The 144,179-nt window shown below is 45.9% G+C and overlaps 1 protein-coding gene and 1 non-coding gene across 2 annotated transcripts; both read left to right on the top strand.

Annotated features, from left to right (window-relative positions):
- The first annotated feature begins 21,623 nt into the window (after positions 1–21,623).
- On the top strand, positions 21,624–21,696 carry TRNAS-CGA (transfer RNA serine (anticodon CGA)). The gene has a single exon. It is a non-coding gene; the product is annotated as a tRNA-Ser (tRNA).
- A 17,924-nt stretch (positions 21,697–39,620) lies between these two features.
- LOC129384600 (putative defense protein 1) lies at positions 39,621–112,603 on the top strand. Its single transcript, XM_055070166.1, has 4 exons — positions 39,621–39,701; positions 94,610–94,825; positions 100,086–100,296; positions 112,434–112,603. Exons 2-4 carry the CDS (start codon positions 94,624–94,626, stop codon positions 112,492–112,494), a joined length of 474 nt encoding a protein of 157 aa, XP_054926141.1. The 5' UTR covers positions 39,621–39,701; positions 94,610–94,623; the 3' UTR covers positions 112,495–112,603.
- The last annotated feature ends 31,576 nt before the right edge of the window (positions 112,604–144,179 follow it).

The following is a 144,179-nucleotide window of genomic DNA, read 5'->3' as shown; positions in this document are numbered from 1 at the left end:
TGTTTGAATAGCTTGCGGCCGTTCATATTGCTGCGGAACAGCCGCCACAGTGTGGCTGCACTGAGGAGAAGGAAGACGACGTGGCTACCGCTTGATATAGCGTCGCCATCATTGCCACCGTTTGTCTACGTGTAAATATATTGTAAATAGACTCGTACGTCAGCTACACGTAACATTAATTTGGTGGAGGTGGACGTTCCCCGTACCCGTCATGGAGCTTCGCAGCGGTCGCAACGGCGACAGTGCAACTTCGGCTCCTGCTGGCGGCACTTCATCTACGCAACCGCCTCCGCCTGCAGCCCCGACCTACGTCGCCATTTCCCCACCTCGGGATCCTGGTGTTTTCAACGGAGTCGGCAGTCCTGATGTTGACGACTGGCTCCGCTTATACGAACGTGTCAGCACCAGTCACAGGTGGGATTCGTCTATTATGCTCGCGAACGTTCTTTTCTAACTCGACGGAGCTCCACTTGCATGGTTCCAGACTCACGAAGAGGAGATCTCGAGCTGGGATCTCTTCAAAGAGAAGCTCCGCGACCTTTTTGGCAATCCCTGCGGTCGTCAAGTCAATGCCAAGTAAGCCCTAGCGACACGTGTACAGACGTCGACCGAGTCCTACGTGTCCTACATTCTCGACGTCTTGGCCCTTTGTGCCAAGGCTGACCCGACCATGTCTGAGGACGATAAGGTAAATCACGTCCTCAAAGGGATTGCTGACGACGCCTTCAATTTACTGGTGTTTACCAACGTCACCAGCATCGATACCATCCTCAAGGAGTGCCGCCGTCTTGAGCATGCTAAAAGCCGCCGGGTATCCCAGCACACCACGAGACTTCCCAACACAGCTGCTACGTCATCCTGTGACGACCTCTTCCACCAGCCGTCGCGATGTGACAACTTGACCCGCATCATTCGTCGTGAGGTCGAAGCGGCCCAACCGGCGGCCCCTTCATTTCCGTCACCTATCATTCTCCGGTGACAATCTCCTTGATCCAGGCCATCGTCCGTCAAGAGTTATCCAACGTCGGCCTGCACTCCATTCGTTCCGCATGCTCGGAACCTCTCTCTCCACGCACGGCCCCACCGCGCCCTTCTTACTCTTATGGACAGCGCAACCCCTCCGAATGGCGAACCGTGGACGACAAGCCGATCTGTTTTAACTGCCGACGCATTGGACATGTCGCTCGCCACTGCCGCAGCCGCTGGACTTCCCCGACACGCTATTCTCCGAATTACCACCCTCGCCCCTCTAGTGCGTCCTTTTCCTTCGCCCCTTCTATGCCCACCCCATCATCTGACCCTGCGACACCTTTGACACGACCTCGCTACTCCCGCTCGCCTTCTCCCTCCCGTCGTCAATCTCGCTCGCCCCCGTCTCACCGTGCTCCTTCTCCGACCTACTCGCCGCACCCCCGACCGGAAAACTCGACAGCGCAGCTTCTGGAGGTGAAGCTGCAAAGACGACATTGGCTCAAAATCTTCGCTTCACCTTACCGACGAACAAGAATCTTTTGGACGTTCTCGTCGACAATGTTCCTGTGTGCGCGTTGATTGACACCGGGGCGCATGTGTCCATTATGAGTGCTGCTCTTCGCCGTCGGCTCAAGAAAGTCCTGACGCCTGCCCCGAACCGATTTGTACAAGTCGCCGACGGAGGGACTGTCGCTATTGTTGGCATGTGCTCTGCCCGACTCACCCTTGCTGAGAGACACACCGTCGTTCTTTTCACCGTCATCGAGCATTGCCCTCACGAACTCATTCTCGGTCTGGATTTTCTTGCCCATCATTCTGCCCTCATTGACTGTTCGGCCGGCTCACTTCGCCTTGACTTGCATCTTCTTGCCGACCCTGTGGACCCGCCTCCCAGCCATCTGAGCTGCATAGATTTTATTCGCCTACCACCTCACTCTATGACACACGTAGACTTGTTGTCCTCACCAGCTGTACCTGACGGCAATTACGTGGCCGCACCAATTCCGGCCGTTATGCTTACACATGGTGTTATCGTGCCGCACACTGTGCTGAAAATTACTGGCAACCGCACATGCCTTTCACTCGTCAATTTCGCGCTAACCACGCAAGTTCTGCCTCAGGGGATCTCCTTGGCTATAATTCGCGCTTTGCAGGATGATGAGGTCGAGCCATTCACAGTGGAAGATCGTTACAGCTCAGCCCATACCGTGACGTCATCGCACAGTACTGACGTCGACATTAAGAAGATGGTCTCCTCTGACCTTACACCTGCTCAAGCTGCAGCCCTTTGCCGCGTTCTTGAAGGCTATCGCGACATTTTTGACTTTGACAATCGACCCTTTGGTCAAACGTCCGTCGTGACCCATCGCATAAACACTGGCGATGCGAACCCTATTCACCGACGTCCATATCGTGTTTCTGCGTCAGAACGAGCTGTTATGCAACAGGAAGTCAAAAAGATGCTTGCAAAGGACATTATCGAGCCTTCCTGTGGTCCCTGGGCTTCTCCCGTCGTACTTGTCAAAAAGAAGGATGGAACGTGGCGTTTTTGTGTAGATTATCGCCACCTGAACAAAATCACAAAAAAAGGACGTGTACCCTTTGCCACGTATTGATGACGCTCTAGACTGCCTGTATGGTGCCACTTATTTTTCTTCTATCGACTTACGGTCCGGATACTGGCAGATATCCGTCGACGACATGGACAGAGAGAAGACTGCATTTGTTACCCCTGACGGCCTTTATCAGTTCAAGGTGATGCCTTTCGGTCTCTGTAACGCGCCCGCCACCTTCGAACGAATGATGGACTCTCTGCTTCAGGGGTTCAAGTGGTCCACCTGTTTGTGCTATCTGGACGACGTCAGCGTTTAATCACCCACATTCGACACGCATCTAGACCGCCTTTCAGCGATTCTTGACGTGTTCCGCCGCGCTGGTCTCCAGTTGAACTCGTCAAAATCTCACTTCACTCGCCGCCAAATCACCGTCCTTGGACACCTCGTGGATGCCAGAGGCGTGCGACCTGACCCGGGCGAAATTCGCGCCGTTACGAACTTTCCTGTTCCGAAGGCTACCAAGGACGTTCGTAGTTTCGTAGGGCTGTGCTCATATTTCCGACGCTTTGTGAAGGATTTTGCGACCATCGCCCGTCCCCTTACCGACCTCTTGAAGAAAGACGCCCTATTTTCTTGGGGACCTGACCATGCCGCATCTTTTTCGCAGCTCACTACTCTCTTTACCACGCCTCCGATTCTGGCCCATTTTGACCCGTCTGCTTCAACGGAAGTTCGAACTGATGCCAGTGGTCACGGCATAGGAGCAGTATTAGCACAACACCAGCGTGGACATGATCGCGTTATAGCCTATGCCAGCCGACTTCTATCACCCGCCGAGCGCAATTATTCAATCACAGAGCGCGAGTGCCTCGCTCTTATGTAGGCTGTTGCCAAGTTTCGTCCATACTTGTACGGACGCCCCTTCTGTGTGATCACTGATCACCACGCGCTCTGCTGGCTATCCTCGCTCAAGGACCCCACGGGACGACTCACTCGCTGGGCGTTACGCCTGCAAGAATATACCTTCTCAGTGGTATACAAGTCGGGACGCTTGCACCAGGATGGCGATTGTTTGTCCCGCTACCCCGTCGACGACCCGGCTGATGCGGACACCATCACTTGCGTTTTCTCTGTGTCCCAGTTGCTCGAAATCGGCAATGAGCAACGCCGCGATCCTTCATTACGAGCCCTCATCGACCATCTGGAGTCAACGCCTGGCGACGCCTCTCTCCGGATGTTTCTCCTTAAGGAAGGGACACTATACCGCCGCAATCTCGATCCACACGGCCATGACCTCCTGCTCGTAATTCCATCACACCTGCGTTTGACTGTCCTCCAACAACTCCAGGACGCTCCCGTGGCTGGACACTTGGGCGTCTCGCGCACATACGACCGTGTACGCCGTCGATTCTTTTGGCCGGGTTTCGCCCACTCCGCGCGGCGCTACGTTGCCGCTTGTGAGCCCTGTCAGCGCCGGAAGAAGCCCTCCACACCTCCAGCTGGATGTCTTCAGCCGATCGACATCCCACCGGAACCCTTTTTCCGTGTTGGTCTAGACCTTCTTGGACCGTTTCCTCTCTCGGGCTCCGGAAATAAATGGGTCGCCGTCGCTACTGATTATGCTACGCGGTACGCAATCACCAGAGCCCTCCCGACAAGTTGTGCTACTGACGTTGCTGACTTTCTGCTCTATGACATCATTTTAGTGCACGGTGCCCCGCGCCAATTACTCACTAACCGTGGCCGCAGCTTTCTGTCGGCAGTCGTCGAGGACATCCTCCGCTTCTGCTCGACTAAGCACAAGTTCAGCACGTCCTACCACCCACAGACCAACGGCCTCACGGAGCGCCTCAACCGGACCATCACCGACATGCTATCCAAGTACGTCGCGACCGACCACCACGACTGGGATCTTCACTTACGATATGTGACGTTCGCGTATAATTCATCGCGTCACGACACCACCGGCTATTCACCATTCTATCTCCCATATGGCCGAGAACCCGCGTTGCCCTTGGACACTTTGTTGCCCTCGGCCACACGTTCAACCACTGAATACGCCCGCGACGCGATCGCACACGCCGACCACGCGCGCCAGCTCGCCCGCACCCGTCTCGAGGCATCGCAGGAGCATCAGAGACGCGTCTATGATTGCCACCATCACGACGTACAATTTACTCCGGGTTCTCTGGTGCTTCTCTGGTCCCCCATTCGACGTGTGGGCCTGTCCGAAAAGCTGCTGTCGCGCTACACTGGCCCATACCGTGTGGCGCGACAAGTGACCGATGTAACGTATGAAGTCATCCCCGCCAGCCTCTCAGCGTCATCGTCGGCTGCAAGTGACATCGTTCACGTGGCGAGACTAAAGCCATATCACACACCTTTCGCCGCGGATGTGTAGATTAAGCACCGGGACGGCGCTTCTACTGCCGGGGGTGATGCTACGGAACAGCCACCACAGTGTGGCTGCACTGAGGAGAAGGAAGACGACGTGGCGACCGCTTGATATAGCGTCGCCATCATTGCCACCATTTGTCTACGTGTAAATATATTGTAAATAGACTCGTACGTCAGCTACACGTAACAATATGCAATGCATCATGGCTTAATAGCTATACACCTTTCATTTACTATAGTTATAAGTATAGCCGTTTCATTTCAATACTTGAGACAAGCTACAGGAAGGCAGACTATGAGCTAAGTGACTGCTATGTACACATAGGAGATGACCTCTGAGCGAGAATTTCCGTTCATTAGCTGCAAATAAAAAAGAGGCAAGGAAAATTATGCAGATTAGGCACGCGTGTTACAATATACGTGAAGTGAAGGTTTAGTGAAGTTATTTAAACAATAACAAGTACCTGCTATAGGTACAATTGTGTTTGCTTTTCTTCTATGCAGTGTGAGACCTCATAAAATGATTATGTTGCTCCACTATAACAGTGAAAATATTAATAGCATGGATTTTTGTCGTTTTATGCGTGTTTCTGCACTAGACCACCCACAAGCTATGCCAAAATAGAAATACTAAATCAGGAGGGCGTTCAGTGTGACATCTACGTAACGTGGTCACGCGTATGAATGCGACGTATGAAATTTGTCAGAGGAAGAATACTAATGACAGCTTTATGCACAGAAAGTTACAACACGGGTATTGTTAATTTCCCTGGCGAGAATTCTGTACCTCTAGTGTCACAATATAGCACATGTCCATTCTAGAGCATTGACCAAGAATGGGACATGGTACATACCCAATGGCTAAATCAAGTAATACACAAATCAAAGAAAGTGTTGAATATAATGCACCATTGCATTAGGGAATTAGTGTGCTCTACGAGCTGACGTTATGTGTAGAGGTAATATGCAGGAAGGCAGTTTACTTATTACGCAGAATAGCGGTGCAGCTAACCATTCTACTTTGTCGGTAAGCACACAAGGGTGATATAGGATGGTTTGCTACCTGTAGTAATCGGCGCACATATAGAGAGTTTTGCAACAATGCTAGTAAAAAAAACATTATATAATATTATATACCTCATTGAATCAAGCTGGCTAGCTGACTATGTCAACGACGCGTTTAAAGGGGATGCGAATACATCATCATCATCACCATCATGGGCACCGTATCGTGCCACGTGTAAAATCACACTGGCTTGGTAACTATGTCACCGCCACGTTTCAAAGAAAATGACAAGAAAATATTATTATTAGCATCGTATCATGTCACTTGCATTGCGATATGAGATGCGTGCCGCGTAGCGTCTGTACGTGCGCCCTTTGCATTGTAGTTTCATATTGCACACCAGGTAGCACGCCACGTAGCAGTTGCATTCGTAGTGGTACAAGGTAGATAGAGAAGTGTTGAGGAAGGAACAGAAGATTGTGGAGATGTATAAGTATTGATTAATGAAAAACCTGTATGGCACACCTGATTAATTCAAGCAGGCTAAGTGAGTGTTTGTCACGGTCCCATTTCAAAGGGAATGCCATTAAATCATCATCATTATCATCATTAGCATCGTATCACGTCCTTTGACAAGTGATATGACATGCGCTTGTCATATCGGATAATATGACAAGCGGACAATATGCGGATAATAGAATAATATGCGGATAATGAATACCTTCTTCCGCAAGCGGGATAGCCGAAAGTGGACGTGGAGGAGCCCGAACGGGGAGACTAGAAATGAAATAGACTTCATACTCTGCGCTAACCCTGGCATCATACAAGATGTGGACGTTCTCGGTAAGGTGCGCTGCGGTGACCACAGGATGGTAAGAACTAGAATTAGCCTTGACCTGAGGAGGGAACGGAAGAAACTGGTACATAAGCAGCCGATCAATGAGTTAGCGGTAAGAGGGAAAATAGAGGAATTCCAGATCAAGCTACAGAACAGGTATTCGGCTTTAACTCAGGAAGATGACCTTAGTGTTGAAGCAATGAACGACAATCTTGCGGGCATCATTAAGAAGTGTGCAACAGACGTCGGAGGTAACTCCGTTAGACAGGACACCAGTAAGCTATCGCAGGGGACAAAAGATCTGATCAAGAAACGCCAATGTATGAAAGCCTCTAACCCTACAGCTAGAATAGAATAGGCAGAACTTTCCAAGTTAATCAAGAAGCGTAAGACAGCTGACATAAGGAAGTATAATATGGATAGAATTGAACATGCTCTCGGGAACAGAGGAAGCCTAAAAGCAGTGAAGAAGAAACTAGGAATAGGCAAGAATCAGATGTATGCTTTAAGAGACAAAGCCGGCAATATCATCACTGATATGGATGAGATAGTTCAAGTGGCTGAGGAGTTCTATAGAGATTTATACAGTACGAGTGGCACCCACGATGATAATGGAAGAGAGGATAGTCTAGAGGAATTTGAAATCCCACAAGTAACGCCGGAAGAAGTAAGGAAAGCCTTGGGAGCTATGCAAAGGGGGAAGGCAGCTGGGGACGATCAGGTAACAGCAGATTTGTTGAAGCACGGTGGGCAGATTGTTCTAGAAAAACTGGCCACCCTGTATACACAATGCCTCATGACCTCGACCGTACCGGAATCTTGGAAGAACGCTAATATAATCCTAATCCATAAGAAAAGGGATGCCAAAGACTTGAAAAATTATAGACCGATCAGCTTACTGTCCGTGGCCTACAAAGTATTTACTAAGGTAATTGCAAATAGAATCAGGAACACCTTAGACTTCCGTCAACCAAAGGACCAGGCAGGATTCCGTAAAGGCTACTCAACAATAGACCATATTCACACTATCAATCAGGTGATAGAGAAATGTGCGGAATATAACCAATCCTCATATATAGCTTTCATTGATTACGAGAATGCGTTTGATTCTGTCGAAACCTCAGCAGTCATGGAGGTATTACGGAATCAGGGTGTAGACGAGCCGTAGGTAAAAATACTGAAAGATATCTATAGCGGCTCCACAGCCACTGTAGTCCTCCATAAAGAAAGCAACAATATCCCAATACAGAAAGGCGTCAGGCAGGGAGATACGATCTCTCCAATGCTATTCACATCGTGTTTACAGGAGGTATTCAGAGAACTGGATTGTGAAGAATTGGGGATAAGAGTAAATGGAGAATACCTTAGTAACTTGCGCTTCGCTGATGATATTGCCTTGCTTAGTAACTCAGGGGACCAACTGCGATGCATGCTCACTGACCTCGAGAGGCAGAGCAGAAGGGTAGGACTAAAAATTAATCTGCAGGAAACTAAAGTAATGTTTAACAGTCTCGGAAGGGAACAGCAGTTTACGATAGGTAGCGAGGCACTGGAAGTGGTAAGGGAATAGATCTACTTAGGACAGGTAGTGACTGCTGATCCGAATCATGAGAGTGAAATAATCAGAAGAATAAGAATGGGCTGGGGTGCGTTTGGCAGGAATTCTCAGATCATGAACAGCAGGTTGCCATTATCCCTCAAGAGAAAAGTGTATAACAGCTGTGACTTACCAGTACTCACGCACGGGGCAGAAACCTGGAGGCTTACGAAAAGGGTTCTACTTAAATTGAGGACGCCGCAACGAGCTATGCAAAGAAGAATGATAGGTGTAACGTTAGGGGATAAGAAAAGAGCAGATTGGGTGAGGGAACAAACGCGCGTTAATGACATCTTAGTTGAAATCAAGGAAAAGAAATGGGCATGGGCAGGACATGTAATGAGGAGGGAAGATAACCGATGGTCATTAAGGGTTACGGACTGGATTCCGAGGGAAGGGAAGCGTAGCAGGGGGCGACAGAAAGTTAGGTGGGCAGATGAGATTAGGAAGTTTGGAGGGTCAACATGGCCACAATTAGTACATGACCAGGGCAGTTGGAGAAGTATGGTAGAGGCCTTTGCCCTGCAGTGTGCGTAACCAGGCTGATGATGATGATGATAACATGCGCACTGAGTAGTGTCTATACAAACAAACTTTGCATTGCAGTTCCGTTATGTTCCTTCAGGTGTCCCGACACGTAGCAGTTGCATATAGCAGTTGCATGCTGCATGTAGCTGAACATGGGTAACTCAAGCAGGCTAGATGACTATTTGTCGCCAGCCCGTTTCGAAGGGGATGCCAGTAAAACACCATTATTATCATCATCATCATCATCATAATTAGCATCGTATCGTTGCATGGGTCAAGGGTTGCGACATGTGTGCTACGTGGTGTGGTCACCTTTGTTTACTCTTCGGTACGCGCTATGGTGCACTCTCGCAAGGTAAGAACCGCAGCTGAAGAAGCGAATCGTAGAGCTACGCGCGCGGATTCAACCAGGCAGTATCGGGCTAAGCAGGCTGCTGTGCAGACAGTAGGAAAAGGAAGGAAGGAAGGAAGGAAAATGACTTTTTTTAAGGCTAGCACTAAGGTCCAGTGAAGAAGAGCGCTTCATCCGCCGACCCCAAGTGAAGCGAAGCGCTCCGGTAGGGGGAAGGGGGGGTAGGGTAAGGGAAATAAGTAGAGGCAATGATATCGTAAAATGAGTACAGAATGTGCTTTGTGTCTTCCATGATCTTCAGTCAGTTGGGCCAGTAGCTGCCCTACGCCACCCGAAGTTGTAGGGCACTAGTGGGGTGAGGTGAGTGTTAGTTTAAACTTTGCATAGGACACGTCCGTGATGAGGGAAAGGTGAACTTGAGCTAAAATAGTGCGGTTTTCCCTTATGTTCATGTAGTGTTCAACTATTAGCTTTATGTACTACGTGGCGGCGTCTTATCGGGATAGGCCACAGCCCGCCGTCGACGCAGGGCGAACAGTTGAAATCATTCTCGTGAAAACTACGCCAAGAGACTTCCCCGCGGAGACCCTGTAGTGCGTGGTGCCGAAAATGGAGCTCTTGTGGAGCTCCTCCTCCAGCTTGCGGTGTAACTTTGTTGCATGTGCCGCGCAGTCCTGCGAATTTTTCTGGCCGGTGGTTGGCGGTCAGACTTTTACCACCGTTACGAAGGAGCCAATGCAAAGGGCGCGTGCTGTTGGACTTCACCGATGAACATCAACGAGAAATACCTCCTTTGCAGGAATATAACGCGAGTCTGTTTTTTTTTTCGAAATTTACAGCATTAGAAAGCGCCTCTCAATATATTTGGTTTCGTGACACGAATGTAACGCGGTTTTTTTCTCTTGAACCTTGATCTGGACGATCGGCGCTGTTGGGCGGGCGCGTCAAACGAGTGGTCTTCGAAGTTGTGCGGTTTGTCACCGTGAAGAGCTCTGCGTGTTCGATAATGCTGTGGAAATCGCTGAGGTACTGCCTGTAGAATTACCTTGCTGGGTTTCACGTTGAACGACGCTGTTCTCATCGACAGTGACATAGGCGCCAGAACTCGTCCTTTGACTTTAAGATGTGACGGCAGTGCGCAGTAACGGTGGATAGAGCCCTCCTGCCATCCGCGTTGATGCGTCGTTTCCGCTTTGAAGGAAGGATCACATTGCCTTATAATTGTAATATATATTTAGTTTTTTCTTCTGCAAGACCAAAAGTTCCTTCTCGCGTTATATTCGCGGTTGCGTTATTTATCTGCAAATACGGCCAAACAATAAAACAGCTTTTATGCAAAAATATTTCTCACCAACTTATAAGTTCTAGGAATGCCATTTGGAACAATAAATATATATTGCGTCAAAGTTCAGTAAACGTGCCTTGGCTATTGAAGAGGTTGGTAAAATAAGCAAAGGACGACAACGGAAATGTATTACTCAGTTCCGTTGTATAATTCTTGGCTAGACATTAGTTAAAGTTGCGCGCATAAGGAAATAGTAGGGCATGCCTCCAGGTACAACTGTTGCTTGGGCTAGTTGGTTCATGCTTGAATGTGTAAAGAGCAGGGCGCAAAAATCAGGACATGAAGAAAAACACAAGGCGCCGGTCCTGTCATTTGTGTTCTTCTGTCCTGATTTTTGCGCCCTGCTCGTTACACACTGCAGGTGCGGGAGCTTTGGGATGCTGAAGGTTTAGATGCTGTGGGAGAGGGATCGGAGCGGACGACCCCGTCTCTCCCTGTAGTGGCTGTAGGCGAGGGCTCCGGCGTCGCTACGGATGCACATGGCTAAGGGCCAGGTAGTTTACGGAACTAAGCATTGTTACAACAAACGCTACGCAAATGTTCTAGCTACTTCCAAATGCACGCGCTCAAGCGCATCATTCTTTTAGTCAGGTGAATAGCTTTCTTGAAGGATTCCGTAGCTCGCTTACGTTGAGAGCCATTGTTGATGCTTTTAGGGCATTTTTTTACTGGTGTTTTGATTGACCTGCAGTTTGCATTTTAGGAAGTCTTGCGTTAGGTTGACAGGAGCTAGGGGCCTGAACTTGCGCATAATCATGCAATATTGATACGGGTAGCGAGAAACAGAAATGACAATGTGTTTGTTATTTACATGGTAGCATGGACACAGCCAGTATGGCGGACAGTCTAGCCTAGCAGCGCTGCTTTGTCCTATTCTTCCCATGGATGATCGTTCTCGGCATCGGTCGTACTGCTCACAGCCCTTTACAATATTTCAGACTCTTACTACGATAGAAAATTCTGTAATCGACCACCTCAAACTGGAAAAGAAGTGCCTGCATTTTCTTACTGCTCAGCAGTAAAGTTGTAACGTCAGTCGCATGTGCTAGTACCTAATCGCTCTATTACCACATCATTTAACATGTAAATTATTTCCTCTTTCTTTTGGACAGGGAGGTCACGTTATTCGCGTCACAAGAATATTTAAAGGAGGAGTCTTATTTTTGACGTTTAGTATCCTTTTTTCGCGAATATTGGAAACGCTCTGTAAATATCTAAGTAAAACTGAGCAAACCGCTGCGCCATCGGAACTCGGCCTCGACCCTCTCTAAATGGGCCTCATAATTAGAGTCGGGTATTGACTATCCTTTGCTAAGATCTTAACGAGGGGTGTGTAATGATTTGATATGTTTTCGTGCTTGCGATGTCCATGATTGCGCTCCTCACAAAAAAAAAAAAAAAAAAATCGTCACTAGCTCTCTGCCTCGGTTCACCTGCGTTGATGATCCGCTTGGATTTATAGGTCCGGAGCACTGTTTTTTTTTTTGATTTAATGATGAAAGACTCTCGGAAACAGCTCCGGCGCGTTTCTCTGCGCTTGCCCACGGATAAAATTAATTAACAGGAAGCACAATGCTCGACAGCAAGCTTTAGCGCAACTAAACACCTTGAACTTATTATCCCTGGCTGTTTTGATCTCCCCAGGCTTCAATCCAGTGTAACAAGCTGTCAACACGCGAGCGTTCTTTATCCTGCAAAGGCTCTGTCCAGTATGACATCTAGTATAACAGAAGGCGCGACTACAGCTGCGTCAACAAGGAACTCTGACGGCCACTCCATAGTGACGTCCTTCAGAATAAAAGGCTGATTGACTCGTGTGGTTAACGTACTAAAAAAATACTGGGGCTTTAAAGAACGGAGTGGTGGAGGGCCCCAAAATAATTTGAACCACTTGAATTTTTCTATCAAGCACGTATATGTGAGTACACGAGCATTCATTAATTTACCCTCCATCTCAATGTGTCCAAACTGGCTGCGTATAGACCTCGTGACCATCTATTTTAATTTGCTTTTATTTATGGAGCAGGAAGAAGCTAAAGTCCGGTCACTGGTGTGTCCAGCAGAAATGGCAAATCTTATTTATTTTTTCGCAGAACATCTAAAAGATATCGGTTGAACGTATTACCGAAACGGCCGGAGACAATCCAACAGGACTACATGAATATACCACAATCGAAGAGTGGAGTATATTGAATAGGCTACACGCTAAATAGAAAGCGTTGACGAGTGATCTCGTCGGCGCTGGCGTGATAACACTAGCGATTCATATACGAAAAGTGGTGCCAGTTGTGCTGAATAATAGGAAAGTAATGTTTTACTCATGCCATTATTTTGTAACTTAGTGAGGATACGTGAAAGTGTTGTGACGGCGGAATACTACCTTTGAGCGCGTTGCAGGGGAGTGGAAGTAGCAGGGTTTGTATAATGTCCCATGATAAAATTTTTGTCGTAATACATTTTACAAAAATGGCACACACATGACGAACAGTCCCATAGGTGCAGCAGGCGAGTAAGGTTATTATTGGACTTCATGCTCCTACGCCGGCAGTGCGATGGTAGGCATAATGAAACGAGCCAAGCGATAATGCCTACCTTCAGGCTTGTTGATTTGTGTAGCCTGACAGGCGTTCCACTTCGATGAAGTGTGTTTCCAACTAAGTAACTAATTGATGCATCGCTGCTTTTTAAGGGCTGTGGGAACAAATGAAACACTCCCTTTGAGAAAGTTGGGCATGCGATTATATAGATTAAAACCTGATGGAGTAGACGTGCAGTTCTGAAAATGTGTCGTTATTAATATGGGTGCAGAGGTATGTTTTAGTCGACCTAGTTGATTTGCTAAGTACAGATGTAGTTTTGTCATTTTTCAAAAACATTACACAGTAAAATTTTTGTAGTGGCTTCAACAGTTCTAGCAATGGTTGTTTGGGAAAGGTAAATGTGATATTTTTAAACTTGGCAACGGAAGTGTTTGACGCTATCTTATACTGCTCACTCTTGCGGACCTTATAGCCTCACGAAAAACTAGCCTTTTTTACCTCAGACGCTGTTGTTGTATAGGTCTCCCGCAGACTTCTGTAGCACGAATCTATTACATCACCTCACATGGGGAACCCTGACCCCTAGGCCTGTCCAGTTCAGCTGAAACTGGCAGCTTGGTCTAACCAATTTATCCCACTGAAGGGCCAGAGTGATCGTGAATGGTTTTGTGGACTTTGTTAAACTTTATCTCACCTAGGCAGCAAAGTTCGGGCGTTATCTCGGCGGTCTTCTTGAATATGGTTCTCAATACCAAGGGACGACGATCGCTTAGTTTGCGATGAAGAAATTTAGATTTCTGTGCCGAGGCTGTCTCCAATGCCCATTAGAGTTTCGGATTAAGCGCCGTGCATTTATACATAAGTGCCCTAGAAGGAACTATGAAAGAAACGCCGAATCTAAAACTCATTCCGAAATGCAGTTTGCATTCGCTCAGACTGTGCAATGCGAATTAGCAAAAATGTTTCATGAAGTTCAGAATTACGAGAAAAGTCCCTTTAGTTAACATCTTCATAAAACAACAGCGCGAAACGCACAAGGATTCATACAACACGAGCTAGTCGTGTGTGAATCTTTGGCTGTTCGTTTACGAAGATGTTAACCCACCAATTCGCTCAGCTTGCTTTTTTCTCTGTGGTTAGCCAACAAATCAAAGATGTATGGGAGGAATTAAACGCAGGAGAAAGCATGGGCGTTTCGGATAGGTCTTGAAGTATGTCGCGATGACTATCAGTGCTTCATCAAAGTTGTCAAACCTTTATCTCGTCCTCACAAGGACTCTAGTATTTAACACTTTTGTCTCCTGCATTCGAGACATCGGGTCACTTTGATTAATCAACGCCAAATATATTCAGAGTTAAACTACTCATTCTTCCCACATGTCATCTACACATAGAATAGCGCAACTAACGCTGTCGCTGCCTACAATTCTGAAGGCATGCTACATGCGTTGGTTGCCTGGTATAACGTTGCTACTCAATAATTGCTCTTGTTTTTTATGTTTGACTAGCTTTGTGGTCAAGTCGAATATGTACCAAGCTCCTCCGTGCAATGCTACCTCATTGACGCCACGGCAAACAGGTTAAAAATAATCTAAAATAAAACACGTTGGGAAACCAACAAACCAGACGGAATTGACCTTGCAGATTGAATGTGGTGCTCTTAATATTGCAGAATTTATGTGAGTACATTGACCACATAAGATATTATCGCAGCCTTACATTTACGGTGAAATGAGTACAAGAATCATCTCGCCTAATAATACATACACACACAGACTAGAAGAAGACAGGGCGTCAGCTAACTCGCAACTAAATCTTTATTGAAACTATCAACATACATATAAGTGGTTGCACATACCGCAGCACACGAACATGACAAGGTCCAAAGAATATTAGTTAGAAAAACAAAACAACAAAAGGCACCAGTTGAGATTGACACACGTGCTGAGAAGATATTTAAATTCGCTTCCTAACAGAGATATTGATACTTGGCTAACAAAAGTCTCTACTAAGCTTTTAATGTGAAATGCCTCAATTATTTCACATTTGGTTTGGCATTTGTGTCTTGATAGGAATTTTGTGTCTTCAAACACAGGTTTAGACCCGCAACTGAAACAATGCAACGCCAGATGTGAAACATGACGGTTCTTAAGCGATTGTTTATGTTGTTTTAGTCTTATATTGAGGTAGCTGCCACTCTGTCCAATGTAAGCTTTCCCGCGCTTGAACGGAATCTGATAAACGATACCAGCGTTACAAGGCACTAAAGTGGACATATTCCTAAAGTCGCAATCATTTTTCGTTCTTTTGCCCCAAGGTTCAAGTTTCCTATTTATCATAGGGTGCATGATAGACAATTTTCGGGTGCCGGTGAAGACGGTATTGACGTCATTTCTACTAGCCGCGTTCCGTAAACCGTGTGACAACCTAGGTACATAGGGCACCACAGTAAACCGTCTTCAGTTTTTCGTTTTTTGTTTGTTTTTTTTGGAGCACTTTTACTCATTTCGAAAGCTTTTTACAGGTTAGTACAACAAATGAACAGGATAACCAGCCTTACCGCGCCTATCTATCTCTTGCGAAAATCTTTTTTGTATACGGCGGGCAAATGACATAGCAATGGCAGATCTAAAAGCTGAGTACGCTATCCCCTGTTTTACAAGTTTGGAATGGCAAGAAAAAAATTCAAGCAGCCTTTTTTTGCCCAAGGTGAATAGTACCGACAGAAATGTTCCTGTTGGAACGTTTAGCACACAACTAAAATTTGTAATTTGCAATTTGTAAGCTCAAGCGTGAAACCAAGACCCCCACCACATTCCCTAAAAAAATTAAAACATTCGTACCATTCTTCGTGTAGTTATCGCATGAACAAAAGACCGGGTTATCATCTACGTACAGGAAAGTACGCATACCCAATTCCTCTAGATTGTATTGAAGCTCTATATTGACACGACTTCGATAAATATCATTCAAAATCGGCTCCCCCAGGTTCAAATACCCCCTTTAATACAACAATAGCTCTAAAAAGATTGCAAAGGCATTCCACAGTTCTGATTAAACCGGAACTCATCATTGTAGAGCGTCACCACTTCTTTAACATAACACATTAGTTCTGTTTGTGGAAGCGAATAAAAATGGTCTTTTACATCTACACTGATTGCCGAGCATTTACCTGGCATTGTTTCAATTGCAGTTCTAAAACTTTGTTTGAAGACACAAAAGCTCTTTGAAGGAACATATGCCGAAGCACACGCAAATTGATTGAGACATTTCACATTAAAAGATTAGGACAGTCTTGCGTTAGCTAAGCATGAGTATCTCTGTTAGAAAGCGAGCTTACATATCTTCTGAGCACGTGTCAATCCCAAGTAGTGCCGTTTGTTATTTGGTTTTACGGCTTGCCTACCTCTTCGTATGTTTAACTGATAGTCTTTAGACATTGTCATGTTCGTATGCTGCGGCATTTGCAGTCGCTTTTATATATGTTGATAGTTACAATAAGGATTTAGCGCTCATCCTGACTTCTAGTCTCTGTGTGTGTCACTTCGCGCTACAAACCAAAAATATGTTACCGTACCAATTCGACTAATTTCTATCCTTTTGCATTATATTTCTCGTGCACAGGGGTCTTTCCAATGTGCACGTTTCAACATTTCTAGTGAAGCCAATGTTGCTTTTTTGATTGCAGTAACTGTTCGCAAAGCCAGAACAGCGACATGGTAGAGTAGAATAGGCAGATGCCGTCTGGATGTTCAAGCAATTTTTGGAAGCATGAACCCTTCACCAGGACACTCCTGAAAGATGACCCCTATACTAAACTCGGAACTCGGGCAGCAAATACGTTTCTTCAGCGACAAGCTGGCCAACTAAGACGTTTTCGGGAATGGATTAGCATTGTGAAGCAAACCACCGAATTGCTATTGGCCCATGCTCGTCTCTCGCTACCGAAGAAGGATAAAACAACACGGGACCAGGGAACAGTGTTGGTACTCGGCTATCACCAACTCCCAGGAAATATAAAGAACTCTGTTTGCAGGGGATCTAAGTTTGCTGGTTAATCTGATTTGTCACGTCCAGAAAAGGTCAGCTTGTGGGGAGCCATTTCACCTTGGGTCAGTGAAGACTTTCGACCAAGGTGTGTGAGTGAGTGTGTTGATGTGATCCCAACGACAGTACCTCAACAATGAAAGTCAGACAGCCTATCTGGTGTGTCTCGTTTTTTCGTCGAGCATCAGCTAAGGTTGGTAACTGTGGACAAAGAAGGTTTCTTTCTTGCTTTTCCAGAGGAATTGTACACCCAAAGAGCTCAAAATGCTATTGACAAAAATTTTGTTTAAAAAAAGATGTACTTGAAAAAAAATAATAAACCCGCGATTAAATTGCCTGAGCAATTTGGTCTCGAGCGCCTCGCGTAGGCAGTAAACGAATTTAAAAGACCAGACCTTGACATATTTTTTGGTGCTAAGACACATAAGCCGAAGTTCCTTTTAGAGCCGTTATAGCTGAAAAAGTTACGTGGCAGTACACTGTGTCAACCTTATTGCCTAATGTGCTTTATTCAGTTTGTCTGGAGGATCCCTCTTGCTAAGACATTCTGAAGAAATTGTAGTGTTCCTAACCGAAAATAATCCAAGTAATCGGGCAATCATTGTAGATGTACAAGATATTTTTTATTCGCTTCCGCAAACGCAACTAATGTGTAGTGTTAAAGAAGCGGTGACGCTCTACAATGATGAGTTCCCGTTTACTCAGGACGGTGGGATGCCTTTGGATTATTTTTTAGAGTTTTTGTTGTTTTACCTAGATAATGTCTTTGTCAAATGGGGTAGTTCTATGTATATACAAAAATCAGGAGTTTGCATTGATTCAGAAGTTCCGCCAGGTTTGCGTGATATTTATCTAAGTCGTGTGAATAGAAAGCTACAATGCAATCTAAAAGAATTATATGTGCATGTCTTTCGATACGTTGATGATTACCCGGTCTTTCGTTCATGCGGTAACTACACCAAGAATGGTACGGATATTTTTAAATTTTTAGGGAATGTGGCGGGGGTCTTGGTTTCACACTTGAGCTTATACGGAACAACAAATTACAGTTTTCAGATCTGTGCTAAACGTTCCAACAGGAACATGTCCGTTGGTACTATTCGCCGAGGGCAAAAAAGAAGAAAGAAAAACTGATTCAGTGCATACTCAGCTCTTAGATCTGCCATTACTAAGTCATGTCCACACAGTATACAACAAAGTGTTTTGCAACCAATAGATAGGCTCGAGAAGGCTGGTTATCCTGTTCATTTGTTGTCACTGACCTGTGAAAAGCTTTCGAAGTGGGTAAAAAGTGCTGCGAAGAAACAATAAGAGCAGAAAAATAAAAAAAGGGTTTGCTGTAGTGCCCAATGTACATAGGTTGTCACACGATTTACGGAGCGTGGCCAGTAGATATGAAGTCAATACCGTCTTCTCGACCCCCCTAAATTCGTCTATGATGTGCCTTATGATAAATAGGAAACTCGAGCCGGGGACAAAAAAAAAAAGGAAAAATAATCATGGCGTTAGGCATGTGTGCCCTGTAGTGCCGTGTAACACTGATATAGTTTATCAGGTTCCACTCAAGTGCGAGAAAGCTAACATTGGACAGAGCGTCATGGGCCTCAATATCAGACTAAAAGAACATAAACAATCACTTAACAACACTCATACATCACATCAAACGTCGCATTCTTTCAATTGCGGTTGTTTGTTTGAAGACACAAAAATTTGTTCAGGTCAAGAATGACAAAACACACGCGAAATAATTGAGGCATTTAACATTAAAAGATTAGGAGAGACATGAATTAGCCAAACATCAATATCTCTGTTAGAAAGCGAATTTTAACATATTCTCAGCACGTGTGTCCATCTGTTTGGTTTTTATGGCTTCTCTACCTCTTGATATGTTTAACTTATAGTCTTTGGACCTTGTCATGTTCGTAAGCTGTGGTATCTGCAATCACTTATATATATGCTGATAGTTTCAACAAAGATTTAGTTGAGAGTTAGCGCTCGTCCAGACTTCTTCTAGTCTTTGTGTGTGTCACTTCGCTTTACAAACCAAGAGTACGTTACCGTACTAACTCGCCCAACTTTCTAACCTTTTGAAAAAAAAGAAGTCAAGAATAGTTCACTTGATTTCAATAAAAAGTTCAACTGTAAATACTGACAAGAACTGGACAGTCAACAAAAGCTGACGTCGCCCTAGGCTGTACATGGCCCACACACACTGGAGGGTAACGCTGCGTTGGATACACAAGCACCAAGCTCTCTCCTTAATTGCCGCCCGACGCTACGTAGATCGGAACGTTACGGAGGGTGTACCGCGAGCGCGATCTGCAGATGTCAGCGACACTCCACAGCTCTTGGCATAGAAGAAACTTTCGCTAACCAGAGCGCCGCTTACATTGCCGCTGTCACAAGGTGCAACGAGCACGGGCGGCTCACTAAAGGACGTTCTGAACTAAAGCATGGGCAGCAGGCCAATAATGAGTTCGCGGTAGCAGTAAAGCGCTCTGCTGGCTGCACTATAACACCGAAAAGCAGCACAACGTTACCGTTCACTAAGCTCTCGCGATCCATTGCGAAAGCAGCCATAATTTGCTGCGCGGTGCTAACCTGTCATCTGCGGCGCTAAGCCGGTACGCAAAACATAATCGTGTGGGCGAGGTGCAAGCAGCCATGGTGCATGCTCCTATAGCCGTCGTTTGTGTATGTAGTCAGTGTGCAGAAATTGAAAATTTGCTAGGCCTTCTTTCACGTACGCGACCGCTTTTTGAGAGTTTCGGCTGTATATTCAGCCACAGGCGGTGTCTGCAGCGGGGTTTCAGTGCTGCACAACTTTACCTCTTTACCGGAGCTCATTCATCTACGTTAGCAATTAAGCAGGCCCCATCCCTCGGATACGTGCCTGCTTTTCTGCGCGCATGGTTAGCCTCAGCGAGAATTTGTTCACAGAGCCTGATGAGATTTTCAAGCATGGTCTGAGCGAACGAGCAAGTTTGCTTAACATCTGGGCATGTTTGCGTGGAGGGTGTCGTTGCTTGTCTGTGAATATAAATGGGGTCATAATGAAGTGATAGCGGGAATGGAGATAGATGCCAGCAATAGCAGGCAGTAAGGTAGCCTTTATTCAAGGTATTGCCCGGGCAGAACAACGTTCGTTGGTTTGTGAAGGATAGGTTTTCTGGGTTCTATCGTAGCTTGTGCGACATAATGGGGAGATATCATGAGAAGCCAACAAACACTGACACCAAGGACAACATAGGGGAAATTACTTGTGTTTAATAAATGAAATAAGGAAACCATAAATTATTGGAAATTAAAGTGGATGAAAAAACAACTTGCCGCAGGTGGGAACCGAACCCACAACCTTCGCATTTCGCGTGCGATGCTCTACCAATTGAGCTACCGCGGCGCTGTTTCCCCATCCACTTTCTTGGGTATTTATGTGTCCTAGTAGAACCCTGGGAGTGTTAGCCAGCGCCATCACTCACATACCTTGGCGGCTGACGTGGAACGTCTTTCTTGCCGCAGGCGTCACGAGAACGTGATCTTTTTGGGTGAAGGCAACTGGTCAATAAACCCACACATGCTACCTGAAGGCATCAATGTTGCCGGATTCGAGACCCTCGTTATGTAATAAACGAGAAGAGAGGGGGTTAACCGAGGGTCCCGATTTTTATTAGTCATATCATGAGAAGCCAACAAACACTGACACCAAGGACAACATAGGGGAAATTACTTGTGTTTAATAAATGAAATAAGGAAACCATAAATTAATGGAAATTAAAGTGGATGAAAAAACAACTTGCCGCAGGTGGGAACCGAACCCACAACCTTCGCATTTCGCGTGCGATGCTCTACCAATTGAGCTACCGCGGCGCTGTTTCCCCATCCACTTTCTTGGGTATTTATGTGTCCTAGTAGAACCCTGGGAGTGTTAGCCAGCGCCATCACTCACATACCTTGGCGGCTGACGTGGAACGTCTTTCTTGCCGCAGGCGTCACGAGAACGTGATCTTTTTGGGTGAAGGCAACTGGTCAATAAACCCACACATGCTACCTGAAGGCATCAATGTTGCCGGATTCGAGACCCTCGTTATGTAATAAACGAGAAGAGAGGGGGTTAACCGAGGGTCCCGATTTTTATTAGTCATATCATGAGAAGCCAACAAACACTGACACCAAGGACAACATAGGGGAAATTACTTGTGTTTAATAAATGAAATAAGGAAACCATAAATTAATGGAAGTTAAAGTGGATGAAAAAACAACTTGCCGCAGGTGGGAACCGAACCCACAACCTTCTCGCGTCACGCAGGCGTCACGTTCTCGTGACGCCTGCGGCAAGAAAGACGTTCCACGTCAGCCGCCAAGGTATGTGAGTGATGGCGCTGGCTAACACTCCCAGGGTTCTACTAGGACACATAAATACCCAAGAAAGTGGATGGGGAAACAGCGCCGCGGTAGCTCAATTGGTAGAGCATCGCACGCGAAATGCGAAGGTTGTGGGTTCGGTTCCCACCTGCGGCAAGTTGTTTTTTCATCCACTTTAATTTCCATTAATTTATGGTTTCCTTATTTCATTTATTAAACACAAGTAATTTCCCCTATGTTGTCCTTGGTGTCAGTGTTTGTTCGCTTCTCATGATATGACTAATAAAAATCGGGACCCTCGGTTAACCCCCTCTCTTCTCGTTTATAATGGGGAGATGTGTTTTGCGACGTGTTTTTTTTACAGCATGGAGCTTAATTATCACTTGTCTTTCTAATGAAGGTCTCCGTCTGGGTAAACAAAAAATATCTTTCTGAATATTGGCTTGTGCAAAATACACGCCTGGGATACAAAGGAAGGACGCGTTAGCTGTAATCATTTCTCTTAAAAATGTGAAGCATAAAACAAAGCACGATACTCAGCCTGCCAAATGAGGCTAGGAAAAAGAAAACGAGATAGCTCTAACCGCCAAATGAACAGGCTAGCAGAAAACTTAGATACCAGAGACCTTACTGGTGCCCCACAATGTCTGATCTATGACTATGGTTTTCTGATGCAGAACACAATGTCACGGTTTCGACTGTCACTCGCGGTGGCCGTACTTCAATGCGGGTGAAATACAACGTTCGTGTTCCCGTATATATGGGCGGATTAAAAATTCCCCGCTCAATGAAGTTATTCCGAAGCCAGCGTACATCATAACCCAGCGTGCAGTTTTGGTACGTCAAATCGTCGTCGTCGTCCTCATCATCGCCACCAGCCTGTTTACCTCGACTGCAAGACGAAAGTCTCTCCCATCGATCTCCAATTATCCCTTTCTTGCGCCGGCTGACCCCTTCTAATGCCTGCAAACTACTTAATTTCAGCACTCCGCCTAATCTTCTGTGGTCTTTTATTGCACTTGCCTTCTCTTGGCCCACATTATGTTACTCCTACAGAGCCCTAATATATCCTGCGCATTACAAGGCCTCCTCTGCTCTTAAGGGTAACTAGGACATTGGCTAGGCCCGTTTGACCTCTAATCGATACCGCTGTTTTTCTGTCCCTTAAAGAAGCCCTGACACACTTTTTTGTCGAAGTCAAAGGACACCTTTAAGGTTACGCCCAACATTTTTGTAGTATCGCTCGTTTCGCTGACCCTAACGTCCAAGTTTCACTCCCATAGTTTAGCATCTGTAAATTGCAGTGATTGTAAACTTATCTTTTTCAGAAGGGCGAAAAGCTGGCGGCCGTGACTTAGCCACGCCTGCTATGTGCTCTTCAACCCATTTTTATTATCGTGTCAATTGATGTCTTATGTGAGTAATTGATCGAGAGAAACCTGCTCTTGTAGATTGTAGAGGCTGACTGGCAATAACAAATTGTTTTCTTGCCACGATATCGAGCATTAGCTTCGCCTTTGATATAGAATTCTTCAACCCTACTCTTGCACGTTGGTTGGCTAAGGTCCGCAATCATGTGTTGCAGTTCGTTCTGGCAGTTGCTCAACACGACAATGTCATGTACAAACTGTAGGTTTGTGAGATATTCGCAGCTGAACCTCAAACTCAGTCCTTCCAAGCCTAGTAGCTTGAATACTTCGTCTAAGCATGCTGTAAACAGCATTGCTGAGATTGGGTATTTTGCCTGATACCTTTCTTGGTCTGTATTTTTTCGCTTTTCTTGTGGAGCATTAGTTGGGCTGCTCAGCACGAGATCGCGGGATCGCATCCCGGCCACGGCGGCCGCATTCCGATGGAGCCGAAATGCAAAAACACCCGCGTACTTCGATTTGGGTGCACATTAAAGAACCTCAGCGAGACGAAATTTCCGGAGTCCTTAACTACGGCGTGCCTCGTAATCAGAAAGTGGTCTTGGCGCGTAAAACCCCATAATTTTTTTAAATTCCTTGGAGCGTTAGGATAGCTTTGGAGTCGTTATTAGATACTGCCAAAATAGCATTTTGTGCTTCTTGCACTCCTTGATTACGCAATTTCGCGATGACTGCTTGTATTTCTACCCAACCGAAGGTCTTTTTTATCTATGAAAGCGATGTAGAGAGGGTGGTTATGCTTCACAGATTCCTCAATTACCTGATTGATCACAAGGATAGGACTCATTGTAGAATACCTCTTCGTGAAGGAAGCCTGTTCTCATGCTTGACTGGAGGGAAGAGTCGCCCTGATTCTATTGGAAATAACATAGGTGTATAATTTGTACAATATTTCAAGCAATATGATCGTCCTATAATTCCTTTATTTTATATATCTCCCATTTTATTGATTATAATGACATTAGCATGCTTCCAAATCTCTGGTGCAGTTGATGTATTGTGACATTTCTTATTAAGGGTCGCAAGTTTTCTATTAGAATATCGGCTCTATTTTTTATCAAATCTATTCTTATTCTATCGTCTTCTACAGCTTTTCGAGAACATATTTTGCGAAGCGATTCTGTATCTTGTTTGTAACTACTTGGAATCAAAGTTACATAGCCACCAATTCATTGCATTTGAAAAAAAGGTACACCTGCCTACCTGCTACTCTTCAACTAATCGTATTAGCGGCGCCATCTGACTACATGTTCTTTTCAGAGTGGCTTTCGCAAGTAGCGTTTTCCACTCGTGTTCTGTTTTCCCTGAATGAGGCAGCAATTAAGTGGCCATCACGCTTCCGAAGCATAGCCACATTCATTCTCACCTCCAACGTAAGAGTAGCAGTATCTGAACTTCATAAACACCGGCAAGAGTGCCGCAGTTTTTTTTAACTTGATGACTGTTGTCTCTAGAAACCGGTCAACAAACTTGCCCGCTGTACAGCTGCACATGTTTTCCTGCTTTACGGCGTGTGTCTAGGCAGCGCTTGCAGTCTTAACCTCTGTTTGCCCAGTGGTGAACATCTTCTAACAGCCTCCAAACTTGCTTGCCTATGGGGCCACCGTAGCACGTTCTTGTGGCGCAGGTTTACCACTGTTATACTCGAGAATCACCCAACGCTACTATGTTTCATTCTTCTGAGTAGGTCAACCAAAGGTTATGGGTAGGTTTTATAGGTCGTATCCTTAGATGCTGTGGGTACGATTCGTCAGATTTGTAACGTTTTGTGAGGCTCCCCGGCGTTTACTGCGAGATGATTCAAAATGCCAGACTAAGAGGAAACACCATACATTTCGTCTAAAAGTCCTGAATTGGGCATGCTGTGCGACGTGATGAAAGCCCTCAGGGAAGGAAGTCTTCAGTCTTCTGACTACATTGGAAACATGGCAAATACGTATGTATGTCCAACGCGCAAGCTTCAATCTCTGATGATGCTTGGAGTTTATTGGTGCAAGGGCCAGAAGTGGCCAAAGAGCACCAATATATGTTAAGCGAAACTACGGCGAGGAAGGTAATGAAATCCTCTGCAACCAAATGCTATGCGTACAATTGCGTTCCCTACCGTATGCAATCTGCGTTTTCTTGCAATTTTGAAATTTTTTCATCGCACATGCAGAATCACCAACAGCTAGGAGCTAATTACTTTACCTGTAGCAATTATTTTGGCATTTTCGCTGCTTGCTGCAGGGCTCTAGGGCCGTTTGACCACCTTAGCAATTTTCTAGTATTTGGCCAACAGTCCAGATAATGATATATTTTAGAATTTTAGTGCAGTTAGCGGATGTATTCAATATTGCCTTTAAATTTATCCATGCAATTCCTAAGTAGAAAATTTAGGATCACCCAGTAAATTGGGAACACCATGCTCAGTGGCTTCAATTATTGAAATGAATGAAGAGTTAGCAAGCAACGAGAGGTACACTAGAGGAATAATATTGAGTGAAAACCGAGGCAAACAATTCTCGTCCCTTCCCTTTACCTTAATACAGTAGGTATGCCTAGCTGTATTACAGAACTTTATTGCAGTGAAGCCATTAGGCACCAAATATTTGTCTTTGTGAAAAACTAATTGAATATTGCTTGACTCTGCTCTTCGGGAACGGGAGCTTCCCTATCAAGTCAAATGATGCCACGCGCATAATTTCAGTGGGAAATAGCGGCTCAGAAATTTTTCCTGTTGTTAATTATAAGCGTGTGCATTTCCGGGAGAAAAATATTTCTCCATGGCTGTTCATAATGCCCTACAGTAGCTTCGTAAGCATACCGCCTAATTTATCCAGGAAGACGCATTACTGACAGGCTTTGCTTCAATACATAGCAACTTCTTTTTAAGTGCTTTCGGTGCTAATCAACCATGGGTCTCCGCTATCGCTTTTTATAAATGCTGAAACCATATTTGCGACAAGTTCTAATGTCTATGCTTGAAAAGAAACCAGCTGGTGTCATCTCCAGGCCATGATGTAAACGATCGCTGAAGCGTTTGTTCAAAACAGACGTCAAGTTCGTTGTTTATTGAGTCATAGTTGGCTTTCTTAACTTCTCGGATGGTTTTGACCGTAACGCCGCCAATCAGCAAAGGAACATTAATACAATATCAAATAGCCTGCGATCACTCAGGCCTTTAATACACATTATTGGCTCTACAGTTTCTGCTGCAGTTGCCAAAGGCTAGTCCAGAATGTTGGACCTGAGAATGTGCTGATCAACTACTTGCATTAAGTTATATTTCATCGTAAATTTACAAATTTTGCGGAACCAGAGCCGGAAGAAGACGGGGGTAAACAAAATAAATGAGTAGGTCATTGAACATGCTTAGAAGTTAAACAATATGTGCCCTCAAAATTTCATTAGAATGAGCTATATTGATTTTCAATTTTTAACAAGTGACGGAGCTGCATCAGGTAGTCGATAGCACTGGCTTAAAGGCAATATAACGGGTAAAATAACACAGGTGACGCAGGCACTCTTAAGGTTAGGGCTCTATTAAATGAACACGAACCGAAACAAATTTGCTGCTCGTTCGTGAGATGAGGATCAAGCTAAAACTGAGTTTATATCAAATTATGATGTTGCGGAAATCTATGCACGCGCACATATTATCACGCTTCGACAGCAAACTTCGAATGTTCGGGAAATACAACGGATAACGGTGGCACAGAGCACGGTGGCCAATTCAATGTTGCTTGTGATGTTCCTTTCCTTAGCGAGGGGTTGATACCACAATGCCATTGGTCGCTTGGTCGTACATGTAAGTCTTATACCCACTGATAGCTTGAAAGTTGTTGTGCTAGACTTAGGGAGTTTGATTTGTTCTGGTTTTCTTGCCTCGTTACAGGTGAAAAATATGCGCTTATTGGGCAGGAGGTTCCTTTCGGCTTGTGCGTAGCTGGATAGAATGTTTTTTTAGTGAGCTGAACTTCCGAATAACTGGTCGACACTTTTCGCTTTGAAACTGCCCCTATCCCTGTAGACAGTTGTGAACCCTGAGCTCACTGTCATTACACAGAGATACTCTCTGAGCAGAATTTAATTACTTTCTCTCGGAACTGGTCCAACCCCCCTTGGGATATCATCTCCTACCTTTAGATTTTTCCCCTCACCCTTTTGGGCTTTTCAGGAAGGGGGGGGGGGTTCATTTTTCTGGTGTCACTATTACTTTTCTCCTGGCGCTTTCTTTTCTTTTGCTGTACTGCACTTGCCATTTAATTTCCTTTTACGCCCTCACTAAAGGTACATATTTTTATTGCTCCTCTGCACGTGAAAAGTTAGTGGTGCAACACAGAATTACAGGATACTATACGTGCCTTTAAGAAGAAAATATTTCAGATTGTATCGCGACCTAGACAATGAAGTTGCGCTTTGACTTCGGAGATGCGAAAATGATTGTTAGCGAATAACTGTTCATTAGAGCTAGCGGCGTGATAAAATGGTCTGACAATTTGCGCCATCTATGAACACGCCAGGTAATACTCTTCATGGCCTGAAGGTAACAAAATATCCTTCATTCCATGCATCGTTACTCCCGTATCTGATCCATCTATGTTAGTGCGCTATTACGTACACGACGCGCCACGCGCGATCAATAAAATAGTGCCTGATATAGAAGGAGTAAGCTATAACAATAAGCCAACGCCTGGACGGGTAACCAAAGATACATGCGAGAAAGAACGCCGGCGCACACCGTAAAGAGATAGCGTCACGGCTAGAGGAAGCTATTCATTCCAATTTGCAGAAAACTATGAATAAAGACCTGCCCTCACTAAAAGCAAGCCTCGCAACAGACCAGGATTCCCGCATCCCTATGGGTCGTGTGAGCGGGACAACCTTTAGGCGCGCGGGAATGGCTGGTCAATGTGTAGTTTTCTTCTTTTTAGGATGTGGTGCATGCGCAAAAGTAAAACATAGCATGGACTTCAAGTAACAGTTGATGGTGACTGCGCCTGCACCATGATTAACATTGCATGAATAATCTAGGCTTTCAATAAGGGGTAAAGAGAGTGCGGACGCTTTAAATTGATTTGTCGTGTCGAGCACAGCCATAGCATTAAAAGAAATGCGGTGAAGAGCGGTGAAGACACATACGGGAACAAAAGCGCGTAATTTTAATGGAAAGGACACGCCCATGCGTGAGGCTCTGGATCGTTGGGACGGTTGCAAGCGTAACAGTACAGCATTGTAAAACAAGTCTTAGTTGACTACAGAGGCGAGAGAAAAAAACGAGCTGTTTATTAGACAACCCTCAGAACGCGTCTTACTTGAGGCAAAAGTAGTTTTAGTGAGAGGCGCAAGTCTCTTGCTAAATAATCTCTGTTAGCGTATTTTGATTATTCCAAGTGCTTGTCTATTTGTGGCTGATTCCTCTTGCGGTCATGTATACTGCTGAAAAGGCTATAGCGTTCTTGTTAATATAAATGTAAGGCACACCGCGTCTCCCCATAATTCTAGAGGACAGTGTCGTTCCACACGGGCTGGTGGTCAAGTTTTCTCGCCATTGCCCAATGGGCATAGAGCTGAACCCGTGTGTCTCACCTGTGTTGCAATCTGCTGGAACAAATTAAGTACTTCTCTATCTGGCAATCGGGCATAAGGGAAACTCTGCAAGTGCGCTTCCCGTACATCTAGCTTGACCAGCACAGGATGGCAGTAGCCTCCTTAAATGTGAAAATAAAACAAGCACGCACCTGCTGTTGCCTCTAGCTTTAGCATAATCTCTTCCATAACATATACTCGCCGTTTGCAAGCCTAGCCTCCCCTTAACGGTGTCATGTGAATGTACTTGAATATGTAGGACAAGCTAATAGTGTTAGAAAGCCTACATCCAATACGTTGCCCCTCTCTTAGGTAACACGACGTATTCTGGCTACGCATGTAAAAATGCGTAGCCAGAATGGCTATACCACAATATTCTAACACGCCATTTGAGGTTATTCATCTAGGCTTCGCGGAACTACAAAAAAAGTCTGAAGGAATTAAGAAGACACAAGCCTTCCTGTTGTGCATTGATGAGTGCACCAGGATGATTGCAGCAAGACCAGGTAAAGAAGATGCTAACAGCGTAATTTCATTTTTGAACTGGAAAATGTTTGACAATATAAAAGTAATTGTCTCCTACAATGGACCTGCTTTCCGAAGTCGTCAGCTACAGGAATAGGCTGGAAATCGTAACATCAAGTTACGGTTCACTGCGCCCAATCATCCCGCAGCAAATGGGCTAGCTGAAAGGGCTATCAGGAACATCAAACAATACATGAGCATGTATCCAGCATTCCCAGGTGGTTGGAAATGTTGTCTGGAAACGGCAGTAGCCCACCACAACCACTCGTATACAACTGGCCTGGGATGCACTGCTCTATTCGCTGCACTGCTCTATTCGCCTTATCTGCCTGCGGATATAAGCCTCAGCATTGACAAGGATATAAAGCTCACAGAAGCAGCAAGAACTGAAGATAATAGATCAAGGCATCGTGAAAGAATGAAGGGAAATTTCGACAAGAGGCAAAATACAACGTTACCAACACTCGACGTCGGCGACCTCGTACTGGTAAAAAGGAGGCCAAGCCAGAACGCGGCCTATAACGGACCATATCGTGTGATCAAGACAGCAAGTCAACAGGGACACTTAAAGACTATCAGGTACATTGGTCCCAATGACACCGTGGAATCCACTGCTATCGGGAATATATTTAAGTAACATCCCAGGAGGGATGCAAACAATGCTGGGGGGAACGAAGCAATCCTATGACGGCCGGCAAATAGAAGTTGAAACAAGACAAGGGGCAGGGGGAGAAAAGAGAATAAAGAGGAAGTGCGATAAACAAAATGCAGTCTGTGTTGTGAGGCTACTAAGTACAGTTTTGTTACAATTATAAAAAGTACTCAGCCCATCCATGGCAGGGAACAGAAAATTGCGGTTTCCTACAGGCCACGTAGAGTGGCAGAAACACGCCATTAGAAAGCTTTTCCGGTGGTAAGAAGAAAATGCAGTAGAGTGCGAGGAAAAAGCTAATAGGTCAGGAGTCCTCTATTTCGCATGCGTTCATGAATGAATCCATGAAACCTCCGTAACGTGCCCCAAGGACCCGCTCATTCCTTTTTCCCCAACTCTAGCACGGACTAACGCTAACCGGAGGATCGCGGATGTATGGCTTCCGAGATCATTAGCGAGAGTTTTTAATCTTCTTCCTATAATAAGGAACCAAGGTGTTGCTAGTACTTTTCCATAAAGGAGCGGAAGCTTCGAGGTCGTGAAATAAACCTTGGTTTGAGGTAAGGCCTTACGTTTGTCGGTCTCTTTTCGTGCTTCTTCAATATATAGCTATAAGCAGGATGTATGAAACAAAAACTGTCCGGCATAGCAAGTTGGGAAATATGTTGCGAATGCAGCGCAGGAAAAACAAAAAACCTGGACCTACAGTTTAAAGACACGGAAATGTAGACAGCGAATCGCTCAAAGAATGGAAGGAACTCGGCCAGCTGCAAAATTTATGCTTTTTCTAGGCACCGTCAGCATCGGTTTGAACGAAGCCTTCCTTAGTATTTCCCGGAAGCGCTGTTCTTTTGTAGTGAATATTCTCAAGACAAGAGCACACGATGAAGTTACGCACGCTTCCTCCCGGAGTAATGTAAGTTTGCAGTGCTCGAAATTAGCAGACACCTTCGGCAGGAATCATGATCAAACCAACACCCTATACCATGAACTGATTCACTTCTGCGCGAAGTGCTTCCCAAAGTACGGCCAGAGAAGCAAAAACAAAAAAGAAGTCCAAAACAAAAAAGGCGTTTAACTTTCTTTATTTCCTTTTTATTTTTTGCTCAAAAAATAGCAAATAATCTACGTTTTCTATTGCCCACAAAGATGTTTGCAGCAAAACGGAACTTCAAACTTTACAGGTAAACATTCAAAGAGGCTTTCAATATATTCTGTTTGCTAGACTAGAAATATAAAATTAAGCGAATTCGCTGCTGTAACTGTCACGGCAAACCGCAAGTTTTCTGCAAACAGGGCGAAAAAGTTTCTCACGTAAAGCAAAAGCACAAAGGCGTAAACAGAGAGTTCATCCTCACGCCTTCATTTCAGTTACAAGTGTTGGTCGCTTCTCTGAACAACATCTTGTTTAAAATATACGTTGTTATTTCTGCCGGTTAGAAATTATGTTCAAGCTTTCAGGTGCTCAAAAAAATGAAAAAGAAAAACCGGCCCCATAGTTACAGAAACCTCATACGTTGGAACTGTTCGTAAGGTAAAATTTCAGCCAATCATGATGCTGGACATATCATTAGCCAAGGCGGCGAGCTAATGAAGAAGACTTTTGAAGGATAAACTTCAGTTCGTCCTCAACTTTTACTAATATTTCCCTTTTTTCGCAATCATCCTCACCTATACGTTTTCTTATTTATCCTGCAAGACATCAGCCCAAACCCACCCAGTGCGTGGAAGAGGCACAAAAGCTTCGCTTAAAGGAAGGATCCGCGAGACCAAGGCGACAATGCGAAAATAAGAAGTGGCGGTGAAGAAGGCACGAACGAAAAAAAAAAAACCCAACCCACATCTAAAACAGGATGAAGGCATGAGTTATGGTTACCATGATGTTTAGGTTCGCGCTCGTAGTTTGGGAAAACATATTTGCAGAGTTTAATGAGTCTGTGAACATGCACGAACCAAGTAGGCAGAGATAAGCATGCATTGCCAGCGGATTCTTTCGCCACGGTATTCCGAGAACGTCATAGCGCTCTCGCGTGCAATATAGCTCTAAGAGAAAGCTTTCGGGTGCTTTTTTTTTTTGCTTGCAAAGATTTTTAGTTCCGTTGTGCATATGCATGTGTATGTGGAACGGGGCACAGGTTTACAGCGGAGAATTTGTGTAGTCTTGAGCTAAAGAAAGAAATTTTTTGTTGTGTGTCTTAATAAAAAATAAAAGGATTGTTCGTTCCCTTGCACGAAAGACGCGCAAGCTTATGTAAAGCAGAGCAGAGTTTAGCTAAGGAAATAGCACGAGCGCTAAAGTATGTGGCATTCACAAATCCAATTTGAACCTGGTATTTCAGATAATAGAATCTATCCCTAGGCAACATTACACTCGTAGTATTAAAGGGCAAATCATAAATGAGGCCATGAGCTGAGAGTTTAAATTAGAGGAAGATTACTACAGCCAAATGGCAAAACTATAGAGCAGAATACTTTGAAATTGGAGAGAGATAAAACAAATTGTTTACAGAAAGTCCGGGATAGATCAGCGCGAGCTAAACCTAGTTCTGGCTCCACTGGGGAAGGGATCGGGAGAGAACAGAAGTGATGATGATAAAATGTAAATTTGTATATACCTTTCCAGCATATCGTGCCATCTAAAGGCACACGTTCGTCCAGTGGCTTGAAAAAAGGCCAGAGCTACTATTATAATAACAGCAGCGCGGTTTTTGTCAAGCCAAGTATCCAAAACAACATCATTGCATAGTGGCCTGCTATCGATGCGTGCGATCGAAGACACCGCATTCTAACATTTTGACGCTACGCAGGACAAATGTAAACTGTGTGTTGTTTGCGGCATTGGGCAGTGCTTACAATTGAACATGGTGTGATTGCAACTTAGGAGGTGTATACGCAGCCTGGCGTACCCGACATACCGGTGCATTCGTTGCACCATACGTGTATCGCTGCGTTTTTGTTTTTTCGTTTGATGTAAAGCACGTTAAGCGGGAAAGCACGTGAAATGCGCATCATAACCGCAAGCCCCTTAATTTTACTTATTATCGCAACAGTGCGCACGGGAGTTGTCGGTTATGGAAATCCAGTTTGCACTTTTGCGTCCAATTGGGAGTACACATTTCTCGCAAATAAGGGGCGTAGCCCGAAGGAGGGCGTATGGCGATTCAGCACCCCCCCCCCCCCAGATGTTTTCGGGCTAGCACGCACTGCCGACCAAAACAACCTCCGGCACCGTCAATCATTCTAGATTTTGTCTAGAATGTATTTTCCACACTCGGAAAGACATTTCAGAACGAACATTACAAACTCGGGCTGGATTTCGCGGCAACGGCCATGCACCGGGTGTCACATTTATTTATTTATTTATTCATTTATTTACTTTCAGGACCCGGAGGCACTACAGAAAGGAGTGGGGTAAACATAACAAACAATTTGTGCAAAGAACATTGGATTTAAGCGAAGGCACGTTGAATGGCGTTTTTGAAGTTAGTAGCGCCTGTGATGGCGGCGATCGCAGTGGGAAGATAGTTCTATTCCGTGCTTGTTCGAGGAATGAAAGAATCACTGTAAAGATTAGCCTTACATGACGGCACACCTACTTTAAAGCAATGATCTGATCGAGATGAAACGTAAGACGGCGGTGTGAGAAGCTGCTGTTTTAATACAGGGTTAAAGTGGTAAATTTTATGAAATAGCAAAAGGCGAGCGCATTTTCTACGGGATGAAAGATCGGGTAAGTTTAGGGTATTTTTCATTGCTGTAACACTAGAATGACGCGAGTAATTTGATAAAATGAATCTAGCTGCACGGTTTTGGATTGATTCAAGGGCAAGTGTTAGAGTGGTTTGAGCGGAATCCCATATGGCGCATGCGTATTCGAGCTTTGATCGCACCAATGTACGGTAAAGAATTACTTTAAGGGATAAAGGCGGACATGAAAAATTACGACGCAGGTATCCAAGCATGCGGTTAGCATTATTACAGACCTGTGCTCAATGTGAGTGTGCCATGAGAGGTTATTTGTGATATGAAGACCGAGATACTTGTATGAGTCAACAGGTGTTAGCTGATTATTATTAAGAAAGTATAGGCGCGTGTCACTGCATTTTGAACCGCGGGAAATTTGCATAGCTATACATTTAGTTACGTTAAGTTGCATTAGCCATTTACTGCACCAGAGTGACACATTATTCAGATCGTTTTGAAGTTTGCTTGCATCGGTTGGATTAGTAATTTTATGGTAAAGTACACAGTCGTCAGCGAAGAGCTTAATAGAGAAAGAAGTAATGCAGCCAGGGACGTCATTAATATAAACGAGGAAAAGCAATGGACCCCGCACCGATCCTTGCGGCACTCCCGATGTTACAGCAGAGGAAGGAGAAGAGTAATCATTAGCTGTTATATACTGTGTTCTGTTAGTCAGGAAGTCTCTAATCCAAGATAAGACGTTAGGATCAATATTAAGTTTGCTGAGCTTAAGGATTAGTAAATTATGTGGGACCGTATGAAATGCCTTGGCACAATCCAGGAAAATGCAGTCAGTATCAAAACCTAGGTCAGCATTAAAGAACAGGTCATTGGTAAATGATAATAGCTGAGATTCACATGAAAAGTGTTTCCTAAAGCCGTCCTGACAAGGGTTCAAAATGAATTGGTTTCTAGGAAATGAACTAGGTGTGAATATATGGCATGTTCTAGAATTTTGCAAGGAATACTGGTTAATGAGATAGGGCGATAGTTCTTGGGGGAATGTGTAGTACCTGACTTGGGAACAGGAACCACCTTCCCATCTTTCCAATCATCGGGTAGAATTGAGCACTGTAAGGACTGTTCAAAAATTTTAGAGAGAATAATAGATGAAAACACGGCAGTATATTTTAGAATTTTAGAGGTAACGCAAGAAGCCCCATCCGAGCACAAAGTTTCAAGAGCGTTTTGATGGCGAGCGGGCTCGCCACACCATCTCGCGGAGGCAGCGTAATCTACGGTGTGCATGGATTTCAATGCCGATACTTTATGGGTATAAAGTTGTCATAAACTTTTGATGTCAAAGGTGCATTTACTTTTCGAAAGTCGTGTTTTAGATATTCATTTCTGGAACTTTGTGGGTTTATAGTTGGTATAAACATTTGACGCCAAAGGTGCATAAACCCTTCTAAAGTCGTACATCGGACCATACAACGAGACAAGCCAAATCATCACACTTTCAGTCAAGTTCAGAAAGCACGCAGCGAGGTCCGATGAGAGGAAGCATTGTCGTGGTTCATTTGTGCTGTCATGTCGCAGAAAAATATATCAATAATTTTTTCAGTTACGCCAAAGCATCCATGTCAAGACACTAAAGCCAGCAAAGTAACTACGTTCGTATTTATTTTTCTACTTTTACTTTTATTCGCGAGGACACATTGAGCCTCTTCAATTTTCTTCTCGCTACCCGCGGGCTGCCAGAGCCAGCCTGAGCGCATGCCTTTTCCTCGTGTTGCCCCGAACACCGCGCGGCGCACTGCGCGTTCGTTTTTGTCTGGCAGAGTGGAATTTTGCCTAGAAGACCTTTGGACGCCTTCTGGCTATGAGATGAGTAAAAGAAACAATAGTCGCTCGCCACCATCATTGTGGGGACTCGATGGATTGCAACGCGTTCACTTGAGCGCAAACTTTCCGGAAAGTCTTGTCTCGCCGGTGTAGGATCCCGAGCAGCATGCGTATGGGTCTCCGTGGTCCAATCGTCTCACGTTTTCTTCGATATTTTATTTTTTTTTTATTTCATGATATCCCTAAGGCCCCCGAAGGGGTGTTACATAGGGGGAACTGATACACGGAAAAATGCGAGCTTTGCGCGTTACCGAATAAAACAACTAAAGTACACAAAACTTATAAAAAATGTTTAAAAAAAGAAACACAAAAGTACGATGTCTAGCAATATACACAAGTAAAACAATATACAAGATACATTAGTCAAGTGAAACTCAGATAGAAAATACAAAACTGTCTGAGAAAACAAATTAACGGAATTAAATAGGCACAATGTAAAAGAAGTAAAATGAGGTGTTGCTCGTAACTGCGTCAGTTGTCACCTTAACAAATTGATGAGACATGAATACACTTGTACAATGTGCACGCGGAACAGTAAGACAAATGATCAAAATAATATATACACTGAAGAACGTATGAAGAAACAGTACATGAGGGATATTTACATGTAACTATTGCGTAAAAGTTCCTGAAAGGTTGCGAAATCGGTTTGAGTAGCAATGTGTGATGGTAGGTTATTCCATGCAACAATTGTTCGGGGAACGAAGGAGTTAGCATAGTTAGCTGAGCGACAACTGATGCGTTTTATCTTGAAGATATGGTCTGTGCGTGTCTGCGTATTCTTTAGGTAGCCAGATTAAGTGCCCAAAGTAGGCATTAGATTGTGGCCAACATAGTTTCCTTTGCGTTTTTTACCTTGATTTCGGTGCTCCGGCCCCACACACACACACACACAAAAAAGACGTTGCGGCGCAGAGAATTGCCGCATGGTGAAAGTTCAATTTCGTTTGCGGAAAGTAAAGGGTCACGGAACACTGCAGTTGCCGGATACCCTTATTATATTATTGCGATATCAATTATATGGACACCCGAGGCACATTCCTGCCGTCGCCATCGCCCTCATGTTCCGTATAAAGTCGAAGGGCGATAACATCGTCACCATGCACGTGCTGCATGCTCCATGTGCGGGTGAAAGCGTGGAGGGGAGGGGCGGCATGGGTGAGTCGTCGATGGTGGCTCAGTGTTCTGTGCGCAATGGAGAAAATCGGGGAGGAAGCGCGCCGCCTTCCGTCGCGCGCGATGCATCGGGGGAGTGGAGGGAGGGGGGGGGGTGCGGGACTTAGGATTCTGTCATTTGTGAATCTGTGATTGCCCAACGTATTTATTTGCCTTGCTTGAAGCGTCATGTACAGTGACGTTTTCTTAGATATGTAGATTTATTGGAGACTTATACGTAGATGTAAATATCCTGTTGCGACATTTTGTGTATACGTACAGTGAACTTTGTTTCCAGTGACACTTTTTCGCCATTTATGAAGCTGTATCTTCGCATTTGTATATTCCATTGTATCTTCGCATTTTTTATGTACGAGGGCGAGTCAAATGAAAGTGAGCCGATCCACCCGGCGTAATAATGGTGCGGTTTATTATCTGCCAGGCATGCCACGTAGCACACACAGTCATCTCTCATTTGGAAAAGTGACACGCAGGTGTAAGGATAAATGCTATTTAATGCTCTCATACACTGGGTTGAACATGTTTGTGTGACATAATTGACGCTCCAAAAGTTGAAAAGCTTGGTGTCGTGAGGTTTTCGACAGCTGAAGGTGCTCCCCAAAAAGAAATTAGTCACCGTATGACTGCCGTATACGTTGAACATTGCATTTCATTGGTCACTGTGAAGCGCTGGAGTGAACGGCTCAAAGAAAGATGTGAAAGTTGCAAAGACGGTCCAAGACTGGGCCAAAGTCACCCCCAAAGGAATTGCACAGGTTGATGAGCTGATTAGACAAGAGCGGAGGATAAGCATCGATGAACTGGCGGAGCATGTGAACATCACTCACGGTTTGGTTCACACCATTATTCCTGAAAAAATAAGTTATCGGCTTTTGTGTGCGCAATGAATACCCAAAATTTTGAAGCACTGCCAAACGACTGAGAGGTTCGGCACTGCCTTGACTCATGTGATCCGGTATCACAAGAAGCGTGACGACTTCTTGTCTGCAATTGTGACCGGGGACGAATCATGGTGCCACTATTACGAACCTGAAAGATGACGGCAATGCTTATAGTGGAAACATTCGAATTCATCACCCCCAAAGAAAGCAAAGGCCGTCATTTCCACCGCAAAGGTGTTGTTGCCTTTTTTTTCGATCGCCACAGGCCATTACTCATCAAATTCGCTAAAGTTGGAGATACTATCAATCGTTTCGGATATTGTGAAATGCTGGATTGGCTGCGTGTCGCAATCAAGTACAAACAACGTGGAAAATTGACGATTGGGGCCATTTTGCTCCACGACAATGCCCGTCCCCACGTCGTTGACGTGGTTAACACAAAACTGGCAAAGTTCAAGTGGGAAACGCGGCAACATCCACCATACAGCCCTGACCTGTCGCCGGGCGACTTCCACAATTTGGAGCAATTGAAGACACAGCTAAATGGAACCAGATTCTTGTCAGATCATGACGTGAAGGAGTAAGTTACAGACTTTTTGAGTCCGCAACCGAACGAGCTTTACGAGATGAAAATCACGCGACTTGTTAGTCAGTGGGACAAATGTTCAATGCTCAAGGAGACCACTTTTAAATAAAATGCCGCATTTGTCATATATTCGCATTGGCTGACTTTCATTTGGTTCGCTCTCGTATATTTTGCAGAACTCCTGCTTTTTATATGTGCTGTCTGTCGAGACTATAATTTCGGTGCGATTACTCACAACACACGACCGGTGACAGCTCCTCCTGCGCAATACATTGAAACGAAGGAGAGCTTCATTGAGATTTTTTCCTGGCCGTTGCATATGTACAAAAAGGTAAACAAGTTTCTTGTATGATAAAGTTTCATTAAAATATTTGTCCTCAACTTCTTCATTTCACGGCCATTGCACTTTTCATGTCAGCGGCATGCACTGCTTTGCTGGTTTCGAGCTGATATAGTTCTAAAGTTCTTACGATATTTTCTTTACTTATTAGATACAGAAAGCCCATTGAAGGATTGATATCAATTATTTCGGGAACAACTTTTGGGACATACGAGTATATTCATTGATGAAAAAAATACATATTTTACTTGTCTTGACAGTGCGTAGCGTTCAAAAATTTGTTTGCAGCATCTTTGGCAATTGCAATTCAGTTATTATTCATGTATTTGATTCCTCGACATATTCTATAAGGAGGAGGCCGATCTGTAACGTGAGCCCCCCCCTTCCCCCCTCCCGAACGAAATGTATGGCTACGCCACCGTCGCAAATAGATACCGACAGTTGCATACAGAGCACCACACATTTTGTTTGCGCCACCAAAACGAGCACTACACTTTCCTTTTCCTAATGTAGGTGCACGTGAGCGAAAAATTCCGCCAGAACTCATGTCACGATTAGTGTCAATATTAATGCGATGAGCATTGAAGGAATGTAGAGAGATACCGCATTGCCAACGGTATGACAGCCAGAACTCGTGGAAGGATAAGCATAGTGTAAGCTTGGAAGGCAAGACGGAAAAGGTAAGAATGCAGTACAGGCAAGAACCATCAGATATTACCATGGAAAAGCTTCTATATGGGCGAACGCAGCTCAAAGTCATCATCTAAAATGTAAATAAAGTTACTATGAAAAACATTCTTCCTTTGCCGGCTAAATTATGATGCGATTTCTCTACAACGAAGAAAATAAATCTTATTTAGGCAGATGGCGTTCCTATTACAGAAAAGTACAGCATGGCAGAGAAACTTAACACCAACTAGAGTTCTATTTTTGCCAAAGGTGACGGTAGCGAACCAGACATCACTGCAGCCCTTTTACCATCGCACCTACTATTGACAATATTACAATATCGGTGCAAGGCATTTCTTTCTCTAGGTAAATATTGATGGTAACCGGTTTATTGTTATTGATTTTTGGCAGCAGCGGCAGCTGGACGTGAACTCGTCTCTCACGAACGCTACTTCCATTTTTCAGCTATCTGCCGCTGTTTCGGCGCCTGTCGTCCTGGCTTTCCTGGTGCTTGTCAAGATTCCAAATCAGTGTGCCTCCGTCACCAGCCAGTATTCTGCTGCTCAGCGCATGCCCAGACACATCTACACCAGGCGTGCAATTGACTGACCTACGACGTCACCGGGATCTCGGCGCCACCCTGGGCCATAAAAGCGGTGGCCTCACAGTGAAACGAGTCATTTGGCAGCAGCGGCAGCTGGACGTGAACTCGTCTCTCACGAACGCTACTTCCATTTTTCAGGTTGGTGTAACAACCCTATTCCGTAAACCCGAGGTCTATTTTCTGAAGAGCGCTCTCGCTGCTGCTGCTGCCATTTTGCATTTGTTAGTCTATGCGTTCGTAATATTCTGTTCTTTTTTTGCGCATGCTTGTTGCTGCCAACGAAACTTGTTGATCGCGCATACATCATGTTACGCTGCTGCGCGTGCCGACAGCTTATTGCTGACGGCTGTCCTTCAATACGCTGCTCCGAGTGTGATTTTGTCTTTCATCTCGGACCCTGTAGTGGCGTTTCGGAGGATACACACAAATCGAAACGAGGAAACGCACATAAATCCTGGAATTGTGAGTCATGCAAGGGTGGCGGCAAATCCCATATTGCACGTGAAGAACAGCCGTCCGATCGAGAGCTAATCACTCGGCTTCTTGCAATGGAAAGTAAGATTGACTCTCTCCTGGCCTTGTCTGCCAAGCTTGAGCCTCTTGAATCATCCGTCCAACTACTCTCTGATAAGTTTGACGACTTTCAAACACGCCTTCTTGCCCAAGAAAAGTTAACCAAGGAAGTTACGAAGCGAGTTGAACAGCTCGAGAAGGGGGAAGGGGCCAGCGAAATTGCACAGCTCAATCTGGATATACATAATCTAGAGTGGCGCAGTCGTCGTCTAAACATTGAATTTCATGGCATCACGGAGTCTGATGACGAAGACTTGATGAAGAAGGTTAACGACATAGGTACGACACTGGAGCTTAAGCCATTGTGCTCGAGCGACATAACAGCCATTCACAGGCTTCCTGCTAAGCCGGGTAAAACACGGGGCGTAATTGTTAGCTTCGCAAAATCAGAAATTCGCGACGCTTGGCTGGAAAAAAGGAAGGCGTTACGAGACGCTAATACCAACATGTTTATCTGTGAAAATCTGACTCGTTTCTCTCGTACTCTTCTGGCAAGTGCAAAATGCTGGGCGAAGGAATCTGGCTACGCGTTCGTTTGGCACGCGAATGGAAAAGTACTTGTAAGAAAAAAGACCGGCGCACGTGCAGTTGTTGTCCGTGATAAGGACGATCTTGCAAACCTGAAATGATAGCATAGTCCTCTGCTATACTTGCATGAATGCACCCCTCCATTCATGTCAGATATCGCTTATCATACTGTGCAGCTGAAGGATGAGCAAAATCTTTCATTATTTCATTTGAACTGCCAAAGCTTGCGAAATAAATTTGATGAGGTTATCTTATTTTTATCGAGCCTAAACCATGAATTCGATTTCATTTGCTTTAGTGAGACATGGTTCACACCGGATGACTGTTTTTTACTACCTGGATATGACTGTGTGTCAGCCTGTCGTTCATTGAAGCGTGGAGGTGGCGTTGCCCTGTATGTCCGTTCGGATCTGCCGTACCAAATTCCACCAAATTATAATATTGTGAACGAAAATTTAGAATGTGTTTTTATTCACTGCTATAACATAATTCTTGCTGTCGTGTACCGCCCGCCATCTGGGTGTATAAGTGAATTTATGCAGTTTGCAGAAGAAGTATTTGTGCGCAGTATTGAAATCAACCGTGAATGTGTTTTTGTCGGCGACTTTAATATAGATGCTTCTGAAAATAATGCTACCTTCTTGCATTTCAGAGAACTTTTCGAATCATACGGTTGTACAAATGTAATTAACGAGCCTACCCGTCTCACCTCAAGTACTGAAACAATATTAGACCTGTGCATTACAAGCTTTTGCCCTGATGAAGTCAAGTCAGGTGTAATCACTTGTGACCTTACCGATCATTTACCAATTTATTGTCTAATACCATCGAAACAAAAGCGTACATTAGTAAAAGAAACACTGGTTAGAGACTACTCGGAACAAAACATGTTAAGGTTTAAAGAACTCATGGAACGACAGAAATGGGATAGTGTCATAAAAGAAAACGATCCAAATGTTGCTTATAATGTCTTTCTGAAGTGTTTTACTTCTGCCTACAATGCCTCCTTTCCGCTAAAAGCTCCTAAAAAACACAAAGAAACAAGAAAACCTTGGATATCACATGAATTATACATCAGAATTAAACAAAGGCAGAGACTTTTCCAGAAGTTTTTAGACACGAGATGTGAAGGCGATCTTCAAATATTTAAGAAAATGAGGAACAAATTAAGTGCTGATATCAAAAAAGCAAAACGAGAATTCTACATGAAAAAAGTTTCTGAAATTGTGGGAAATTCTCGTCTTGTATGGAAAGTGATCCGGGATATTATAGGAAAGACAAGTTCGCCAAAACGTGTTTTGTATGAAAGTGAGTCCATGAGTGACATTGAGGTCGCAAACTTGTTTAACGAACATTTTATTAATGTGGGTGCTTCGGCAGATGACCGCGCCAAAATGCCTTGTGAACATTTTGTGAAAACACATTGTCAAAATACTATATTTATGTCACCCACCGATCAATATGAGATAACTGATATTATATTGGCTTTGAAAAATGATTGCGCCGCTGGAGCTGACGATATCAAAGCTAGACCACTGAAAGCTGTCGCGCCGATGGTAAGCATCCCGCTTATGCACATTATCAACCTTATTCTTTCAACCGCAGTGTTCCCAGACGCAATGAGGCTAGCCCGTGTTGCCGTAATACATAAAGGTGGTTCCGTTAAAGACAAGAACAATTACAGACCAATATCAGTGCTTCCTATCTTTGCAAAGATAGCGGAGAACATAATACATAAAAGACTTTCTGGCTTTCTGACGGCAAACACTATAATAGTAAGCGAACAATTCGGGTTTAGAAAAAACAAGTCGTCTGAAAGTGCCCTTCTTGAAATAAAGGAGCATATACTAGACAACATCGAAAGGAAAATAGTTACCCTGGGAATATTTCTGGATTTTAGAAAAGCATTTGACTGTGTCCAACACGATGTGCTCTTAAAGAAATTGCCATTGTATGGAATACGGGGCAAAGCTTGGTCTTTGATAAAAAGATACTTAACTTCGAGAGCTCAATTCACATGCATAAATGGCGTAAATTCGGACTTAAAATTTGGCGTACCACAGGGATCATTACTAGGACCAACGTTATTTTTATTATACATTAACGATATTGTAAACATTAACAAAATACAAAGTTAATTTTATACGCAGACGATACGAATGTATTCTTTACAGGTGCTCATGAAAGAGAGGTATTTCATCGAGCTAACTAATGGCTAACAGGTCTGGATTTGTGGCTTCAATCTAACAGACTTCAATTAAACATCAGCAAAACGAAATACATACTCTTCCGGCCGCGAGGACACCACCCGACTATAAACTTGGATTTAAAATTTCAAAACGTTACCATCGAACAATCTGTATCAGTTAGATTTTTGGGGGTGACATTTCAAGAAAACCTCTCATGGACGCCTCACGTTGACAAGCTCCGAAGTGAGCTAGGGCGAGCTGTTGGAATCTTAAATAAAGTGAGATATTATATCCCGTCTGCGGTGAAAAGGCAAATATACTACTCGCTATTTCATTCCCAGTTATGTTACTGTTTCTTAGTATGGTCAACAACGACTAAGACCAACCTAGACAGTCTTTTTTGTTTGCAAAAGCGAGCGGTGCGTGCAATAGGAAATTTAGAGCTTTCTGAAGACACTACACCCTTTTTTAAATCTAATAAAATACTGCCTATTCATAAATTGTATAAATACAACTTGGCCCTGGAAATATTGCATCAGCACCAAGCAACACCTATTCAAACCAAATATCAAGTGAAACCTGGTCCGTACTGCCTACGAAAGAATTTAATACCCAGGCCACGCTCTCGTACAAAATATGGCGATCAAAAACTAAGCTTTATGATACCAGACCTTCTCAACGAATATCCGGAAATTGCTGAAGCGCTCGTTACAGCTACCTCAGCGCACATTTTCAGAAAAATGCTCAAATTTTTTCCTTAACACAGACTAAAAATCGTGCTGGACTGATCCCAGTTGGTTTCCTCTTACTGTGTCTTGGCTTTTCATTGTGAAAGTCCGATATATTTTCTGTACTAGGACGATAGTTCGCGACATACCTGTACAATGTATCTAATTATATGTGTATTTATGTTATTGATGTGTATGTGTATTTATGTTATTATGTTATTGATAAGGAACACTTATTGATGTTTAAGTTCTACTGTGTTCCAAATTGAGCCTATTGTAGTCAATACTTTTGTTATTATTGTTCTTGTGTGACTGCTGCTGCCAAGGGTGGCGAGGCCCAGTCAGGCACGTTCAGTGCCTTTTGTCGCGTCCCCCAAGGCATTTCTGTAAGGAATGTCTTGAATAAATGAATAAAGAATAAAGAAAGAATAAAGAGTAATTGCGATATATGTGGTAAATTTCTAGTTCGATACGCTCTATGGTGCGCGTAATTCTTGTTCGTTATGTTCAGTGAGTCACTGCTGTTTTCACACTCCCATGACTGGAAAATTAGTACCATCACTCCCATACCAAAGGCAACTAATTTAGAAAACGTCTTTTCTTTTCGACCTTTTTTAATATCGCTATCTTGTGCGAAGATTCTAGAGCATATCTAATAAGACATCTGTCGCTTCTAATAGAAACGCACATACGACAGATTATCGGGTGGATGGCTTTCGCAACGGTATGTCAACTACAACTCCAATATTCGTAATAGTGCAAGGAATTGGACGAATTATTGGTTAGCAAGGCGAGGGGGACATAATATTCTTAGACTTCGAAAAAGCATTTTACTGCGTTTTCACCCAAAACCACAGATTGGCAAAATTAATAGAACGGTCGCAGACTCACTCACAAATTATATTTTGTGCTGAGGGCTTACTGGGATAGAGATTCCCCAAAATTTTACTGAGCCGGGCTTACTCGGACTCAGACTCACCAAAATTATACTGAGACCGGCTCACTCGGATTCAAGCTACCCAATATTCTACTCAACCGGGCTCACCCATACTCAGACTCACCTGAATTATACTCGGCCGGTCTCACTGGGATTCAGACTCGCCGTAGTTCTACTGAACCGGGCTCACTGGAACTCAGACTCATTCAAGTTCTACTCAGCCGTGCTTACTTGTACTCACTCATTAGAACCAGACTGAGGCAGGTCCACTTGGTCTGGCTCTCGCTCGTCCGGCTTTCTCGTGAATTGAACACATCAAATAATAAACGAATTTCCCTCTAGACTAAATATAGCCGCATGAAGAGGCAATAAAATCGAGAAAGCATTCACGAGAATTCTCGCACACAAGTCTTAAACAAGCAAGAGATATCATGACCTTACGAGCCATGACAATGTCTTAACGAAGTAAGTATGACGCGGATTCTTCGTAGGCTGGCAAATGAGGCACACTCACGTAGACTTACTCAAAAAATAGTTTTTTTTTCCCTCAAGGCTCACTTGGCCTCAGGCTTACTAAAAATTCATTCAGTCGGACTCAGACTCACTGAAATTTCACTCTTTGGGGCTTACTCAGATTGAAACTCGACAAAATTCTGCTTAGCCGGACTCACTGATGATCACACTCACCGAAATTTCAACTCAGCTGGCTCACTCAGACTCGGACTCCTAGATTCGTCTGATAATAATAATAATAATATTTGGGGTTTTACGTGCCAAAACCACTTTCTGATTATGAGGCACGCCGTAGTGGAGGACTCCGGAAATTTCGACCACCTGGGGTTCTTTAACGTGCACCTAAATCTAAGCACACGGGTGTTTTCGCATTTCGCCCCCATCGAAATGCAGCCGCCGTGGCCGGGATTCGATCCCGCGACCTCGTGCTCAGCAGCCCAACACCATAGCCACTGAGCAACCACGGCGGGTGATTCGTCTGAAACTGTGTCACTCGACTCATTAGTGAGATTGCCGACCTAGACCCCAAACTTCTAGCAAGGTTATGGCCCATAATGAGAAATGACGTGTTTCTTTCATCAACCGAACATAGCTTCCCGTTCTAAAATAAGCATAGGGCCCTATAACGTAAAACTATTTCAATATATTTCTATTCCAATCTCCTGACGTCAAATTTGCGTAACCGCCAACGCAAGCACCGGGCGGTCACCCGCAGGGTTGTCTGAACAGACCAATCAAACGCTCCCCTCGTTCATAGGAGGTCACTTTTGTTTGCTTGAAAAACGAATAACATTGCCTACACTGAGCGGCTTGTCGTATCTAATTGGCGGACAAGAGGCGAGGAGAACGCTCAAGTGGAGAGGGATTCGATGGGGCTGAGCCACTGCACTGAAAGTCGATAACCGGACGAAGACGGTGGTGCCGGCTTCTACGATTGGTCGGCTTTTTCTTACTTAGCTTGCGGTGGCTGGTCGAAAATCGCGGCGGCATGCAACGGAAGCTCAAGAATGACGCTAAAACGGACCCTCAGCAAAGAAGAGTTGGCAGAATGAGGGGGTACACGTGCCGAAAGTGCTCGAAAACGTTACATGGCCACGCAAAAGGTTTTATTATACGCAAGTACACCCATGCTCTCCGGCAGGTGCGAGTAGCCAGCGTCTGAGCGATCGGCGGCAGCCATCTTCTATTCCTTTCGGGACGGGGCAGCCTGCGGCTATTCCGAAGAAAATTCAGTTTTGTTCGGCATATTAATGCATCTTTATCGCGTACACGTCACTTTGACGCGGTGAGTTCTTGCGGTTTTGTGACGTCGCGTGACAGGGAGGTGAAGTGGGTGCAGCCCGAAAACTTTTTACCAATAGCCGAAGGCTAATGGCGAAAAGGAGTCGAATCAGAAATAACTGTTTTTCTTTTTTTCTGTCAAATCATGCATAATGAGTGTGTGCACATCATATCAGATGGGGAGGTATCGCGGTTTTCGTGACGTCGCGTGAGAGACAGGTGAAGTGGGGGTGGTCGAAAAAAGTTTTTGACCAATCGTGGAGGGCTGATAGCAGAATTGGAATAGAAAAGTTTGGAATAGTTTTACGTTATAGCGCCCATAGTCACCAACAGCGTAAACTGGAGTCCTTGCATAATTCAGTTCGGTAGGATAGGATAGGGACAACTTTAATAAAGTGCCGGCAAACGACGCTTTAACGCGTCGTGACGCTGGCCAAGCGTCGGCCCGGGGTTATACCTTACTCTGCACTTCCCCGGTTGAAACCGTTTGTAGTGGGTCATGAGGTTTGTGCTTTTCGAGCGCACCCCGGGCCTGCTGGACGGCCCATAGTTGTGTCTCCTTGTCTGCAGACTGCAGTGCACCTTGAAGTTCGGGCGGGTAAGTCCTTGAGGTAGCTGCCGTCGGGAACCTGGAACAGTCCCACATGATGTACCACTGGTCGGCCGGACCCGCTGCACAAACACCGCACAGCCCACTCGGATAGAGCTCTGTGTGAAGCACGTGCAGCATTGCAGGGGCGAGGAGTGACGCGGTCTGTATCTGCCTTAGGATTACGGCCTCCTCTCGACTGAGTGCCAGAGGGGAGGCGGCATTGTCCGCCGAGCTAAGCGGTAACACTTCGTTACTTCGGCATAACTGGTCAATCTGTCCTTGGTTTCGAACCACCACACGGAACAGTCACTCTCGGAGGCACGGAAGGTAAGCGCTCGCGCCGCCGAATGGGCCGTCTCGTTGTGGTTCGGTGAGGATGCACACTCGCCGGCGTCCGCCGGGAACCACTTGACGCGGATGATGCTGCTGCAGTCTTGAAGTTGGAGCTTGCTGAGGATGGCGGACGTCGGCGCGCATATTCGCCCCTTGGCAAAGTTGCACACGGCGTTCCTCGAGTCACTGAGCACGGTGCGACACTCGGCCTCGGTGATCGCCAGAGCGATGGCAACCTCCTCAGCGTCTGTGGCGTTCGTGCACCGCACCCTCGCTGCAGTTATCGTGGTGCCGGTAGCCGCCGCAACGACCACTGGCGCGAAGCCTTCCCGCTTGTATTCCGCGGCGTCTACGTACCAGGCGTGCGGGTCTTGGGCGTGTTGTTCGGTGAGGGCCTTGGCCCGCACCGGCCGCCATTCTTGGTTGTACTCTGGGTGCATGTTTTTCGGTATGGGGTCCACGTAAATGTGGGCCCGCGCCTCATCTGTGATCTCGCACGGTTGCCGGCTGGGAGCTTGGAGGTTGTAACCCAGGGACGTCAGTATACTGCGGCCCGTCTTGGTGGTAGAGAGGCGCTCGTTCTGCGTGGTGAGCTGCGCCTCGACTATTTCTTCTAGGGTGTTATGGACGCCGAGCTGCAGGAGCCGAGCCGTACTCGTGGACTCCATTAAGCCCAGCGCCGTCTTGTAAGCCCGTCTGATCAGCGTGTTGATCTTGGTCCTGTCAGTGACGTGCCAGTTGAGGTAGGCCGCAACGTAGGCAACGTAGGCAACGTGACTGATCACGAACGACTGGACAAGGCGCACGAGACTATCTTCACGCATGCCCGCCCGTCGTGTAGAGACTCGGTGTATGAGCAGGATGGCGTCCATTGCCTTGGTCCATTGTCATGTTGATGGTCTCACCATTGCGGCCGCTCTTGTTGAGCAGCAGGCCCAGGACCATGATCTTGGGAACTTCGGGGATGCGTTGCCCCCGATGCAGTCACAATCTTGATGTGGTCACACTCCTGAAGGGGAGCGCGCTTCCGTCCCGGTCGAAGCGGTGTGAGGACGAACAGCTCAAATTTGGCGGGCGAGCACATTAGGCCTGTGCCGTCAAGGTGCTGCTTGATGGCGGTAACCGCCGCTTGCAGCTGTTGCTCGATGCTGGCGTCGGTGCCGCCGGCCGCCCACAGGGTAATGTCGTCGGCGTAGATCGTATGCCGGACGCCGGTCCCCGCTACTGTCCTCGCTACCCCGATCATGACCAGGTTAAAGAGCAACGGCGAGATGACCGAACCCTGTGGAGTACCTGTACTGCCGAGCTTGTGTTCGGGGAGCTTGAGGTCTCCGGCGTGCAGTTCCACCATGTGGTTGGTCAAGAAGCCTTGAATATAATTGTAGCTCGTTACCCCCCTGTTGAGTCTTGATACTTGTGCTAATATGGCTGAGTGTTTGACTTTGTCGAATGCACTTTGTAAATCGAGCCCCAGAATTACTTTGCTGTCTTGTGTCTTGTTGCCGATGATTTCTTGTTTGAGTTGTAACATGGCATCTTGTCTGCTGAGTCTGCGCCGGAAGCCGATCATCGTGTCAGGATAGATCGAGGCCTTCCTTCTCTGAGTATTCCTGCCACCGGTGTGATGGGTTGGTGCTCCGCCAACGTTTAAAATTTTTTCATAATGATATTGAAGCGTGTACTTGCTTATCTTTCACCGGTGCCCGCATTTCAACGGCTAAGAAACATTAAGCATTAGGCATCTTTCTGCCCGTTGTCTGATGTCACCCTTGTGTAATCTGATTGTATGAGCGATGCGACTTGTGTGCTACTTTCTGGAAGACACGTGGTCGCCAGCGATTGCTCTGGAACTTTCGAGGAGTTATGTATAAAAGCCGACGCGCTTGACCCGCAGATCAGATTTTCGACGATTGCTAACTGGGTTCGCCGCTGTAGTTGTTCTTTGAGTGTAACCCGCGTTTAAGGGCACCGGTTCCCTGAATAAAACGCTAGTTTCGTCACTCCTAGTTTTGCTGCTGTCTTCACCGTCACTACTACGTTACAATAGAGTAAAAGAAATGCCGCATAAATAAGGTTATAAGCAAATGATTGCACTTCATATTGCCACGACAAACTTGGTGACATTCAAGTTGCGCGCCCTTTGCATTGGGCACTGTGCACGCCGTACAGTGGTGTTGTTCAGTTACAACAGGCAGCGATCTTCGTGGCACGGGCAGCCAGTTGGACCCAGCTCGCATGCGCCACGCGCTCGAGGTGTCACGCGAGGAGAAGAGGAAGACGGTTCGAGCCCAGTCTGAGAACGCGACTGCCGCGGATTTTCTTCACGACCGCAGTTACTTTTACTTGTGGGCACAAGTTCGCCTTTAATAAATATCCTTGTTTTACTAACATCGTTACATTTCTGGTGGAGGTGCTGGGTATGAGTCGAAGCCCCACGAACGAAAGTCAGCGTAGCCCCGACAACCCGCGAGTCCATCCCGTGGAACTGACACCTGTACACCAGCGGACCAGCTGCCGTCTTCGAGGTGACTCGCCCGAATTCGGCCCTCTTCTCTTCTTGCCAAGAGAAACTCCCACAACGGACCACGCCACAATGACTACCCAGGTAACACCGGCACAGCTAGTCGTAAGCCAACCTCGCAAGCCGCCAATATTCCATGGTGACTCGTTCGAAGACGTGGAAGATTGGTTGGAACTGTTCGAGAGAGTGGCGAGCTTTAATGAATGGAGTGAGAGACAGAAGCTCCGTAACGTATATTTCGCTTTGGAAGACTTTGCAAAAACGTGGTATGAAAACCACGAACCCTCTTTGACCTCTTGGGAGGAATTTCGACGACAACTGCTAGCGACGTACGCCAGCACGGATCGTAAAGAAAAGGCTGAAATCGCACTTCAAACCAGGAACCAGCTCACAAACGAGAACGTGGCGATGTACATCGAGGACATGTCCCGCCTGTTCAAGCGTGCTGATCCCACCATGAGTGAAGATAAGAAGCTGCGCCATCTCATGCGTGGAGTAAAGCAGGAACTCTTCGCAGTTCTCGTCCGCAACCCACCGCGCACGGTCGCCGAGTTCAGATGTGAAGCAACGGCCATCGAAAAGACGCTGGAACAGCGGGCTCGGCAATACAACCGTGAGGCAAGCTGCGCACCTGTCCATGTCCTCCCTGGAGGCCTGGCAAACGACCTGGAAGCCCTGCGGGAGCTTGTCCGGTCAGTGATCAGGGAAGAGCTCAACAAGTTGCAGATACCTCAGGCTCCAGCTGCACTATCTATCATCGATGTTGTCCGGGACGAACTCAGGAACGTCATACGGGATCCAGAGCGTGAGCCACAGCCGACGCGGCGCATCCCAACGTACGCCGACGTACTCAGGCAACCCGCGGTACACAGTAGTGGAGCAGTTGCGACGACCGTTCCCTACCCGCCTACAGTACGCAGTGAACCTCGTCTACTGGAACCACCGGCTGCCTATCAACCTTTAGCACGCAGTGCACCTCGTTTTGTGGAACAGAGGCCCCGGAAAAGTGACGTCTGGCGTGACCACGAGCGCAGGCCCCTGTGTTTCCACTGCGGAGAAGCGGGTCACCTGTATAGGTTCTGCCCGTACCGTCAAGTTGGGTTAAGGGGTTTTCCCTTAAGCGCACCATGCCCCCGAAACGGTGAACGGCCAGCGGAGATCGAAGAATACTTGTCGACGCGCCAAAGCCCCGTTACTCCTCGTCAACGTCAACCACGATCACCGTCGCCCATGCGCTACCGATCGCCTAGCCCACGCGCGTCTCCAAGATTGCCTAGGCGTCGTTCACCAAGCCCACACCAGGAAAACTGAAGCAAGCGACCTGTGGAGGTGAGGCCGCTGATAACCAGAGTTACGAAGATCCTCCAACGCGATTCCAGTGCGGTGACGAGACAATTCCAGTCTACAGGTGCAGGAACGAAACGATTACGTCAGATTTGCGGTTGATAATAGACGGATGCGAGCTGAAAGCCTTAGTCGACACTGGCGCTGATTATTCGGTAGTCAGCTTCAAGATGGCGAAGCACCTTAAAAAAGTTGTGACGAAGTGGACTGGTCCGCAGATACGCACGGCAGGCGGTCACCTTATTACGCCCCTTGGCCGATGCACCGCAAGACTTACGATAAAAGGCTTCACTTACGTTTGTGACTTTATTGTACTGCCAGAATGTTCACGGGAACTTATATTGGGAATGGATTTTCTACAAGCTAACGGCGCCATAATTAACCTACGTAGGTCCAGTGTATCTTTCTCGACAAAACAAGCTATACCTGTGGAAGAATCGGAGGAGCGACGTCTCGCTGCACTGCGCGTCGTTGACGATGACGTAACTGTGCCACCACGCTGCAGTATAATGGTTCTTGTGGAGAACGAAAGATTTTCCGACCGCGAGGGCATAGCGGATGGAAACATAGAGCTCCTTTTCAACAAAGGTATTTGCGTGGCTCGGGGCCTTGTTCAGTTAAGCGATGGCCGTGCAAATGTCGCACTTACAAATTTCGGTAATGAATTCCAACACATCGCACAAGGAACAGCTATTGCCTATTTCCACGAGTTCTGTGAAGCGACCGAATTATGCAGCCTAACTACGTCAACTGCCCTGCCAGGAACCTGCAGTGTCGACAGATCAATTACCGTCAACCCGAGACTCCCGGAAGCCCAAAAGAAACAGATATATGCCCTGATAAAGGATTTTTCTGACTGCTTCTCTACGTCCTCGAAGGTACGGCGCACGTCTGTTGCGAAGCACAGAATCATAACAGAGGACGCCGCAAGACCGGTATGCCAACACCCGTATCGAGTTTCACCAAAAGAAAGGGAGATCATCAAGACGCAAGTAGAGGAGATGCTTTCAGATGACGTTATTCAGCCTTCCAGCAGTCCATGGGCGTCTCCGGTAGTGCTCGTTAAGAAAAAAGATAACACACTTCGATTCTGCGTCGACTACCGTAAACTGAACAGCGTAACCAAGCGGGATGTGTACCCCCTTCCGCGTATCGACGATACGTTAGATCGGCTCCGATGTGCAAAGTTTTTCTCCTCCCTGGATCTCAAGAGTGGATATTGGCAAATAGAGGTGGATGAACGGGACCGTGAAAAGACAGCATTCGTAACCCCTGATGGCCTCTACGAATTTAAAGCACTTCCATTCGGCCTCTGTTCCGCGCCCGCAGCGTTCCAGCGAATGATGGACTCTGTGCTTGCAGGATTGAAGTGGCAGTCATGCTTAGTGTATTTGGATGATGTGGTCGTATTTTCCACCACATTTGACCAACATCTAGAGCGCCTGCGACTAGTATTAGAAGCTATTCGCGCAGCAGACTTGACAATTAAGCCGGAAAAATGTCAATTCGGCTTCGATGAACTTCGGTTTCTCGGACACGTCATCAGTGCTGAAGGCGTTCGGCCAGATCCCGAAAAGACAGCAGCTGTTGCGAGGTTCCCGACACCCACAGACAAAAAGTCAGTGCGACGTTTCTTGGTTTTATGCGCATACTACAGAAGATTTGTGGAAAACTTTTCAAACATTGCTGAGCCCCTTACAATACTGACAAAAGAAGATCAACCTTTCATGTGGAAAAGCGAACAACAAGACGCCTTTGACGAGTTAAGGAAACGCCTGCAAGCTTCTCCAATCCTTGCCCATTTTGATGAGACAGCCGACACTGAAGTTCATACCGATGCGAGTAACGTCGGCCTCGGTGCCATACTGGTGCAGTGGAATAACGGCCAGGAGAAAGTAATTGCTTATGCCAGCCGCAAGCTCTCGAAAGCAGAGGCAAACTACTCCGCAACCGAGAAAGAGTGCCTTGCAGTCATTTGGGCAATATGTAAATTTCGGCCGTACCTCTATGGTAGACCATTCAGAGCAGTCAGCGATCACCATTCGCTTTGCTGGCTGGCGAATCTCAAGGATCCATCCGGACGACTAGCAAGATGGAGCCTTAGGCTTCAAGAGTATGACATTACTGTCGTATACCGATCCGGGAGGAAACACAGCGATGCCGACTGCTTGTCACGCGCACCCGTCGAGACAACTGTGTCAGAAGAAGAGGATTTCCCGTTCCTTGGTATTGTTGACGCGTCACAAATTGCTCAACAACAACGAGATGACCCGGAATTGCTTCCACTTATACAGCGCCTGGAGGGACTCGACGTTCAACTCCCGCGTATTTTCTCTAGGGGGCTATCCTCGTTCTGTCTGCGAGGAAGTGTACTCTACAAGAGAAACTTCGAGAACAGCGAGACAAAGTTTTTACTTGTCGTACCCACATCTATGCGAGAAGAAATTTTGCATGCATGTCACGATGAGCCGACGTCTGGACACATGGGCGTGAGCCGTACAGTCGCCAGGATTCGTCTGAAATACTACTGGCCCAAGTTATTAGCATCAGTGCAGCACTACGTCAAGACTTGTCGCGAGTGTCAAAGGCGCAAGACTCCATCCGTAAAACCGGCCGGCCTCCTCCAGCCAATAGAGCCACCAAAAGCCCCATTCCAACAAGTCGGTATGGACCTCCTTGGACCCTTCCCAACGTCACTTTTAGGCAAAAAGTGGATAGTTGTGGCCACGGACTATCTGACCCGTTACGCAGAAACTGATTCCCTGTACAATGCAACGGCTGTCGAAGTTGCAAAATTCTTTGTCCATAATATCGTGCTCAGGCATGGCGCTCCCACAGTTGTTATTACCGATCGTGGAACGGCCTTTACTGCGGACTTAATGAAATGCTTGTTGCAAATGACACATACTGATCATCGGAAAACTACAGCGTACCACCCTCAGACAAACGGTTTAACTGAACGCCTCAACAGAACACTGACCGACATGCTTTCGATGTATGTCGACGTTGAACATAGGCTGTGGGACGAAATTTTGCCATACATCACCTTCGCATAGAATACGGCCGTTCAGGAAACAACACGAGTCACCCCGTTTGAACTTGTATTCGGCCGAGCAGTGACCACAACTTTGGATGCTATGTTGCCGTTAGATGAAGAAAACCATAACTCATCTGACCTAGATGATTTCTTGCAACGAGCCGAGGAGGCACGACAGATGGCAAGGTACCGAATACGCCGCCAACAACGCATCGACTCCAGCCGGTACAACCAGCGCCGTAGTGAAGCTCATTACCAGCCCGGTGACAAGGTGTGGGTATGGACCCCAGTGCGACGCCGTGGACTGTCTGAAAAGCTTCTGTGCCGATACTTCGGCCCTTACGAAATACTCCGTCGCATAAGCGACGTCACTTACGAAGTGAAATCCGCTGGACACGAGAGCTCAAGACGGCGCAACTCCACGGAAGTTGTCCATGTCGTCCGCCTGAAACCCTACCAGGAGAGGTCATGAACAAAAAAAAAGTGAGATCCCACAGGAACCCCTACTTCCTCTCACGCATCGGGCCGATGCGGTAAGGAGGGGGATAATGCCACGACAAACTTGGTGACATTCAAGTTGCGCGCCCTTTGCATTGGGCACTGTGCACGCCGTACAGTGGTGTTGTTCAGTTACAACAGGCAGCGATCTTCGTGGCACGGGCAGCCAGTTGGACCCAGCTCGCATGCGCCACGCGCTCGAGGTGTCACGCGAGGAGAAGAGGAAGACGGTTCGAGCCCAGTCTGAGAACGCGACTGCCGCGGATTTTCTTCACGACCGCAGTTACTTTTACTTGTGGGCACAAGTTCGCCTTTAATAAATATCCTTGTTTTACTAACATCGTTACAATATAATGAAATTGATAACCCAAATCAGCAAGCTGTTTTAAACGTTTCACTGGCGAGTGCTCAGGCATGGTACAAGAAATGGCGAATGAGAATAAATTAAATTAAATTATGGGGCTTTACGTGCCAAAACCACTTCCTGATTATGAGGCACGCCGTAGTGGAGGACTCCGGAAATTTCGACCACCTGGGGTTCTTTAACGTGCACCTAAATCTAAGTACACGGGTGTTTTCGCATTTCGCCCTCATCGAAATGCGGCCGCCGTGGCCGGGATTCGATCCCGCGACATCGGGCTCAGAATGAGAATAAATGAAAAGAAGATGGTAGGGATGACAAAAACAAATAAACAAAATCCACTTGATATACATATTGTGCCAACGCTCATAATTTGTCTTCGGTTAGCAAGTGTAAGTACTTGGCCACCGTCACAACATCACACTTGAAGTGCAGTGAGCATATTTCTTATATCGAAAAGAAAGCCGTGCCCTAAAGGGGTAAAGAGTACTTTGAAAGTGAACACACGAAATGAAATTACTGGCCTTTGAAACATTCGTATGCCTTGTCTTACAGTACGCATGAATGATTCGGACCTCTGCCCAGAAGGTAACATTAAAAAAGATTGAAATGGTCCCGGGAAAGGTCACAAAGTTTGTCTGCCGCTTTTGTAGTACATAAGTATCACCCAGCGGCAATCCACAAGGTTGCCCAACTTGAAACATTGCGATTACGTCGAGAGCAGGAGAGGCTAAAACCTATATATATTTGCTTTATCATGACCACCTAGGCATACCGAAAAGTAGTTATATAGAATCACTTTCTCGACGTCCCGCTAGATTAGGTCGCCGAAAAAAAGCTTAAAAAATGTTTTAGAGTCAAGGTCTCAGGTGCCCGTCCCTGAGTTTCGCGTCTTTTCTCGGCGTCCTGCCGCGGCGTAACTGAGCGAAGGAGCACAGCGAAGGATGAAAGAGCGTCCGCGCCAGCCAATATATCATGAAATGAAAACACCTATAGAGGTCCGCTAAAATTCTGCAGTAGGGAGTATCGTAATCGTCGGTAAGTTCTTTTTTTGTTAAACAGAGATACTCAAAATTTAAGTTTCCCCCGCATGATGAACCATTGGAACCAGCTGCCTGCAAAGGCGGTTAAGTGGGCAACAGTGCAATCATTCATGGATGCGAAATTACAAACGAAACGATACTCAGCCCCGTCTCCTTGTCGCCATTTTCACAAGCATGTGCGCTTTTTGTACCATCACTTTAACCATGTCAGTCACTGCCTTTCTATATATCTAACGATTACTTCACCGGGCCTATTACATTGTATGCGCGTTTCCTCTGTTATTTTCTTGTTTTTTTCTGCATGCAGTTCATTGTCGGTATAGCTGTTTGGAGCCGTCGCCTCAAAAAGAAGCTAAATATGTTTCGCTTCTCTTTGCTAGCTTCTTTTTATGATATATAAGTATGAGTGCGATGTGTCTGGTTGTTGTGCATATGTGCTTGTTTAACAAATGTTAGGGCATGTATTATATGCTAACATGCCCAGGGAAAGGAAGCGCAGTCGAGGACGGCACAAAATCAGGTTGATTGATAAAATTAGGCAAGTTGCAGGCGCAAGTTATAATCTTGTATCGCAAGACAGGCGTAATTAGAGATCCCTGGGAGAGGCCTTTGTTCCGCAGAGAGAGAAGTCCAAGGAAAGACAGGGAGGTTAACCAGATATGATCTCCGGTTGGATACCCTGTACCGGGAGAGGGGGTACAGGTAGAGTGCACACACACACACACACAACACACACACACACACACACACACACACACACACACACACACACACACACACACACACACACACACACACACACACACACACACACACACACACACACACACACGCACACGCACACGCACACGCACACATGCACGAACGCACACACACACACACACAAATGGAGTTATGACAGCAAATGAAGTACACATATAATCACACAGACACACACTCAGTCATAGACACGAAAGTCGAGAACAGTTTTGACGAGACCCTATACGGTGTCCCTATACGGTCGGAACAAATACAAATGGACGCGATGCTGTCCAAGATGAAGTGCTGCAAAGATGAAGAAAATACCCGGATATCACAATACGCTAACAGAAACCCTAGTAAAAACCGGGGTTAACCCCACAAGACAGGCAAATAAGAGATGGTACTCATATGAGACCACAAGGACACGCAAGTACCAATGAAATGCATATTAAATTAATAAGATGGGTTATGCTTACCTAATTTTGACCACTTAGTTACCGTAGGTGACCATAATTAGCTGTGTATAACAGTATTATCTGCAGACATCATGCAATGCGAAATTTTGCCAGAATTAGGCAATAAAATAGATATATGAACAGAAGTTTCAGAACTTAAGATACATCTGTGTGGAATTCTCATATGAATAAATTTTATGTTGCACATCGGAAACGATTGTCATTTGATGTCTGTCATTTAAATAAATTCGAAGCAATGTTTTACTAGACTGACGTAAAATTGGGGCCTCACATTACTTTCGACATCATATTATCATAATAAGGGCAAATTATCATTACTTAGGGAAAAGACTGCCGGTTGCTCAAGAACGCTCCTTAGAATGGTAACGATATTCATACTGCCACAACGTTATTGCTTATGACCTTACCACAAGATAAAGAGAATGATATAGCAGTAATGTATAGCGTGATGCGTACAAGACCGCCGGCTCTTAAAGCTTGAAAAGTAGATTGGGTTTGAGGGATAGCAATCACTTGGCTGTTCTGCATAGGATTGCCATTGTGTGTCCCTATGTATCCCATATATATGCGTCGCTCATCGTTGTTCATAGCAACCATGGAATGTACAGTTGTATGCAGAATTATGTATTTTGCGAAAACTGAGCAGTGCAGTACTAAGCCACGCGGAACTGCTTTTTTTTTTTTTTTTCGTTGGGCATCTCCTTGAGAAATTGCAAAATTTAATGCCCTAAAAACTACCGTCTAGCTATGAAAGCCACTCTGCGCACGGTTTCTCGCCCTTTAGAACTTTACAGTTTCTCTCTCATGAGCCGTAATTGCACTGACGCACGCAGGTAACCGAGAGCAGACATCAACGGTGAAAGAATTCAATTTAAGCTTTCTCTTTCCGCACCTAAACTTTCAGTAGAGCCTTTGCTTTTCACGATAGAACGCTTTGGAGCTGCTGCTGTCACATCTTTTCAAGATGCATCAGAAGCGAGCCACTGAAGTGGGCAGCAATCGCTAGACAAAAGTGCCTGTCTGGTCTGACAACTTTCCACCGTCACAAAAAGGAAACTCAATTGGCAAGAGAACGTTCAAGTAGCAGCTGCGGAAAACGTGTGGAAGAAAAAGAGCAGAAGTACAGAAATCTCTACCCCCAATAAGAAAACAACACAACAACACAATGATCTCGGAACGACTAGTCAGTTCACCAAATGCCTTTAAAAGGGAGCCGTGCAATATGTTGCACAAGGAAAAAAGCTTTTAAGCTTCGGAAAGATAGCTACTGTACCCGTGCACTTTGCTTCGCGAACTAGGAAAAAAGCCTGATTAGATTTCTATCGTTCCATTCTCATACATCGTACGCCCAATATTACGACCGTGCAGCGAAAGGGAAGTGTGTGCCATAGGCAGGCTCGGAATGCTGGAAACTGTAATTACAGCTAGAAAAAGCGTACGAAACCATGTGCATGACACAGGAGCTATCAATTCCCGTTAATTCGCAGGGCTGACATATATGGTATGGAAAGCCGCTGGCATGGCAGGACAAATACGGCATGAACACATAGCGGTAAATCACTTCGAGACATATTAAATGACAGCTGACAGTCTGCGTTGGTGTGGGCTCCGTTGCTTTGTCACTTACTCAACTCTGTTGCACGGGAAAATGGAAAAGAATGAATCTGACTTTTTGTGTTCCAAGTATTTCATTATGTTACCGTTGAAACGAGGTTTTGAAGACGGTGCTTCTGTTTCTGCCTATTGACGCTTAGTTAGGTTGAGAGAAGACTTGGTTTCACACCTTATCTCAGGTCTAGCTTTTCTGCCTCTCCATTCGTATGAACACATCAGCCTAACATAAATTGGTAAATTTCATTGCAACGCAGTCGCGTTGAACTTGAAAAGAAGTCCTCTGCAGCTGGCGCACACTTTGTAGCTGTGGGACAAGTGAAGCACATGCGCGCAAGCAGATAGGTACGTGCTACATTCAAGTATGGCAGGTTGCGTCATGTATTGATTTTTATAGTGTGGGCCACGGAGGTTCTTTCATTGTTACCTTGTCACTTCTTCTACTCTGTCTACCCTTCAATACACCGTATCTCGCGCATGCTCAGCAAGTTACCAATTTTTTTACGTTAATCAATATTGCGGCAACACAGACTGTTTCTTTCTCTCGGCAAGGTAGCGCGGCAGATAAGCTTATTATTGAGTTGAAGCTTTTGCAGTCAATAATTTGTTGTGACAAGAAAAGAAAAGAAGACGACAGATCTAATGCACTTGCTAAAACGTATGCATTACGCGAAACTTTGCTGAAAAGTTGAAATTAAATTAATGCAGAGAGGCCGGCGATGCCTGCAATTTTATTTTATTTCCATCTGCAAGCAAGAAGCCGCTCAATTTCTGCGCCCGTCATAGTAGTGCTGTGTTATACGGCTTCAAGATAATGGCATATGCGTTCGTGTAACTGCACTGCGTTTTGCTGCAGAGCGAGTACACGCCGACTTCCAAGACATGCCATTGACTTTCAACCTTCACTTCGGTCCCACATCGCACAAGTGCAAGCGATCACGAAGCAATGTGGGTGACACAGGCACAAACACACACACACAAAAAAAAAATGTTCACAATATTTTTTTTTTTTTTAATACCGCAGCCTTAAGCGCTCCCTCCCACTCAAGTGACCAGGCCGACTGCATGAGAGCTGAGAATATTTCGTTCACAAGGATTCCGTATAGTTCATTCTTTTATTTCGTAGTTCCTACAGCGCCCACCTACACCAAGAACGCTCACAGAGGGGTGAATGCGTCGCGAAGGTATCGTGCCCTGCACACATTTCTGGCCATGCGTTAGCTCACCGCAGTAAGTCTCTACTGCTTATTGCACACATTACACATTAGGCAAGTAGAAGTCGCACAGCACCCTCACGGACAAGGTCGTGCGCGAAGCCCTTGTTGCCTCGCTTGTAAATGCTACCGCGCAACACGTCAGCACCTTGCTGCTAGAATGTTTCAAATTCAAAAGTGAACGAGCTCCTATAGTTAATGTTCGCTCAAACTCATTACGCACGCGTAATGCGAAGACGTGGAATTGTTCCCCACCTGCGGCAAGTTGTTTTTTCATAGACTTTCATTGCAATTATATTTATCATTTTCTTTAATTCAATTAGCAAGTACAAGTGATTTCCCCTATGTTTTCCTTGGTGTCCTTCTTTGTTGGCTTCTCATGATTTGGGAAATACACAGGCATTTATAGACATACAAATTTATCGATATTAATGCGCCCGTCACGGCTACAGCAATGCTGACGAACGCTCATCTGCAACGACTGCCCGTCTTGCATGTACTCTCGCAGTCTGGCTTCGTGCGGCACAACGGGGATTGCTACGGTAGTAGCAATCCACGTTCAGGGGCGCCAGGCGCCCCTGAACTTTGCGCATGCGATCCAGCAACGTCCTCGCACGGCGGACCTAGCCAGCGGACCGATGGGGCGATGCCTTGCGAGCGCGATCGATGAGCTTGGGTTACCCGCCCAAAATCCTGGTTGGATTGATTTTATGCTGCAACCAAGTTGCGAGGGTGACCAGGCAAAAAGGGTGCAGGTTGCAGTTTGAGGGAAGCTCAGCCACCTCCTACACAGGGCAGCTTCGTAGTGGTTGACCAAAAGCACGCGTTGTACATAACGTTGTTGGAAAAAGAAAAAAAAGTGAAGAAAAATCCATACAGAAAGACAGAATAACCGCGATCAGAATATATAAAAATGTGATCGTTGAAAGATTTGACGCAAATCTTTGAAAAAGGTATGGTAATCATAAAACAAAATACAACATTAACTTCTCACGGCAGCAAACCCATCATACAAATATTCCACGTAATGTTTTTAAATATACAACCGACATATTGAGACAATTTTCTCTGTGCATTTGGTTCAGTGTGAGTAAACAAAACTAACATTTGACGCAATATAACGTAAAGCAATTCCGAACTTTTCTATTCAATCTATACAATTCACCCTCCACGATTGGTCAAACATTTTTTTCGAGTACCTCCGCTTCACACTTTTCATAACGTGACGTCACGAAAACAGTGACCCCTCCCCGATCTCTCTTGAGAGGACGTGGGAAAAGTGGTTGTGCATCATTAGACCAAACAAAAGAACAATAACTATTTCTTATTTGACAACTTTCTCCCCATTAGCCCTCCACTATCGTTCAAAAGGTTCCGGGCTTTCTGTAACACAACGTCATAAAAACCGCGAACACTTACCACGTCGAAGGGACGTGTACGCATAAGGATGCACGAATATGTCAAACAAAACTGACCAGTTTTCGGAATGGCTGCAGACTGCCCCCTTGCGAAAGGAATAGAGGTCATCCACCTACGGTTCGCTCTGTCACTGGCTACTCGCAGCTGCCGGGAAGAAGGGATTTATTTAAGTATAATTTTTTTCCCGTAGGAGTATAACGTTGTCGGACAATTTATATATGCAGAAGAATTGAAAAACGGGCGAGTTGCGTTTCGACGCCACCGAGATGCGGCCGCCGCGGCTGGGATTTGATTCTCCACCCTTTGGCATAGCCGCGCAACACCAAAGCCACTACGCCACCACAGTGGGTACTTGTGTTTTTAATGCGTAAGCGTTCTTTGGTTAGCTCCCGAGCCCTGTCACACGAAAAGTGTAATGCCTTTTACCTGCGCAAAAGTGCCTAATTTTCAAAGAGGAAGCTTTAGCTCGGCCCCAACTCAGATGCGGCCTATTCAAATGCACGTAAAACGCAAAAACGCTTCTCTGACATAACACCTGGACCGATTTTAATGAAATTTGTTGAATTTGAGAGATAAGGTTAAATAATAGTGACTGTTGGAATCAGATTTTCGATTTAGGACCCGAATGCTGCTCAAAGAATTTTCAAAAATTCGGAAGTTCGAAGAAAAATGGGAGCATGAAGTTTACAAATTATTACCTTTCCATCAAGAACAGAGATCGCGATTCTGTCAACGGCGTCCATTGAATAATTCAAAGCGGACAAATTCATTATGTCAATATATATATTATGTGAATTATTTACGTTGTGTACAGGGCTTCTGCAAAAACTGTATTTCTATATTTCTAAATTTTTAGAGATTAATGTATAGTATATCAGTTTTGTCCGCTTTTGACGCACGGTTAGATACAATTCAGATAACTGCGATATCATTTTTCATTGCTCAATTACAGAGTTGTAAACTTCATAGTTTCGTTTTCTGAAAACTTGCGATTTTTGCGAATGTTTAGAAAAATTTGACGGCATAAATAAAAAATTCAAATCGAACGGTCGCTTGATGTCAAGTTTCTTTTTAAATGCAACAAACTTTGTCAAGTTTCGTGGAGTGGTTGCCGAGAAAAACAAATTCTCCTTTTAGATGTATTTATATAGGAACAGCCGAGCTAAAGCTTCCTCTTAAGGTATGCAATCGATAGGATAGTGTCAATGTAGACGATTTGTAGCTTTAAGCGATAAGGAACAATTTAAAGCAAAAATTTGAAACAGTGAGAGGATACCAATAGATGCATAGGGTTCGCTATAAAGGGAATGGGGAAGCTTAAACTAAGGGTCGGCCAACTGAAAGCTGGGGTGGATCAAATTGAAGTTTGGAGGTGGGCCAAATTGAAAATTGTGGGTGGGCCTGCTTGAAATATGGGGTGGGCCAACTTAAATTAGCGGGCGGGCCACCTTAGAATTTCGCGAGTGGCAAACTTGAAATTTAGACAGGGGCCAACTTAAATTTGGATGTTGGCCAAGTGTTAATCTGGGTTCGGGCCAATTGAAATTCGGGTGTGGGCCAACTTGAAAGTTGAGGGTGGGCCAATTTGAAATCTCGGGGCGGGCGAACATAAATTAGGGGGTGGGCCAACCTGAAACTTGAAGGTGGCATAACTCAAATTTGGGGGTAGCACAGCACGCGCGCATAGCACAGGCTTAGGAGGGCGGCAGCGGGAGTGACATGACGTCGTGGCAATGCCGTCTACCCTCACGCAACGCGTCACGTGCTACTGCGGCAGCTGGTGTTCCGTAAATCCCATCAATATTTCTTGCGTTTTTAAGAAAGCAGGAAATATGGGGGCTTTAGTGTTCCCTTTGGACGGCTCTGTTCTATCGAGGCGCGCTCGTACACAGCGTTCCGGCTCAAAAGGTACGATTACATTGAAGGGGCCGGATGCGGCGACAAAGTCGGACTGTTGTCTATTAAAGCTTAAGCTTTCTTGGCCAGTTGAAAGGCCATGGGTAGACGCGCATAAGTTAGGAAAATCAAGTAAGCAGAACTAAGCAACGACGAAGTCACAGCAGAGCCATTACGCAGAGCTTACGCATTAGTCGACAATTGTCAGAATTTCTGTAGCTGCGTTTTCTATTGCGATAGCAATTATATTGATACTACAGCCGCATTCTTGCCATCGCCGTCACCGTGATGCTCGTATAAATTGCTAGGACGAAGACACATTGGCCGCGCGCCGTGTGCCGTATGTGGTATGTGCGAGTGAAAGCGCGGCAGGGTGAGCCAACGATCGCGGCTCAATGTCGCGCGCACAAGGCAGGAAAGCGGGGAGGAAGCGCGTTGTCTTCTGTCGCGCGCATGGCACCGGTGGTTGGGAGGAAAAGGAGGGGGGGGGGGGGGGCATTGTACTTCGGCACCAACTGCGTATGGTGCGCCGGCGTGTGGTGGCGCGAGCTTTGTCTTGAAAGCGATCTGCTTTGGGGGCGCCGTCGAAGTGGGCCGAAAGCTCTTAGCTTTGTGTGTGCTTTGTTCTCGCTGCTCAGGTTGCGTTGAAGCGATAGACAACGCGAAGCACTTCGCTTGCTGCTGCGGCCGCGCATCCTCACGCCAGCGCTTCCACAAAGAGTGTCCGCGGTCTTAGTGTGTGATGTGTTCATGTTTGCCTGTGCGCCATGACGCCATGCTTGGTGATTTAGTTAGCAAGCGAATGGTTAAAAGTTTATAAGGCCGATAAGGCTGTCATCCTTACTTTGTATGGCTGTCTACCAATTTGCTATCGCAATCGATGCTTCGCCTTCCGACCAAAACTGTGACTTCTTTCTTCCCCCTTTTTTTCCACAATGCTAGTTGAACTAAATATCACTTCTGTCATATAACACTCTTCAACCCCTTGCTTTAGATACTTTTATATGTAGACATTAGTTGCAGAAGGCCTCAAACACGCGTATCAAGCTGATAGGCCTGTATCACTAATTAAGCTTTAAGTTAATTGATTCACAATACGTGCTACCATTTACTTTTGCAGTCGGTGAGTTCGCAAGGTGTATCCACTAGAACGAATTTTTGGGAAAATACCAGTTTTGACGTATTTATTGCCAAAGTACGGGATGAAATACACTGCAGTTACATTACTTTTGAGCTTCGGTGCACAAAACAGGGTGTTGATGAAAAAAATTAAGTAGAAGAACTGCGAATTTTTTCCGCAACCTTGATAACGCGTATACGAAAACCGGTACCATGTTCAGATTTTTTCTACTTGCGTATGCCTTGTGAAATTATTGTCGGCTTGGGGACTATAAACTTCTAAGTTTACAGACAGCTTAGACACTGTAAATTGACTGCAAACACTAAAGAGATTTATAGTTCATCTCTACCGTCTTGAGATTCCACTGTCCGCATGACAACTTACTGGAACCCTATAGCTGCACAAGCAACCGACTTGAATGGGAGCCACCTGCGCAGCGTATCGTTCAACTGTTGGCCGCTGCTGTTACTTCTATGATCTTCTCACGGGCTACTCTGCGAAAGGATGAGAACGCGGCCTCCTCGGCTGTGATGACCTAGTCTGCATATTTTAGGATTTTTGTGAACATAGGGGGCTATAACGTCACAGGGCTTCCATTGGTCACTTGGCCCCCAATGTTGAGTGGGCAAATCCTGAAAAATGTCGCCGCATTTAAATCGCTTCTCTTAGAATACCATCACAACCACTCATTAATTCTTTTTTGAATGCAGTTACAAATTACGTAGTTTTTGCAATTTAAGTTACAGCGTTTATGGAGTTCGCAAAGATTAGATTAGTTTGTATTTACAACTTGTCGAGTTCCCTTTTCAGCGTTTTTAGAACTCCGAACTCTTCCGCCTCTCAAAGAAAAAAAAACGATGGCCGTGCATTTTGCCAGGGAGCTCAAGCAGCGAATCTTGTGTACGCCTTCACTACGTACATGTCTTTCGCGCCATTGTAATAGTACCGCTGTGCCATGCGGTAAAGACAGCTTGGTACATGGGAAAGAATTGTATCATTTACAAGTTCCGTTATACAGGGAAGTGCAACGTTTTAAAGAACTGAGATGGCTGCTACAAGCCTTTTAACACCCCTCGACGTGAAACAACACTGAACAATGACAATCGACCTTTCTTTAAGCAGGCTCGATCCATTTCTCGAGCACGTTCGGAGCGAAAAAGAAAAAAAAGAAAGAAGGACAAAGAGAAAGTAGAAGCCCTTTAGGAAGATATTATGCAGTTCTTTGACTTCAAAAACACCGAACAACTGCATGTGTAGTGTTAGTTTCGACGTCATCGGCCGATACACGGTGTCTCCACTATCTTGCACCAAGATTTAAAATCCAACTGCCATGCAGCTGGACAGAAGCTAGTTGTGTTCTTTGGCGTCGGTTGCAGATACTCAAATTATTTCTTGCATTCCGCTTTCCTAAATAATTAGCCTTAATTAATTATTCACCTACTCAAATATTACTAGATTAGAAATGTGAATGACAAAGTTGTAGAGCAACATGAAAAGCACCCGATACAGCTTTCTGTTGCTCAGTACGTACTACAGACAAGTGTTTTTCCGAGCGCGAAACAATCCCGCGAATACACGCAAAATTGTCGCAAGACTGGCCGCTCGAGGCACGTCCTCGCCTCCGGTGTTTAATAACTTGACAAAAGTGCAGGCGCACATTAAATATCAGACAAACATTTTATTGTATGATGCCTTCAATTTGATGACTAACACTTGCTTTTTTAACCTGAGCCTGCACTTCTTTCCCTCTGTCTGTCTGTTTGTGTATGTATGTATGTATGTATGTATGTATGTATGTATGTATGTATGTATGTATGTATGTATGCATGCATGCATGCATGCATGTACGTATGTATGTATGTATGTATGTATGTATGTATGTATGTATGTATGTATGTATGTATGTATGTATCTATGTATGTATGTATGTATGTATGTATGTATGTATGTATGTATGTATGTATGTATGTATGTATGTATGTATGCATACACCTCTTTGTTTCTGGAACAATTGTCGATGCAACTAAGTGCGTAGTGATACCTGGTATCTCTTATCACCAGGCCGTTCACCTTATGCTTTTCAGCATGACTCTTAATAAAATTTGTCCTCGAATGTATTTGAGAAAACTTCTCCCGTGTTGATGATGTTTCCATTATTGATGTTCTTTCTGTAATTTTATGCATTTTGTAATACCACTGCAACTGCTCAAGAATATTGGGACCAGTTTAAGGCCATGGTACATGAAGATATTGAATGTCAAGTGCCGGTTATTGTTAAAAAGAAAACAAACAACCCATGGATTTCTCGGGTGACACTGCAGCTAAAAAAAAAAAAAAAACCGAAGCGCATGAAAAAGAAAAGAAAAGCAAACATTCTTTCTCCGGAATTGGAACAAAATATAAATTTTCTTAGTTTTCAGCTCAAAAAACAAACGGTCATTGACAAAGAGCATTATCTTGAAAAAAATCTTTGCCCAAATTTATATCAGAATCTCCTGAGAAGTTCTAGCGTTCGATTTTCCCAACCTCAAAGACCCACGATCCGCTTAAAATCAAAGTTGTTTGGGTGAGTGATGCACAAGAACTATCTAATGTCTTCAATGAACATTTTAAGACCGTATTTACTAACGACAATAACATCTTTCCAAAATTTCAAGCCTCACTGCCGCCTTTGGAGGATCTTGTCATTAGCGAGCATGGTATCTTAAGTATGCTGCTTAACCTCAAGGTAAAGAAATCACCTGGACCGGAAAACATATCTAATGCCTTTTTGAAAAGGTATGCACAATGGACATCTAAATATATGCTTGTTTTATTTACAAGATCCTTGTGTGAAAGTTAAATTCCGAGAGACTGGGCGACTGCCAGAGTGAAATCGCTTCACAAAAGTGGAGACAAGCGATTGATCAAGAACTACCGCCCAATTTTGCTAACATCGACTACTTGTAAACTACATGAGCACATAATTCACAATCACATATCAAACTTCCTCGAAGCTAACAATTTCTTTACTAAATGTCAGCATAGATTCAGGAGGGGTTACTTCCAACTTGTACACAGCTATAATAAAATATACATGATTTTTCCTCTTCAATTATCCATGGAACACAGACTGACGCTGTATTTATGGATTTCTCAAAAGCCTTTTACAGGGTCACTCACGAAAAGTTAATTTATAAGTTAGACACAATACTTCATAACAAACAATTCGTAAAGTGGATTTCTGCCTACCTTTTAAACAGAGAACAATTCGTTCTTTTTACCAATCATTGTTCTGACAAGCTTACAGTTCACTCTGGCGTCCCTTAGGGCTTTGTTCTTGGGCCTCTACTGTGTTTAATATATATCAATGATACTGTGTCTAACATTCCTGTGAAAATTAGGCTTTACGCTGATGATTGTGTCATTTATAAAAAGTAAGAAGTGTCTCAGATCAAATACTACTGAATAGCGCGTTGCAAAAAGTTTCTGCATGGTGTAAATCATGACAAATGTCAAATAATTCTGAAAAAACTGTATTGATGAGGATTGCTCACAAAAAGATGCCTTACCGTTTTATTACAGTATTAATGATGTGACATTTGCAGAAGTAACAGAATATAAGTATTTAGGGCTCTTGGTCACTAACAATCTGAGCTGGAGCAAACATATTGCTTTCATAACATGTAACACTTTTCGTAAATTGTTTTTATTAAGATGAGCATTGCGCTTATCCACTCCATCTGTCCGCCTCCTTGCTTACAAATAGATTGTTTTGCCTAGCTTAGATTGTGCTGCTATCATATGGGACCCATTCACTAAGACTAACATAAACAAAGTAGAGAGGGTTCAAATATATATATAATAATTACCGACGTACATTGATAACACATCCTTTAATCAAAGCTGGTCTGCCGACAATAAATGAGATATATGGTTCTGCAAGACTTAAATTCATGTACCAATTAATTAAAGGACACTACAGAACGCAACTCACCCATTTAGTTCATTTTGCGTCTGGGTATGCGACCCGACAACGACATCGACTAGCTTTAACTGTTTTTCGCATCCGTAATTGTTTTAAATACTCATTTCTTCCACGAACTATTGCCGATTGGAATAACCTCTCTAACAATAAAGTGTTGCAACCGTTATTCGCACAACATATTACCTAGTCTCTGTTACTGCATTTCATCAATTTACTGTTCTATTGTGTATTTTATTTTTACTGTTTGATGTCCTGTTCAAATGTTGTATTCCTGATGCGGGGTGCAGAGCTTCAACCTGCACCCTTATTTTCTTGTTTACATTTTGCCAGTTTTGTGAAGCTGCTTAATTCTTTTCCCACCCTGCTATAATCCCGATACCGGGATTGCAGTATCAATAAATACGTAAATAAATGTATGTATGTATGTATGTATGTATGTATGTATGTATGTATGTATGTATGTATGTATGTATGTATGTATGTATGTATGTATGTATGTATGTATGTATGTATGTATGTATGTATGTATGTATGTATGTATGTATGTATGTATGTATGTATGTATGTATGTATGTATGTATGTATGTATGTATGTATGTATGTATCAGGTGTCGATTGCAAGCGAAGTTTGATATGAAAGATACAGGCATCGTATTGCGTTTTTGCGTGATTTGCCGGTCGTCTATGCAAGTATCGGTCATTAGGTGCCTATATATTGCCAGTTTCATTCGATGCTAATACAGGATCCTTGGCCTCCCGCAACCCTGAGCATTCCCCTAGGCACATTGTTTTCTGGTCACGTTTGCATGGCACCACAGCGCTTGATCTCGGTTTAGCTGCCGGGCCTCACTCTCCGTGCGCCACCTCCCCGAGTTAAGCCAACATCCTCTAGAGAACTTAGGGCCTTCTGGCTGACCCTCTCCCCTTGAGCTACGTCACGCAAAAGTGGCCTACATAGAAGTTCCATGCAGCGTGCTACGAAGTTACGAGCGACGCACCTGTGTTGAAAATGAAGCGCGGAAGATATACAATGGTTAACCCCGGCTATTCGGAGAAGCCAGAGGGGACGATGGCGGCGACAACAATTCGATTAGTACCAGGAGCCCTGCCGCTCCTTGAATAGCTTTGGGGTTAAACAAGTCCCGGCATGCTGGGCCATGCTGTTACATGCTTCCGAACGCACATTTTTTCCTAGACGTGACCAGTGCATGTAGTGTCAACAATTGTGCTGTGCTTGCGATTGTGTGTACCGCGAGTCTTCATTGCCCCGGAATGTGGAGTGCCATGCCAAGATACACCTAATAAGTGCTACGTGCCCAATTGCTGGAGCAATTGCATGTACAAATCGGGGCAGAAAAATCATGTCTTCAAGTTTTCGCAAGGTGAAGAAGCCCAGAGTGCCTGGATTATGGCGCTACCACGTGCAGACTTCATTGTATTACCGCACTCCAGGGTAAGATGTTGAGAACTTCTTTAAATAGTTACTTTTGAAAAATACGGAAAGGTTAATTGCTCAATTACAGAAAGTGCCATTACAGTAAGTGATGATTCCTCAAAGTTCGACGCCTGGGAGGATGGACACAAATGTGAATTTGTGTTAAGGCACCTTTTGTGGTGTAGCACGAATATTTTATTGAACAACTACTGCTTCAAGATGAATGACAAAATATTGGATACCAATGCTAAGGCAACGAACAGAAAAAGCTGAAACTCTGCGCAATAAGGCAACTGTTTCCTTGTAAATAGCTGTACGAATGTTTTATATCGCATTTCTTAACTTATTTGAGTTGTAATTTAGTGGACAGCGGTAATTCGGGCGTCGAAAGCGAAATTATTCGTTTAAGTATGATCTAGATTGGCATAAGTGCATGTGTCCCAATAATATTGATCATACGCAATTGTGAAGCTAATCGAGTGCGTTACATTCATCATTGCCGCGCCATAAGAACCGTAAGTACAAAAATACAGAGGGAAAAATTATAATGGATTCAATTTATTTGAAGTAATAGGTATGAAGTATGGGGTATAATATTAACAATAATAATAATATTAATTCACAAAAAACCTACATTACAAAGACGACAAAGCGCTACGCTAGAAAAAGCTGCTGGCATCAATACCTGTACAAGCTTTACAAAGCTGTTTTGTATCTGTGCCTCTAAATAAATGCTTTGTAAGGTGTCTTCTGCTCATTCCGCAGTTTCGACTGAAGAATAAGTGTGGAGTAGTCAATGGAAGCACACTGCTGCTAGGTGAACCAAGCCGCGATCCCTTCATTCAACCCGTATCCCCAAGGGCGCCGCCGGCCTCTTCTCCGTGACGTCACTCGCCGAGCACTCCGGCCTTCTTGTCTAGGAGGTGTTGGTTAAGCTGTGAAGACGGCGGAGCCGCACGGTTTTCCCGAACCCTCTCTGCCTCCTACGCTACCGCGCGTATTTACTCTGCGGGATATCCCACCACATGCAGTACGCTGTGTCGTGAGCCTCCGCTAATCTCCTACTGCCCTCGTCACTCCTTCATCGAACACGTGCTCGCGTTGCCTTGCGACAATTCCGAGCTGCCCGCCGTGGCTACGTAATGAGAGTTGCGCTGCGCGCAAACTTGTGCTGAAGTACGAAAAAAAAAAAGCGGCCACTAATTTGGCAATCGTGAAGCGATACGACCTGCACAATCTCCATGGCTAAACGTTCGTTATATCTTATGTACAGTGTTTCCTTAAATTCAGATACATTACGTATTACAGTACCATGCAATTCACATCATTGCGGGAAGAGATTAACTTCTCGTAATCTTCTCTATTTAACACCTTTCCTTGATTTCTCGTTAACATAAGAACATATCTGCTAGATTTTTATTGATACGTTTTTTCTTCACAGAATGAGTTTATATTTTGAAGGGATTATTGAGACTTACGACGATACATTTATGCCGGTCACCTTTCGCCCCACGGTTCCAAATCCTCGGAATAGCAGTGCATTTTGAAGCAATCTTAGGAATACTCATACAGTATTCAACGCCACCTTACTACTGGACAGTGCATGAGGACTAAGGCCGATGTCAGACCGTGCTTTCAGCCTTTCACCTTGTCTTTCCCAACCGATTATGCGATTAAAACCTCAAATGCGATTATATGAAATTCACGAAGATTGTCTCCGGACTCTGCACAAGTTCCGCCTCTGAATATATGCACACCCCAGCAGTTTTTAACCAGAATGCACGAGCATTCACAACATGGCACGCCAACGCCTTATAGCGACGAGAAACGTAGAAATAGGCGAAAATCTGCTCAAGCACACAAACACCGGAAGGTGCTTTGTAGCCTATGCATCGTCTGCTACGCTGTTCGCACCGGAAGGGTGGTGACAGGTTCTGCCAGTGCTACCTAAATAAATATCTCAGAAGTATCAAAACAAATACATCAATAGTCGCTACTGAAACTACTGAATAGTCACTGAAACGTTAGGCTGCTTCTAAACGAGCCACAGGCAACACTCTGTTGTCGTCCTGCATTCAAGTTGTGATAAAATAAACGTGCGACCCGGCATTCCCTTGCACACACGCAACCAGGCGGCACATGCGGAACAGAATGATAAGTTATGCGAGCAGTGCAGGAAAACGATGAATACAGAAAAAAATATACGCGAACAATTTTATATGACGCCGTAACCATGTTATAGCCGGAGAGCGTGAAAAAAAATAAAAATAAAACGTGAGCTCGATGCGAAGAATGACATTTATGCCCTGGCCACTCCAATCTGCCGTAAAAACGTGGCATTGCTTTCTCCTGCGTCGACTCAGAATGGCCCAATCCTGCGAACACCTAATGCAGCGCAGTGTTCACGCTCAGGTTTAAAAACTGCGTAAGGCAGGCTGCCCAGACTCTTTAACTGCTTCCGCTACTGAGAAGACTCTCAAAGCGATCGAAGCTGGAGGCGAAAAGTTGCCAAGGGAGACGACGGTAAAAAAAAAAGAAAGAAGGCCATTTCTGACACTCACATATTCTCACGTGGGGTGGCGCAAAGTATGAAAGAAATGGCCATCCAACACGTCGTGGATGTGTTTTTTTTTTCAGCCAAGAATAAGCTCAGTGCTATCCGTCCAGCCTTGTAAATGTGCCTGAGCAGTAATGAGAAACCGAGGTGGATTCAGTGCACAGCTAAACATGAAACATAATTTGTTCTCTGCAGATGTGAGGCGGTCTTTGACATACAGGGCACGAAAGCTGGCTCGACAGGACCGTCTTTGGTCACCTTGCGTTACGCTGCCACGAATGCTGGCGTGGACCAGTTCGATGAGACTCCCTGGGGGCCCTTAGGGAGCCATTAGAGAGAAAAGTGATTTTAGCTAAGTTAGTATATTGCCCTTCTACAAAGACCATTAACACTACTCTTGACACAAGAAGATGCTTGAAAAACTATGAAATGCACATGCGCAAGAAAGAATTGTAGGCCGCGACGCCGCCTTAGAGTTCCCGTACCAGCGCGCTCGGCATGCAGGAAGGAAGGAGGCATGGTGCAACGAGATTGAAGCCGAAGTGGCGGCCCAACGCGTGGTGAAAACGTCAGAGCGCGCGTTTAGGTTTTAGTAATCCCGGTTGATTTCTTTTTTCGATACACATTCGAAACCATTTGAAACTCTTCAAATAAACAAAAGCATGGCTATATGTATACCACCGCGGCACTTTCGCTTAATGCCACGCTCAAGTTTCTGGGTTGTGGCATCCAATAGCGTTGTTGCGCTATGCATGTCCGTTCGGCGAGCCGCATCAAAGAGAAAGCCTCTCAAGCGTGCCGGAAGTTGAAGGCTAATGTTGCAGGTCACGAAAGGTGCGTGGCGTTGTTGCAGCGCTGACTGACTTTGCGGTAAGTGTGCGCTGCAGTTCGTGTTGCAGTAAACTGCATAATAATGTCGGTTGTCATTTCAGATGCTAAGCACACATCATCATCACCACCACCACCACCACCACCACCACCACCACCACCACCACCACCACCACCACCACCACCACCATCATCATCATCATCATCATCATCATCATCATCATCATCACCACCACCATCATCAACATCATCATCATCCTCGTCATCATCATCATCATCATCATCATCATCCTGTTTTATGTCCACTGCAGGACGAAGGCCTCTCCAATTACGCCTATCCTGCGCCATCCAATTCCTACTAGCGCCCGCGAATTTCCTAATTTCGTCACTCCACCTAGTCTTCTGTCGTCCTAAATTGCGTTTTCCTTCTCTTGGTACCCATTCTGTAGCCCTAATTGTCCAAAAGTTATCTAACCCGCATATTTGATGACATGCCCAGCTCCATTTTTCCCTCTTGACATCAATTAGAATATCGTCTATACCCGTTTGCTCTCTGATCCAAACCGCTTTCTTTCTGTCTCTTAACGTTATGCCTAGCAATCTTCGTTCCATTGCTCTTTGTGCGGTCCTTAACTTGTTCTCAAGCTACCTTGTCAGTCTCCAAGTCTCTGCCCCATATGTTAGCACTGGTAAAATGCACTGATTGTACACCTTCCTTTTCAATGAGAATGGTAAGCTTCCAGTCAGGAGCTGGCAATGTCTGCCGTATACGATCCAACATATTTTTATTCTTCTGTGAATTTCCTTCTCATGATCAGGGTTCCCAGCACGCACATTCTTCACTTAAAAGGGAGGCTAAATATTGTTTTGTAAATTGGTCAGTTCTGATGCGGGGGATAAAGCGAAGTTTACGAGTTGGAGTACACATTTCTCTTTCGTTCGCCGATACAGGTTATGTTTTACCCGCCGTCGTTGTTTAGTGGCTATGGTGCTGGGCTGGTAAGCACAAAATCGCGAGATTGAATCCAAACCATGCACGGCGTCCGCATTTCGACGGGGCGAAATGCGAAAGTAGCCGTGTAGTTACATTTAGGAGCACGTTAAAGAACTCGGGGTGGCCCAAATATTTCCGGAGTCCACCACTACGGCGTCCCTCACAATGAAATCGTGGTTTTTGGCACGTAAAGCCCCATAATTTTTTGTTATAAGATCATATGGGTTTGATGACCCACCACTTGTTCGAGTTCACAGTACGCAGTATTCGAAGCAGGGTCAAGTTTAATAACATAGCGGAGACCACATGACTCGGCCGTATCTGGGTCTCAAACTTTAAAAGCTGGAACAAGCGTTGTTTGCAGTTGCTGCTGCTTTTCTTGGGAGCAGATAAATTGACAACGCAACGCATTTCACGAGAAAACAGCATAGCACGTACGTAGCAAATGCAACTCACTGTTTCTTGTGGGAGTCAGCGTCATCTGACGCTGACTCCACCGCGGTTGGCCTGCAAGGATGACCGCTCCCGCAATGCGATAAATTGCATGCATGCTTGCCTTCCTGCGTAAGATGTCACAGATCCAGCAGCAATGCAAATCGATAAAGCTGGCATAACGGCAAAGTACACACGGGCAAGGCCTTGGTCAAAAATGTGACGAACACATATCGCTTCTTATATCGCTCACAAAGGCTTGTTTACTTCGGCCGAAGTATGCCTGTAGCCTAAGTCAGCTGACGTACGTTGGATTGTGAACCTCTCACCACTCGCCCAAGGTGCGGAACACATGCCTTGCAGGAAGCGACCGAAGCGAAACAAGCATCCAGAGAAAAACGCGACCAGAGGTACAGGCAGAGCAGCTGAGTAGCCATGGAGCACCTACCAGCTAGCTAGCATCCGAGCAGCTAGCAGCTGCCGGCCGAGCGCGCACCTAATAAAAACTACCGGCAACCAAACGTCTCGGCAAATCTCGAATTTCTTCCGTAATCTCGACGCAAGGGGTGACGTGTTGGGCGAACATTGCGGCTTCACGGAGCGTTCGATTGCCAAGGCTGGCTGCATGCCGTAATGCTCCCTCCTACCTTTTTCCTTCCTCCATGGCGCTGAGATGTCATCATTTATGATGGCGTCTGCTACAGTGCAGTTAATTCTTTAGTGGTTAAAATAGGTTACATTGTGTTTTGAAGGGGCCATAGACTGAACTTAGAAAGTTTCGGTGAATTGTACGTAACCAACACGGTCGAAATTGAAAAAATAAAATGTACCTTGAAATGCGTGATGTCACTCTGACATAGTGGCGTCGGTGCTTCTGCGCGATATGATAAAATGGAACATTCACGGTGATATTATCGTTCTATAGTCATCATATTATCGTGGAAGTAACGTAAATAGAATTTTAGAACCATACATTATCAAAAAAATTAAGTTATTGGGTTTTACGTGCCAAAACCACTTTCTGATTTTAAAAAAAATTAGATTATGGGGTTTTACATGCCAAAACCACTTTCTGATTATGAGGCACGCCGTAGTGGAGGACTCCGGAAATTTCGACCACCTAGGGTTGTTTAACGTGCACCTAAATCTAAGTACACGGGTGTTTTCGCATTGCGCCCCCATCGAAATGCGACCGCCGTAGCCGGGATTCGATGCCGCGACCTTGTGCTCAGCAGCCTAACACCATAGCCACTGAGCAACCACCGCGGGTGCATACGTTATGAAAGAAAACTGGTTTGATATTTGTAGTTAGTGTCCCTTTAAGTGCCGCGATCAATTTACACGAGTGATAGTGGGAGCTTTCTCTATACAGAACATGGCGACAGAGGTGTTAGCACACGCTTGATGACTTCGTTGACGAGGGACGTGTATCAAGTCTAAAATATCCCGCGTTGTAACACCTTGTACCATTTGCCCGCGCATGTTCACCTGTTTTCTTACTCTATTTTTTTTTTTAATTCCAGTCTTGCGTGTAATAAATTTCAGTTTGAAATCCGCGCGCGTACTGTCGTATTTCCTTTTTCAATTCGTGTCCACGTTTCTACGCGTTGTGCAGCTACAGCATGAAGTCATACAAACTCACCTAAGCTTCCCCACTTTTAAGGTATTAACGAGCTGATGTGATAGCCTTTGAGCACAGGTTCAAGCTGACATATCAATGCGCAAACCAGGCTAGGATATGTGCGTGCTAATGGAGTACAAAGTGGACCGCTCGCACGCACTCTACCGCACCGTGGCGCGAAGCTTGCTCGGACGAACCGAGAGCCGTCGGCTTAGGCCGCATATGCTTTTACATAGAAGAACCACGCAAGTCCCCCTTTTACGGGAACTTCCGATATTTTCTCCCCATTCGAGGCCATCCGAGTGCGCATACATCACTTTTCTTTTTCCGACGTCCGAAGTTTGGGTAGTGCGGAGTACCGGGAGTTGGGTCGGGGACTCGAGGTTCGTTCAGCCCACTGGTGACAGTAGGAAGGAAGGAAAGGGCAAATACGCACTCTGCCGGAATGCGGCGCCCGCACGCCCGCCCGCGCGAGGACCGCGGGGGAATGGGGCACACACAGGAGAGATTGCATTCGTCTTTGAACTCGTCGACTGAAGTGGGAAGCACAGCGGCAAAGCACCGAGGCTTCCTGCTTTGTAGTTCGGTCTGTTTGCTTTCGCGCTATATTGACTGAGTATATCGTCATGAAAAGTAAGACCAAATATGGTTCGCACATACGAGTTTGCCGGGAGTTATGAGGCTGTCGGGGCGGGAAAGGGGCGTCGTCGACGTGAGTAGATCATACGGACAGTGGTGCGCCGAACCGCATTATGAAACTCCATCCATTTAGGGGTAATACTTCGTGGCATTTGTAACCATAGCACTGCTTGGTTGCTTTCGAAATACGTTGAAAGCTGCCCACGAAGCCACTGAGAAGTTGGAAGAATAGAAGAACATGCGCCATGAATTATTTCGAAGAATTCGTCTTTGAACTCGTCGACTGAAGTGGGAAGCACAGCGGCAAAGCGCCGAGGCTTCCTGCATACGCATTTACGCATACGGCAGAGTTCAGGTCACTTGCCGCAGCCTTAGAAGGGATTATGAATGGAACGCCAAGAAGCAGGTATTACATCTCTTCAGCACTATTGCTGCGTATTGAGGATGTGGACTTCCAGTTGTCTCACGACCATCAGGCTGCTTGTCGTACTGCTATCAACCGCTGTTTGCCTAGTGCCTTCAAATGTTAGATAGGTCTTTTGTGACATATACGCGCTTTGCAGAAACCAGTTTTGTTTAAACAGACAATGAGGGCTCGCCTTTAGGAGCAGGATCTCCTGACGGTGCAAGTGAGTGCACTTTCACCGTGGTATATTGCAAAAGGAAAAGTAAATTATGCTGTTTTACGTGCCAAAACCACCATCTGACTATGAGTCACGCCGTAGTGGGCGACTCGAGATTAGTTTTCCCACCTGAGGTTATTTAACGAGAACTTAAATCTAAGTACAAGGGTGTTCTTTTGCATTTAGTCTCCGTCGAAATGCGGCCGCCGTGGCGGGGATTTCATCCCGCGACCTCGTGGCAGTAAGAAAAGTAACTTCCCTGGTGGTTCAAGAAATCTATATATTGATTATATATCACTCTTTAGGCCTCAATGTTAAAAATATGGCCTATTTATCGTGTAGGCCAGTTGCTGTATATTATGTGATACGAAAAAAAAAGAATTGAAATCAGACTGCAGCCGCGTTGGCAGGATTTTTTTTGGGGGGATCAAGGTGATCAAGGTAACTTTCCTGTGCAAATGAAGCGGGAGGAGGTTTTTTTACTACTACAAATGTGAATAATGCCTACCATTCGCCGTAATGACGCGTAAACCCGAAAAAGAGAATTGAAATAACCTGTGTCTCACAAGTACGCCTGTGAGATACACCTCTCCTTTACATGGCAAACAAAGAATCGCATCAAACGGACTCGCGCGTGAGAGATACACAGGAAGAGCCTTGCCAAGAACAAGTTAACAAGCGAAAGTGCCAAATAAAGATTTCTAGTGGAGTTTTTGAGTTAGCTCTGGACGAATTATAGATGAATATATATTTGCGGAACAATCACAGTTCATTTGGATCCCTTGTTTACTACTCTACCAAGAGCCAAAATCGACTCGTTTTGTTATTTGGGAAGTTCCGTAACGAGTCACCAGTCGCGTACAACCGCCTAGAGCGCAGGACGCTACGGTTCTAGGCGTACTGCGCCCACCGCGGAAGGTTCGAAAAACACCCACATTAGCACATCAGCGAAGTGACTACGTCAGGTGGCTTAATTGATAACTGTAGAAGTGTAATTCAAAACACACAGAATTAATCTCCACTTCCGGTGGCGTTTTCTCTACTTCCTTTCTAAATAAAAATATGTTGATCCATAAATATTTTCACAAACAACGTTTAAGTTGTTAATTTACGCTTTTCTTTCCTGTTTGGCTGTTGCCTGGGCTCTCTCCCTTAGTAGAAATCGTAATTTATAAACTCCTTGCGACTCTTGTTTCCAGTTACCAATTTGCACGAAAAGTGCTGTACAATTAAGGAAAAACCAGATGAGGTAACGGGTGACATTCATACTCCTTATATGTTTAACGGTTATTGCAGGGTTTGATGATGGACACTGTTTCGCATTATTTTAGTTTCCACCTTATCTAACCCATATCACGGGCATATGGTTCCGAGTATGAGCCAGTGTCGCACCGAGCCGTCTTTAGAGAAGATGATGAAGCAAAAGGAAAATTTAAACGCAACTGGCCGTTTCTGCTGCCGCAACTCGTTCCACAAGCATACAAACCAGCTGACTACAAACCGAATCCCTTTACTGGTCCCTGGATCCGTCTAAACAAAGAAGGTTGGACTAACGAAGCAACAGCGATGCGCTAGATCGTTGAGTACATGATGACAACTGAAATCGGGTTAATTGCGGGTGTACCGAATCGATGCAAAAACTGGCCTTCACACCCCAGGAGATGCCGATAACTACCGCCATACAAAAGAAGTGAAAAAATTTAAACCGTTCCACTCTGTCAAGATGGAATGGCAGCGAAAGCTGACGACAGTCAAAGCTCTCAAATAAAAAGCAAAGTTCTTCAAGACGTGACTCCAAGTAGTATTTGATTCCTACATCATCTGCTCGTGCGAATTTCTTTACCACAGTAGTATCAGATTGATCTTTCGGCATATGACCAGTTATATTCCTTGAATAAAAATTAATTGTGATCGAAAATACGCTCTTCATGTAGTGGAGTTCCCACATAAAAAAACTTTACTAATGACAAGTAAACCAAGAAAGGAATTATCTCGAGTATTCACTTTGACAAGCTGCTCATGGTTAAGAAAGAGCATAATGTCCAATATGTCATTTTCTGACGAGGAAAATGCATAGTTTAGATTCTTGCAATTTATACGAGAAAAATTGAAGTCCCCCGTTAAAGTTCATTCTCGCCTCTGTAACTTCAGCTGGTGGTCATCAAGTCAATAGCACACAGTTCAATGCTAAATTTGACAATGATAGTCATGCCTCCACTACGAGAGCTTCTATCCCTTCTGAAAAGTTGATAAGCGGGTGATACCATGTTGTCGTGAATAAGTTCTCTCAACCAGGTTTTCGTGATTACGCAAATTTATGGATCGTACAGTAGCAGCAGATCTTGCTGTTAGGGAGCTTTATTTACACTGATTTAGGCGTTTAGAAATAGCAAGCGTGGCTGGCAAGATTTTAATGGCTAATTTGTCATTTCTCACAAACGCTTCGGCAACGCCTTACGAGAACTTCACTCATCAACCACATCTAAGGGCGGTCGCCCAAGCGAAGTTTATTATGTGCAAGTAATACTCTCCTACAAACTTCGTTATCTTGCTTCACGCTTACCGAGAGCAGCTTACATTTTCCTAATGTTTCTGCGTGATAGTCATTCTGGGCATATATTCTTGTTCTTTTGAATTTGCTCGCATTATTCAAAACTGCTTGCTTTCTGTGAAATTCTGAAAAAAACATAAGTGGTCTAATGCGCTTTGGTTTCCTAAGTGTGTGAATTCATCCGACTCACGAGTGGGCAACGCCGACTTGATATATATGGATTTATTTGAGAATATTTAGGCGCGTTACTTCTTCTGATCCCTCAGACGCATCAAGAATGCCAAATACAACTAGGTTCGCTCTGCGGCTTCTATCCTCCATACAAACTTGCTTTGCTTGCTGTGATAGGAGTATTTTGTGGATATTAGCTGCCTGAGAGTTTTCACCTTCATTCACGCAAATTTTGGTGTATATATCTTTTACTTTGTCTTCTAATTTAGTGATTTTTGTGTTAAAGCTAGCTATAAGTTTGTCCGCATTTTCAAGGTGAGCGTTCATATACATGCGTCCAGCTTCCATCCCCCAAAATAAACTCCTTGTTTAAGGTTAGTGGCATCCGAGTGTGTCCTGTGTCGCTTTTTTGCCCACTGTTGGACGCGCTGTGCTTGGGGCTTGCAGTATGGGTGAGAGCGCATTCATCGGCGGTTAAAGTACGGCTGCCGACCACCAATCAAGAAAAAAAGGTTGAAAGCGGCAAAAAAATATATATATTCGCTTTCAAGCAGGAAAGGTCCAGCCTTTCAGGCCTAAATACGATCATATTATGGGGTTTTACGTGCTAAAGTACTGCACGAACTATGAGAGAGAGAGAGAGAGAAACAAACTTCCTGTTAGAGGGCTGTGGCAGCTGCTTGCCATTGCAAGTGGCTCGGAATTAACCTTGGTAACTTTGAATCGATTCTATTGAGTCTAAATAGAAGCACACGAGCATGTTGGCATTACGCCCACTGTGGAATGCGGCCACCATGGTGGAGAGTAAAACCCGCACCCTTGTGCTCCGAAGCAACATGTCACAGAGCCTCAGCGACTGCGGCGGGCGTTCGGCCGCTTTCTTACGTGTTTTGCGAAGCATAGAATCTGAGGGTGATACCTCCATTGCGAACGCATTTTTGGTACTTCGTAGCTTTTTTCGCCGATGAATACTGGTCCGTTGTCATCGAAGAGTGTCTTTATTCTTTTGAACAAAGCTCGCCGTAGAGTTGCTGCCATTTTTCTTTCCTGCCTCCGCTCGTGCGGTGCACATTCCCTCGTCCGCAGCCGCTATGTAATGCTTGAGCACCAAAGTCTCCGCAATGATGAAGCGCATAATTAATTTCTGACGTAGCGCTATTGGGCTTGAGGTCGCTTGCTTCAGCTCGGCCTCGCCGGCCATATTTCCATGGGGACGATATGCAAAAAACGTCGCTTACTTCCATTCGAGTGCTCTTTCAAGAGCTCCAGGTGGTCAAAATTTCAGCACTCACTAAGGCATGCCTGATAATTTGATTGTGACTTTGGCACACCAAACGCAAGATTTTAATTTATTGTTTTATTAATCTTCAAGAGAATATGAAGTTACAATATTTGCTTCCCATATATGTTACGGAACCTGGGTACATTGATGGCTTTTAAAGTAAATCCACATATACGCAAATTTATAAAGTAAATATCCGGATGTTACTTCAGTTTATCCAAATTATCATTTACGTATTTTTGTGGCTTCTCGAGAAAGCACGGTTGTGTTCAAAGTATTGAAGTTTAGGCTGAATAGGCTTCCCAATACGTTATGCATTTACATTCTTAGGTTTTATAGCTTGCGTGCAATCTCCCATACTAAGCATGCGGTCGTAAGCCCTTTCCCCTGTTTCTCAGTGATATAAAGTCTCGAGGGTGCATCACGTCTGGAGGTTTCATTCAAGGATGGTGAGTACCCTAAAACGTGACCTGCTCTGTTGAACTTGCAGACAGCACTGCTGTCCGTTGTCGGTGAATCAGCTATGAGTGGTAAATTTGCATCGGGTTGTTGGCGAGAAGTTTGCAGTGCTGGTGTTCATACTTAAGATGAAGCTTTATTACGAGGCTAAAACGGATTTCCCCTATAAAATACAACTGGAACGCATAAATATTCCCATAGACAACCGGTAGGCCGGATTGAATTAAATTCGTTCCAGTTGGTATTGAAGTAGATATTTTTCCGACTGTAGGAAGTAGAATTCTAGAAGAGTGGTTGAGAGCGTTTGCGAAAATTGGCGAATATTTGGAAGTTAAACTAAAACATAAAGCTTGCAATCCTATAACATTGCTCCAAAAACAAGCATTGAAGGTCTGCAAACTGCATCCGTTGCAGCTTCGAAAGTTCGCACTTGCGGCATATCGTTGAAAGTTACTTCAAATCATTGCAGTCCTTACAATGGTTTCACAAAAATACTACTCACAAATTATCAGTACACATCAGGGTGGTGTATAAAGCACATATTTTGTCCGCTGCAGACATGTAAATAGGGGTAGCTTACATAATTGTCATGTTGTTTTGTAATACTGCGTTCCAGATTGGAAACATGACTCTCCAGTTTTCAAAACCCTAATATTTTTTTAGTTTTGTAAAGAAAGGGATGGTGTTCAATAAGAACATCATACTTGCTGCCAATACATTTTACTTTTTACGCTTGCACGCATAATTACGCGGATCCCACGTACTGCGGTATTCGATGCAAACGAAGCTCTCTGTGCTGTTTGCTTTGATTGACGGTAAATAGCGGTGATGGTGATGGCGAATGTTTAATATAATTAACATTTGGTCCAACACTAGAGGATTGGGTTAATGTTAAACGCTGCCTTGCGTGCACCACTATTACTTGTCTGCGTAGCACACAACATACATGGAGAGGTGTTTGCTTGAGCTGTTGTTCCGTGCCAAACTTGATAACGTCGCAGAGCTTTGGCATTGTCATTGCCTCACATGGTGCATTGCATTGTCACAGAAGCATTGAACCTTACTTGATTATGGGGATTGTCATAGACCACAATCAGATGGTGAGGTACACCGCAGTGGCGCACTCCGGATTCATTTTGACACCGTGGTGTTCTTTACTCTGTCCCTGAATGTAAGTGCACGAGCGTTTTTTATTTCGCTCCCATCGAAATGCGGCGGCAGCTGTTGCAATCAAACCCATGACGAGCAATCCCGTAGCAGCAAGGCTACCGCGGCGAACGCAGATGTGTTGACTCGGATAATTACACTTGTCAAGACACTAATGTGGTGTGGTTCAGGGAGCTCCAGAGGGCGTTGTGCACAAGTGACGCAATGGAAAGGTTCAAACTAGTTTCTCACGTCGCCTTTGCTTTCTGCCGCCCGCCTATTATGTACACACGAGTCCTGAAACTCCCCCCCCCTCCTCCAGCCCGACCCGGTGTGCCAGACAGCAGCAGCAGCAGCAGAAGCAGCAGCAGTAGGAAAGTCGAAGGAGGAAAAGAAAGCTTCGTTTTAATGAACCGCATGAAAATCGGTGCATGGTAGCGTAGGAAATCGAATTCTTCGTTATCAAGTATTTCAACAGGAGATCCTGAAGCAAGGCTACTCAAGTGTTGAACAATCTGGCCACAACTAGGGTAGCCACCTTACTACAGACGTCCTGCACATTTCAGTGATGCTACACTACTGTTGCGCCTCCGTGTGCGGATACGAACAACAGCTCATGCGTCACAGCTGCCGTCCATGTTGCCAGAAGCACAGTACCGTAACCATAGAGCCTCTGATATGCCTGCATCGCGTACACTACTCGTTCAGCTACACCGTAGTGGGATATTTCAAGTAGCCGAGGCCGCCTTATCCAACAGGAAGGATGGGGCCTTCTTCTGCTGCTTCTGTTTTTTCCTGTTCACTCATATTACTGAACAAGCCTCTTGGCATACGCTAGTACGGGAGACAGCATTGCTGAAATTAGGTTGACAAAAGCAAGTACGAAGTGCTGAGAGGAGCGCGTGCCTACGTCTGATTATCTCGTTAGCTGAACGCTTGACATGACAGTGTTTTAAAAACGAGCTGCGAAAATTTTGTATAAGATATTGTGTTCTATGAGCATAAAACTGCTTAAGCAACATTTTGTCCTCTTCTCTATAAGATTTTTCTGTTCCTCATTTTGTCTGATTTTTCCCCAACCGGAATATTACAGGTTGGCTTCAAACGAAGTTCAGACCAGCTGGTCTGAACTTCGTTTGAAGCCAACGTTTCAGATTTCCAACTTCACAAAATCTCGCTGTTCTCTGTAGCTCACGTCAAGTAACGCAATAGGGCGTGTGAATTCCTCTTCCAGAACTACACAATGACATGAGCATTTACTTCAGTCGTAGCTAGAGAGCTGAGAGCCGGCAGCTTTTCTGTAGTGCGTAGTGTCAGGTTAATTATAGACTAAAAGTGATAGAACGCTTTAGAGGCACGCGGACGTCGTGCCTCTGAACCACATCTTCCACCGTCAAAGAATGACCGGCGGGCACCAGGTGCGTCGATTCCATTCCTGCCAAATACAGGTTTACAGACGCGAAGCAGCGTGAGTGCACGAGATTAGAAATGGACGGAGGGAGAATAGAAATCAGTGGGAAAACGACTGAACAGTCTCAACGGGGAATTAGCCGACACATTCGCGCGTAAACGCTGTATTTATTTGCCACAAAGAATCTGCTGCCAGTGAAGAATGAACACTTAACGAGCGCACGCGAGTAGGAGTGCCACAATGCTTAAGAGTAGTCATACTGACAGAATATTATATTTTGTGTTTTTGCATGCAAACACAAAGCTAAAGTGCAATTAATTTTGCTCTTTCACGCCGATATCCTTCACAGGTGGCGGCGAATATGTATCCCCGCTATTGCGTATCCCCTTCGGCATTCTCCTTATATGTCTCTGACATAACATATCAGCGCAGGCTCGCTACATTGGCGTAAAGAGACTTCACTCTAGTGCTAAGAACTGGAGGCGCAAATACAAATACGAATACGAATACGATTTATTTCATGTTCGTTCGAAACATGGGGAGATGGTAGAAAAGGCTGCTGAACAGCAGCTTGACAAGCTCCCACCCTCCTAGGGTGTCAAAACCGCACATAACGGGGCCCTACGAACAAAACTGCAAAGGAATCTGGATACGTGAGCAGTTCCTCCGACTCTGAATGCCGCAACAGAGAAAGCGATTACGCCCCTGTCTACTATTAACACTTTGAAATGTGAGCAGAACTTCTGCAATCCCGCGCAAACTGCCCCAGCTGCATGTCGCCAAGAAGAGAACGCGACAATGACGGTGGTGGTGGCAAGAAGACGATAACCCCATGTCTGCCGTTCCATTTGACACAATGACAAGAGTGTGATTACTACGACGGCATTACAACGACATAGTTGTGAGTGCAGAGCAAGAAATGCTACGACGACAGCACGGTGACGGCAAAACGATAACAACGGCGGAGATTGCTGCAATGGCTTGGCGACAATTTGTTGGATGACATCTCAGACAGCAAAGCCGCTGTTTTATGAGAGGAACACTGCGGATGAAATCAGCGCTTCCCGTGAACGACTGCTGCATTGCGTGACAGATATTGTGCGTGACCAAATTAACTGCAAGCCCAACGTTGAGAACATACGTCGTACATGCTAAATACCTCGCTGATACTTTGAACGGCAAAATGTGATTAAAAGGTCAGTGCTTAAGACATAAGACACGATGACAAAGGCACGAGTATTGTTTCCAGTGGCAGCAGTGGGTAGTACTTTGTGTTCCTTCTTTATGCGTTAATGATGCGGCTGTAAATGAGAGCATGGTCAGTTTGGCAAGGTGGCATGGTCACAATAACGACACTATGACGGTAGTAGCATGAGGACGGTGTAGCGAACAAAGCGCAACCGATGTACAGAGCAAACCCAGCTTCAGGCTTTTCGCTGCTGTCGCCGTAAAATGATAGCTGGCGCATGCCTCAAAGAATAGGCGAATTCATATTTCATCACAAGGAAACAGAAACGAAACCCAAGATAAGGATGACTGTAGAGCGTTGAACAGTAGAATGATTTGTTTCCAGCTGAGCATCAATAATCTCCTCTGAAGCATTTATCACAAGTACGAACACCTCCGCCTTGCACTTGCCGCTAGGAAGGTCACACGTACGCAACGTGCATGATGATGACAAAACAATACCCTGGAAAAACTGTTCATGGTATGAGATTGAAATATTATACCTTAAAAACCGCTGAAACCATGGTACATTCAAATGACAAGGCGCCAGTCGCTAAGTGTTAAGACAGGCTTTTAATAACGTGCTTTGCGTTGGCATGTCACGTAGCGCCTTGCTTTTTCACATTGCAGCGTGCAGTCAGCAAGAGCTGACTATGCACAGGCTTAAGGCGCCTGATTACGGTGCTCTCCACGAGCCCTCCTTGGGTGCAAGTATGCGCAAAGCCAAGCGTTTTTGGTGGCACGTGTGCCGCTTAGCTATAGAAAGGAGCGCGTCCAGCTCGCACTCCTTTCAGAGCCGCGAACGACGGCACACAACAGAGGCTTGTTCCCGAAAGACACATCAGGTAACAAGAAGTAAGACACAGCCTTTTAATGCCTACGCTTCGATAACGATGTTTCATAGAAAACGTTGCTGCACAGCAACAAAAAATGCGTGATGTCGTGGTTCTACTTAGTTTACAAGAGGGGAAAAAGGGCAGAATTATTCAAGAGGTCTTTTTTTCCATCCAAGGTTGGCGCTTGGGGCTTCGAACGATATGTTCCTGTATTCTTTTATCGAGAACTTGACATTCGAGATGACTTGCTCTTTTTTGCATAAACGTACTGTTTCTGACGTTCCGGGCGCCGTATTGTGCCATTTGGCAGAAGAGATTGTACAACTTACTAAGCTAATTCAACATTGAAGTGCATAGCAAAAATTAGCGCGTTTAAACGTTTTTAAGGCACGACACTATGCTGATATGGTTTCAGAAGAGCCCGATGCATGGGTTTTGCTGTAATGCCGATAACTAGATATCGTCTTGAAATGAGGGATTTTCTGCAGCTGTTCTGTATCTGTAGTGCTCCCATGACTTTTCATTGGTATATTCATTTCAAATACCCGTTTTATCCCTAGCGAATTGGTACGTGAAGTGAACTCTTGCTTTCGGATGAGGCTGTCGGGAGACTTCATGGTTTGGAAAGGGCACGGGCATGGCATGGCAGGGCGTTCCAGTGCATTCATGTCTTAAGAGAGAATGACAGAAAGTGGACATATGTTTCCTAAAAAGGAAGAGAAAAGCCTGCACGTAATAAATGATTAGAGTTGATCTACGATGAATCAGTGAAGCGACTTAGTTGCTTGGAAAAGAGTGTTGCAACTTGGGAAATGGGCATGTGCCGCTGGCTTGCGTAGAGACGACAGGGTACTGAAGCTGGTTATTATTAGAGCTAAAGAACGCCGCAGCTACAAAAGTGGTGTGCTGGTCTGGGCTAGCTAGTACGTGATTACCACTGGAACAAAGAGCGCTTGGACAGAACGAAGTGAGGATGACAGACAATGCGCTGAACTAAATACCACTGGTTTATTGAGGGGAATGCAATGTATACAAAACACAGGCTCAGTGCAGAAGACTAACGAAAATAGGGCGTCTTCGCCGTGATAGGAATGAAATTATCACATCGCATGAGTTTTCATAACAGGCTGTCACGTTTTTAACAAATAGTTAATCTCACAGTCATGCAGAGAAACAGAGAATACGCTAATGCACGTATTTCCATGTGATCGGATGGAAAACACTTCGCAATTAACGCGTGCTCTTTACTCGGTATATATAACTAATATTGCGCTTTTTTGAAAGATAGGTTGGCAGCCGCATTTTTTGCAGCGCTGGGCTAAATGACTGAGTACAGACCCTTTCAGTCAGTGTGCATGCTCCCTCAGCCGGTCAGACAAACATCGTCCTGTTTGGCCAATGCAGGATCGCTTGCACTTGAACGGTATGTTATAAACAAGGGCTTATTTCACAGTTAATGAAAAGTGTTTTGTGTTTTTTTCTCACAGATTACTTTTCTGAGGCCTTCCTGATTGACATTAAGGCATAGCGCTGAGGGTTTCTGCCTTACGCTGAACAAAACGCGGCTAATTTACCTGCGACCTCTTTTAACCTGTGGGTACGCACATGACGCTTGACTGAATAGGCTGAGAAAAACTGACTTTCCACAATGCTGCAAAAACGAAACAAAAAAATTAACTGCAACGTCGGTGTGCTTTCAGAACATTTTGGAGGCATATATCTCGAAGGTGGTGCTTGTACTATAGCGTTTGCTTTGTGATTATGACTTCTTTATCAACCTGCCTAATCTCCACTTTTCCCGCACGTGTCGCAAAAAGAATAATATAAATGTAATAAAGGACTATATGACGGAGATATTAAAAACGAATAATTAAAAACGATCTCTGTATCATTGATAACAGAGCAGTACCAGTTCTAATTTCAGTAATGTCCTCAGTTAGGTATAGCTGTCAGGCCTTTTAGGTGGGGTGCAGAATCCTTGAGGAATGGTAGGATATTGACAGACATAGTTTATTAAAGGCGCTGAGAGCACAAAATTAAAAGAAAGAGGTTCTGCAAGAGAACCCGCATAATCTCACGTATTATATGTAGGAATAAAGGCTAGATTCGGTATAACTATACGCGTGAACTTGCGAGCAAGAGACGCAGAACCGAGCAAGGCAGGAGCAGCAGAACGTCCTTCTTCATTTCTTCGTGGCCTCGGCACGAGTAGCCAATGCCGGAGCGCGTCATATGTGAAAGGCGGCCAATGAATATGATAATGGCTGCTAGAATATTCATCTAATAAATCTAATCATAATATATCATCATAACTCCACGTGATTGGGTATGCCTTCGCTCTTTGTAGCTGGTAAATTTTTCAAAAGGAAAATTGGTCCATTTCAAGTTTCAGGAAGCGTGATGGCAGAGTGGATTTAAATAGAACAACTAAATCACATTGAAGGGCAAAGTCGGCCAAATTATAGATAAGGCCCAAGTAACTTTTTATTCTCTCTTCCTCCACCGGGTTCTTACATTTTGGTTTTGGTTCGTGGTCGGCTTTTCATAAGCTGCTTCACTGCTTTCGTGCTTCGGTATTTCGGGACTCAACATCATGGATCTGAATAATTTGAACTGAATCTATTTACGGACAGACATATTCTAAGTATATAGTAAACAAGGAAAGCAAGTTCACATTAACGAATGCGCCTGAGCAAAGCCCTCGGGGCTGTCCGTCGTTCCAATCGGGCACTTGGGAGATCGGTCCGTTGTCTCTCAAGTCTCAGGCCACACTGCCTGCTCCGCCGCACACATTCCCACCTCCATCCGCGGGACCATGTGTCCGGGATCCATAACTCACACCGGCCGCGGCTGCTACGCGAACCACCCGAGCCGCCCGCGCCGCGTAAGCCCGACCAAAGCATTCCCCAAAAATTCCCCACAAATGGCGCGCTGCGCGATTTATGGCGCTCGCCAGAACTAGTGCGCGAGAACCACTGCCGCTCCCTTTTTCGCCGAACCGCGTCCAGGCACCACCTTTCCAAAGCGGGCGTTTTCCGGAAGCGGCTCGGGTGGGGGCCAACAGCACAACTTTGGAAAGCAACAGATAACAAACACAAAGAGAACCCCAGAGAAGACGAACGAGCACGGACTTGAACTAAACACAAAAAATGCGTAGGTGAATTAATCAAGGTTAACATTCACAACGACCTTACAGCCCCGATAATCCAATAGGCGATTGGTGAATCAACGCTAACAGATTTTCTCACGTGTATAATTGCCCTAACCTACATGGCCGACCACAGATTTCCAACACTGCGGAAGCTGAGACACTTATGAACGCTTTGGTAGCTCGAAGACCAGAGAACGACCCAGATGGGAACGCTATCTCCTGCAGAAACACTATTTACGACTGATGTCTGTCCCCTTCGGTAGTTCAGATCATCATCATCAGCCTATTTTATGTCCACTGCAGGACGAAGGCCTGTCCCTGCGATCTCAAATTACCCCTGTCCTGAGCCAACCGATTACAACTAGCACCCGCAAATTACCTAATTTCATCACTCGACTTAGTCTTTTGCCGTCCTCGACTGCGCTTCTGTTCTCTTGGCACCCATTCTGTAACCCTAATGGTCCACCGTTTATACAACGTGCGCATTACATGATCAGATAAGATGTGTAGAACAGCGGTAATCTCGCCTTTCCGATACCTTTCGAGAAGTTACCGCGCTAATTTGAATAAGGGTACGCCTATTTGGCATAAACAGTGGTCGAACCTCCGCGAGAGCATCTGGGATCTGAGCCTAATGTTGATCGAGAATACGCTGTTTGGTTTACTCAAATTGCTTGGTAAAGTCAACTATGCTTCTGCGATATTCGTACAAAGCCTCATAAAATCATTATGCAAGAACGTCTACGTCAGACTCACAGAGCTCGCAGATAGATTCACCGAGAGTTCGCTCTTGAGAAAATGCAAGTCACTCCGCCGACAGTTTTGTTTGCAGGTTTTGTGACTCGTCAGAAACGCGATTTTTTTTAGAATTCGTTCATAATGTCAGCGCCTTGTGGTGCTGGCATTTTTGATTAATTACACCATTACTGCATTTATTTGTGCCTGATTCATAATTTGTCCAAAAATTGTTGTACCAGTAGCCAAAGGCAAGCGGCAGCCCATAGTCAATAGACATATAATATAGCAGATACGAAAATAAGTGCATACCTAGTGCTTAGAGAAATATCTAGTTTAAAGGCTGCATTTGCACAAATGAAGTGGTACATTATGCATGATAGTACATATACGCAAACATACACACAATTTTGATGCGACCTTACATACAACTGCTTGGACAGAACCAATTATCACCTAAGAAATCGCGAAGTATCAGTATACTATCAGAATAACTCGCGCTTTACGAGGTTTTTGAACACCGGGCTTACCATTGCTTGATTGTGCTCTTTTTTTTGTACTTAATTTGCTTTTCTCTTCTCGTTTAGTTGTTGGTTTTTTTTTTTACTTTGAGATCCTGAATTTATTAGTGGTGTGTTTTTTGTAGTTCGATTTCAGCTGCACATTTGTGTATAAATTCGTCAATTGTTCATGCTCCATAATATTACTGCATCCATTATTTTTCTAGTTTTGGTCTAAATATGCGCATTTTGATCCCTAGCTCGAGGCTCGTTATGTATATTCTAATTCAGTAGCTCCTTGCAGCACTGTGAAAGATACACGAATTCTTAACTAATAGGAAGGCTGAATGCCCCTCGAGATGTGCTCATCCGCGCCGCGTCGTCTACTCAACGTCCGCTTGCCTTCATGTCGGCACATGATCCATGGTTGGTGGATTGACGCAAAACATGCTTTGGCCACGTAACCGTAAGCTTCGGTTGCATGCATGTGACAGCGGGGCTTCGCTTCACCTGTACGCTTTCCCTGCAGTTACCTTGCAGGCTCCTTAGCAAGCAGTAACGCCGAACGCTCTCATAAATGTTTATCTGCGACACAGAGTCTGCTAGGCGTCCACTCGGCATTTGCTCGCTACCGTCATCACGTACCATGCTAAAGTGGGGTAGTAAATTAATGATGCAGTGAACAATTAGGCCTTTATGGCGTTCCGCATCGTCAATGCGTCACCAGTGCTATGGTGTGGCGCCGTCTGCTAACTAGAAATCCAACCAGTTCTGCGCCTCGGCACCGTGTCGGTAGTCCTAAGAGCGCGAAAACAAACAGCCAATCTCAATAATTACGAGAAAACATGCCTAATGCAGCTTGAGATGGGATTGAGGGATGACATGTTTCGCCACTTGTCTCTTGCTGACACGGCGGAGATCCAGCAACAGGGGTGAATTCGGATCGATGTGGGTAGTCGGTGCTGTATGGGCACTGTCATGTCGCTATAGGTGATCACGGTTAGGGGGGCTATTACGCTTACCGGCGGTAACTGCCAGTTATTCTTGGTGTACAACGGCCATGCGCAAAAGCCATAACATGTCACACATCGCTGTACCTTATTATGTAGTGAGCAAAAATAAATATTTCTAGTGAAGCCAATGATCAGCCAGTTACGCCGTGAGCGATGTACCACTGCGCAAGAATGTTACCTTTGTACGCCTCGTACCTACGGCAGTGCTGCAAGGTACTTGTGAGATCGAGTATAGAGGGAAAAAAGCAATGCATATAGCACAGACATGCGTACTTAACTCGAGGCATTATTATGGACCGCTTAAGTATCTTGAAATAATATTCATAGTATTTTCGCGAGAACCGTAATTTCCGATTTCCTTATTGATGCGAAACGAATGACTGTGTCGAAGTCTCTCTTTATATATAAACACCTGACCACTGTTAGTTTTTGTGCAGAAATGTATATATATATATATATATATTTGTACATATATCTTTTTATATATATATATATATATATATATATATATATATATATATATATATATATATATATATATATATATATATATATATATATATATATATATATACACACCTTGAGTTGGTTCCAGCAGCGCTAATGACATTGGTCTTTTGGTTTGGACGCCGTGTTCGGAATATGTTAGCAGGTTTGTTCGCACTAAAGTAGGGTATCAAATTGAGCCACAAGGAAATACTAAAATACGGTATTTATAAATATAAGCACAGAAGTATGCCGGCAGCTACGAGGCCTATTGATGTTCGCAGTTTTATAGATAGGAGAAACTCTATCGATCTTTTAATTGTCTGGATATATGGCTTGGCTTAAAGAGGTAATAAGTATTTTGTAAATACGCGTGCAAGGACGTTAAGGTTCTTGTTCTAGGCTCTTACGGAAATGCCATCATGAGCAGCAGGCTTGTGGCATGGCACATTTGAAATTGCCATGGTTACAGTGTGCTCCTCTATCTTGTTCAACGAAAACGTAGCAGGAATGACTGGAGAGTTGACATTACCTTGACATTACTAGAAGAAAGGAAGACAGTGAAGCGCCAACACTGACGCTTCACTTTCTTCCGTTCTTCTGTCCCTTTTCAAGAAATATATTTTGCGCCACAACGTATACCTAGGAAATCTAAGCACCAACTTGCCCAACAAGTCCCTTTGGAGAGTTCGTCTACGCTACCCGGTGGTTTTTTAGTGAAAACCTGCCCGAGCGATTACAGCACTTTTTCACCCACAGTTAGTTTTCTCAAATGACGTAGAGCGATCCAGTAGCCTTAAATAGAGCTTGAGATTATTGTTAAAATGTCAATGTAGCTGCAAAAGTACAGGGGCGTAGGTTTAGTACATGGCTGATGCGAGCAGCTGCCTGGATTATTTGAAGTGGTGATAGAACTTATAGTAATGTGGCAGACGTATTTATATTTATGCGTTTGGGTGTCGTATGGCTATTTCTGTGATTACGTTCTGGTGTGGGCAAATTCTGTACTCGAATAGTGAGGCAGCGAAGAGCCTGTGTTTACAGTGGCTCTTTTGGGCGTGCCTGGTATATGTCACTGTTCGCGCGCGTATGAACGGCTGCCGCGAGGATGTGACACAATTTGGTGGATTGCGTGGTAATGCACAAGCATTGGGGCAGCAGTGACTCATTTCGAGGCACTTCCTCGCAAAGAAAAAAAAATTGTGCACAAACGTTCCATCAAAATCCGCGTCATACGTCATGATCAGGCACCTGTAGTTCTAGCGAATTGGGTCATTTTCCTTCTAATAAAAGGCTTCAGAAGTGTTTATGTACAGTTCTATTTTTTTCGGCTCAATGTAAGTCTGGATTAAGTTATCAAATAATTACACATCTTTCATTGGAGTCATATATACGGTGGCACAAGGAGCCAATAAGAAATTGTCAGTACATTGCTACTCCTCTCTTACATGTGCGAGCATAACGTGTATAGTATAATGTATAAGTGAACTGTTATTGACACAAAGGCGTCATGGAACACTATGAAATAGTTGCTTTTTCGAAGCTTAGAAAGCTAACGTAGGTTTACTTGAATGTTCTCTGAAGAATGCTGGTAGGTCAAATAACCAATTTTATGCACGTACGTATTTGCCCCGCAGGGAGCTGTATTTTTTACGTACAGGCGCCGACAAAAGTGGTATACTCCCCACAGATTGCTACTGCAGCAGCGTCGCTCGGCATTTCGGCGAGCTGAAGCACGAAACATTGACATGAGTCAAGCGACATGCTTGCAGATAATAAAGGGCACCCATTGGCTGTCTCGATCCCAGATGCTGCCTGTAGATGGCGTTGCGATGCAGTTTGCAGTTGCTCCGGCTTCCGCTGCGTGGAGTATACCACTTTTGTCGGCGCCTGTACTATTTGGTGCTCTAAATCAGCGACGTACATCCAAGTTCTTATTTTCTTACGGCGTAAAGAACTTATAGGCATGCGGTGTGATTTCTAAAATTTGCTTGTCGTTCACAAACCCACATGTTTCGATTTTGCAGAATCCGAAGCGAGAATGCAAACATTCGTGGTGCTACTGTCTGCTTCTGTTTCCGTACTGGTCGTCATGATGGGCGTCACAGCCAGACCATCCGGTGCCCCTAGATCTGCCTGCGGCACCATGGTTCCGAGACATGGCGCCGAGCACCATTCTGGGAGCAACCGGTACAGACTGACTCAGAGCTGTCTGGACTTCAAGGAGGATAGCCTCATTGAAGGTGAGAATGACGATGGTTCTTACATGTTGAGAGTACCAGAGAGATTGTCCACACTCACTATGTGAAATAACTTTGTGCACCTTGTGGTGTAGTTATATATGGTTCATTTGCAGGTCTATCATTTCTTGCATGTCATTTGTTAATGTTGTCGGCTGTTATTACTACCAGAAGAATAGAATTGTTGATACCTTTAGTAAGTATTGTTCAGAACGCTTATTTCATAATTAAAAAAAAGCATGCGGTTCAAGATACATTATATGTGGCTTTTGTATTTACAGATAATACAAAGAGCGAGGAAAACACATGTAGCAAAGGGTCATCCTTCGTTAACGTGACAGTGAATAACCCTACCGTCTTAGATTTAGCTTAGTAAAAAAGGTGGGTGAATCTGGAAGTACCTTAAAAGATGAGTGCCAATCTGTACAGAAACTTTATTGTGTAGAACTGAGTAAAAACCGCTGCCAGTGAATCGTGATGCCACACGTATTAATGAAGGCGGCTGGATAGTGGAAAACAGAACATTTGAACAGAAGGTATTGCCAATTCATTTTCTGATGAAGCTAGAGTTTTCCTTGGCGGGCTGTTATGTGTGTGTTATTGTCGTGAGCTTCGTGCTGAGCAGCAATGTTTTGTGACATTTCAACTTACTGCATGGTGTCATCTGCTGTCCGCTCTCAATGTGTACTGTGCATATTTCTCTATGCGTTCTTTTCTTGCACTACTTAACATGCAACTTCAGCGTGATAAATAGAATTCTTCGTTTCGCGCTAGTTAGGTTAGATATTGTCACCCAATTTGTCGCTACGAAAACATAGTAGAGATCATTTCTTGTGCTCCAAACATCAGCAACTCCATCCAACTCCAACATTCAACTACACGCTTTGCGTTCACAATTTCGTTAGCCATATGATGTAACAAGATTATCTGTGCCTATGTATTATAAAGAGGGTAGATGTACATACAACATCAATTATAATGGACCCCGTGAGAGCCGCAATGCTTTATTCGGTTATCGAAGTATAGTGTGGAGTCCTTGCAACACACATTGCAAACAAAACAAACATTAGTGGTTAATTTTATTGTTTGCTTCGGGAGACGAGACTCAAGCCCGTTCGCGCTCATTCTAACACTTTTATTTGAAGAAAAATGAGAAATCTCGCGTTTTAGAGAAAGGTAGGAAACCAAGACAATTCGAGTGAAGTTGAACAAAAAATGCCCTGCCACTGTTATACACCATAGCAAGATGGCTGATGTGGAAAGCTGGTGGTGCATAAAGATAAGTGCACAGCGCAAAAGTTAAATGTGGATGAGACACTTGTGCCGTGTCTCGTACTGGCTTAACGTTCAGCCTGTACACTTATCATTAGGCATCGTACTAGGCGTTTCAAGTGCAGAGCCTCCAATAATAAAAAAGGGGCTTGTATATACAGCTTGTTTCGGCAAAGCATGCACAAGAGTCGAGTGACAACGGAGGATTAAACAGAAAAACAAAGTACCGCATGGGAGAAAATTTGGGCACGTAAATTTTCTAGAATCAAGTGAAAAGCGTGGAAACTACTAAAATAGAAACAAATAATTGAACAAAAGCGTCACTTCTAACAAACTTATAGAGCAGAAAACAGTGACATTTTACAAAAAAAAATATATATCTCAGCAGTGCTCTGCCGCCTCGAGGTATACCATTAGTTTAGAACCTGCTAATACGTATGCTGCGCTCACGCAACACTGACCTTTAGAATGATTCTCGTTGCCTCTTTGACTCTCACACGCTAATCGTCACTTCTTGCAGCAGATTAGGGAGTGATGTTGCGATCCTGAAAGCAAATTGCCAGGCGACCTTCTTTGTGCTACAAACCTTGTTATGATGCTGATGCAGCCTTTCGGTAACGCAGTAATCTTCCTGACGTAGATACTTTCTACCTCAATACAAATGCATTTCATAGACGGTGCCCACCTGACACCTGATATAGTTGCTCTCGTAGTTCAGAAAGCAAAATTATGCACTGATTGGACAAAAGTCGGTAATTATGCGTGGCCTAGCATGTTGTAAAGGGGCAGAGAAGACCAGCTTCACATATCGCACTGTGACCTTTGTCATGTTGTAGGATACACGATGTATATACGGAGTTACGGCTAACTGTTCACTTTTATAAGGCTGACACGAATCAAATTGCCATTTCGTGACTTTAGCATCTCGCATAGTGCAGGCACAAGAACACGTTCTAAGCAACCTTCAAATGGCCGCCCTACTTCGAGGGACACTGTTGTGCTTTGCGTGATCTTCTTGAAATCTTTCACAAAGCACATATTAACGATGCTGAGTTTGAGGAGCACTGAAAGCGCAGAACTAAGTATTATCGAATGTGAATTGATTGGCTTCAATCTCATGCCCCATAAGACATGATTAGTAGCTAGAAACATAGTCAAGTCCAAAAGCCTCAAAGATGCATCGATCAAAAGTAAGTGAGTTTTGTCTATAGGAAATACAATGTGTTTAAAAGGCGGCGTCAAAGCTAGGTTTACGGCTAGCTTCGCGTGAACAGAACTCCTGTCAGCGAGTATGTAACATGGTGATCTTGGGTGGGTAGGTATATTTATGTTGTCGGCGTACACGCGCATTTCGCTTGAAGGAGGAACAAACTGTACATGTTGTGATTCGAAGAGTGTATATAACACTATATTATTATTGCATAAAGGAACCGCTACATAAGTTTAACGCACCTTTAGCTGTAAATTTGATGAGGGTGAAAAAAATTTGCGTGCTGCAGGAATACTGTACGCATATTGCAAGACTTGAGATTTTATTTATTTATTTAGTTATACATACTGCAGCCTCAATGAGGCTATGGCAGGAGTGGGATGAATGACAAACATACTAACATTTATAAACAAGCATGCGCGAATTGTTTCACTGTTATTGAAAGGATGTTGCCCAGTGATGAATTCCCGACTTCAATTGTTGATGGAAAAAAGCTGCATGTAAAGGAATCAGTGCGGGCAAAAAAGGTTGAGGTATTTAGAGCATCGTGACTCCTCGTACATGAGGGTTTGAATAAAGTCAAGTAGTTATCAAGAGAAGAGAGGCGAGGAGAATTGATTAACGTGTGAAGAAATTTTAGGCATTCAAGTTGGGACGCTCTGAAAGAGGAGTGAGACCAAGTAGGGGAAGAGAGTTGGACGGCGAAAATTCCTTGTCATATCTCCTACAGGCAAAACACACTGCCTTTTTTGCCCTGATTCTAGTTTTTTGATGTCACAGACTTTGTGTTACACCGCAGCCATATTCGAGGTTGGGCCCAATGTGGGTTTTATATGTAGGAAGTTTAGTTTCTTCAGGAGCAAGACACAACGTTTGATGTACGTAATCTTGTCTTTTAAGGGCCTTGTTACAGGTGACATCAATGTGTGTAGACAATGACAAATCGTGTGTTAGTAGGATACCTAAACATTTGAATTCGAAGACCCTATCTAAAGTAATATAGTTAAAGGCATAGGCAAAGAAGGAAGGGCATGAGCATCGTGTAAAGGACATGGAGACAGTTTGGAAAAGTTGATAATTATTTGCCGTGCTTGGAACCAGTTACAGAAGTCAGCAAAATAATTGTTAAGGACAACATGATCAGTAGGAGATTTTTGTATGATAGAAAACGCAATCATCGGCAAAAAGCCGTATATTAAATGAGGTGTGTAGGGGGAGATCATTAATATAACGCAGGAATAAAAGAGGACCTAGTACTGAGCCTTGGGAAACCCCTCATGGAACAGGCTTCAAGGGTGAGTTAGTAGAGTTGCAACACACATATTGGGAAAGCTGCGAAAGAAAGTCCCATATCTAGCCAGCCAAAGATGCACTTTTTAGTATAGCGAACAGCTTGTGCATAATTTTAGGGTGTGAGACAGTGTCGAAGTCCTTTGCAAAGTCTATAAAAACAGCATCAATCTGGTCACCTATGTCTAAAGAGCTGCTGATGTCATGAACGAATTCTGTCAGTTGTGTTATAGTGCTCAGACCCCGTCTATAACCATGCAAGAAAGTGCATAAAATTTTGTTAGTTTCAAGAAGTTCCATAATATGTTTAAAGATGATGTTTTCGAGTGATTTACATGAGTATGATGTTAAGGAGATTCGCCTATAGATAGATAACAATTGAACGTTATCCGATTTAAATAAGGGCAAAATTGAAGCAAGTTCCCACGAGGGATGACGGTGGTGGTTGAGAGGGGTTTTCTAAAGATAGTGGTTAAATATCTGCTTGCCTAAAGAGGGTATCGAACGAGAAACACAGTTGGGATACCGTCGGGACCACACGACTTCTTGGTGTCTAAGTTTAGGATTAAGGTAAGTACACCCTCCCTGGTCAAAAAACGTATCTTAAGAAATTCCATGCCTGTGCTGGCATGGCGCATCCCACCTGTGGTAGCGAACATTGGGGCTTTCATGCAAAATAACCTAGTGAAAAGTTTCTGGATAATGTTATTCGCCGAGAGGAACCGTTGTTCAATTCGTAGGCTGGCGGAGATGTTTGAATTGAAACTTATGTGATTGCGAATGCGTGATTAGAACATCGACAGAAACCATGTTCCCAAATATGTATTAGTATCTGTAAATACATAGGGGCAGATGCAGGCTTATAGATCGCATTGACAATTTTCTCAATATTCAGCGGCGAAGGTTGGCAAACGGTTGGCTCGTTCACAATTTACTTAAATTTTCTGTAAAGCCGGAACAACATGTCCTCGCGAAACGTGACACTACTTTGCAAACAGGCTGTGACAGAAACATCAGGCCTACCAGAACCTGTAGATGGCACTCGGTGGCTTCAGGAATAACTGATTCGCAATATGCCTTTGCTGTTGACTTCTTTTCTCCAAGTTGTTTAAGAACCTACGCTATAGGCAAAACAAGGCTACGCTCGGTCCTGCTTGACATGACATAGCTTTATTTCTTTATGCAGTGCTTTGGTAAATAGGTCAAATATACAACATATACTTGAGTGCCAAAGACACCACGCAAAATCTGTGCTTATTGACTTTCTCTGTAAAAAGAAACTGGACAGCGGAGACATCCACATTGAAAAACACTCGTCGAATACAACACCAGAAAAAAAAACACGACCGCTCCGTTGCGAATAAGCAAATTTTATGGGTTCCGAAATGTCGAATAACTTTTCATGTTGACAGCGTTTCTTTCTAGGGCCATGGACACATCGCTTCATCTTCATCATTGTCAATTTTACTTTGTTACTGCCCAATATTCTAGTGAACCTAACAGCAATGGGTAAGGCGACGTTCAAAGGTTTTCTGGTCAAAGCCATCGTTGATGGGGAAGAAGCGGGTGACTTCCTGTCAGGTGAAGACAGCCAACCCGTGCATGGTTGCCCAGGATTCGCAACGCACGTGGACCCTGACCACAAGACGCACGCAGCTCTCCTATGGAATCCACCAACAAGCAAGGGCGCCGTCACATTCATGTAAGTATGCTAGTTCGTAGTAATTGGTAGTAATCATGACAGTTATTTCCTGGTGGGGTGTGACTATCAAGAGTAATTGAAGTGATCATCTTGAAGCTGCTCCGCTAAGCGTAAGATAAGCAGCGATAATAGGTTTATTAAAGGTAAACGTGGAACATATGCTTGTTTAGCTATAAATGGCATATTAGCCGTCTGTATGCGATACGTGTACTTGAACGAAAGTGCTTAAATATTCAGGTGAATTCTTACATTTTCTCGCCATTCCTACAAGCTCATCAGTATTACCCATATTTGCGAAAGGAACGAGAACGCCGCACCAGAAAATCATGGCAGGAATGTTGCAAACAGAGAGCCTCTGTCGAGATGCTGAGTTTTCGCATACCGTCAAAGAAAAAAAAAAGAAAAAAAAAAGAAAAGCTGCTTGCGCTGCGATGGCCAATGTACCAGGAGAACTTGTACGGTTATTTTTTTATGTATATGACAGAAATTATTTTTGGAAGAATATCCAACAAAGACTGTGTGGCATAGCTGGTCGACAGAACACGCACTTTTGTTATTAATAGCAATTTTTTTAAAAATCATAACGTAATTGTTGAAAATTGCTTGCGGAGCGTAGCACAATTCAAGTAGACAGCGGTTCAACTTGATATATGAGAGTATATTTTAAATATTACTCAAGCTTTACTAGATATCATTAGGCCCTTTATGTACCTATTTTAGCTGCTAATTGGAGACGGCATTTCCCCACGACATATCAACATAGAAGAAATTACGAGGCTGACAGCAATTTCCACGTGTGCGTAAGAAGGTTGGCTGAAAAAAATCATTTCTGATGCCGTGAAATCTGTTCTGCAAAGAAAAAAATTAAGTGGCATGACGCTGCCTCTCCTAAAGTTCGGGAAATCCCAAATTTGACAGTGCTTATCTCGAAAGCGATGATAGCTTCAAAATTATGTCAGAGAGACGTCTCTGAAACATTGAACGCCTTGAATTCCTAACTTGGAATGTACGCAAAAACGTCATCACTTGTCTTGTTAACTACTGAGATGTTGTTAATTAGCCATTATGTAGGTCGCTTTCTCATTGAAAAGAATGTCCGCCTCTTTGAGTAATACAACTAAAGCCATCTACTGCACTAAATGTTTTTGCAAATTCTGTAAGATCACAGTGAAAAGAATAAAGACAGGCTAGAACAGCGTAACAATGAAAAGCAAGGCGTTTAGCGGAACTAATGTTGCTGAAGTTGCGCTCTAAAAAATTTAAAAATAAAGCTCAGAATCTAATTAAACCGTTTTAATCAAACCAGTGCTTTTCCAGGACGGGCCAACAGAGCAGAAACGAGGAGGAAGAGCCATTATGGGGAGAAATGCGAAATAAATAAAATAAAAGGACAAAAAGAAACGAGACCTATTCTGTGAGTTGCGTAGGTTAATAATGACGTGCCAATTTTTGTGCTGAGGATTTATTTCGCATATCTGCACTGAACATAGAGGTACTCTTACATTCTTACTTACGTGAACTAGCAATCGTTTTTAGATGAATCGATCCATTTGTCTCATCAGCAATAAAGTGACAGCTTTAGACATGAAAGAAAATAACGCATCTGCCGTTAATTCTATCCGGAAGTCATTACATTGCAACTACCGCTGTCCTGGAACCTGCAAATTGGTACCCTCTTCAATAATAAAAATAATGAAAAACCGACAATTTCGGGGCCAGCGTAGCACCGACTGAAATAGCGCCAGGGAAGGCTAAGCGAACGTGGCTTGTGGTCATGAGCTATAACGATGGGCTTAACGACCCGCCCGTTACATCGACCCTGACTTTCCCGGCGTATTACGCCCCGCCGCTCCATGACGTATTGGCTTGTTTCTTCCTCAACTTTATCGACAACACTAACGATCGCTCGGAAGAAGCTTGAATGTGATGCTGCAAGGTCTCAGCCATCGCTGAACCATAGTGGCCCTTTCTTTCGTGAATGAAAATTGAAAAAGTGTTCAATTTTGAGCGTTGCGTTCTTTTTATGGGGAGTAGTTACGGGGGAGGTGTATTTCTTGATATCTTTAGGAGCAACATATTGGTGCGGCAAATATCGCGTTGGTCCTGTGATAATGTCGTGCAACGATGCAACTGCTAAGCATGAACTAGCAAAATTAATTTTCTCGTGTAGAGACTATTACGGTGCATACCTATAGCGAAATTAATTATGCATAAATTTTGGTGTTTTAGGTGAGCACAGCGCGGTATGATTATGCGGTACCCCGCAACGGGGGCCCCGGCAAAACTTTGACCCATCTTGGAGACCTGTAACATGCACCTAAATTTAGGCACACGAACTTTTTTGCATTCCGCGCACATAGAAATGTGGCCGCCGCCCTGGCAATCTGACCAGCAAGATTGCGCTTAGCAACGCAACGCCATAGCAGCTAAGCCACTGGGACACGAATGCCAGATCACCCGTGTTCCGAGAATTGTGCGGCGTTCAAAACACGGCAGTCCCAATTATTTGTCGGCGTCTACTTCATTGTAGCGCAGTTTGTAAAGTTTTTAGTGCGAATTATGATGCATAAAGCACAGGTTGTCGTTTGCTAACAATGGCTGCCAAAATATTTGGAACCCACAAATTTACCCTGAGTCCTTGTGATTTTTTTCAGTTTTTTCATTTCACGTTTAATAAACAAGTTCCATCACTCCCTCAGGCCTCCAAGATGGGCACACTGTAGGCAAGAATGTTCAAGTGTTCACGTTGTGACCATCATTTAAGGCAGTCTCTCTGGGGGCTGATAGACATCTTCGAGCCGAAGTAATGAAAGGCACCCCTGCGACATGACGGCACCTCGTCTGACGACGAAAGCTAAGAAAAGCACCAGTATCCCTGCGAACCTATGAAAACCGCAAACTTGAAAAGAATATAACATCTTATGAAGCCTTGACTGTGCCCTCTTGTGCGCGGACGACCTTTCACTCGAGTTTCAATGCATTCTGCTCAAACGCGATCATGTTTGGACAGCAATGTAGCTTGCATAGTTGCTACTTTAATGCTCTCGTTGCGACGCCGTTCTTTTTTATTTTTTGCGGGATTGGCCAGAATTCAAACGAGACTTGAGATGGCCACTTTCCGTTTCGAGAAGCCCGCTAACTAACAAAGACACAGTCTTTGTTAGCATTTGTTTGTGGCGTCATTCAAAGACACAGTTCTCTTGTAAAATAAGGTCGTAAGTGCAACAATACATCCCGTGGTAATTCATCTTGCCCTGACTGCTACACTCACCTTTTTCTTGAAACACTTATCACTTATACACACCTGGTGTGACCATTACAAAACATGTGCCACCATGGAATAAGCTCGTCGAATACGTAACATCCAAAGCAATAATCGCACGCTTGTTTAGTTAAAACTAACTTTTTCCCTTGCAGCAGCTTCTCTTAAGAAGTATTTCTATTTCAGATACGTATAACGAAAACTGGAATATGCCTATTTGATCGGGCGTCATGTTCTCGTTATAATAAACAACTAACTTGTAATGGTACCGAATCATTCATCCCAGCCAACTCAGACTGCTGTTCCAAATGCCACGTTGACGTAATAACTGTAAATCTATTATGGATTGCAGCAGAGGAGACTTTCTATGACAGAACAGAGACTTTGTTCCGGAATATGTCGGCCTTACTGTTCAAAGCCATTGATTTCCTTTGGAAACAAGGTTCACGAGCTAACAGACAGGTTTTTCCCTTTAAGAATAATATTCTCGAAATTAACACAACACCGTGGTACAATAAGTATCCTAATGGATTGGCAAATCACAAGAAAATGTTATGTAGTGGCGATAAGGCGCATCAGACCGCTTCATGTTGGACGACTTAAAGACAGCAAAGTCTAATTACCGGAGCAATTCAAATTCATGCAGATTCTACTTATTCAACAAAACTCTTCCAGGAGTGCTGAACAGTAACCCTAAAGGGTTCTGAAGCACGGTCAGTAGTAACTAGTCAAGAAAAATATCATGAATGGACGCACAAGGAGAAATTTTTCAGGAAGAGCAGGGCGCATTATTATTAATTGAATGTTTCGGCAAATCATTCACAGCTACCACCAACAACATTAATGTGCCTTTGTTTCGAATACATAATTTTCGCTTGATGGACCCGATCTGTATGAGCGCTAATGGAAATCGATAAATCATCAAAAAACTGAAAAAAATTGATTTCCACGTGGCAGTAAAGGCAATAATGTTAGGTTTATGAAAAACGCAATGGAGTACACTTACATAATTGTGGAGCGCATATTTTCGCAATCACTCCAGGTTGGCTCCCTTCCGGATGACTGGCTGATATGAAATAATTATTCCTGTTAAGAAATTCGCCTCAACATCTGATCCAAATAACCATCGCCGCATTTTTCACAAGTTCATACCATGCAAATTTATGAAGCATATTATTTATTCACATCTGGTAACTTTTCAAGCAAGCAACAATTTCACACCCTGAGAGCATGGTTTCCATAAATTCTTTTTATGTGGAACTCAGTTACTAGCAAGCACTTACGATGTTAACGTGGCTCTTGATTCTAAGTCAATAACTGACTGCATCTTTCATGATTTTGCTTAAACTTGTGATAAAATTACTGACTCTCTTCTGCTTAGCAAATAAAGTCTTCTAAGCATAGATGCAAACGTACCTTGTTGAATTATAGCCTGCCTTGCTAACGGCACTCAGTTCGTGTCTGCTAATGGCTTTGGCTCTCCGGCAGTGCATGTCAGCTCAGGTTCCCCACAGGGTTTAGTTCTTGGTCTCTTACTATTGCACATTTACATTATGGATCTTCCTGCTAATATTTCACCTAAAATATGTCTTTCCTCGATGATTGTGTTATTATTAACCTGAAAATAGCATAACGCGACGACAGTGCACAACTGCAAAGTGATCTTGATAACATCTGTAACTGGTGCCAAGCATGGAACATAAAAATGAACACGTCAAAATCTAAAATAATGCGAGTATCACGCCTTTCTTCACCTAACGCACACAGCATCATGGGTAACATGGTTCTTGAATCTGTAACCTCATATAAATATTTAGGAGTACATCCAATCCTGCATTTAGCCTGGAAATTACATGCACATTCCGTCATCACACAAGATAACCGCAGTCTTGGTGACTTGTGACGAAATTTTTACCTTGCTCCGATAGAACTATAAAAACTACTCTACACCACTAACATCCGGCCTCACTTAGAATATGCCTTGTGAAACGATTCTTGTCAACGAAGTTGAAGCCGTTCAAGACCGCTGATGTACGTAGACTTATTCATTGTAACAGTATCGTACATCGAGTGTACCGCTCATAAGGTCTTCCTTTAATCTTCCATTAGTTATCAACCGCCACAACATACCACGCATCACTCTGTTTCATTCAATATATTACTACAATCAAACTCTTCGCACTCTTCTTATCGCTCCTCCTGCATTCATGTCATATCGCCTCGATCATGCACATAAAGTGTTTGTTCGGCACTGTAAAACTATTACCTGTTCGAACTCATTTCACCCTAAACTTTTGCAGAACGGACCGGCTGCCTCATAATAATGTAATTATCATGGGTCAATGCCACTCTAAACAGGTCATAACTAACCTATTTGCACTTGAACCAGATATCTAAATTACGCACGTACTACAGTTATTTATTTCGCGCTATAATTGTGTTATAACAACCTCCATTACTGTCATGCTGTGCACTATTTGCATTACCACTGCCAATTTAAACGTGTCATAACCAACCTCATTGCTCCTGAATTAGCTAAACGCTTGTGTTGCGGTAAATTCTTTTTATTGTGTTAACAAAATCTTCATTCCTGCTGTAGCATGATTTATTTGTTTTATTAGTGCCGTTTTAGACCTACAATACTTGATATTGCACCTGATGAAGTAGCTAACATTACGTTTGCATCAATATTTTTATTTTAATATCTGTGTTATGTTTGTATTATTACTATCTACATTGCTGTTGTGCTATGATTTCTTCGTATTGTTCTTGTGTTAACGTAATATGGATATAATATAATATATATAATATTGTTACACACGAGGTGTTTAACGCAGAACCAGATGAATCTGGTTGATAGGCGCGGTTGTTGAAGAGCGGTCTCGCGGCAGCTTGGCCAACGTCGTTCTCTTCTTTCTTCTCGTTGTCTCCGCGGCAGGCGTGGTTCATGACAGCTTGTGACATTTCCCCGCTGGCAGACGAAACCCGCCGGGCGAGTCAGTCATCTCGTGGGTTGTAACGCCTCAGACGCGAGACGTGCGTCACTTCAGCCTTGGCCGAGCGTCGTCCACTGCTCGTGAGATGCGCAATGCGGTAGTTTACTTCGCTGAGGCGCTCCAGAATAACGTAAGGGCCGACGTAGTGGGCGAGAAACTTCTGGCAGAAGCCACGCTTCCGCAACGGCGTCCAGAGCCACACAAGGTCCCCAGGATCGAAGGAAACGTGGCGGTGACGCCCGTCATAGCGGATCTTGGACCGGTCCTGCGATGCTAGGGTGCGTAGCCTAGCGAGGCGTCGCGCTTCTTCTGCTCGACATAGCATCTCATCAATTGATTCGTTGTCATGAGCGAAGTAGGGAAATATGGTGTCGAGGGTGTAGCGCGGCGGACGAGCATACAGAAGGAAAAATGGTGAGTAACCAGTGGTCTCGTGTCTCGCGGTATTGAAGGCATAGGTAATGAAAGGCAAGATACTGTCCCAATTCTTGTGTGCTCAATCGACGTACATGGATAGCATGTTGGCATGCGTTCTGTTTGTGCGCTCGACCAGACCATTAGTTTGTGGATGGTAGGGCGTAGAATGGCGGAAGCTACATGAACACAGACGAAGGGTTTTTTCAACCACGTCCGCGGTAAACTGTCGCCCACGATCGCTGATTACTATGCGAGGAGGTCCATGTCGGAGTATAACGTTAGCCAGCAAGAAGATAGAAACTTCTGTAGCTGTGGCCGATGGCAATGCGGCGGTCTCACAATAGCGGGTAAGGTGATCTACGCAAACGATAACCCAACGATTACCCTTGGAGGATCGCGGGAAAGGGCCCAGAAGATCTATACCAACTTGCTCAAAGGGGACGCTAGAAGGGGGAACTGGTTAAAGTAGGCCATGTGGCGCTTGTGGCGGACGCTTGTAGCGCTGGCATTGAGAGCAGCTGGCGACGTACCGTTCGATATCTTTCCGCATCTTAGGCCAGTAAAAACGTTCTTGAGCCCGGTAGAGTGTACGTGTGGAACCAAGATGACCGGAAGTTGGGTCATCGTTCATGGCGTGTAATACTTGGTGGCGAAGGTTCTTGGGGACAACTAAAAGGTAGCGTGCACCGGTGGTCGAGTAGCTCTTCTTATACAGCGCGCCACCATCACGTAGGCGAAAGCGACTGCCTGCAGGTGACTCCTGTGCTGCCGCGAAGAGCGGTTGTAAGCTCTCGTCCTTGTGCTGCTCGGATATGACGGTACCCATATCCGGAAATTCCGGGGACACAAAAGCGATGTATTCATCAAAATTATCCGCATCACATTCAGTTGTTTGAAGTGGCATCCGAGAGAGACAATCAGCGTCAGCATGTCACCGGCCACTTTTGTAGCAAATAACGAAATCGTATTCCTGTAGACGGAGGGCCCAGCGCGCTAGTCGTCCTGAGGGATCCCGCAGATTCACAAGCCAGCATAGCGAATGATGATCTGTTATCACAGTGAAGGGGTGCCCATAGAGATACGAACGAAACCGTTGCACGGCGAAGATGACCGCCAGACACTCTTGTTCGGTGACTGTGTAGTTGCGCTCGGAGCGGCTCAAGGACCGGCTAGCGTAAGAGATCACGTGCTCACTGTCGTCAACACGCTGAACTAGCACAGCACCGATGCCTACGCCGCTGGCATTGGTGTGAATTTCAGTTGGTGATGAAGGATCAAAGTGCCGAAGAATTGGTTGGGATGTCAACAGGAACTTGAGCTGGCGAAACGATGAGTCGCAATCTGCAGTCCACTCAAAGGGAACGCCTTTTTGGAGAAGGCGTGTAAGGGGATGAGCCATGTCAGCAAACCGGGGAATGAATCGGCGAAAATAGGAGCACAAGCCCAAGAAACTTCTTAACTGCTTGACAGAGTTGGGTACTCTAAATGCTTCTACGGCCGCAGTCTTTTGTGGATCTGGTCGGATGCCTTCTTTAGCGACGAGATGGCCTAGCACAAGAGTTTGTCGTTCCCCAAAACGGCATTTTCTTTAATTGAGCACAAGGCCCGCTTTCTCCAAGCAGTTCAAGACCAAATCCAAACGTTTGTTGTGCTCACTAAACGTTCGCCCGAAGATCACAACGTCGTCTAAGTAGCACATGCAAACTTCCCATTTTAAGCCGCGTAATATCGTGTCCATGAACCTTTCGAACGTTGCAGGTGCGTTACACAACCCGAAAGGCATCACGTTAAACTCGAATAGTCCGTCGGGTGTTACAAATGCTGTCTTTTCTCTGTCGTCCTTGTGTATAGGAATTTGCCAGTAACCTGACCCTAAATCGATTGAGGAAAAGTAAGATGCCGCAAAGAGACAGTCGATGGCGTCGTCAATTCGTGGGAGCGGATATACATCTTTCTTAGTGACGGCGTTTAGGCGACGGTAATCAACACAGAACCGCCACGTACCGTCTTTCTTCTTCACCAATATCACGGGTGCTGCCCAAGGACTAGATGATTCTCGAATGACGCCTTTGCATAGCATTTCTTGGACCTGATCACTGATTATCTTGCGTTCTGACGGAGATACACGATAGGGTTTTTGTCGGATTGGCTGGGCGGCTCCTGTGTTGATGCGGTGACGAGTTCTGGACGCAGGAATTGATGGCGGGCCATCGTGCTGCGCAAAGTCGAATACCGAGGTATGTTTCGTAAGCAGGGCCATCAAAACTCGACGCTCGTGATCGCTGAGTGACTTGTCAATCATGGAAAGTATCTTCGAGCTCCCGGGGCTCGAGACACTGGTTGCTCCTCCATCGGGGAGCTCTGTAAGTACTGCCACCGATACGGGCGAGTCTTCCTGAAACGTGGCAATCTTTAGGCCTTGAGGTAGCACTGCCGCTTCAGTGGAACAGTTTAGCGCCCACAGCCCCGCGCATCCATTGGTCACTGAGACTACGCAGTGCGGAACTAACACGTTTTTTTTTAGGCAGTTCCGATGTACAGGTTCCACTGCAGCGTCGAACGAGATAGGAGCCGGAGATGAACAGGCGACGGCAACACGCATCGCGGATAAGGCGGGCACAACTGTATCCTCAGACACGCATAGCACACTCTCCGGGCAAGCTTCACCTTCAAAGAGCACAGGTGAAACACTGGTGTCGACACTGAGTTCTCCCGTCCGGCAGTCAACATTCGCACCACACAATTACAAAAAGTCAATCCCCAGAATCACGTCATGCGAGGAGCGAGGAAGAACAGTAAACTCTGCATTAAAAACTTTCCCACCCAATGACACATCCACGTTACACACACCAACCGGGTATAATGATTCACCACTGACTCCACGGAAACTTGTGCACTGGTCCCAACGAAACATAACCTTGCGTCCCAGAAGGCCTTTAAACCCCACACTCATGACCGAGACAGTTGCTCCCGTGTCGACTAAAGCCATTGTAGAGACCCCATCAATCAGTACATGAACCTTATTCTTTAGCATGAAAATAGTTGGAGGCAGTTGAGTCGGCAGCACACATTTTCCAGCGACCTCACCTCCATCGGCCGCGCTGGCTAGTTTCCCGGCGGGGGCGACACGAAACGGCGCCGAGGCGATGGTGACGTGAATCGCGGCCGAGGGGATGGTGATCGGGAGGCTCGGAAGGCTGGTGGTGGCGTCAGAGTACGGTCGGAGGCAGGGGAGCGGTAGCGGTTCCGGGTTCTTTCTTCTCCAAGGTAGGTCTCCTGGGCGCTGCATCGGTCCTCTCGAAAGTGGCTTCCTGAAGTGGAGTCTCCTGGCCACTGAGTGCGCAGTGTACGACCGCTAGACCGCATAGTCGGCGCTGACGATCCGTAGTTCGATGCTCGGCGTCGGCTACAGTACCTAGCTATATGGCCAGGCATGCCGCAGCAGTAACACACTGGCGAAGGGCGAACTTCAGAATGCGGGTTGAAGTATTCTGCCGAAGACATCGGTTGAGGGTAACGAGGCTCTTCCCCTTGAAAGTCGTAGGTAGCGGCGAGTCTTCGTGGACGAAAGTTGCGTGGGCGTGGATCAAAACGTTGAGGGGGCGAATCATTGCGTGGTGGTTCGGTCGTAATGTAATGCGGTTCGTCTCTGGAGCCGTTAAGATCCGCGACGTTCACCGAGTGGTTCCAAGTAGCTGAAGGGGGTTCCCAAAGAGTGTCTCGGAAAACGGAGGAGCTGTAACGTGGCGCCGCATAACGTGCCTGTTCGTCATGTCGCTGTAGCTCCTCGCGGACTATCTGGCGGATGGCGGACGATAGGTCTGGGAGCGGAGGACTCGTGTCAACACTTGCTACAGTTGTTACATTGGCCAGCCGTCCAAACTTTGGTGTAATTCGGCGAGTCTTCAGCGCCTCGAACGTACGGCAGTATCAGTTCTGATACAGTGTGCAAGTTCTCTTTACCAATGAGGAAGTTGTACACGTCTTCCGCTATTCCTTTTACCACGTGTCCCACTTTATCTTCCTCTGTCATGTGAGGGTTCACGGTTCGGCACAGCTTCAAAATTTCTTCGATATAGGTAGTGCAAGTCTCGCCGGGTACCTGAGCTATCTGGGCTAATGTGAGTTCCGCACGTTTCCTCTTTGCGTCCGAGTCACCGAAACACTTTTTGATCTCCTCAACGAAGCGTGTCCATGTAGTTAGCATGTCCGCGTGGTTGTCATACCATACCAGCGCCGTGCCGGCCAAGAAGAAAACAACGTTCCTAAGCTGACTGGCAGCATTCCAGTTATTGTATTGGCTTACCCTTTCGTAATGGGTTAGCCACTCATCCACATCTTCCTCTGCCTTCGCCGAGAACATGCGTGGCTCTCGGTAGTGCTGGATAGGGACTGGGCTTGCCGAGGCACTGCTGGTGAGGGTATCTTGCTCTGTAGCCATGATTGAGCGCGACGGCGAAAGTCCGGCGAGGCGACGGTTTCGGCGTAGCTCTAGTGCTGGTGGATCCGTTGTAGGTCGTGGGAGTTACCCCGCACAGCTCCACCAAATGTTACACACGAGGTGTTTAACGCAGAACCAGATGAATCTGGTTGATAGGCGCGGTTGTTGAAGAGCGGTCTCGCGGCAGCTTGGCCAACGTCGTTCTCTTCTTTCTTCTCGTTGTCTCCGCGGCAGGCGTGGTTCATGACAGCTTGTGACAATATAATATATAATATATAATATAATAATAATATAATATAATATGGAATAACACTGTGTGGTTGAAGTGCCAGGCCACCTCTGCGATGCCGAAAGGCTTTGAGGGTAAACATAAATGAAACATATATATGTAAATTAAAGCTTAGACTCCCATCTGTCGGCAGTCGCAAGAAACTGTCTCGTTTTCGCCTGTTCAACAAATACTACGACCATAGCAATGCCTTGAACTATTTTGCATATGTTCTCGTAATCTTGTTTGCTTTCGAACTGACCATCAGCCTGAGGTAGACGTCCCCCTAGCTGAAACAGTGACACATCTTAGCTCATACGTTACTAAAAACTTGCTGACATTGAAATAACCCACCTGCATCATTGCTAGACACCACAGACATTCGTCGTTCTCGCACCACGCCTACCAATGCTAACAGCCACATCACATTGAATTCTGACACGCGTTTATTTTCGTAGCCTGTTCCACGTGTTGTATGTGACTTATTACTGCGATTTTTTGATGCGCTATGCTGTAATAGAGCACATTTTTCTTGATATTGTTCTCATCACTTTTGTTTTGTGGTGAGTTTACCACGCGGCGTTATTCTTGACGCTATCTTGGCCCCTCCACTCTATAATGCTTTCTGTGAGCCCTGGAAATACATAAATGAGCAAATAAGTAAATATATTACATAAATAAATAAATATCACCTTGACGCTGTTAGAACTTGCGGCGCCGATTATACTTTCTTTCTTTTCTTTTTACTTGTAGGGCAACCATTGTGAAGGACTACACGACGTTTTACAGGAACATCGGTAAGCCGGTGGACTGACAAGGCAAGATGGGGAAAAAACGCCTTTCGAAGAAAATAGACCATCATCATCTAAACTGTCGCAAAAAAGCACACTGAATAAAGAGTGAAGTGCTTATCTATAAAAAAACACTTTGTCCTGCAAAGTTACTTTAGGCGTTTTGGAATAACTAACCATGCCATCACAAAATAAAATAAAAGATCATAATAAATGATAATAAGTGCGAAAACCACAATCTGGATTCTGGGTTAATTTTGACCAGCTGGAGTTCTGCATCCTACACACAGTGCGCAGTACACGGCGTTTTTGCATTCCACCACCGTCGTAAGTCGACAGCCCTTGTCGCTAGCAAACTCATAGCCACGACCTCCGGAGTCCAATGTTATAGCCACAGGGCTACCGCGGAGAGTCCTTCTTACAATGAGGGGGCGCGCACTGAGCATGTTGTTTTAACGTACTGCCTGTTTGAGATACGACATTATACTGATATTAAGAAATATTACAAACGTGAGGGAAAAAAAGTTGTTTAGGAAGCTCAAAGCAGGAGCAGTAGGCATGTGAATTTGCGCCAGTACGGCCAGTACCGGTAATAGCTACATTTACCTAAAAATACATAGCAGCAATTGAGAGAGAGAGACAGAGAAACATTTATTCCTTATGAAGGAGGGAAGCATCCTCGTAGGGTGGAGCCCTTAGTTCACGGCCCCATTGGCTCGCGCCACTCCGCGTGCCCACCGGATCAGCCGTCGTTGCTCTTGCGGGTCTAAGCTGGTCAGCGAAATCTCCCAGAAGGAAAGTGAAGGTGAGGGAATAGGGGAGTAACCTGGAGGCTCTGGGCACTCTCAGGTGCAATGATATACTGTAGGCTCAGCTCCATGGTAGGGAGAGTATGAAAGATCTTGTGTCGGGTTGAAGAGATGAAGACAAAAGAGACAGGGAAATGAACTAGTTTGAAGCTGTCGCCACGTGACGGCGTCTTCTCCATTACGGGAATTATGATGGTGGTAGGAGGTGTCTCCTGCTATCTCTGGAATGTTGCAGGATAACGCTGTGAGGTGTAATGATGTAAGCTTGCGTTATGTGTAGGATATTACCCTCTCTTGTGTCAAAGTCCTGCAGGTCGGCTGTGAATCAGTGACCATTGTGATGGGTCCATTCGGTGCCGGTATGGTTGGAGCGTGTGCGATGGCTAGGGCGATAGCAACCTTTTCCGCCGTGCCACTGTCGACACATTAGATCATGGCCGAAGCCCCCAAAATGTCTCTGCTATCTGGTACGACTAGACACTGGACAGGTCTCTGGGGGTACCGGGCTACGTAGGTGTATAGGACCAGTGTGTCCGATGTTTCATTGCCAAAGAGTCGAGCCAGCGCTTGTGCTCTTGCTTGTCTTCGGCATTCATGACGGTCAGGGTGCATATTCAGGGGAATTGGGGCCCCGTGAATTTTGTTTCGAATGCTAAGTGCTAGAAGTGTGTGCTCTTGCTGTTCTAGTTTTCTTCGTGTTTGGTGTACTAGCCGGGATATAATGAGGAACCCTGCATAGTTCGTTGGAAACTTTCCAATTGGCTGTTAAGGTGACCATTGACTTGTTCATGGATGGTGTTGTGCACCCCGAGTTGTGATAGGAGCTGCGTGGACACATGTTATAATAGTCCCACCTAACCTAACACGTACAACAACTCTTTCCCCGTCAGTACACCCTCGGAGCAACGCACCCGACAGTATGTGCGAACCTCTGAGTTGCATCTCGCCACCCAGCTGTACCCACTGCGCGCTTATGTGGCCGCACCTGACAACGCCCTCCGCGGCATAATCTACAACGCCGTGGACAATCAAAACCAAGAGGAGATAATCGAGGACCTGCAGGCTATGAATCCCAGCAGCACTTACGCCATCGCCGACGCAAGGCAGATGGGTCACACCCGGTTCATCCTGATCACCTTCGTCGGCACGAAAGAACTCCCTCGCACCGTGGTGTTCAACTGCGGCCTGTTCATCTGTCACCCCTTCCGCCCCAAGGCTGAAGCTTGTTTCAATTGTTGGAGCCATGGTCACCGCTCCGACGTATGTACCAAGTCCAGGTCCGGACGCTGCCCACGCTGCGGAGCTGTGCACGCGGCTCGGGACCCCCCTGACTGCACTCCTAAATGCATCTTGTGCAGCGGAACACATGTCACGGGGTCCCGCCCGTGTAAGCTCCGCTTCGAACGGGGGGGTCCCTCCCCACTCGCATCCAGTCCCAAGTCAACGCCATCCGACTCAGCGCAGTCAACACCATCCGCCAAAGACAACCGCTCATCGCGTCCCCGTCAACGATCCAGCTCCCGATCAAGCCGGGACCGCAGCGCCCGCCACCGCTCCGTCTCATTTCCACCGCTACCGGGGCAAGACAACCCATCGACTGCTTCCCAGGTGAGCTGGCGATCGCAGCCTCCCACACACGACCCCGAAAAGGAAAAGCTCAAAGCTCAAATCGCAGCCCAGAGCAACGAGATTGCCCTACTGAAAGAACAGCTGCAGGCGCTGCTCGCGCGCCCCCACCTCATCCCCTCACCAAACCTCACAACACATCGCTCTCCAGACCCCACCGCCACCGCCACCACCTCCCGCCCCTATGTCCGCATCCTCTTCGGCCGCGTCTTCTCGTGCCGCCTCCCCCTCCCGCAGCCCTCCACATAAGAGGCGCTCCTCTACCAAGCCTGCCGCCACCCCGGAGATGGAGGCTGTCATCCGCCACACGGCCTCGAACGACGCATCATGGCCGCCATTACAGCTCTGCGTACGGACATGCAGAGCTGGATGGCTCAAATTAACAACCGCATGGCCAAAATTCAGGCCCGCCAGAGTTTGCTCGAGGCCGATCTTGCCCGGATGACCATTAATGTCTCATCCCTCCTCCCCTCATCTTCATCTCCCAAACACCCTGCACCAGCAGGGGCACCCAGGCCTCAGATGGCCAGACACCCCCCGCGCCTTAATTTCTGGCAGTGGAACTGCCGTGGCTTCCGCGCAAAGCGGAACACGCCGCAGCTCCACCTCCAGAACATCCCTCCCTCCGACCTCCCCGCTATCATCGCCCTTCAAGAAACCTTCTCCCCAGTAAAACTACGGGACTACACAGCTTTCCACCCTGCTTCCCCTTCACCTCCGAACGTTGCCACGCTAGTTCATCGCGCCTACATGGCAATCGAGCATCCGCTCGACGTTCCGGAGTGCACTCACCTCTTCTTGGAACTCCTTCCCCGGCGGCGGCAAGATGCCAGCCTCTTTGTCATTAATGTATACAGCCCTCCCCGCACACATGCAGCTCCCCTCCTCCTCCTTCTCCGCAACGCCATCTCACGCGCGAGCCGGAACGCGCTCCTAATTGTTGGGGATTTCAACGCTCATCACGTAAGTTGGGGCTACCCCAAGAATTGCAGGAAGGGCCTGGCCCTATGGACCTTCTTGCAGAACGAACAGTTGACCGTCCTTAACGATTTCTTGGAACCCACCCGCATTGGCTCCAGCGTACAACGGAACACTAATCCGGACCTTTCCATCTGCAAAAATATCCCGGACGCGGTGTGGACGAACACCTGGGTCTCTCTCGGTAGCGACCACAATATCCTGTCCGTCTCTTTCTCCTTTCCCACCCTATCTTCCTCCCACAAGCGTCTGGTGCAGGTGGTGGACTGGGATCGCTTCCGCCAGTCGCAGCAAGCCTCCACCTCCATCTCAGACCTTTCTCAGTGGACCACTAACTTGGTTCAGGATGTTTCCTCTGCCACCTCCACCGTCCCCACTCCTCCTCACTCCTACACGGCTGATAGTCGCCTCCTGCACCTCTGGGAGGCGTATCACTCCCTGCACCGCCGCTGGCTTTCCCAGAAACACAACCGCTCGCTGCGCCTCCGCCTTGCTCGCCTGGCAATAGACATGGAGGAGCACTGCTCCTCACTCACCCGACAGCAGTGGGGCCAGACCTGCGAGCGCATGGCCGGCAACCTCGGGCTGAGGGATACGTGGGTTCTCCTACGTGTCCTCCTTGACCCGTCGCATTCCAAGGCCACGCACCGCAGGGACGTGACGCGCCTCCTCCACTCATCTCCACTCTCTGATTCCGACTTTCTTCTTGCTCTTCGTGATCGCTATCTCTGCACCAACCCCCCTTCCTCTCTCCCTTCCTACGCCGGCAACCCTAATTCTGCGCTAGACGCAGATATCACCCTGGGTGAGGTTCGTGCCGCACTGCATAAGCTCCGCACCACCTCCACACCGGGGGCCAACCAAATCTCTTAACAAGGCCCTCCTTAATCTGGACACCCCATCTCTCGAGGCCATCACTGACCTCTTTAACAAACATTGGCATGAAAGCACTCTGCCTTCCGAGTGGAGCCACGCTAAGGTAACTTTCATCCCCAAACCTGGCAAAGCAATAGACATCCAAAATCTCCGCCCTATTTCCCTCACCTCTTGTCTCAGTAAGCTCTTGGAGCACGTTGTTCTCGACCGCTTGCAGAACTTTCTAGAAGACAACCACCTTTACCCCGATTCGATGTTTGGCTTTCGCCCTTCCCTTTCTACCCCTGACGTCATGCTCCAGCTCTCCGAAGAAGTTCTTCACCCTCTTCACGCCAAGCGCACTCGTGCGGTCTTGGCACTGGACATGACGAAAGCATTTGATAACGTCCTTCATTCCGCCATCCTAGATGCTCTTTCCACCCTTAACGTGGGTCCTCGTATCCGTGGTTATATCACGGCTTTCCTTGCCCGTCGCACCGCTGAGATTTCATTCGGCCCTCTGACATCTCCAAATTTCACTTTGGAAATCAGGGCACCCCCCAGGGTTCTGTCCTCTCCCCCCTTCTCTTTAACATCACTCTATTCCCCATGGCACGCACTCTCGCTGCCATTCCCAACCTGTCCCATGCTTTCTACGCCGATGATATCACCCTCTGGGTAACCACCGGAAATATTGGAGAGATGGAGGCCGTCCTCCAGGCGGGTGCGGACGTGGTTGCCGGTCATGCTCGCGCAGTCGGGCTGGCCTGCTCCCCGTCAAAGTCGGAGCTTCTGCTCCTCCCGGCTCGAGGCACGCCCCCCCTCCTCTTTCCCCACCCTTAGCATCATAATTGACGCGCACCCCGTCCCTTCTGTCTCCTGCCTCCGCATTCTGGGTCTCCTTCTCCAATCCACTGGCAAACACACTGCCGTCCTTTCCCGCCTAACCACCACCGTCCACCAGACCGTCAGACTTATTCGACGTGTCGCTAACCGGCACCACGGCATGCGTGAGCACGACCTCCGTCGTCTTGTCCAGGCGTTCGTTCTCAGCCGCTTTGTCTACTCCCTCCCCTATCTCTTTCTCTCTCGCGCCGAGGAAGCCAAGGTGAACTGCCTCATCCGCCAAGCCTACAAGTCAGCCCTTGCGCTCCCCACCTACACCCCCACATCTCGTCTGCTTGCAATGGGCGTCCACAATACTCTTTTAGAGCTTGTGGAGGCCCATCGCACGGCACAACTCGACCGCCTTCTCGCACCCCATCTAGTAGAGCCCTTCTCTCTTCCCTCCGCTTGACCCCTGTGTCCCCTGTCTGTGTAACCCACCCCTTACCCTCCTCTGTATCTTCCATGCTCACTGTGAACCCTCTTCCCAAGAATATGCACTCTGAGCTTCACGCCGCCCGCCGCTTTGCCCGTGCCTCGACCCTCTGGCGCCAATACGGCACACAGTCTAACGCTGTGTATGTCGATGCGGGGCCATACAATCCCCACCCCGCCTACGCCCTTGCCACCATTTCCCATACACTTTCTCCCCTGACCGTTGCCACTATACCTGCCCCCACCTCCACTGCCGCAGAGGAAGCAGCTATTGCGCTCGCCATTGCCACTACCCCAGCCCGTTTCATACTCAGTGACTCCAAAGCAGCAGTCCACAACTTTCCGAAGGGTCGCATTTCCTCCTCCGCGCTCAGCATCCTTGAGCACTCCCTTCCCCCTTCTCGTCGTATCCAACTCCTCTGGGTTCCGGCTCACGCGGGGCACCCTGGCAACGAGGCGACAAATTCCATCGCTCGCGAGATGACAGACCGAGCTGGCCCCCTCCACTCCGGGATGGACACGCGTGACTCCCTCCTCACCTTCCATGACATCACCCATCATTACCGCAACTCTCGCCTATCCCTCCCTCCCCCTCACAAATCCCTGTCTAAGCTCCAACAGATCACGTGGCGCCATTTACAGGCCCACACTTTCCTCTCTCCTGCCCGACTTGCCCTTATTCACCCCGGTACCTTCTGACCTGAATGCACGCTCTGCAGTCAGCCACGAGCAGACTATGCTCATATTCTGTATTCGTGCCCTAAACACTCACCCCCTGCCTCTTGGCATGTATCTAGTCCGCAGCTGTGGGAGGCTGCTTTGGCCAGCTCGGAGCCGGATGTCCAGCTACGGCTAACGATCTGGTCAGCGGAAGTCGCCGCCAGGCATGATCTGGTGGCCACGACCGGCAGTCTGAAGGCCACCCACGGAACGGCGGCATCTTAATTTCCTTTCTTTTTTTGGCCTTCACTAAATAAAGTTTGTACCACCACCACCCTGGGAAACTGTACTTTAGGCCAGTACCAGACGAAGAGGTGCAGGATCAGCCGGACGGCAAATAATAATGCGGACATTCAGCATGTCTTGACACGACACCACACAAACACAACGCCCACGGCAGCGTAACACACAGAACACGTTCACAATCTGGCAGTCGAACTGCAGGGGTACAGGAGGAAACGGGGGCATCTTCACCAATTCCTACGCAACCGGGAACTGCCCGACGTTACTATTACAATACTACGATTACAAGAAACCAACGACGTGGTCAAGCTGGCCGGTTACAAAGCGATCGACGAGGCCGTGACCATGGGAGCACCGCCGGCTGCTGCAACGCTAGTGAGACGCAACCTCAACGTGGCGCAACGCGAACTCAAGAACGTTAGAATACCGCACGTACTGATCGAGCTCATTCCGACGAAAGAGCGCGGTCTGTTTGTATTGAACGTGTACAGTAGACCTAAAGGCAAACAGCGCTTTAGCACGTTACTGCGAAAGACGAGCGAGGCAGCCGGCGACGAACCCTTAATCATCGCGGGTGATTTCAACGCGCCTCACGTGGCGTGGGGGTACAAGTACGAAACGCCGAAGGGTAAGCGCCTGTGGGAAGACGCGCGGAATGAGGGGCTGGAGCTCGTTACGGACCCTTCCGCGCCCACACGCAAGGGCAACAGCGTATGTGCGGACACTTCGCCCGACCTCACGTTTACGAAGAACGTCGCTGGCGCGCGGTGGCATAACACGCAGGAGGACTTGAGCAGCGATCATTCGGTGATCGAGATCCAGGTCGACGTGGGACCGCACTACCATCACCACGGTCATCGGAATGGCAAAAGGGCAACCAATATCGGCTGGTAGAATGGGACGCGTTTCGCAAAGCCCGGAAAGAGCATAATCGCGGCAGCGAGGCTATCGACGACATCGAGAGCTGGACCGCGACGCTCAGGAGGGACGTTGAAGCAGCCACGCGGGAACTACCGCAGGAAGCACACCTAGAGGTGATAGATAGTAAACTCCTACACATGTGGGAAGCCAAGCGCAGCCTGCAAGACAGGTGGAAGCGTCAACGACACAATCGAACGCAACGCAGACGCATAGCACGGCTAAAAAAAACATAGAAGACCACACATGCAGGTATGCAAAACGCAATGGGAGGAGACGTGCAACGGTATGGAGAACCAGCTAGGAGGGAAGAGAAGAGTAGAAGGCAGAGAGGTTAACCAGAATAACGTCGGGTTGGCTACCCTACACCGGCGGTATGGGAAAGGAGAAAACAAAGATCACAGGGAGAGAGAGGAGGGAAGGAAAGAAGGAAATTGCGGCGAGTTCGCTGACGCATGTGGTCCTACAGAAATTGCATTAATAGTCACATATGGTCCCCCATGCTCGTCGTCCTTAAGAAGCACAAAAGCGCCTTCGCCGCTTTATGTGCCGACGGGCGATGGGGGCGGTGTTCCAGCAGCACCTGCACAGAAAGCAGCCGATTGTCCAGTTTTTGGAAAGCTATGACAAGTTCTTGTCTCTCTGGAGCATATTTTGGACAGTGGCACAGCAGGTGGTCGATGTTTTCTTCGGTGCCACAGACCTCGCATGCTGCGCTGTCAGTCACTCCAATTAATGTAGAGTATGCCTTTGTGAAGGCCACTCCTAACCAAAGGCGGCAGAGAAGCGCAGCTTCATGTCGAGGAAGTTCGAGTGGAGGTCGGAGTTGCAGGGAGGGGTTTAGTCAATGCAGTCGCGTAAGTCGTAAGTTTGGCGAGTTCCTCTCGGTCACTGTGAGACTGCGTGCCAGGTGTCTAAGCTGCCTTGCAGCGTCAGTCCTCGAAAGCGGAATTGGAACGCTGTGCTCTTCATCATGTGTTGTGAAAGCAGCGTTATCGGCAGAATCATTGCCACTGATGCCACAGTGACCAGGTACCCTTTGAAAAACGACCTCGTGACCTTTTTGTTGGACATCATGGTAAAGTTTCACGACTTCGTATGTCAATTGGTCATGACATCCGTGTCGGAGAACTGACTGTGTGCACTGTAATGCCAGTTTTGAATCAGAGAACACAGCCCATTTTCTAGGTATTTTAGAATCAAATAATTCCAGTGCTCGACGCAGGGCCGTTAGTTCTGCCGCCGCTGAGGTCGTGACATGCGATGTCTTGAACCGCAGTGTCATTCCTCGCGTTGGTATAACCACGGCTCCAGAAGAACTGCACGACGTAGTCGATCCATCGGTATAGGTGTGCACATGGTTGCTGTACTTTTCATGCAGAAGAAGTAAGCTCAGCTGTTTTAGAGCAGGGGCTGGTAGATCTGTCTTCTTCAGTAGTCCCCGAATCATTATATGTACTTGTGGACGGCTCAAACACCACGGAGGAAACTCTGGCTTGGCCGCAGTTGCGTACCCTGAAGTAAACGACGCACGATGTGCACTGACAATACCGCTAAATGCCGAGCAGGGCCTTGCAGCAGTGAGGCTCGCCAAGTGGTGGGAAGGGGTCCTAGCATAATGCCTGAGAGGCATACGCATTGTCTCAACGGTAATGTGCGTCGTGATTGGGTAATCCTACGCAAGGGCAATGGTTTCAGCCGTTGATGCACTGCGTGGTAAGCCAAGACATATCTTAAGGACTTGGGCTTGAATACTCTGAATCGTACGCAGGTTAGTCTTGCAGGTGTTGGATATTGCAAGCAGGCTGTATAGCAGGAATCCAACGAACAAAGCCATGTACAGCTGTAACATAGCGTGTATAGATACTCCCCAACTTTTTCCTGCAAGGAACCTGAACAGGTGACAGATAGCAGTCAGCCGCTTTTTCACGTAATTGACGTGCGGAGTCCAAGACAGGTCTCTGTCAATTACGACTCCCAAGAATCTGTGACTTCTACTGTATGGTATAAATTGTCCGTTAATAGATACGCCGTAACCAGACATTGGCTTCTTCGTGAATGCCACCATTGCGCACTTTCCGCATGAAATTTCAAGTCCTTGTTCACCAAGGTCGCAAGATGTCATTGTGGCTGCCTTCTGAAGCCGAGCACGAAGCTGAAGTCGTGTCACACCTGATGCCCAAATGCAGATGTCGTCCGCATAGATGGAAAGTCGTACGGTACTTGGCAGGTTGTAAACTAATCCACTGAGGGTGAGATTGAAAAGAGTCGGGCTAAGCGCTCCTCCTTGTGGGACTCCTCGGCTACCGTAATGCTCGGACGTCGGGCCATTTTCTGTGTGCACGTAGAATGGTCTCCTCTGTAAGTAGTTGCACACCCACATATACATCTTACCACCAAGTCCGACGGCTTCTAACGTGCTAAGGATGGCTTCATGGGTGACATTATCATAAGCTCCTTTAATGTCTAGAAACAGAGGAGCAGATAGTCGCTTACAGGCCTTTTGGTGTTGCACAAATGTTATCAAGTCAACAACGCTGTCTGTTGATGAACGGCCCCATCTGAATACGGCCATAGCATGTGGATAGATTTCATAGTACTCTAAGTACCATTCCAGACGTGTTAAAATCATTCTTTCCATTGTTTTTCCCACACAGCTGGCCAGTTCGATAGGACGGTATGAGGAAATGTCCAAAGGCGACTTGCCAGCTTTGAGAAGTGGAATGAAACGAGTTGACTTCCACTCTTGCGGGACCGTACCCGTCTGCCAGGAGTCGTACAGGAGCAAGAGTGCCTTCCGAGCTTGGTCTCCTAGGTTACACAGGGCACGGAATGTAATGCCGTCAGGTCCTGGCGCTGAAGAACGCCTGCACAAAGCCAGCGCAGCTTCTAGTTCTTCCATTGAAAAAGGGCATTCCATGCGGGGATCGCGTGAGCACAGTGGGTGGTCGAGCGTTCCCGTACCCGTTCCATCCGAATTTGCCTCGCCAGCAATCTTTCTGCAGAAAGATTCAGCGACATCAATATCTCTACATTTTAGATAAAGTGCCAGAAATTTAAACGGGTGGCGCGGACCAAAGGTTGTGCGAAGGCCACGAACAGTCCTCCATATAAGCGACAAAGGTTTTTGCGGATCCAGGGACTCGCAAAAGGATGCCCATTGTCGCGAAGCCAGCTTGTTCACGTGACGCTGTATTTTCTTTTGTGTTCGTCCAGCCAATCTCCAATCATGATTGAACTTCGTGCGTCTATATCTTCGCTCTGCACGACGGCGAATTGCTCGAAGTTTTGCTAGTTCGATGTCGAAATCGGTGCGGGAAGAACTCCTCGACAGCAAATGTGTGGTTGTTCGTATGGCATCCTTTATCGCGCCCTGTAAGTTATAGGAGGTGCCGTCACGACAACAGTCTTCCATTATTATTTTGTATTTAGGCCAATCGGTGCACTGGACGGTTCGGGAGGACTTGGAGCTAGTAAAACCTTCGATCTTCAAATAGGTTGGGATGTGGTCGCTACCCCGTGTTTCTAAATCCGAAAACCAGTGCACTCTTCTCGAAAGCGAACGTGAAACGAAGGTTAGGTCCAAGCAGCTGCTATACGCTGATCCACGCAGATAAGTAGGGCTTCCATCGTTTGACAAGCGAAATTCGCGTTCAGAGGCAAAGGACACCAACGTTCTGCCTCTAGAATTAACTTTGGAGCTTCCCCATAGGTAATGGTGTGGGTTAAGGTCACCAGTGAGCACACACGGCTGTGGAGTCGATGTTAAAATTCCCCGTAGGCGCTCACAATCTAGGCGGCTTGCTCGAGATAAATAGGCTCCAAGAATTGTGAACGTGAGGTTTTTCTTCTTCACTGTTAAGCAAACGTATTGATTTGCTTCGTCAGGAGGCACTGGGTGGTGTACATAAGTCAAGTCACGGCGTATAAACACAACAACCTTGCTGCACTCTCCGTGGGTAGAGGACATAAAGCACTCATACCCGGACAGTCTGATGGTAGCTGACAGGTTGGGCTCGCAAATCACGATAATGGGGAACTGGTGCGTAGAGACAAACTGTCTAAAGTCGGACATGCGTGACTTAACCCCTCTGGCGTTCCACTGAAAGACAGATGCATTCTTGACTTCCTCTTGAAACGACGGCATCTCTCGGGCCGTGGTTTTACCCAAGAGCCGCAAGCACCGGACTCAAGGTGTCCAGCACCTGCAGTGCGCTCTGTGCCGACGGGGTTTTCATGCTGCTCAGTAGAATGCGCATGGCGTCCATAAGTGACTTCAGCATCACTATGACTTGGCGATCCTGAGTCGTCGTCCCATCCGCGGTTCGTGAAGTCATCGAGGGCGGCGCAATTTGATGTGACTCCGAGGCAGGTTGTGCTCGTGGAAGTGTAGGCCACTCTTCAGAAGGTGAGAGTGTTGCCCCAGTCTTCGTTTTCGCACTGTCGGTCTTTCTCGAAGTTAGCGTTGATACGGTAGCCGCTTTGCCGGAAGATGGTGTATATTTTTCAGTAGACGTAACTCTTCGTGCTGCTCTTCGGTGCCGATGTCGTCGTCGCCTGAGAGTAGCGGCAGCCTCTCTGTATTGAATGGTCCCGTACCATACGTTTGAGTACTGCTCGCTCGTTCCTCACCCGCGGGCAATCATTGGATGAGGCCTCATGAGTACCGTGGCAGTTAGGGCACTTTAACGCAGTTGCGCGGCAGGCATCTGCTGAATGAGATTCGGCGCACTGTGGGCACACGAGGTTATTCCTACAGACACCTTTTACGTGTCCTATCTTACAGAATTTGTAGCATTGCAGGGGCTTCGGTACATATGGGCGGACTGGATGGCGGACGTGACCAACTTTGACGTGTGAGGGAAGGCTGCCTCCATCAAACCACAGCTTCAGGCAACGGGTGTTGCCAAGTCTTCTGATGTGCGTTTTGAGAGTGCCTTCTGTAGTTGGCTTTATTAATATTGGTAAGTCGTCGGTTGGTATAGAAATATCGACGTCATAAATCACGCCGATAGTGCCATTGCAGCCAGTAGGTATCATGGATCGCACTTGCACTTTGTCGATCTCCGTTACGTGCCGCAGGCTTTGCAGTGCACTACGGTGTAGAACATCTAATGCAAGGACATTCTTCCGCGCGTTTATTCTCACGTCCTTTATCTCGTTTGGCGCGATTCCCTCAAGAAACGCAGAAAGGACTTGCCTGTTTAGGAGTCGCAGATTTGACACTGGGTCCACAGGCATGAAGAGTATAGTGTACGGCCAGCGCTGCGGTGTTGTCTTCGCGGTGGAGACACTTGGCGACGATGACCTCCGTAGCAGTCTTCTTTTTGTGGTTCAGCTCATGACAAGCGTGCAATCGTCGTCCGACGAGTCGACGCTGTCCGAGTACAACTCGGTTGCCTCGCTGTCCGTGTCACTCGACGCATTTCCACGTTTCCTGGACGTGACCTCACCTGATGGCTTGGCTCCAAGATGGTCTTCGAGGGCTTCTTCGTCCATTGCCCCAACACGGGAGCGGCAGCTCCCAGAGTTTGAAAAGAAATAAAGCGAGACAAAGGTACACGCTTTCTATGATAGAAACACTTCGTCGTCGTCATCCGAGAACCAGCTAGGAATGGCCAAGACATGGCACCTCCTCCGGCATCTCTTGGATCGTGAGGAGACCAAATCAGCGCACGCGCATAAGATCAACAAGCTAGTACACGACTACGAAGGCACGTCCGCGGACTTTCTAGAAGCCGTGCGAACCCGTTACATCAAGGCAACTAGCCCCGTCGCGCTTCCGGCGTATGCGGGGGAGAGTAACGCGCAGCTAGATGAGGACTTTAGCGTAGCAGAGGTGAGGGTGGTACTGCACAAACTCAACAGAAAATCGGCGTCGGCGCGGATGGTGTAACCAATAAAACGCTTCGCAACTTGGACGACGAGTCAATAGAACGGCTGACGGATTACATTAAAGGGTGCGGGAATGCCGGCGCGATACAGAGCTCGTGGATAACGGCGCGCATAATTATGATCTCCAAACCGGGCAAACGGGTACAGATCGACAATCTTCGACCAATATTCCTGACGTCCTGCGTCGGCAAGATCATGCAACACGCGGTTCTCACTCGCCTTACCAACTACCTCGAGGACCGAGACATGCTGCCGCACACGATGCTGGGGTTCCGTCATGGCCTTTCTACGCAGGACGCCATGATTCAACTCAAACACCACATCGTAGACGCGATCCAGACAAGCAATACTCGGTCTTGACTTCAAAAAGGTGTTCGACAACGTAAAACACGCCGTGATACTTGAAATCATACGAGCATTGGGACTGGGCGAGAGAACGTACGACTACGTACGGGACTTCCTTACGGGTCGCCATGCCTGCATAGTGATCGGCGGACTGGAATCGCAAGACATAGACATAGGTTGCACGTGCACACTGCAGGGCTCTGTCATCTCGCCCATGCTCTTTAACGTCGTGTTTCTCGGATTACCCCAGAATCTGGCAGAGGTAGAAGGCCTCCACCACAGCTTGTACGCCGATGACATCACGCTCTGGGTTGCTGGGGGAAATGACGGCCACGTAGAGCAAACCTACAGGCGGCTGTCGACGCGGTGCAGGGAGTATCTGCGTGACACGGCTCTCGAATGCTCCGCGGCCAAATCGGAGCTCCTGCTTTACAGACCCACGCGCAGGGGCCGCAAACCCAAGAACGCCAATTCCGCAGCCCAGTGCGCCTACAGAGAAATTAGAGTACTCGCATCGGACGGCACCGTCATCCCGCATGTTCACAAAATTAGGATACTGGGCTTGCACCTGTTGGCCAACGGCCACAACGGCGAAACCGTACGCAGACTAGAGCGTGCGGTCAATGGAACGATCCGGTTACTGAAACGTATCACGAACAGACATAGTGGAATGAAAGAAAGCAATACGATCCGGCTGGCACAGGCGTTCGTAACCAGTCACATAATGTACGTTGCCTTCTACCTCAAGTGGCAGGTGGCCGAACGAACTAGACCGCCTCGTCCGCAAGGCGTACAAACGTGCCATAGGATTGCCGGTCAATACCAGCACGGATAAATTTCTCGAACTGGGTTTACACAATACCCTAGACGAGATAATAGGAGCGCACAACGTCGCGCAGTACGGGCGTTTGTCAAAAAGCAGAACCGGACGACACATCCTCGAAACGCTGGGCATCAGCTACCACACACAGCAGGGCGAAAAGGTCGCGATACCCACACCGATTCGTGAGCGCATCGCCGTTTCGCCGTTGCCTAAGAACATGCACCCGACGCATTACGTTGGCCGGCGCAACAGGCGCGCGCGAGATTTACAAAAGAAATACGGCAGCAACAAAGAAACTGTTTACGTAGATGCGGCACGTTACGAGCGGCGACGTGGTTTCGCGGTCACAATCACGGACCACAGCGGAACTTGCGTCGCCAGCGCGACGATACGCACGGAAGAGATGGAGGTGGCCGAGGAAGCAGCGATAGCCCTCGCGGTAGCCACCATGGATGCCGAGGCGCTTTGGGAGGCGGCCCTGCTCAGCCACGACCTCGCCGATCAACTGTGGGCCGTTCGGCACGCAGAGGAAGCCGCCCGAGTCCAAGGACTCGTAGCAGTCACCTAGGCTGGGGTGCTTATGGCCCCACCCCGCCCAAATCGCCGGACATTTGCAATAAAGTTTTCACTCACTCTTTCTAGCGCTCTTGATAGGACAACTGAGCTGTATTTCCTTCTTTTAGCCGTTAGCTTTATAGGTTCACTACTACAATGTTGTTTATATGTGCACAAACCTGAATGTGTCCACGACATTCAAAGTGGGCAGCTCCTTTCTTTGGCGCTTGTCGAAGGCTACCAGAAAAAATGTAGCTTTCGCTTACAAAGGCGGCCACTTTCAGGTGTGTGGATAATTTTCAGGTATGTGGCTGTGCTGGGGAAGATGCTAAATCACAGTGTGCCGCTTGCTGTAAAAGCTGTTCTGGAGGCCTTCATCAGGCGTTCACGTGGCCTGAATTTTACCCATGAACTCCCTTTCAACAATAAAATTCAATTCTTGGTATTGCGGCTTCAGTTTACCGAGAAGTAGTTGGATATACAACCCAAGATCCGAGAAAGGCATGTTACTCTGTGAAAGTGAGAGCTCTAATTTCCTAAAAAGAGATATTGTGCTGTCAACCTGTTCAGCAGCCCGAGAAAATTCCGGTCCGCACCACATGCAGCAGTGCTTCAAGGCCCAAGTGGATTGTCTCTGCGCAGCCGGTTATCCCTCACAGCTAGCCTCCAGTACATGTAAGAGCCTGCTTCAAAAGCACAAAGAATGCAGCCCGAAGGTGAAGGTAAATGATGAGAAGCCAATTGAAGTTGTCGCATACATGCACATCTCGCAGTATGTCCAAAAGGACGCGAGCTGGTACGGCGTGAACGTGCGTTTTGAGCGCCTTGCAAGTTAGGACAGATATGCTCGCTGATGCCAAAAGAGAAAAAGTCTGAGTGCGCGGAGAATCATACAACATTTTCACAACTTGTGTATCCACTGTTGTTTACCGTATGCCTTTATCCTGTGGCAGAGTGTGCATTGGGAAAACGGCGTGGTGCATTAATGACCGCATGCGACAGCACCAGTATGGCTGTAAAGAGTAAGAATGGTTGGCATTTAGCTCTCCTTCGCAGGAGTTTTGGCTGCTCACCGCAGTTCGAACAAATTGGCGTTGTCGCAAAAGCACGTGATAACACAAAGAAATTATAGAAGCTTTCTTGATGAGGCAACATAGGGACAAGTTCGAGAGCACGCCTTCCATTTTACTCTCAGACAAGGAAAGGGCGTTTCTCGACGACCAAACATGGGTTTTAAAGCTTTTTCGCACTTATTTGGCAATGTTGTTTTCACCATCATCTGGTTTTTCGGTTACAGGCGTCAGTTATTGTTGATTTCGCATATGCCTTGGGCAACTGTTCTTGTTAGTTTTTTCGCTTTTACTGCGCGCACTGTTGTCTTTGTTATGTTTTGTTTTAAATTTATTTCGGCTTTGCTGTTGATCTCTTTTAAAAGGGCCTTGAAGATGGCGTTTTTTTTCTGCTGTATAAATTTTTTTCTTTAGTGAAAGGTAATGCGCACATTTCGTGTTAGTAGTGGCAGTTTCAATGTCTAAGTTTTGCGCATCGCGGTGGGGCATGTTATTAGGTTGCCTATATAAAGGCTTTCTGTCGTTTCATGAAATAAATCTAGTAGTCTGTGCTCTGTCCAGCCCTCTTATTGCTTTTTGTGTACATCTTGCTCTGCATATTTATAATTTCAAGTCATGGTCCATTTCAAACTTCATGTTATATTCTTACATACCTGCGTAAGGTGAAACTGACGTTGTCTATCAGTCGAGCTATCTCCTCAGCGTTCTCATCTATGCCTTGAAGGGAAAGCGTAGTTTGCTGTAACGCGGAATGCTACAGAAAAACGACGAGACAAAGACGTTGGTCAGTATGTTATAACATTTTTCTTCCGGAAAGGCTAGGCAATTGACTTCGTAGAACTGAATAAAGAGCGCCAGCTGTCACCAGCCAATATTTACATAGGATGTCATGTAGCAGAGGACAAACGCGTTTGTATTCAGAGTCAGCAGAAAGATAAATGGACACGGATTCAGCAGTCATGGCTCCATTTGCGCTGTGAAATATTGGTTTCTTTATGTTGAGACGACACCTCAGTTGCGCACTTAACCACGGGGAGGCCGATTTATAAGAAATAGGCTTTCGGGAAAGTAGTATCGATCAGCGAAACAACCTTGTCGTTGAAAGGACGCATCTTTTCGATAAAAGAAACATGGCACGTCGCGAAAACAAGTTATTCTTAATCTCTAATAAATGGCCTCCAACTAGCCTCTTTGTAATAAAACATTTTTGAGGATGTTTTGGCAGTCGTAGTGGTTTTGGCTCTAGAAAAAATAATACGGTGATTATTCAGGCCAGGCAGCTACGTTAATTTGGACACAAGATCGGAAGGAGTGGTGAAAATTAAGTTTGCTTGAAGACACGTTTTCGAAGGTTGCAGTCAAGAGTTAGCTGAAGGAAAACAACACACAGTTGAGTTTGCATTATAAGGATTGGACGACCAGTAAATAATATCACAAAATAGAAACAGGGAAGGTTCAGGAAAGCAAACAACTTCTTTTCACTAACACTTCGCCTCACGGAACAACACTCTACCACAGTATGGATTTAACGTTATGAATCGGGTTTTATCACACCGATGTACGTGGTGCTGTTGTAGAGGGTGATAGAATTTTTTATTGTTTACCCGCTTGGGAGGGGTGGGGGCTGCAATTCGCGTTCTAGATATTGGCGAAATGTTTGCACACAGGCTACCGTTGACAGCGATCATCTCGTCGTTTTCGTCTTTGTATAGTTGTTGCGCTGACAGATCATGCAATAGTAGTTCCTTCAGTGTAGAATGAAGATCAGCATGGAAGATGCTAATTGCTTAGGGAGATCTACAACAAAGCAAAGAAAAAAGAAATTGTATGTCCTCCGCTTGCACGCGGATAGGTAAATTCTAGCAGGCTGTCAACGAAGACAACAGGGATGCCAACTTATCAGACAAAAAAATATATCCGACAATGCATCACGCTCATTTCGCGCACTACGTGTATTACAACGCAACTCGAAAGACTCTCCAGAACCAAAGCGGGCAGAGAAATCATGGAAAAGATCGGCATAAACTACCACGGAATGAACGGCCCCAAGATGCAGATTCACCCAGACGTCCGAGCCGCAATCTACACGCAAAGTATCCCTAAGAACATGCACCCCGTGCACAATGTCGAGAGAAGAAAATGCCGCACGAAAACGATTCTCAAGAACCACGGCGCGCGGGAGGGAGTGCTCTTCGTAGACGCCGCGCGGTACCCCCGAAACAGGGACGACAATGGTGGTGTCGGCGCTGACAAAGGTAACTCCCTCTTCGCAATGGCGGTCGTATGCGCGAAAGGAAAGACCGTGACTGCGGGCTCCGTAAGGACTAGGTCGTCGGAGGCAGCGGAAAAAACGGCAATCGCATTGGCTATAATCAGCGGTCGGCAACAACACAGAACAATGATCAGCGACTCCATGACGGCTATTAGGAATTTCACAAAGGGCTGGTTCTCCACCGAGGCGGCCAAAATCCGGAGCCACAGAGCAGAAGACTTTAAGAACGGCACAATTACACCCAAATACCTCAAATGGATCCCGGCACATATGGGAGAAGTTACCATGAATGCCCCTCCCAACCTCAACGAGAAGGCCCACCGAGTCGCGCGAAAACTAACCCACCGCGGCACGGACAGTGACGGCCCAACACCCCGCAACCCCCGGGGAAGGAGGAAGGACTGCGGCGGAGGCGATGGAGAAGACGGAGGAGGCGACGACGACGAAGAAGCGATAAAAGACGACAGGGACAGACTGGTCACGTACCACGACATACTGACACACTACACGAAACAAAGAGAAGCATACCCACAACCCCACAAACAACTCGACAGGTCTCAAGAAACAGATTGGAGAAGTTTGCAAACCAGAATGTTCCGAAACCCAGTACACTTAAACAGAATAAATTCAACACAATATCCAGACGCAAGCTGCAAGCTCTGCAAACACGAACACGCAGACATGGCACACATCTTGTGGAAGTGCACACAGATCAGTTCAGTATACGTGGAGGACAAGATAGAACCGGACCTTCTCGAGGAGCGATGGCTAAGCGCTCTGACTAGCTCAGAACTACACGACCAATTATGGGCTATCCAGCGGGCCCGGGCAGCGGTGGAAAGGCTATGCCTCACCGCACACAATGTTCGGGTGGCCTGAGCCCGGGCTGGCAACCTCGCAGGTCCTTTTTCCATTAAAGCTTTTTCGTCCGTCCGTTACAACACAAGAAGAAGAAGCTTCGAATTTCGCGGTTCGTTAGTTGCTAAGTGGATAATCCCTGCGGATGGTTGACGAGAGTGAGAAGACTATTGCTATGTGTCTGCGTCCCACACTTCAGGAGCACCAGGTCCCCATACCAGGTTTGTCAGCAAACAGTAAACTTAATTTCTTTGGTCAACATGCAGCTTCAACGCTTATAACGAAGTTGGAACGGATGTCTGGTTGCATTGCCAAACTCAGCAAGTTTCTTGCGAAAATTTTGCGTACATATGCAGAAGTCTTCACTTCAGGCTATCACTCGTAGCACAAAATTTAGTTCTCTGGGAAACAACACTACTTCACCTAATACGACGCAAATTCCACGATTATGGAGCACATTCTGTCGCTAAGGTACAAGCCAATCATCAGCACGCAATCATCCGAACTTGGGAAAGCAGTTCAAGAGCAGGCTTTTTGGATTATTCCGAGGTTTCCGCCGAACACTCGGGAATAGTATAAAACTCCGATTATCCCGGTATGATCTACGCTTGAGTTTATGGAGGCGGCTGTTTGTTTAACGCGCCAGTTTCAATGTGAACATTTTCCGACAGAATAACGGTCAGGTTGAGGATGAACTTAGATTTACCGAGAGAACGAATTACAATTTTAACGCAACAATTCGGTTCGTTAGCACTGTAAGTTCCAGCAGATGCTGGTTAGATCGAATTTGATTAGGCACGTCTACTAATTCTGCGCGGCGAGAGTCAAATTTAGTGGAGAAAAGAATAATGGATTCCAGAATTTATTTCTGCGGTCACGTACGCAGGTCCGGGACATCACCAGTTAAAACAATAGCTTTAATAGATGCAGGCAATCACACTCACATTCAAGCACAATTTGTGGGCCAGGGAAGAGCCGCCTAAAAACATTGTCAGAGCGCTTAGCACAAATTGTTTAACAATAACCAACCTAAAAGATAGAGCAGAACGCATTCTGAAGTGCTCTCATTGCTGCCACTCTTCCCTGGCCATTAACATGTCACGCGTTAGAAATGGGTAAATTTGATCTTACGAACAATTCTCGGGTTAGACCTCTTGCTTATATGGGTCCTGATGTTTAGTTGATACCATTGGAAGCGGGATGGAGTATTTTAAAAAATATGCTTGCATCAGGTGCTAGGGTAGATGTTTCGGCACACGGTGGCTTACACGTGTACCTATGAAAAGGACTTATTTTAATCCGTACGCGCTGTTTATTGAGTACCCCATCACAAACTGTCTGTCAAGCGAAAGTATCTGCACAAAAATGCGTAATTTGCGAAATTGACATTTAATCGTGTTAATAGTGTAAATGTAGATGAATGGTAGCGTTATAACCGATAAGGAACAATTGGAAAACAATACAATTGGCCAGAGAACACCCACATGATCAGATTCATGCGTACCCTTAGGGATACTTAGGGCTCCATAGAAAATGCGTGGAGAAACCTATAGTAGCGATGGGCCAACTGAAATTTAGGGGGGGGGGGCAATGTTAATTTGTGGGTGCGCCAACTGAAATTTGGCGGGGGGCCAATTTGAAATTTAGGGGTGGCCCAAGTGATGCTTGGGGGTATGCTACCTTCATATTTGGTGTTCGGTTAACTTGAAAGTTGGGGTTGGGCGAACTTGAAATTTGAGAGTGGGCCAACTGAAATTCGGTGGTTCATCTACGCGCACTTAGACAAGTCCAGTGGAGTTTCTGCATACTTTCTTTAAAAAATAAAGCATGCATGGTGTTCAACGCAGCGACTACGCCGTCGGTACCATTATTACGTTGCGTTCTTCGAAGTACACCAATTAGACGTGGTACCAAAATGAAGTGTTGTATTGTCGTTAACAGAGCTTTACAACACTTTATATGGCCTTGATAGCGGAACCGTAAATATTTATGTTTGCTCTTTCTACATAATAATACAAAACAGAAGCCTGAGCTCCACGATGATCAATAGAACGAGTCACGCGCTTTCTGAATCGTTAAGACGATATAATCAAGGCTACCTTATGTCGCTAGGAGGTTTTACAATGGATACCGAACGGCGACAGCGTGAGAAAATAGCCAAAAGAATAAATTTGCTGACATTTATTTATTAGAGAACAAGCGTTACTAATGTTAATGAGCATGTATTCTATGTACACCCCACAATCGATATGATTGTAGACCGGAAAATAAACGCTCCGCAATATGTTGCTCCCCTAAACAGTGCAATAAAAATTGGCCGGAAAGGGGAGAACTGATTGTTGACAAAGCGGTGTGACTCGCCGGCAAAAGAAAAACATGAAGATGGCTGCTGATTAATAAATTATGTTATGTTCTGCAAATATAGAAAGGGTGTGGGGGTTTACATTCGCAACGGTGCTTCCAAAGCCGCAACACTATGCTTAGAAAAGCCAAACAAAAGCCGTAAAAACAAACAAAAATTGCATCAAATAACTATAGCAGTAAATGAGCAAAGTCAGTAAATCATATTCAATGAAATCATAACTTTCAATTACAATGAGTTCCTTTGCTTGGGGAGAACTCTATAGTGTATTTTGAAACAATTTTATGAAACATGTTCTGTATCACAACTTCAGATACAATAATATTGAACCTGCAAATGACTTTGTGACGTCAACTACTATAACTCCTGGATATAATTTACTGCACATTTTTTTAGGAGCAAGGAAGACAGGACAAGAGTTCAATGTAAAGTTTCTGCTATTGAGTTCTACAGTTCTTGGTTTTAAAATTTATTTACGGAAGTATTATACTAAGTAAACTCTAATAAACTATGTACAAGCAACTCCTCCAGCCATGCATTGATGCTAAAACTTCCATTCAGCATGGATTCTATAAGGTTATCGTTTTCCTTGATATTGCCTTTTTGTAATGACGTGTGAGCTCACCGACAGCGGGCGTGTTTTCTGTGTTTCCCTAACTCGTTTTTCACGCTGCCTTGTTGCCTTAAACCTTGCGAAAAACAAATCTTAACATGCGGTGATATTTTTTTGCTTTGCATCTTTGTAACAGAAGTAACCAATGGCGGACAGCTCAGGAGAGCGAAGCCTGCGTATATTTAGATACTACTACACACATTGGAATTTTAACACCTAGAAATAATTTGCATCACGTCACAGAATGCGGTATCACGAAAACTAAATTATTATTAATTACATACTTTTAGTTTTGATTATCAGTGCGATGAGACCATTCCCGTCTACTCCAAGACGAACGGCGTCTCCCTGCAGCTAACACCAGGCTAACACTTTAAGTAGGTACAACAAAACTACAAGAGAGTTATAACAACGTAACTTGGCTGGTGACGTTCTCTATAACCACCACCACCACAATAATAATAATGATAATAATAATAATAATAATAATAATAATAATAATAATAATAATAATAATAATAATAATAATAATAATAACAATAATAATAATAATAATCAGCTTGTTTTATTTCCACTGCAGGATGAAGGCCCCTCCCTGCGATCTCCAATTACCCCTGTCCTGCGCCAACCAATTCCAACAAACGCCCGCGAATTTCCTAATTTCATCGCTCCACCTAGTGTTCTGCCGTCCTCGACGGCGTTTCCCTTCTCTTGGCACCCATTCAATAACCCTAATGGTACAACGGTTATCTAACCGGCGCATTATATGGCCTGCCCAGCTCTCTTTTTTTCCTTGATGTCAATTAGAATATCGTCTGTACCAGTTTGCTCCCTGATCCAAACCGCTCTCTTCCTGTCGCCTGACGTATGAGACTCAGCGAAATTATCTCGCTAGTTTGTTTTACGATACTGTACTTGAAATCTCTTGTCGACAAGGATTCCGTGATTGAAATGCTGTGGAAGCGTGAAAAAAAGGTTGCTCTGATTTTACCACAAGCTGGTCCTGAAGAACGGAGAGTAGTGAGGCGTTCCAGGATCATTTTGAGCGCGTGGGATTCTTTGATCTGTACCTAAGTTTATTTACGTGAGCCTTCTTGCATTTCTCGCTGACCGAGAGGCAGCCTCCGTATTGAACGTGCGACGTCGTGCTTGGCAGCACAACGCCCTACGCGCTAAGCCCCCACAGAGGCTGCAGAGAATAGGACGCATGACCCAGCGTAACAAAGTGCAGAAGTCGACTGCGGCTAATATGAACAGAAATTTATTGTATGTAGGCCGTGAAACATCGAGTCCCATCTATCGCAACCTATTCCTCGGAACGTACGAGTTAAACTAAACGCTTGCGTTCTGAGGCACTTTTGGGAGCTACGTTTTTATCCATGCATGTTTCTGTCTTACCTTTTTCCCGGCTACCTGAGTCACTGGGGAAAGAGCGCTCGAATGTGAAACGCGTCAGGCTGCTGTACTGAACTAGCAGCGTTCGAAACCAACGGCTAAAGCAACTTGGTTCACCTAGTATGTGGCAATGTGCACATATACTTTTCGTCAGCAACCCTCATTCACGCCGACATGGGTCAATGTAGGTGTGGAGCTAAGCTGAGTAGGCGCTGCTGTTAGAAGAAACCTTTAGTACGAAAGCACTGCTAGCCTGCCAACCTGGACTTCGCCTCTGTCTGCATGAAGCCTCATCTACAGCCTCATGCTGTTAAATATCCTGAGCGAGCTTGCGCGGTAACTTGAAGTGGCAGGAAAATAGATGACGCCCCCTGTGTTTCGTTTTGGCGTTGATTTCTTTTTCACGTTTCCGTCCTCTCACATTAGTTGTTTTTGTATATTGTGGTCTCGTAGTTTACTAACACCGCTGAACTTATTTTTCGTTTCATGTCCTTTCGACAGTTCCGTTATACTTATGTAAACATTATTACAATAATCTAGTTATAATATATTTGGATTTATTGAAGTGAACTAATACATTTTATTGCGTTAGCAATTGTATGGACAGCTCAGGCGCGGTCGCCATCGCCGTGATTTTTCGCATAAATTCCAAGGTAGACAAAATCGCCGGCATGCGCGGTATGCTCCATGGGCGAATGAATGATTGTGAGCGTGTGCCGGCGCGAACGCGGCTCATCGCCTGTGTGTGAGTGAGGTGCTTGGTAATTTAGTTAAACACCGTGATTGTTCACTCCGTTAAAAGACGTGGACAGGCTAGTTAGTTTGATTACATCACATAATGTGTAAGCGTGACTCAAGGATGTAGAAAGAAACACACACACAGAGACAGCGCTGTCTCTGTGCCTATTTCTTTCTATGCCCTCGTCCAGTCGCGCTTACACATTATATAATCGTTAATTTACTCAGTAAGTGAAGGTTTACAAGTTTGTACGGCCGATAAAGCTGCTATCCTTACTTCGTATAGCTATTTAGTAATTTGCTATCGCAATCGGTGCTTCGCCCTTCGGGCGAAAGTGCGACTCTTTTTAAATCGTAGGAGTCTTCATAATTCATTACGCTAACCGCTTCAGGCCTCGCAAATGTAACAAACACGTGTCGACGGGTCCACTTAATGCAGACTGCCACAAACGTGTTGGATCTTATGCCGGAAATACTTGCATAGAAACAGGTTGCTCAAATGGTAGTGCAGTGCTGCTCGCTCAACGTAATAGTGGAGGCTACTACGACATCTTGTCTTTTGGGTGTATCTGCATGGAAAACATGAGCTTTTTAACACGCGTTTCATGCAACAGTCACCATGCGGCTGTGCTGTGAAAATGGGTGAATAATGTTCAATGAACTGATCAGCAGGCTAAAATGGAGACGCGTTTTTCATATATAAATTAATGCACTTCGTCTCGCATAATGAACTTAGTCTCACTGAGCAGGAAAGTACCAGTACGCTTTTGTAATTAAAGCTTGCGAGCCTTGTTCTTAAAGACAACTTTAACCTGCAAGTGTAAACGTGACATATCTCCTACTGGAAACGCTAAGAGACAATTTCTCATTGTGTGTTTGTCGGATTTCGATAAACAGAAGATGTTGTGGAGAGAAAAACAATCATTATTTTGGTGTACGGCTGGACGAACGCTCGGATAACATCGTGTAAAACAAAAGCACAAGGCTGAATGAGCTGCATATGTATATTTAGTTTTATTGTACATAATGAAATGTCTATTCTTTGGATCATAGGAAAAAAATTATAGGATCTTCCGTTGTACGTGTCTGCTTTGTTTGCCCGAATGGGCACTATATAGTTGTCAAGAAGGATTCTCAATGAAGTGCTGCCGCGTTCGATAGGTCAGCTGAGTGGCGTATTATAATAACAACGAGGACACTTGTCTGATTTCGCCCATCCTATTCCTAGATGAGGATGATATGTTGGGATTTATGGCGCAAGGGCCAATCTTGGTCAAAGAGCACCAAGGAGTGGTCTAACGTACTCGATGATGCAATTAATGACAAAAGATTCCCGGTCTTGCTCTCTAATAGCAAATGCATCCTACTGTGAGCGCTCAATAACACTTCTTTGTCGCACGATATTATTTATTGGCCCGGTCTTACCTGCCACAGTAAATCTGCCGGCAGAATGAACTACGACAGTGGAAACTGGTTATTCTTTTTCGATCTTTGTATGAGGTCAAAAAGTACTGGACAGGTCTGACAGCATCACAAAGGTTCTCCTTGAAAGAACCGGCAGTGGTGATAGAAACGACAGCTGCAGGGTATGCCTTACCGAGTCTGTCGAGGTTTGTAACAGGCCTTTGACAAGCCTAAACAGTTCGATGCGAGAGTACATGAACGACGACGATGCGTCAGTACTATACTACAACGGTATGCAAAAGTGGTGACAGAGCACCTCGTCATTTTAGTTGTAACGGATAACATTGCTCTGCTCTGAGTGAATTACAAACCACCTCTGTACACTCGGGTTTGGCATAAATGACTGTGAGAGGCGTTCAAAGATTCCGAAATAGAGGACAAATGGACAGCGAAGTCGTAATACTTGGCTGTTCTCGAATAAATAAGAACCACCACACGACGTAGGCAGGCATGTAGACAGGCACGTGACAGGAGGAGACCGATGGTTGCGTGAGCCTCAGCGCTAGCAATAGATTACGCAGCGCTCCCCATAACACTGCGTCGTATAGAATTGGTTATATTAAAGCTATACACGTGGTTCTCGTAGGTATGCGTCCTCTTGCGTTGTTATAAGGCGATAGGTTTTGTTATGCGTTGTGAGTTCTACCGTGATTATGGAGTATATAATACATGCTTATGAAACAGAACCTAACAACAATCAGTATGCCACTCTGTTCATGTTGACCATAGGCCTCGTTGCAGACCTGTGGGTAGCAGAATTATAAAGCCGCCGGTGGGAAACAGCAGTACCAGGTTTAGAGCGGAAGTAGATCAGAATCTCATAGAAACTCAGCGGAAGAAACAGGGCAAAAAAAGAAGTTGTGGCCGTATCAATAATTCATCGTATTGCAGGACTTCAAATGCTGTGGCATTAAATTTATTAAGTGAAACAGGAACATCAAGTTCAATAGCTGGACCAGTTCGTACATGACTTAAGGTGGCAATCCAGCGAAACACGCAAAGTACTAAAAATAGATGACGACGGGACGAGGCTTAAAGTTGTTAGTTCCCGCTTCATACAGTCGTCTAGTACCTTATGTATATTGTGTGGTTTGCTAGCCTTTCACTTTCAAACAAGAACACGCGTTTGTTTTAGGCGTTCTTAGTCATGTTGTATAATTCTCGATTCGCGTTCGAAGTTGGCCTATATCAGTGCGGTACAACAAGGTAGCATGGCGCATTGTATGTTTGGGTTGACTTTTGAGCAGCCTAAAACAATTGCATCACAAAACATATTTCCGAATAAATACTTCAAGGTAACAGAGATACATTTGTTAATGGATGTTGGAGACGTCTTCCTGACAGCACGCCTAGCACATGTAAGACTCGCACGAATCCTAGTGACTATAATTGGACTGCGCATAAACTCACTTCCGGTGAATATTTTTTTTTCACGTCTGAGCACAAAGGATATTGCCGCCAGCATTGCGAGAAAAAAAAAGACGATTGACGCATTCCAACTGCGTTTCAAAGAGCCGCCGCACCGCGAGCGTCAAGCAAAGCCCCGCAAGGCAACGCTGGGTCGGTGCTGACAGACCGGTGGCTCGTGCGCGAGAATCGGATGATTGGCACGCGACAGGAGGCGACAAAGAGGAGAACGACGTTCGAAGAATCGAAGCTCGAGGGACGTTTTGCTGTTGTTGTTGAGTATTCAGTCGGTTTTTTTTTTTTTTTTTGACGGGCACAGGTTTGCCCAGAATAAATTAGTTTTCGCAGAAACGGCTGTTGTAACTGTAACTGGTTACATATCTAGTGGAGGTGCTAGGTATGATTCCGAGCCCCACACACGCCAGGGGAGGTAGCCCGGATCCCCGAAGTTTGGAGCCAACGGAATTAACGCCTGTCCACCAACGTACGAGCCGACGCATACGAGGTGAGCCCCCGAGTTTGGTCTTCTCGCCGATTCACCAAGGGCACCGGCGGAAGTCAGCCTAGGTACCAGTGCGATGGCTATTCAAGTAACCCCTCCTCACGTCGTCGTTGACTCACCCCGGACGTCAGAATCCTTTCACGGAGACACATTCGAGGATGCCGAAGACTGGCTCGAAAACTTCGAGCGTGTCGCCAGGTGTAACGGTTGGGACGAGACAAAGAAACTCCGGTATGTGTACTTCGCGCTGGAGGAATCTGCACGCACGTGGTTTCAAAACCACGAAGCGTCGTTATCATCGTAGAAGGACTTCCGACGAGAGCTGCTTGCTATGTACCCGAGCACGGGCCGCAGAGAGCGGGCAGAAGCCGCCCTTCAGGCGAGGAACCAGCGGATCAACGAAAGTGTGACCATGTACATTGAAGACATGACCATCCTCTTCCACCGAGCCAACCCAAACATGGCTGAGGAGAAGACATTGCGGCACCTAATGCTCGGTGTGAAACAGGAACTATTTGGCGGCCTGGTTCGTAATCCGCCCCGCACTGTAGCCGAATTTCGAGCAGAGGCGACGACGATGGAGAAGACGCTGCAGCAGCGTGTGAGGCAGTACAACAGAGATATAAGCGTCGCATATTTGAAGCTGGGTCAGGAGCCCTCCTCAACAACATGGACATCCTACGTGAAATGGTGAGGTCCGTCGTAAGGGAAGAGCTGCAGAAACTGCAGCTGGCCCAAAGCCCTCGTACGGTGTCCTCACTTGCTGATGTCATACGCGAAGTCCGGCAAATAATTTGTGAGCCAGAGCCTCAGGTACGGCCCCGTGCACAGCCAGAGCGTCAGCCGCGGATATCGAACGCCCAAGCTTTACGTCAGGACCTAAGACGCACCGACTTTGGACGAACGGCCACAATACCCCAGGTATTTCCTCGCAATGGGCCGCCTATACCAGAAGGAAGCCCACGTAAAAGCGATGTATGGTGCACTGCAGACCGGCGTCCCCTCTGCTACCACTGTGGAGAGGCTGGTCACCTATACCGGGAATTCGAGTATCGCCGAGTAGGACTGCGTGGCTTCTCTGTGAATGCGCCTTGCCCTCGAAATGGTTGAGCGCCCTGATGAAATTGAAGTATTTTTATCTACGCGCCAAACTATTCGGAACCCTCAGCAACATGAACCTCGATCGGCAGCGCCTATATGCCTCATAGCTGGCCCAGTCCGCTACCCTCTTCCATTTCACCGAGGCGTCGCTCACCAAGTCTGCGACGGGAAAACTAGAGCCAGCGACCTGTGGAGGCAAGGCCGCTGACGCCCGGAACACCGAAGGCCCTCCATCGCCAACCCGACAAGACGACGGCAGTGACGAAACGACGGACAAGTGCAGCGATGACACCGTTACTCCCGAGTTGCGCGTCATCATCGACGGCTTCGACGTGACTGCGTTGATAGAAACTGGTGCGGACTATTCAGTTATTAGCAGTGTACTCGCCAGAAAATTGAAAAGGTATTGACCCATTGGACAGGATCGCCAATACGTAAACCGGGGGGACACTTAGTCGACCCCGTAGGAATGGGCACCGCAAGAATCGGAATTAGAGGCTTTACATACGTCAGCAGCTTTATTGTTCTCTCTGAGTGTTCCCGTGACCTGATACTGGGCATGGGCTTTTTCAAACGAATGGCGCAATTATCTACTTGCAAGAATCACGCGTGTTGTTTTCCATAGAAAACGCTACTTCCATTTCTGATACAGAACAGCCACATATTTCCTCTCTCCGTATTGTGGGTGAACACTTGACGGTGCCGGCACGGTGCAGTGTGACTGTCGTTGTAAGGAGTGACGTATTTAGTGACTATGAGGGACTTGCAGACGGAAATATCGGGCTGCTACTGGAAAGCAAATATGCGTGGCAAGAGGCCTAGTTCACCTGCGTAAGGGATGTGCGGACGTCCTATTGACTAACTTTGGCAATGAGGCACAACACGTGGCGAAGGGAACAGCCATAGCGTCTCTTATGACTATGCACAACTTGCGGATGTGTCAACCCTCGATGCAGCATCACCAGCTTCTGTCACATTATACAGTGTCCTTACCTCTATCGACATTGACCGAGAGCTGTCATCACTACAAAGAGATAAGATTGTGAACTTGGTCACACAGTTTGCCGATAGCTTTTCGACTTCTTCGAAAGTCCGTCGCACTCCCTTCACAAAACACCGTATTGTGGTCGAAGAACCTGCAAGACCAGTATGCCAACAACCGTACCGAGTGGCTCCAAAAGAAAGAGAAGCGACAAGAAGTCAAGTACAGGAAATGCTCAAGGACGATGTAATACCGCCATCCAATAGCCCGTGGGCATCTCCGGTATTCCTGGTCAAAAAGAAGGATAACACCCTACGATTTTGTGTTGATTACAAGAAACTCAACCTCGTCACGAAGCGGGATGTTTATCCACTCCCACGCATCGACGACACCTTGGACAGAATACGCAATGCTTACTTTTCCTCCTCTTTGGATCTCAAAACCTCCATGTTTCTGTTACCGCGATGATGTCGTAAGAAAACGAATGTTGGGATATGTAGGTTAAAAATACGTCTAGATTTATGACAATACTACGGATGCTGCAGTGGACTAACGACAAATAATCATGTCCTTGCCATGGTTCTTCAATATGAGCTAAAGTCCTCATTTTTCTGTCTTTTTATTTACACTTACTGCACCTGAGCAAGGTCCTTTGCGCACGTCACATGCAGCACACGCGAATTTTCTGTTTTGCGCATGAAGATCTTCCCATTAGACACCCAACTGAATTTCCAGTTATGTTCCCTCTTTGCACTCGGTGCTTTGCCCAACAGTACCTATTTCGCTAGGCACAAGTCATTAATAAAAATAGGAGAAATGTCCTTAAAGCCAAGAAGAGAAGTGTTTATTCTGTGCTTTTTAGCTGCTTTAAGGACCCTGTCCCTGACCTTACGGGACACAAACCTAACTACGATATTTTGCTTTGCCTTGACTCTTGTGCGAACCCGGTGAATTACCAGTATGTCTGAATCCTTGATTTCAGATTTGACACAGACAGCAATAGCTCTCATACTTGAGGCAAGGTTTTCATCTAGAACCACAGGAATTCCTTACACTTCCAAATTGTTTTTGCGAATTTGCTGCTGCAGGTTGTCGAGTTCTTTCTTAATTTCTTTCAAGTCTTTTGAAAGGCGGGTGTTCTCCTTCGTAATTTCCTTGTTCCCGGCTTTGACTTCAGCAAGTTCCTTCGTTATTTCTACGATTTCTGTCTTGAACGATTCAAACTTTTCATTAATGAAAGCCATACCCTTCCTCACGTAATCGATCTCCGTTTCTATCACTTTAATTATGTCTTTCTTTATTTCGGCGTGCTGCTTATCGAGCTTATTTGAAGTAGTAGCTTAGCGCAAAAAAACCACAGACACAAGGAAGACAGACAAGGGCAAGCGCTTGCCCTTGTCTGTCTTCCTTGTGTCTGTGGTTTTTTTGCGCTAAGCTACTACTTCAAATATGGACGACCAACTAGCCCAACAGTCAACTCTTCTAGAATTCATTTATCGAGCTGATCTGACAAATCTACAAACGCCTTGGCTACTTAATTCACAGTCGAAGGTGGCTTATCAGATATTTCATTGGCAATAGGCGCAGTAATTCAGAAGCCTAAGTGATGTATCTATTACGAAGTAGGTAGTTACTGACGTGCATGCGTAGAACAAGCAAGCGGGTACTTGCTGATCAACTCGGTGGTTGCCTGGATTGCTCCGCTTTGACGCCTTCTTCCGCCGGGGCAGCGCATATGTATCCGAAGAGTGACGTCGACGCTGGCTGGAGTGCAGACGCAGTTTGCAGCCTGGCCGCTCTAAGATGACTTGAACTCGACCTGGTGCTGCACTGCTAGCAAGATTAACAGCGAAGTGG

The sequence above is a fragment of the Dermacentor andersoni genome, chromosome 5, assembly GCF_023375885.2.
Source record: "Dermacentor andersoni chromosome 5, qqDerAnde1_hic_scaffold, whole genome shotgun sequence".
NCBI classification, from domain to species: domain Eukaryota; kingdom Metazoa; phylum Arthropoda; class Arachnida; order Ixodida; family Ixodidae; genus Dermacentor; species Dermacentor andersoni.
Note: the sequence above shows the minus strand (reverse complement) of the source record. Positions and strands in the feature narration are given on the sequence as shown.

Excerpts from the sequence above, each read along its gene's own strand:
- LOC129384600 (XM_055070166.1), top strand. The coding sequence starts at position 94,624 with ATGCAAACATTCGTGGTGCTACTGTCTGCTTCTGTTTCCGTACTGGTC. Across the intron at positions 94,826-100,085 it reads GGAGGATAGCCTCATTGAAG|TGAACCTAACAGCAATGGGT; the intron begins GTGAGAATGACG and ends CCAATATTCTAG. Across the intron at positions 100,297-112,433 it reads AAGGGCGCCGTCACATTCAT|GGCAACCATTGTGAAGGACT; the intron begins GTAAGTATGCTA and ends TTTTACTTGTAG.